This window comes from Staurois parvus, unplaced genomic scaffold, assembly GCF_062004578.1.
Source record: "Staurois parvus isolate SC_StPar_1 unplaced genomic scaffold, SC_StPar_1.0 ptg001567l, whole genome shotgun sequence".
NCBI classification, from domain to species: Eukaryota; Metazoa; Chordata; class Amphibia; order Anura; family Ranidae; genus Staurois; species Staurois parvus.
The window spans coordinates 1-144179 of NW_028319363.1; the positions used below are offsets into that span (position 1 = coordinate 1).

General features: G+C 41.6%; 2 protein-coding genes and 1 pseudogene across 2 annotated transcripts in view; all 3 read right to left on the minus strand.

The window, feature by feature from the left end:
* Window positions 1-852: 852 nt before the first annotated feature.
* Window positions 853-71134, minus strand: LOC149435258 (F-BAR domain only protein 2-like; the record flags this gene model as incomplete). Its single annotated transcript, XM_089662854.1, has 8 exons — window positions 70975-71134; window positions 30430-30521; window positions 20282-20356; window positions 20050-20191; window positions 19800-19952; window positions 13296-13400; window positions 4764-4882; window positions 853-964 (listed from the first exon to the last, which is right to left on the minus strand). Coding segments are annotated over exons 1-8 (831 nt in total), but the record flags the coding sequence as incomplete, so codon positions are not given.
* Window positions 71135-88938: 17804 nt separating this feature from the next.
* On the minus strand, window positions 88939-89056 carry LOC149435259 (U2 spliceosomal RNA; annotated as a pseudogene).
* A 23624-nt stretch (window positions 89057-112680) lies between these two features.
* Window positions 112681-144179, minus strand: part of LOC149435260 (transportin-1-like) — a gene marked incomplete at its 5' end in the record, with an annotated part of 62534 nt that continues 31035 nt past the window's right edge. Inside the window, 9 exons of the mRNA XM_089662855.1 lie at window positions 112681-119889; window positions 121831-121974; window positions 122642-122716; window positions 122988-123087; window positions 124213-124288; window positions 133858-133953; window positions 140488-140586; window positions 141062-141149; window positions 141261-141419. Of these exons, the coding sequence (XP_089518981.1) occupies window positions 121867-121974; window positions 122642-122716; window positions 122988-123087; window positions 124213-124288; window positions 133858-133953; window positions 140488-140586; window positions 141062-141149; window positions 141261-141419 (801 nt within the window). The remainder of the gene's footprint in view (window positions 119890-121830; window positions 121975-122641; window positions 122717-122987; window positions 123088-124212; window positions 124289-133857; window positions 133954-140487; window positions 140587-141061; window positions 141150-141260; window positions 141420-144179) is intronic.

Here is a 144179-nt window from a genome sequence, read left to right on the forward strand (position 1 = left end):
GTCTGTGTATAAATAGTCAATGGGCTTGTTAGCTCTCACATGGATGCACTAAGCAGACTAGATACTGAGACATGGGGAGCACAAAAACTGTCAAAAGACTTGCATAAAAAGGTAATGGAACTTTATAAAGATGGAAAAGAATATAAAAAGATACCCAAAGCCTTAAATATGCCAGTCAGAACTGTTCAATCACTTATTAGGAAGTGGAAAATTTGTGGATCCCTTGATACCTAACCAAGATCAGGTAAACCAAGAAAGATTGCAGCCACAACTGCCAGAAGACTTCCTCGGAATACAAAGAAAAACCCACAGGTAATCTCAGGAGAAATTCAAACTGCTCTGGAAAAAGATTGTGTGGCTGTTTCAAGGAGCACACTATGACTAACAAAAATTAGCTGCATGGTCAAGTCGCTAGAAAGAAGCCTTTAATGTGCCAATGTCACAAAAAAAGCCCAGTTACAATATGCCTAACAATACCTTGACACTTCTCACAGCTTCTGGCACACTGTAATCTGGAGTGACGAGACCAAAATAGAGCTTTATGGTCACAACCATAAGCCATATGTTTGGAGAGGGGTCAAGAATACCATCCCCACTGTGAAGCATGGTGATGGCTCACTTATGTTTTGATAGTGTGTCAGTTCTAGAGGCAAGGAGATTCTTGTGAAAAATTATGGCAAGAGGAATATAGCATATTATCAAAAATACTGGAAATTTGCATTCTTCAGCAAGAAATCTGCTCTTGGACTTTCTAGCATAACAATGACCCTAAGCACAAGGCCAAGTTGACCCTCTAGTGGTTACAGTAGAAAAAGGTGAAGGTTCTGGATTGGCCATTTCTGATCTCCTTACCTTATCATCGAGCCACTCTGGGGAGATCTCAAATGTGCGGATTATGCAAGACAACCAAAGAGTTTGCATAGCCCGGGGGCATTTTGCCAAGATGAATGGGCAGCTAAACCACCTGAAAGAATTAGAAGCCTCACAGACAAATATTACAAAAGATTTACACTCCATCATTGATGCTTAAGGTGGCAATACACAGTATTAAAAACTAAGAGTATGTAGTCTTTTGAAAAGGAGTCATGTCATTTGTTGTCATATTTTGTTTTATGCTTGTGCCATTCAGTTATGACAGTTGAATATGAATACCATTAGAAATAAAAGAAATGTGTTTTGCCTGCTCACTCATGATTTCTTTAAAAATGCTACATACTGAATATTATCAATATAAGGAAACACTTGAGCACAAATGTACAGTGTGTTTTTTTTATTTCTTTTCAAATCAAAGAGATGCAGCAGAAAACATGCTCTTTGGTTTTAATCTTTTAGATCAAAATACCATGGAATAAAATATTCCAGGTTATTTTGATTTGAAAGTTAAAATAAGAGCAAGAATTCCTGTGCCACTCTTAACTGATTCAAAATTACAGGCGCTAGCTGGTGGGAGCCAGCTGGATCTTTATGCAGAAAGCATGTAGTGTGGATTATGTTATTGATCGCATGCATATATATATATATATATATATATATATATATATATATATATATATATATATATATATATATCCCTCCTGTGGTAAATTAAATTGATTGGACATGATTTCGATATGTACACACTTCTCTATAAAAGGCCTCACAGCTGTCAGTGAATATTGCTACAGAGCAAAAGCAATGAGGTCATATTAACTGCTGGCAGAGCTCAGAGAGAGGATTAGTGCAAAGGACATATTTGGGGAAGGCTACAAAACAATTTCTGCTGCACTGAAAGTTCCCTCCAAAATTCTCAAATGGAAGAATATTGGCACAACCAGGACTGGTCGCCAATCTGAATAATCAAGGAAAAAGGGCCTTAGTAAGAGAGGTGACCAAGAACCCAATGGTCCCTCTGACTGAGCTTCAGAGATCCTGTTTGGTGGTGGGACAAAGTTCCAGAAGGACTTCATGGCAGAGTGGCTAGACTTCAAGCGGTTCTGATACAGTATGCATTATCAACTGTTAGGCCTTTTCTTTCCAAATCATGTCCAATCAATTTAATCGGCCCTCTGCTCTGTCCCTCCAGAACTCACTGGAGGGACAGGCTATGGAGGGGGCCAGAGTGGTAGGCTCAAGCTTTTAGCAGCTCACTGAAAGCCTGAGCCAACTGATTGCAAGCATCTGGGTGGATCTCAACATTAAAGTTGGGCCAGAGCGCAGACTAGCTCTGTGATGTCAACCGAAAGTGAGATTTAGCCCACTGTCAACTGAATCTGGGTCACAGGATTGCATAAATAAGTGCACTCCTGTGACCCCCAGTCTATGGGGAAGTGCAGCTAACCCACACAAATTCACGCGTTAGCTGCGCTTTGCCCAAAGCACAGTTAAGACCACACCAGGACAGTGTGAAGCCAACCTTAGACCATGGGCTATATGCAGCTACCTTTAGATAATTGGAGACTAGCAAAAAAAAAAACAAAAAAAAAAACCTTGCTAGGGCCACCCCAGCACGCACCATATAACCCCATCCACTCCGTAAGACAGTTTTTAGCAAGCAATAAGGAAGGATGAAGATGGGGGGGGGGGGGTCTGTGTACTGTACTCCAAGGTAAGTCAAAATTCCTATTATCTTAATTATACAGTACAGGACATAGCAAATCAGAAATGCTAAAAGGCCAAAAGAAAACATGGGGTTAAACTGGTTGTAAAATCTCTGACGTGAAATATGAACAAAGCACTTGTCTCAGTCCAGAGCACCAAGTGTAATTTCTATCTGCTGCCTCATTCCTGTGCTATCTGCCTGAGTCACTTCTGACAGGTTTTCCTGACACCAAGAGGTAAAAAGTAAATAGGAAAGGGAGCTTTAGCACACAGCCTGTAAATGACAGCCTCAGCTGTGTTGCTGTGTGCCCCCTGCTTCTGAAAGTTCATACAAGCTGTATAAATTTGAATGGATGTAGAGAGAGAATACTGCAGATAAAAAAATATAACTCATGTAGGAGGATGTGTTTCATTTCAGGGGATCACTTTGTATGGGTTTCGGAGCGCTAGCCGAAGAACCACTTTCCCTGCCTGCTGGCACCCGCTGCCAGCAAGTCCCAGTCTACGGCCGGGATTGGCTGTGTACAATTACAGCCCAGAGCTCGGTGTTGACATTTAACACAGCTCTGTACACAGGGAGCGATCTGTCCAGCTTCGACTCCCTACAAAGCAGGGATGAGAACTGATACAGCTCCTAGTACAAGCAGCACACTTTACACATAGTTAGGCACACATTTAACCCCTGATCACCCTAGATGTTAACCCCTTCCCAGCCAGTGTCATTCGTATAGTGACAGTCTATAGTATTATCACTGAATTAATGTCATGGGTGATCTCAGTGGCAGTTAGTGTCAGATTGCCCGCCACAGTGATCAGCGCCATGATAAGTCACTGATCTTTGCCATTAGTAGGATTTAAAAAAAAAAAAAAAAATCCAGTATATATACACCATAGTTTGTAGGCGCTATGACTTTTACGCAAACCAATCAATATACACTTATTGGGATTTTGTTTTATCAAAGACATAAAGCGGAATGCATTTTGGCCAAAATTTATTAATAAATTAGATTTTGGGGGGTTTTTTTGTTTTTTTATTGGATGTTTCTTTAAAATTTTCAGTATTTTGTTGTTTAAATTACAAAAAATAAAAAACCCAGGGGCGATCAAATACCACCAAAAAAAAGTTCTATTTGTGCAAAACAAATTATATAAATTCTGTTTTGGTACAGTGTTGCATGACTGTGTAATTACTAGTTAAAACAGCATAGTACGGTATAGCAAAAAATGGCCTGGTCATGAAGGGGGTAGCATCTTCTGGAGCTGAAGTGGTTAAAGCACACAAAAAAAACTCTAAGATAACAGATTGAAGCATCTTCGAGCAAAAAAAGTTTGTTTCAGCTGAGACCTGAACATCCACATAGTAGAACTTTGAAAACGTGAAAATAAGACCAGGTGGTGGCCTTTCAAATCTAGTGTGCAGGTATTTGCACGCCTAACCAGAAGACAACCTTACAAGTAAGGTCTTCTGCCAGATTATCGCTTATTGATTCAAAGTGAGGTCTCTGAAGTAGAGACAGCACCAGATTGAGATCCCAAGGTGGCACAGGAGGTCAAATTGGAAATTTATATGAGCAACTCCCTGTCGAAAAGTCTTAGTTTTGCTGTAAGATTGTGAGGAAGAGGTTGCTGGAATGAAATGGATAAAGCAAAAACCTGTCCTCTGAGGGTTCTCAGGGCCAGACCCGATTGAAAAAGGCCAAAATACAAGTGATAGAGTATTGCCTGGGACTCAACTACCTGTCCCTGCACCAGGTGAGGTAAGCTGGAAGTTAGAATTTCTTGCTCTGAGTATGGTGGAAATAACATTCAGAAATACCCCTATTCTTAAGGACATGGCTTTCAACAGCTATGCCATTAAAGCCAGTGACTAAGAGGCAGCATAGACTAGGAGGCATTGGGCCAGTAGGTCTGGTAAGTTTGGAAGAGGCCAGAGCTCATCTTCCAGAAGTCTACCACATTCTTCTGAGCCAATATGGTGCAAGGAGTATCACCAGAACCTTTTCTCGACTACCTTACGCAGCAGTCAAGGAAGGATTTTTATCTAAGGGAAGACATAGACCTGCCAGAATTGGATCCAAAGACTCACCAGATCATCTACTGCAAAGGCTAGAGGAACTCTGGTCTTGGCTACAGATTTGTTCTGTATGAGTTGAATCTGGAGGCCAGGATATCCACATTTGGTTTACCCACCTTTGACAAAGATTCTGAAAGATATCTGGTTGCAGAGACCATTTCCCTGGGTCTCGGAGCTGGCAGCCTGGGAAGTCCGTTTCACATTGTCCAACTGTACTCTGAATGGATGACCCTGCAGAAGGGAGGTCCAGTGTTGTAGGGACAATTCGATAGGGACTCTTTTGAAAACAAGATGTAGTAGCCAAAATGTAACATTTCCAGCCTCTAGAAACCTACGATTCTAGAAGTGCCAAGAGTTTTCCAAAAAATCCAGACAGGCAGAGAAATCTGCTTTTTTAGACAGGTTGCATGGCATATATGTGCCTGAGAAGGAGCGATCGTTAAAAAATGATGGGAGCGTTGTCATAATCGGACACTGCTCCAGGACAAAGGAACAGCTATCATTTAAGCAATGGTTAGTTTCCTATAGGCTGTTTGCGGATCCCCAGAGGGTTATGGAGTGCCGAATGGATAGGGTTGTGTACGTCCAGAGACAGGAACTGCTATACTCCAAGTACTCACTGTGTTACTGTGGCTTGTTATATATAAAAGATGGCAGCAGGAGTGCAGCAATGTACTGTGTGCAGTTTCAGCAAAAAAAAAAAAGCAGGTGGGAAGGAGTCATTCAGGAGGCATGATGCAGTTATCTCATCCTCCTGAGACTATGTCAGAACAAGAGGAGAAAAAAGCCAAATTTAAATTGCTTGCGCCAAGAAACATAACAGACAAAATGGCATGGGTTACCACGATAAAGTTAACAGCCACCAAAGCCTCTGCCTATAGATCTGAATAATGTCCTACATACTACGGATAATGGTAGTAAAAGCCAGGAACCAGTGTAAATAAACAGTGATGCCCTCTCCTACTGTATCTTCAAAGCTGGACCTATCAGAGGTTCAGGCTTCACCCATCACAGTGGGCTTAGCTCTGAAAGACTCATATTAAGGGTATGGAAACCAGAAAAATGGGCCATGGGCCTGGAGCTGTATAGCAACCCTGTGGCTAACTATACATGTTGCACTATGTGACAAGGGTAGTGCCTAACACAGGATCCAGTGCCAAAGAAAACATTACAGGCTGGCCCCACATAGTGGTGTCTTGGTATGATCCCCAAGGTTAACATCAGTTAAACCTAGATAGAAGCTTCAGAGGAAAAATGGAATGGTTAGAAAAATAATTCTCTAGAGAAGAACAGACCCATTACCTTAGAACACTAGAAAAATACTGAAGTTTCATGCAGAGGGCAGAGTAATATGGTGAGCACTGGGGCCGCCATAGCAAGATTTGTACCCGTGTTCAGTCACAAGAACATAGCTGCATGTAATCCACCGTCTAAGAATACAAGTCCTGAACTGTACAATTAAGATGAGTATAATTTGTGGACCAAAGAAAATTGGCAGGCCTTTCAGCTAGCAGAAGAAATAGACAGGCACATTTTATTTACTGTTATAAAGAATCTGTCACATATCAGGCAACATCTCTTTGCTGTAGAGTTCAATGATCCAGAAATTATGCTTTTAAAATCTTTGTTCCCACGGCTGAGTAATCAATGGAAAAATCTGAGGCTTTGGAGCCTTTTATTTATACTATTTTCAACTCTTTAGAAAGCTGCATATAAGCTGTAATAGTCTCGGAAGCTTTTTGTGTCTGGATACTGGGGATAATCATTCAGGATTGCTGTGCCCAGGTCAAGGTTTGTATCATACTATATCGTTAGCCTGGTCTATCACAGACTCAGAGAATGTGACACCTTGTCTAATTACTAAATTGTTTTAGTTTGTGGATATTCCATTTATGTAAACTAATGTGGACTGACCCTTAAAGTGTTTCTAAAGGCAGAAGGTTTTTTACCTTAATGTAGTCTATGCATTAATGTAAAAAAAACAAAACAAAACACTTTGTGCAGCTCCCTCTTATACTTACCGGTGTCGATCCAGCTCTGTGCAAAAGAACAACATCACTACTCTCTCCCCCTTCACTGGCTCAGAAGCAACAGTGGGAGCCACTGGCTGCTACTGCTGTCAATATTAGGCAACGGGGAAGGGGCAAGGTCGATCCTCACTGTATGCGTCAATGATGACAGAGCGCAGCTCAGGAGCGAGCCCACATCAGTGCCCCTTTAGAAAGCAGCTTGCTATGGGGGTACTAAGCAGCGAGGAGGAACCAGGAGCGCTAGCAGGGGACCAGAGAGGAGGAAGATCATGGCTGCACTTTGCAAAGCAATTAAAAGAGCAAGTAAGTATAACATGTTTGGTATTAAAAAAAAAATATATAATCCCTTTACAACCACTTAAGTGTTTAAAAGAGACAGGCATTTAAGGAGCTGGGGGCATCAATATAAAACAGACAGCTATACAAAATACTCCAAAAATGATAGGCACAAGCTATAGTTTTGAAAGTGTTAGCAACTGGGATTTGTTTAGAACTAAGCTAGAAATTGGAATAAAAAATTATAACAAAATGTGTAAGCTAAAAATTGCCTATCTTACATAAAGACAACAATGAACAAGCATTGAGGGGAATGTTCAATGTGCCAAACCATGTAATATGCCACTGATACTTTTACAACAAAATGTAGGTAGTCATAAAAGATCACCCATACTTCCCCACTGAGCACAACTGACTATTATAATGGTGCAAACAGCATACGTCATTTCTCAACCAACCGCAACTGCGCTGCACTTGTGCACCATTCCAGTTTCCACCACAGTACTGACCAACATACATGCAGTGGCACACTATGTACTAAAAGCTGCTATGCGATATACACTGTGCTATAAACTACATTCTTTAGACTGCTCAACTCTAAACACTTCATTGTACAGTCACAACACTACAGATTTTCCAAGGAATTTGGTGCTTCATGCTTGCAGTAAAAATTCAAGATAGTTTTATTCATGTGGGCTGTTCCCCTAACAGTAAGAGCTTGTAAAGAAAAAAATCTATTAAATATACTGACCTCTTCCTCTGACGGTGCTTAGGCAAGGGTGACCTTCCTTCCAGTGAATGCCTAATAGGTCAGATCTTGTGAAAAAATGTTCATGCGCTGTGCTATAGCATCATCTTGCGAGATCTGCGCTACTCTACATTCCCAGGGTGTTTGCCAGATACATGGTGACATCACATCGCGGTACAGAAATTGGAGAGAGCTATTACTGATGGAGGAAGTGGACCTGATTTTTTTAAAGCAAACTTTACACATATCCCTTTACGTTGAACATTCCATGAGGCAGAAATGAGATCATGGCACTGTACAAGTGTAAGTGTATTCCATTAACATACAATTGCTTTTGCAGTACAAGAAAGATGCAAATGGAGATTCAGAAAAAATAAAAATGTTTTGCTAATACAGAGAGAGACCCGTCACTGCTGACTTTCAAAAGGGTACACACTTTGCGGCCATTATTCTTTACTAACTACTTGGCAAGGAGATGACCCAGAAAAAAAAGGTGTTTATTAAAGTGGTTCTAAAGGCTGAAGGTTTTTTACCTTCATGCATTCTATGCATGAAGGTAAAAACCCTCAGTATTCAGCTTCCCCGCAGACCACCTCCCCAATACTTACCCGAGCCTGATCGCGATCCAGTGACGTGCTTGAGAATGGCTGCTCTCCCAGGTCTCTGCTTCCTCACTGGCTGAGAGACACCAGGGGGAGACATTGGCTCCAGCAGCTGTCAATCACAGTCAGTGAGGAGGAAGCAGGGGTGGAGCAGAGCCCCATTCTATGGGTCTTATGGACACTCAGAGAGGGGCACGAAAGCGAGCATACATGAGTCCCTCAGAGCAAGCTGTTATAACAGCACTCAGAGAAGAGGAGGAGCCAAGAGCGCCAGTGGGGAACATGAGAAGAGGAGGATCGTCGCTGCTCTGTGCAAAACCATTGTATAGAGCAGATAAGTAGATAAGTATAACACATTTGTTTTGTTTTTGTTAATTCTACCTTTTATATCACTAAGAGTCAGGACCCCAAAAATGCTATTTCTGGTTCTGTGACTAACTAGGTAGTAAATTAAGGCTAAGTTCACACTGGCATTGAAAGCAGGCATTTGAGGGGCATTTTTAACGCTCCCCAAATGTCTATGCAAATGATAGTATGCACAGCACACAGTGCTGTTCACGTTATCAAAACATGGAGGGTTAGCATTGCTTCACTTTGCTTCAAAACTGAAGCCTCATGTCGAGTCTGGAGGAGTTTGAAGCCTTTCAACGTCTCTCATTCAAGTCTATGGTAACACTATTATAGGTGTTTGTGGTGCGATTTTAACACGCCCCAGAAACGCACGAGTCAAAAACACCTATTAACGCACAGTAATGCTATATGTCCGTTTGTTAGGAGTTAGCATCTTGAGTCAAGTGTGAACAAAGGATAAGGATGAAAGCTGCAGAGCATGCACTTTTAAAAACAAGTCTGATTCACAAGTCTGCATCACTGCAAAGTCTTCCGTCCGGGCAGGTGCCTCTATGCATGCATATACTCATGTGCTGACAGGAAACATGCAGAAAGGATGAAAAGAGCAGAGTAGATGACATACTGGGGTGGATTTACTAAAGGCAAACAGATTGTAGTTGCACTTATTTACCCCAGAGTTCAGTAAATGTAGTAAAGCTCTGCTGATTTCCATCAACCAATTATGTGCAAGCAAAAATGCATTTGTTTTTCCCTTGCACCTGATGTGGGTAATCTTTACAAAGTGAAGCTTTATCACACTTACATTTACTAAAGGGAACTGAGTGCAACTGCACTTACAAAAGTGCACAGTCTATTTGCCTTTAGTAAAACCACCCCATTGTGTTGCTACCCCTTCAATCAAGCTTCAGCATGAGGCAACATCTTTGTCTTTCTAAACTAACAGATAAAACAGTTCGCATATTTATTTAGCTTTTTGTCTGGAACTTAGTACTAACATAAGCCAATACTTTAGAAAGGCCCCTGTGCTAGAGCAAATGTACACAAGAATGCCAACTAGTTCAAGTTAGTTCAAGCAAACATGCCTAGATTGTACTGCAAACACTTCAGGGTTTATTATTTTTACATATACATATTTATGTATATATATGTATACATACTTTTACATATTGCTGCCCAGTAATTCTAAGTTGAACTTGTACTGTTTAAAAGAAGAACAGACAGAACTGCAGACAAGATACAATGGGCACCTCTGTTAGACCATTTAGTCTGGTCTTCTCCATTAGGCTTTCCAAAGGAATGTCAACAGCTATGGAGCCTACAGTTTTTTTTACTATAGAACAGCTCTATGTATCTGTGCATCAAAATATGTAAGTTGTATTGCAAAAACGTGCTATGTCTATGTGTGTAACTAATAGCTGCTGGGCCCTGGTATTGGACCTAATTTTTGGAGAGTAAGGCGTATGAAGTGATCCCACAATGGGGTGTTTGTGTAAGAAAGCTTCAACACTTCCAATTCAGTAGTCCTTAGCTACAGCCGTATATGGGAAATCATTTGCTGATATCTGGACCTCACATGTCACAGTTGAGGACTGACAACTTAGTAGGGGTCAGGCCAGACAAAAGCTCAATTCCAACTTAAAGCCTAACTCCAAGTATACATTCATTTAAAATAGTTTGTTTGGGTCAAGCTGGCTCAAACAAATTATTTCCTATACTAATAAATAGGCCCGCTGCCAGAGCTGTATGGAGAAGCTGGTGGATAATTTCACAATTTCTTCCTCGTCCAATCAGAAGCCTTGTACTCATTGATAAATACAAGGCTTCCTGTGAATGGCTGAGCAGCACTCAGTCCAACTCAATTTTGAGTCTATGACTAAGGCCTGTGTAGGCTGAACAGCGTTTGTTCTTGTCTTGGAATGTTTTATCCCATATAAAGAAATAAAGTGAAGAAACTATTTTTTGCTGCTGCCATTTTACATGCTTGCTGACTTCAAAGTTTAATGATTAGAATAGTGTATGTAGCGGATACTACAGTGCCTTGAAAAAGTATTCATACCCCTTGATATTTTCCACATTTTGTCATGTTACAACCGAAACCGTAAATGTATTTTATTGGGATTTTTTGTGATAGACCAACACAAAGTGGTACATAATTGTGAAGTAAAAGGAAAATGATAAATGGTTTTCAACATTTTTTACAAATAAATATCTGAAAAGTGTGGCCTGAATTTGTTTTCAGCCCCCTTTACTCTGATACCCCTAACTAAAATCTAGTGGAACCAATTGCCTTCAAAAGTCACCTAATTAGTAAATAGAGTCCACCTGTGTGTAATTAAATATCAATATAAATACAGCTGTTCTGCGAAGCCCTCAGTGGTTTGTCAGAGAACATTAGTGAACAAACCACATCATGAAGGCCAAGACAGGTCAGGGATAAAGTTGTGGGGAGGTGTAAACCAGGGTTAGGTTATAAAAAATACCCAAAGCGTTGAACATTTCATGGAGCACTGTTCAATCTATCATCCAAAAATGGAAAGCGCATGGCACAATGGCAACCCTACCAAGACATATCCATCCAAGTAAACGGACAGGCTGGGCAAGGAGAGCATTAATCAGAGAAGCACCAAAGAGGCCTATGGTAACTATGGAGGAGTTGCAGAGATCCACAGCTCAGGTGGAAGAATCTGTCCACAGGAAAACTATTAATCACACACTCCACAAAACTGGCCCTTATGGAAGAGTAGCAAGAAGAAAGTCATTGTTGAAAGAAAGCCATAAAAAGTCCCATTTGCAGTTTGCGAGATGCCATGTGAGGGACACAGCAAACATGTGGAAGAAGGTGCTCTGGTCAGATGAGACCAAAAGTGAGCTATGTGTGGCAGAAAACACTGCACATCACACTGAACACACCATCCCCACCATGAAACATGGTGGTGGCAGCATCACGTTGTGGGGATGCTTTTCTTCAGCAGGGACAGGGAAGCTGGTCAGAGTTGATAGGAAGATGGATGGAGCCAAATACAGGGCAATCTTACAAGAAAACCTGTTAGCCTCTGCAAAAGACTTGAGACTGGCGCAGAGGTTCACCTTCCAGCAGGACAACGACCCTAAACATACAGCCAGAGCTACAATGGAATGATTTATTTCAAAGCATATTCATGTGTTAGAATGGCCCAGTCAAAGTTCAGACCTAAATCCAATTGAGGATCTGTGGCAAGACTTGAAAATTGCTGTTCACAGACACTATTTGACAGAGTTTAAGCTATTTTGCAAAGAAGAATGGGCAAAAATTTCACTCTAGATGTGCAAAGCTGGTAGAGACATCCCCAAAAAGACTTGCAGCTGTAATTGCAGAGAAAGGTGGTTCTACAAAGTATTGACTCAGGGGGGCTGAATACAAATGCACACCACACTTTTCAGATATTTATTTGTAAAACATTATCAAAGTCATTTATCATTTTCCTTCCACTTCACAATTATGTGTCACTTTGTGTTGGTCTATCACATAAAATCCCAATAACATACATTTACGTTTTTGGTTGTAACATGACAAAATGTGGAAAATGTCAATGGATATGAATACTTTTTCAAGGCACTGTACATTCAGTTTATACTTGGCTGAAAGCAGGCGCATCCATTAGTAAAGGAAATAAGACTGTCTGGCCCAAACAAACTATTTAATACAAACGTAGACCTGCAGCTAGGCCTTTAAGTGGTTGTAAACCTCAGACATGAAATATGAACAAAACATATCCCTCTATAGTGTGTACTTGTCTCAATTAAGAGCGCCAAGTGTAAATTCTGTCTGCTGCTTCTTTCCTCTCCTATCTACACGAGTCACTTCTGACAAGTTTTCCTGACACCAAGAGAAAAAGGTAACGAGCAAGGGACCTCCAGCTGACTGACAGCCTCAGCTCTGTACCTGTGAGCTGTGTTAAGGGGGTGTGTCCCCTCCCTCCAATCAGCTCTCATTGCTCTCCTCAAGGAGCTCTGCAAAGTGTGATTTCAACTCTCCACCCCCTGTTGTCTGACAGCTTAGACAAGCTTTATAAATTCTGAACTTTCAATGGATGTAGAAAAAAGAAGAATGCAGACAAGCAGGTACAACTTATGTAGGAGTAGTTGTTTCATCTCTGTGTATCACGTGAGGCCAGTCACTTCACTGGGCATATGGAAGGGTTTACAACCACTTTAAATTGAACCTGTAAAAAACCTGGGCGTTTCTGACCAAGCACATGATGAAAAATGGAAAAGTAGTAGCTACTTGACAAGAAACATAAAATTCAAACCTTACTTGTTTGCTTTTGTATAATGTGGATTTGTTGTGGGCCTAATGCAGCAGCTGTTACCTATATGAACAGTCAGTGCTAAGAGCTTTTTCCCTCTCATTTATTATAAAAAGAACAGTGAACTAATTAGGAAAAAAAAAGGAACACATCTGGTTGACCGCTCAACTATGAACACTTTTCTTGAAACCACTTGAATAAAATCACATATCCACAAACAGTGGATGACATTATTAGAAAATATCTAAAGCATTTCAAGCTCACTCAGCGCTTATTCATAGCTGAAAGTAACTTGTTTTTTCCTATGTAGATGAATATTATGTTCATTATTTGCACAAATTGTATTCTTACCTGTGCAGTCTCTGCCATCTTTTGCTCAAAGTCAGATTTTACAGCAGCGTATTTCTCAACACAGCCCTTGTAGCTTTCTGTGGCTTTCTTGGCTTTTAATGATGCCTAGTAAAACAAAGATTTGAAAAGGTAAACGTTACTTAAAAAGAAACCTAATTGTCTAAAGCCAATACTGCCTAGACTAGCTAAAAAATAAGCATTACAGACAGCAGTCACCATTAAGTGCCTGCTCTTATCCTCCCATGTGCTCCTACACTGCCCTGATCCATCACCAGAACCCCTAGGAAAAAAAACAAAAAAACAGTACTTCAGTATAGGGGTTCCACAAGGGAACACCCCTGTCTCCTAAAGCATGGCACCAGAGTGGCTAACAAATTAAAGAAAACCAGAAATTGTGCTAATTGTGCCATTTTATGCAGCATAACTATTTTAAGAAACCTGAATAAAAATGTTGAAGATTTAGCACCTGTTACATATGTATTTTTTTAAAGCACATCATGCATTTTACAGAGTTTCAAATGCTTTGATTTAAAATGCAACAAAAAAGAAAAACGTGTTTTCAGTACATTTTCCATGTGTTGCCTCTGGCTAAAATGTAACGTGTTTTTACAAAAATCCACCAAAGATGCAACCAGCAGGATTTTTTAGAAACGCAAAGCACTGTCCTCTAATGTAACGCACTGATGTGAACAGCTTTATATATTACAGTGGTAATAACACTTTCATGTTTTAAGTGCACGGTTATCCTGCTTAGTATTGCGCATAAGATGCAGGTATGAACAAGCACTTGACAATAACTGTGAGATATCCCATAGCTTACAACCCTCTGCCAGAGCAGTTATAGTATTTTTTTTTGCAGTTAGGGCCTGAAGGTTAGTTAAAACCACCAAAACATTATATAATTCCTGAAAGAAAAAAAATAGAGGTAGTTTTTAATGTAACATATTAGTTCAACTATTTTTTAAAATCCGTATTTTCAGTAAAGCATACACAAAAGATTAATTAGAAAACACAAATTATTACCCAATTTTTGGTAAACAATAACAGCTAAGAAAATGTTGAGTAAACTGATACCAAACATGCCAAGCCTTACAATTGTGTGCGTCTGTGAAACGGGGACAAGTTACAGTATCTGAAACTGTCCATAGGCGACAATTTTCAGGTTATCAGTTCAGAGTTTACTGTGATCAGTTGGTAACTGTTAATCATTTTTGCATACTTGGGCACACCCAATGCATGGGTTTATGCTTGTACTGTATGTACAGGGGGAAGGACGGCTTATTTAAAAAAAAAAAAAAAAAAAAAGTGTGTTTGATTTTAACGTGGTCACATTTTTTTTGTTTTTACTTAGTGCTATCACATAGGTGACTTATTGCTATCACATAGAGGCCTTACACCGATAGCAGTGTAAGGGTGAAGAGAGTTTGTTTCTCTGGGACAGAAAATAGGAGGAATTCTTCCTGACAAGACTCACAAGGGTTTAACCCTTCCTTACTTGCACTTAATTTTTGTGGTGTCCCATGCCTCTGCCTGGTACACATCCAGAAATCTAAAACAATTCCTCAGCATGTTATAGCTGGGTAGGTTTGAACTGAAACATAGGCCTCACTCCCATGATGCAACAAGAGCTTTCCCAAGTCATGTCCTCTATGGACCTGACTAGCAATCAGCATTATGTAGGTGATGCTTTTAATTATGTATTTTGCAAAGCGTCATCTACTTCATTTGTATATTTCCTGCTCTCATAATTCAATAAACCGCAAAAAAAAAAAAAAATCATTGAATTGCTTATATAATAATCAGGGTTTAGTGTTCTTTCTTTTGTATTGAAAACAGAAAACAAAGGCCATTTTTTTTCTTGCACAACATATGAATATTTGAGGCAGGAAGATCCCTTAAACACGAATGGTTTTTGAAAAGTACCATTAATTCTTAAAAAGACGTCTGGTATTATGGCACATGACCAGTTCAAATGTAAATTTGGCATCTTTAAAAAAAATGTATAATAAAGCAGGTCATCAACCCATCATGCCACGCACTCTTTTTTTAAACCAAACAATCTGCAAGCTCTCTGTATGAATACTTGTGACTAAAAATAATCACATCCTAATTGTCTTAACATGGGTGGGGGACAAGAAAACAAGGCTGAGATTAGCTGTGACAACTATTTTATGTGGATTAACTCCCTTGCGTCTAAAGTTAAGAACATTTAAAAGGACAATAACCTCAGAGCATAAATAGAAAACATAACATACTGTATACTGTACAAATGCCTTATTTCAACAGGTCTGGCTGAATGCATATCTGTATTTACTGGCAGACCTATAAGTAGGGATCATGGGATGACAGTCCATAATGCCTACTCAGTTCCCTTCTTGTTCCCAGGATAGAGGCTCTTTAGTTGTCCCTGTTCTTCACTTCATTTAGGCTGGCATACAACAGGCATCTTAAGTGGAATTCAAGTCTGGATCTAAGCTTAAAACTGCTCCCACCACCCTTCTAACTACCCTGTAGAAAGAAGGTACAAGTATACAAGTCTCTATTTTTGTTCCATTTAAAAAATGGAAGCAGACCTAAGTGGATATAAATGGATAGAGTTTATTTTTGCATTGGTTGCAAGGAGCCGTCACCAGTCAACGTCCTACCAACCAGTGACTCATCAGGGGAATCCCTGCGGATAGCAGAATGTAAACAAATTGGGGGGGGCTGCAGTGTGTGTGTGTGTGCGCGGAAGGGGGATGGGGGGGCAGTGTGTACAGAGAGGGTGGAGAGTGCACGCAGAGGCTGTCACTTGCCAGCTCCAAATGACATTGCCAATTCTCCGCACCGCTAAAGTAAACAAAGGGGCAGGGTAATCCTGTGACATCACCTGGTGACACCACCCCTTTGTTTATTTTAGTGTGGGGAGATGCGGAGCTGTCATTCGGCCCTACTGCTGAGGTAGCCAAAGGGGCGGGGTCACTATATGAAAAACATATAGTTGTGCTTACATTACATAACGCATGCATGGAACTCAAAAACTTTGTCTGCTTGAGCTCTATTAGTGGCAAATCAAGGGATTTTAGTAACATGTTACTATACACCCCCTTCCCTACCCTCACTGTGACCTGCTGATTGTAGATGCAATGCTTCGCACGCTCCTGAGCAAAAAAAATAATACAAGCACATTTTATAAACTGCTAAAATATGTGCATTTATATATTTTTATTGGTGAGCCTTTAAATTGATCATACACTAGTAGACTTTCTTTTAAAAACTTTTGGCATTCAAATTGTTAGTGTGGTTATACTGTAGTCAAGGTTTGTTTTCGACTTAAGTGACGAAAAATTTGATTGACTTTATCAGTGAATTTACTTTTCATTCGAGAAAGTCCTATCACATCAAAATCAAATGTTAAAAGCGAACATTATTTAAATATTTTTGAATTTCATTCTTCGGCATCCAATGTAAGGATGAGAATTTTTGATTGAATGTCTTTGAAAATCTACTAGTATATGGTCAGCGTTACATTCAGGTCAGAGACGTCCCTACCCTATGCATCTGACCTTTATAATTTGCAGTCCATCTCATCTGGTCAGTGAGTCTTTCTGAAGGTAGTTGTGGATAAGGGCCCTTTCACACAAGCATTCAATCTGGATCTGTCTGTCAGATTTTCAGACCAATCTAGACTGAACCACAATGTATGTCTATGGGCAGGCAGATATAAACAGACGTGTATCCGGCGATTTATGTGTGCAGAAAAAAAAAAGTTTGATTCCTTTTCCATTCTTGAGAACATTAACAGATGTCCAATTACGTCCATTTGGTTTTAAGGAAGAAACACTTTTCATTTATACTTTTGCCCACCTACATAAAACTTTTTTCTTCAAAAGTCAACAGGTGACGTCACCACCTAGGCTCTGCAACGGTTGTGGTCGCTCTCTCCTCTTCCCTGAAGCCAGCCACATGACTAAACCAGATAGCCCTTAGATTAGGTGAGTATATACATCTTTCCTTTACAAGCTAGTTAGTATAGGGCTTATAGGTTTAGACTGCACTTCTACTTTAAAGTGATATTAAACCCAGGACCCTGCATTCACTCTATCTGGTCTCCCACAGTACACACAACATGGAAATACAATTATTTTAGTAAATATAAAGCGCTAAATACTTTTTCTCATCAGCAGTTAGAGCAGTCTTGTGACTTCAGCAGAGCACTGGTTAAAGCTTGCTGGAGGAGTTTTCTTTCTGCTCTAGGAGGATGTGAAACCCTTGACCCTCTGTCTGGACAGTGCTGATTGGCCCTGTGCTGATCACATGAACTCTCCTTAGGAAAAAAAAAACAACAACTCTCTAATACACACCAAACTGAGCATGTGCATGTGACTACAGATTCAGTCTGTGTCAGCTGGTCATTTCAACAAGAGGGGCAGAGAAGAAAAGATCAAACAGCCTTTTTACACCATGCAGAGGATTAACCCCTTAGGTTCCACAGTGAGTATAACAAGCATACTTTTCTGCAAATACAGACTGATTTTACTGTTGTGGGTTTAGTAAAACTTCAAGGTGTAGGATCCATTTCCAAGGACATTGTGTGGTGAATAAAACACAGCTACACAGAAAGATTGTCAACTCTGAAACATTATTTTTTTTTTGTAGTACATATTTGAACTTCAGCACTGGTTATGTATGTGGATATATTATTCTATTTATTTCATCACAGCTGCTTTTAAAATTATAATGGTTTCCAAATCTGTTTATTTGTTGGCGCAGTTGTAGGGGATATATTATCACCTTCAAGCATTGATTGTGGTGTAGTGCATATGTTTTGTTTGATTTTGCCTTCTAGACATACACTTTAAGCCTAGTACTCAAGTTAGCCAAAAGAGAGCGTATATGAAAAATAGGAGAGATATGACAGTGAGTGCAGATCTGCATTCAGCAATCAATGCACCCCTGTTCTTTGAGCCATAAAGCTTATTGCAAAGATGTAGCCTGCCTTGGTAGAATCAATCTTTGAAATGCCTGAGATACTGCAGGTATGCGATTGGGTGCTCGGTAATTCCTTAACCAATGCAAAAGTGTTTTTTTTTCTTTACAAAAGCAAATGCCAGCTTAGTTTTATTCATCTTTTAGCACAGAATAAGGAAGATACTGTTGCCAGTTAATACGGCCTTTGGTGTTTTCCTCTTACACGCAGTTTAAGGATTTCCTTGTATTACATTATGTCTGCAGACAAATATGGGAACTGCGGCAATAGGTGAGGCTGCCCATTTCTCAAACAGCAATAGTGTGACAGCAGGGCCAGTACACAATATACTGTACAATCAGGCTAAAATGAAGGGCTCTCTAAGATTCCCTTTTCAAGAGAAAGATTAGAATATGAACTGCACTGCAAGCACATTGAAGGACTCAAAGCCTAAATCCATACTGCATTTAGTTTCTAGGACTGCATAAAGCATTCAGTTACAGTGATGGCCCAGAAAAATCATACAAAACATGAGGTCACAAAGAAATCCCATATTTGCATACAGCAAGTGAAATTTAATTTCTATGTTCACGTCTAAGCAAATGGATGCAATAAATGATAAAGTAGCAGCGCTAGCTCTACTGGATGAACGTGTGTCACTATAATAAGCAGGAAGCTGTTAAAATAATTTATTAAAACCTCTAAATATAATTACAGACAACATTGTTATCTGCTTTTCTTTCAGAAGAGCAGTAAACATGCAACCTTGGAACCTGCCCCTTCAATTACATTATGCTAATGGACAGCACAGTGAACAAAAGGTGGCTAAGGACTCATTCAAAAGGATGCAGAACAGGAGTTTATTTAACGCGCCCAGAAAAACATGGAGATTTATGCAGGCAGCCCATGTTAGTCAATGGGACACAGCACCCACACATCTGAGTTTGACAGGTATGCAGGGATGGGTGCATGGCCCCGAACACAGTCAGTGTGTCATGCGCACATCCTTGCACACCTTTCAAACTTGGAGGCGAGTATACAGTTGCTGTGTCTCCACTAACACAGACTGTCTGTATGCGGTTCTATGCTGCCCTAGATGCATAAACAAATATCTTTTCATGCTATACAGGCCTTTGCACTCCCGTGAATAAGCCCTATATTGGAAGTTTGTCTTTTAGCCTTAGTATCCTTTGTACTATTGTTGTGGAGTTTCCATGTACAATTTGTATCTGCATGAGGTTTTCAAGGGCACACGGACACTGCTAAACTCCTTCTGAAAAAGCTAGCTACCTGGTTGTTATGATGATCTCTGGTGTTAACACTTTTGAGTCACAGACCCTCAAAAGAAGTATGAAGCAAGTGATGCAAGAACTCCAGATCTGAGATCTAGTGAACAGAAAATTGGTGTGACAGCCAGAAAATTAGCATTTTTTGAAAAAGAGGTCAGCATTCTACATAATATTCTCAGGTTTCCATTAAAGCAAAGAGTGTTGTCAGTTAAAACACAACACCCAGTTCATTATGTTTCTCTGGAGCAGAAGACTTATCTTTGTTACCTTTTCTATCTCTTTCTGGGCTGCGCCTTCCTTCTTCAGCTTCTCCTGCTCCACACACTTGATGTTGTACAGTTCCTTGGCTTTCTGCAGGGCTTGAGTAGTACTCTGAATGTTCTGTACAGCCTCCAAAGTTCCAGATACTTCCTCCTTAGTCTGCCAAATGTAAACAAATAAAGAATCATCTATTTAATTGTCCAACAGCTTTTAGTAAGCCCAGATTAATAGAGGCAATCTTTCAAAAGACAGATACCTTTTTATGAGACTTCAGTTGTTCTTCCCCATATTTTTGGAGCTCTTTTATAAGGTCCTGTAATTTCTTGACAAGTTCTAGATGACAGCCAGCAAGCTTTTCTGTTGAAGTTTTAAAGACATCCCAAACAGGTCCAAAGGTCCTATGTAAGAAATGGCATGCCAAGTCATTTTTCTTAAATGTAAATTGAAATCTTAAAAAAGCCTACTGTTGTTTAATTACTCAAACATACCCAAGTTGTGTATAATTGCTAGCAGTCTTGGCAAGTTTGGTCATTGACCGAGAATAAGCGTCTTCAATTGTCGACCTGTGAAGGTAGTTATAGAACAAGTTGGGGTGTGTAAAGCAGACCTGACAGATTTTAACAAAATGATAGGACAGGGATAGTACAAGTAATATTTAATTTAATTATAAAGACCTCAGAGCAAACCCATGATTACAAAAGAGTGGTAGTCACATTATTTAATATAGGGGACCTCAAGTGTGGCCCCTGACATCACCAAAAAGCCACACATAATATTCAGTAAATGTCATGCTACAGCAGGCTATCGGACTGCAGACATACAACAGGAGACGGTCAGAGACTGCAGACACGACACGGGAGACGGTCAGAGACTGCAGACACGACACGGGAGACGGTCAGAGACTGCAGACACGACACGGGAGACGATCAGAGACTGCAGACACGACACGGGAGACGATCAGAGACTGCAGACACGACACGGGAGACGATCAGAGACTGCAGACACGACACGGGAGACGATCAGAGACTGCAGACACGACACGGGAGACGATCAGAGACTGCAGACACGACACGGGAGACTGCAGACACGACACGGGAGACGATCAGAGACTGCAGACACGACACGGGAGACGATCAGAGACTGCAGACACGACACGGGAGACGATCAGAGACTGCAGACACGACAGGGGAGACGATCAGAGACTGCAGACACGACAGGGGAGACGATCAGAGACTGCAGACACGACAGGGGAGACGATCAGAGACTGCAGACACGACAGGGGAGACGATCAGAGACTGTAGACACGACAGGGGAGACTATCAGAGACTGCAGACACGACACAAGAGACTATCAGAGACTGCAGACACGACACAAGAGACTATCAGAGACTGCAGACACGACACAAGAGACTATCAGAGACTGCAGACACGACACAAGAGACTATCAGAGACTGCAGACACGACACAAGAGACTATCAGAGACTGCAGACACGACACAAGAGACTATCAGAGACTGCAGACACGACACAAGAGACTATCAGAGACTGCAGACACGACACAGGAGACTATCAGAGACTGCAGACACGACACAGGAGACTATCAGAGACTGCAGACACGACACAGGAGGCTATCAGAGACTGCGGACACGACACAGGAGGCTATCAGAGACTGCAGACACGACACAGGAGGCTATCAGAGACTGCAGACACGACACAGGAGGCTATCAGAGACTGCAGACCCGACACAGGAGGTAAAGTTGATCCAGAGAATATCCGTTTGCCACTCGGGGGATCAGGAAGGAATTTTTTCCCCTGCAGGAGCACATTTGATCATGCTTTGCTGAGTTTTTTGCCTTCCTCTGGATCAACTGTGGGTATAGGATTATAACTTTTTTTTTTTTAATTGGTTGAACTGGATGGACTTTTGTCTTTTTTCAGCCAGACTAACTATGTAAGTATAGCTGCCTAACATGGATTAATTAGCACCAATTGATGTGACAGTGAAAATCACAGGTAGAGGCAGACCACTTGTATACAATGGCAGACTCTGTTCATCTGGCCTCACAGGAGTATGACGTGCATACCTCTCCCATTCCTGGCACCATCAGAGGGTGGAGTCTAGAAACTGCAAGAGCTGATTGTCTTGTTTCACTGAGTTGTCTTACACTGATCGAGGGATAAACACTGCCTAAAACTAGGTACACTTAATAAAACCTACTAAAAACATGCACATTGCCTTGCAGAATACAGAGAAAAGAAGCGAAAAGTCAAAAGGTAAGAAATCATAATTGCAAAGATTACTGATATATCAAAATACCTAATGTGTTTAAAAAAAAACAGCCTTTTTTTTTTTTTAAGCACGCCATTTCTAACATATACTGTAAACTCCATAAACCAAGTACATTGTCAATACCCCTACCAAGAGCTTTATGTGTAATACAGAATTAAAGATGTCAAATTTAATTATAAACAAATTGATTACACTCTAATCAGGAACATGCACATCTAAAGGGATGCTAGGAATATGTTCTTTTATATAATGCTCAGTATCAGCAGTACAGTGACTGACACCAGTCCTGTGGATCACGCACACATGACAAAGAGCAAAAATGACTGATGACAGAGAAAGCCAATAGACAATGAAAGTATAGATCAGGAGGAGAGGGGATTGATGATGATTGAAGATGTTCAGATAGGCATGAAGGCAGCTAAAGACAGCTGCTTGCAGCGTCAAAGGACTACTACTTTGGAGATACAAACTCGAAGGGAATCCGATTCAACACAGAAGACTTGCTACATGTGTGGGAAAGAAAAGATAAAGCTGAAATTCAGCTTTAAATCTTTTATAACGGTACAATTTTGGCAGTAGAACATTTTCACAGCTTAAGAATAGCCATGGGGGGTTGTCCCTTCCCTGCTGTGTGCCAGTGTAGAAGCTTTTTATGAAGCATTCCAAAGCATTAGCCTTAAACTTCCCAGCAGTAAAATGTTTTAAAGAACAGTAGTTAAAGTGGAAGTTTAGTCAAAATCTAACTAAGGCTGAACCTACTCCCACTCTAGGCCTATTTTATAACACCCTGTAAAGAAAAGATCTGTATAACCTATTCAGAAACCATTCTGGTCTGGTCACATGATCTCACCAACGGCGTCTTCTGTGTAGAGGTGAGATCACAGAGAACGACTACAAATGCCTGTCACCCATAGGCTTACTATGGGGCATCTGTTGTCGGCTACCCCTCTGGAAAGGACCCTTTGCCAGCTCCTTCCCCACAGCCTGCACTGACAGTCTGGTGTTGATGACCCGGGGAAGTAGTGATGTCACTTCCCCCATTGTGACAGTGTTAGGCCTAGCAATTAGCTGCTAGACCTAATCACTGTCATGGGAGGTGGTCACATTCCCCTCTATACTCAGGTGTGGATGCAGGGGAGAGCTGGTAAGGAGAGCATAAGACCGATGAAAAGAAAATAATGCTAGGTACACTTTTGGGAAAACACTGCAATAATTTAAAACACATGGTCATGTATTATGCTATACCTTCCCTTTAAAATGCGTATTATAAAGTGTAGATTTCCGACGTTATAGGAAACATCTAGAAATCTTAATTGTACCTAGGCAATATACTGAAAAATATACAATTTGTCTTGAACTCCTCTGTGCCTACAGCCTCCTACATTGCACTGTATGTCTCTGACTGCTAGTCTCAGAAGATCTGGATCAAGATTTTGTGTTCTCACTGCTGAGCAACTCACTGTTGTCCGATATGAGAAAGCAATAGCTTCCTCTACCAAATTCGCCACCTCCACACAGGGATGCAGTGCAGAACAAAGCATGAAAAGTCAATCACAGGAAAAAATCAGCTGCAAGGAGACCACAATTAGTCCTGCTTTTTTGGGGGCACAAAGTTTAGGTCCTGTTTAAAGTGTGTCCACAGTCCAGTTTTATCATTAAACATTTAGAGAGCCCCATCGCCAAACTAATATTAGTTTTTCAATTTAAAACTTTTTTTTTCCCTTTTTTTTTTTTTTTTTTTTTTTAAACAACCCTGATGTACAGATGACACTCAGGGCTCACACATACAACCAAAACCTAAAATTCTGAACAAAATACAAATGGTGGCTTCGAACAAAAGTTTTATATCCAAGAGCTAACAATAGGTAAAGCATCAAAAAGGGTTAACTTTTACAGCTGGTAACAACTGCCAAAGTCAGTGCTTTTTGGCAACAATTTGGATGCAATAATTCAGGAATAAATAGGACACAGCTGGAATCACAAAGCCTTGACTGTTCCAGTGACAAAGAGCAATGACACGAGGCTGACACTACTTTGCGCCATCGATTCATGGGACTCATGATAATATTAACAAATGAAATCACAAATACTTCATACATAAAATTATCTTTCTGTTGATTACTCTGGCTGCATATGAACCCATGTTCACTAGCAATGCAACAATTAGTCATTGCTTCTGAATAAGTGACAGAGTGCCAACAAGCAATAAACATTTAAGGCGGTTCCCAAATCTTCCAGAATGCTGGGCAACGAAGGCCATGGAAGACATATAGAATGTGTACACAGGTAAGAATTAGGTCATTTCAGACCTCACTGGCTACATACAATTCTAATGTGAGTGAATTGCAAAGCAGTGAAGCCAGGAAGAGGCAACGAGCAATGACAGCATAAACATACATACTGTACATGTACATACACACAAATACATATATACACACATACATACAAATGCCTATTTCAAGACTAAAACATGTAAACACATTTGACAATTCGTCCCTTACTTAGTGTAGTTCACATATAAGTCTCCAAGAACTTTAAGAACCAAATTACAAATTATATTCATCCTTCAAAGAAAAAATTTACAGCGGTTTTAATCATCCCCTACTCTATCCAAAATGAAAAAAATAGGAATTTTGACTTACCTATAAATTCCTTTTCTTGGAGCACAGTACAAGACACAGGACTTGTATTCATAGACCATGAGTTATATGCAACTACCTGCAGGTGTATTGCATATTCCTTGTCATGATTCAGTGCAGGACAAAAGGGAAAGAACAATGTGCTCAATGAGATGGAAAGAAGAGACCACCTTCATTGGCATGAAGGAACGTTTTGGTCTAAAACCACTTTATCCTTGGGTAAAACAAGAATGGGTTCTTTAAAGGAAAGAACTAATTCAGAAAAATGGCTAAAGCCTGGTACGTGGTAAAGTTTTTTTTCATTCTGGCAGATCACAGTACTATCACAAGTGATTTTAGTACAGCAATCTCTCTAGTTGTGCTACTGTGTTATGACAGGGGGACCAACTCCCTGAAGAAAATTCATGATGAGGGATTGTGAGGCAAGAGGTTTCTGGATAAAGAAGAAACCTGTTCTCTGAAGGTACTCAGGGCCAGGTGCTGGTCAAGGCCAAGCTGAAGAAAGACCAAAACACAAGGGAAAGCATTCCATGAGACTTACCTCCCTGTCCTTGCAACAGGCCAAGTAAACATTCCATGTACTATGGTAAATCTTGCGGCATCAGAAATATTTCTATCCTTTAGGACTTGGGTTTCAAAAGCCATGCCATTAAAGCCTGCAATAGCAGGCTGAAGCAGGGAGGAATAAGGAGCCTTAGGACAGGACTAGAGTCTGTTTGAAAGAAATCAATGCTTGTCCTCCAGTAGTCCAAGTATGTTTGTGTACCACAATCTTCTGGGCCAATCTGGGAATCATCAGAACCCTCCTCTATCTTGCGCAGCAGTCAGGGGCAGATATTCATCGTAGGGATGGCATAAACCAGCTTGTATTGAGACCAAGGAATCACTCAATGCAACCACTGCAAAGGCTAGAGGATCCCTTGTTTAGTTTGTTGTTGAACTTATGGTCCAGAATGCCCACATCCAGTATTCCCCACCTTTGACAGGGATTTTGAAAGAGCTGGGTACAGAGACCATTTCCCCAAATCTAGGGGTTGGCAACTTAGGTATGAAGGTCCAGTGTTGTAGAGACAATCTGATGGCTCACAAATGCAGGATGTTGACAGAAAGTTTCAACTCCTGTTGGGACCAGGTTCCCCTGGACAGTAATGGAGTTGTAAACGCTACCTCTACCTGAAAGGCTGGCATCCTTTGTCAGCATTTTCCAGGACATGTGAAGGAAACACTTTCCCAACTCGAGGGCTGGATTGGAGATCCCTCAAATCAGGGAGAACTTTGAGTAGAAATGGACATAGGCATTGGGCAATCCAAGGACTGGATTTGCTTGTCCCGCATCATGAGTATGTTGAATTGAAAAGATCTGGAGATAAACTGGACCAAAAAAAAAACAAAAAAAAAAAAAAACTTATCAAGCCCAGAACCTTCATTCAGTTTCCAATTGGGGATGGGGGGGGCTGCTTTGACCCTGCTTGGCACTTTTGTTTTGGGAGAAGGAAAATTCTGGACGTTGGTAGCCAAGAGTGTGGCTGAGGAATAATTCAGTAGAAGGTCCTCCGGGTAACCTGTGACATGAATGCCCTGAGTTCATAAAAAAAAAGCCAGAACTGGGGGAAGCACATTTGTGAACACTCAGGGTGAAGAAGAAGAAGCCCAAATGGTAGTGCTAAAATTGATTTTCCACAGCAAAATACAAAAAACATTGATGTGATAGGAAAACAGCTATGTGTAGACATCTTATATATCTACCGGTGTCATAATTTCCCATTGTTTTAGAGAAGCAATGACAGATATTGATGACTCCATTCAGAATTTTGGCATATGTAGAAATTTGTTTAGCGACTTTAAATCTAGTATAGGGCTGAAGCCCCCATTTGGTTTTGGGATTGTGAATAGGTGTGAACAGAAGCCCTGAAACAGTTCTTCTAAAAGAAATGGTACAACCATTCTCCTTGTGCCTTAGGTAAAACAGTCATTAAATCTGCTTTCTTTTGGTCTGAAGTTGACAAATTGGAAGGCAAAAAACCAGAAGCAGGCAGAAATAGAACTCTACTTTACACCTCTTTGAAATGGCTGAATAGATCCAGAGGTCTAGCATGTATCGGATCCAAACTGGCAAAATGTGAACAAATGTTCCCTACTCTTAGGAGCGGAAGCACCCCTCCATTGCTAGGAAGGCTTCTGGGCAGGCTTGGTAAACTTGGGAATGCAAGGCTTGTTGCAAAAGAAGGTGTTAAGCCTTGGTTTGGAGGTAGACACCTGGAAAAAGTGAAAATAACGCTTAGTTAAAAAATAAGTAGTAGCTGTATGAGTAGGAGACCAAAGTCTGGCACACTGAATTCTGACAGCGAGGGCTCCTCTGCTGTCAGAATCCACTAATTAGCACTGCAGCCTATTGGCTGAAACACTGATCGATTGAACATTTTCCAACAAGCCATAGATTGATTGAAATGATCGATCCCTGCTGAGCCGGCCAAATTTCGATCCATCTATGGCCAGCTTTAGGCTTTTCAGCACCTTTCCTTCAGTGACTTCTTTTATGAATTTATCAAAGAATTCCCCAAACAGGCTATCACAATCTAAAAGGCATGCATGGAAGATCCTTCTTACAAGCAGTTTTAGCAGACCAAGCTTTTAGCAACACAATCTTTTGCATAGTCACAAAGATAAGGGACATTCAAAAGACTTCATTAATCACATTCTTGAGAACGTTAACATGAAATAACAATGCTGGTGGCATCAGCAGTAATTATTCTAATACAGCAGGGTTCTCAAAGACAGATTCATGTTCTCTATTGGTCTTTTACAGTAAGCAATAGTCTGGCAAATGGACACAGCAGCAATGAATGGCTGCAGGTCAGGACTTTCAAGGGCAAAGAAGGCCTTTAAGAGAGCTTTCAGATGCCTATCAACAGAATTCCTTAAAAGAGGGAACATCCTCAATAGGAACTGTAAAGATCAGTACACGCTGCAAACGGCTGATTTTTGGACAGTGTGTACTCAGCTTAAGGTGTATATTGAGGAATTATATGGCAGGATTCACTAGGAACCAGTCCATTTCTTTTTAAAATGCTTTTCCACAGGATAAATCTCAGCAAAAAGCATTGGACCAATCCTTACAAGGTGCACAATCAATCTGTGCATGTATTGGAAAAGTCTTTCTGGACAGTTTTTGGTGCCATAGGGGCACGTGAAAAGTCTGGTGCTGTATGCAAAGACTAGTGTGCACCACATCAAATAGCCTTCCACAGTAGAGAACATTTAGCTTGAAGTCATAGCTTGTACTTCACACAAAATCAGTTACTTCAATACTTTCATCCATAATATCCTCAAGGAAAGGAAGTTCCGCTTCTGAATCCTGAAATGAATCAGGGGGAATAGAGGACATATAGCATTTCTGGCCTCTGGAAACCTAAGGTTCTAGATGTGCAGAAGTTTTCCAAATAATTCAGATATAGTGGCAGAGAAAACTGCGTTTGTCAGACAGGCCACATGTTGTGTGCTTGAAAGAGAGCCAGAGTCAGATAATGGGAGAGGTGTTACTGCTCTGGGACAATAGAATAGCCATCACCCTGAACGGCACTTAGTTTCCTGTAGGTCATCTGCAGAATGCATCCTATTTGGCCCTTTTATCCTAGCTTTCTTGAACCCATGGTCTGTCATTGCTAACTGAGGGAATCCCCAGCAGGGTACTCACAGTTTTGGAGTACAAAATGGATGGAGTTATGCATGTCCAGATATAGGAGCCACTATAACCCAGGTGCTGATTTGCTTGAAAGTAGCAGCAGGAATGCAGCAATGTGCTGTGCGTTCTCAGAGGAAAAGACAGGCAGGAAGGCATAATCTGGAGAGCATAACCCAGTTACCTGTTCTATCTGAGGCAAAGTGTGGAAAGAAGTAGAAATAAATGGCAAGTTTAAATTGCTTGCACCAAGAAACAAAATAGCAGGGGTTACTACAATAAAGTGAATATTCTCCAAATCCTCTGCCTAAAGAACCACATAATGTGCTACGCACTGCAGACAGTAAAACCCAGAAATGAATGTAAATACACAGGGAAATCCTATCTCACCATAACCACAACACTGCAGCTATTAAAGATCCAGGCTTCATCAGTCACAGTGAGCATACCCTTCAGCAATTTATTCAGGATCAGGGAGCAATAGAAAAGGACCACAGCCCTGGATCTTTATAGAACCTTGTGGCTATCTACAAAATGGTTTATGTACCAAGGTGAGCGTTGAATGCAGGATCCAGCACCAGAAGCAATCTTTACAGGCTGGTCCCACACAGTGGAGTTCCGAGGAGATCCCCAAGGGACACAGAGAGGGTAACTGATCCAGAAACTGCTAGGTAGCCAAGGGCAGTAAGCAGTTGGATCTTTATAGAAGCTAGAGAGAAAAAAAAATTGAATGGTTAGACCTTTTGTTCTCTGAAAAATTATTTCTTTTTCTATCACTGTAGGATGTCAGCAAAAAAAAAATAAAGTTTCACAAAGTGGGCAGTTATATATGATGCGTTCTGGGGGCAGCTCTAGCAAATTATGTGCCTGAAGGTATTTGTATTTATCCCACAGTCTAGGAAAAGTCCTGTGTTCTGTACGATTAAGAGAAACATTTTGGCTTTTGAAATACTTTAAAATTTCAGCTACTCAACATCAACCCTCCTGGCCTTACAAAATTCTGGTCCCCAAATTTTACTCTGCCCTATGCAGATTGTAGTAGTTGAGTCCACTGAAGTCTATGGGGATATCCAGATTTTCTAACAAGCTGCACAGTAACACTCAAATACTAAAAGCATGACAGCAGTTTAAGTGATGCAGCGGAACCAAAATTATTTACTACCTGATGTCTCTAAAGCCTCATATACACGATGAAAATATCGGAAGATGAGCGTCTATTTTTGGGGGGGGGGTTTGCATGCTAGTTGAAAGGGATCAGAATGTAGGGCGAGGAACATACATTTCCCTTCACTAGTCACATGTCGAAAGTGGAGAGGTTACTAAAGACAGAAAAGACAGAATACAACTTTGGAAGTAATTTAATGTATTAAATTGTAATGCATTTTTGTTTCAGAACATGTGCGGTCTTGGTCACGATTATTTATGGAAGAATACTGTACTGTTTAAATGAAAATCGTCCGTTCTGTTAACATATGAGAAACATTTTTGCGCTTGTCCCTTTGGGTAATTTCGCATGAACTGTAGTGACTGGATCTCAAAAGCTGTGTACTGACAATCAGATTATCAAATGATTGCTTTAAAAGTGGTATTTGTGGTCCAATTTTCTCATCGTGTGTACTATGTTTAAGGAAGCCATAAAGAAAAGTGTAATTTACACCTTACACCTAGGTGTCCCACCTGTACAAAAACGGTCTTGCGTTATCTATGAAAATCAGGTGGGCAACATTAATTGTGATAAATGGCATACCTGCTACAGCTTGCTTTTCAAGAACACCTGATCAAACCTGGCCAGTAATCCACTACATGGATGCATCAGTCATCAACTGATAGGCAGGTGTTCTGCTTATTACAGTCATTCAGAGGTGGGAGATGACAGGAATGGTAATGAAGGCAGCTGCAGACTGCTATGGCACAAACAGGCACTAAAAGGCTGCCTTGGATGCTTTAAATGCTGGCACAGCACAAACTGACTGAACACAGTATTTTAACACAAAATTACACAAATATGAAAAGAGAAGAGAAGACAGCACCTTTCCCGAATAAACTCCGAGAGCTCCTTTGTTGATATCTGGCCATGTTTCATGTTGTGATATAGCACATCGAAGCCATTATTCTTCTCCCCCTACAATAAAAAAAGAAGATGGAAAACTTTAATAAAACAACTGCACATAGGCAATCCTTCACAGTAACAGACGGAATGCATGGCATAAAAAGCAAATAGAATTATTAAAGCCACTATGTGACCGAAAATATTTAAAAATCACCTTGCGAAAGAAGGGAGGTAATACCTTTTCTACCACCTGAGCCTTCAATCTACTGTCTCTTTCAGAGCTATGCTACCTAAAGGATCTTCAGCATTTAAACCAACTCCAAGATTGTCATATGCCCGTTTCCCCCACTGCGCAATGTGGTTCCATTCACTACTTGCTGTTGTTTAGGTTTGTTCTCATATTACAGGTTTTTGGTAAATCTAAAGCAAAATTCTCAGGAAAATTGTATAGTGTATGGCCAGCCTAATGCAGGCCATAGATGGGGAGAAAACCGGACGATTTTTCTTTAAAAAAGCGAAAAATCAGTCGTTCAATCGGCCGACGTTACCAGGAACGGTAAAAAAAAAAAAAAAAAACGGCTGATTTTCATCCCGTCTATAGCCGGCAAAAAGTGTCTCTGCAGAGAGCTCCGCTATTTCTTTGACAGTTCTTTGACATTTATAGCGGCTGCAACAATGTATCTATTTGTATCCATTTCGGGTGCAGATGTTTTTATTCGGAAACAAATACATTGTTGCAGCCGCTATAAATGTCAAAGAACTGTCAAAGAAATAGAGGAGCTCTCTGCAGGGACACTTTTTGCCGGACTGGAATTCTTCTTCTTCTTCATCATCCTCTTCTTCTTCATCCTCTTCTTCTTCTTTTTGTCTTCCTCTTGCAGGTCACTGCTCATGCGCAGATTTTTTATTGGTAAAAAGATCGCCCGATTTGCCCATCACTGCCACGAAAATCGGCCAATCGGCCAATTTTTTTTCAAACTTTACCGATAAAAAAAATCTGCCAAAATACCGAAAAACGACCAATCTATTAACCCACTAACGATCCGAAAATCGGCCGATTTTATTTTCGGCCGAATAATCGGCCGATTTTTGACCCATCTATGGCCTGCATAAGTGTTTGTATCATGAATCAAGCCAAGGCGTTCATTCACATAAACAACAGGAGTAGAAACGTGTTAGTACACCCTGTGAATTTGGAGACCAAGGCCAGTCTACACTGCTCTGACTTTTTCAAATACATGTTAAAAATGCGCAATGTAGGCCTTCAGATTACTTAATACCCCAAAACATTGTATATCTGAAGCCACCCAGATGACTTTTACCAGAAAGCCAGAAGCCTGTTGAACAAAACTAAAACAAGCTGCCATTAACTTGCTTTAGCCCTTTTATTGCCATAACATGTGGGACATGTCACAAACAGTCAGATAGTTAACAGGTATATCCAACTACAGTGGGGTCTGGATACCTAAAAAGAATCTGTCACCAAACTATGCATTTCAACAATAATCTTCAAATAAGACCGTATGTGCATTTAGCATTGGTTCACACAGAAGCGACATGTGATTTACAAATCGCACCAGAAGTCACATCTAATTTATTTCTATGGCACTGTATTAATCAGTGCAATTTGTAATGTGATTTCAAAAACAGTTCCTGCGCTACTTTTTCTGATTTCATTGTAGCTTGCATTGACTTCAATTAAATGAAGTTGAAAGCTGCAGTGAAATATGAGGTGTAAATTGCACTGATATGCAGTTTTAAAATCGCACTACTTCAAGTGAATTGGTGTGAGTTCAAAGTTGCATTCAGTGTGCACCAGGGCTAAATGTATTTTAGACATGTTTTTTGACTGAAAAAGCTCATTTTGTAGACATTAAAAAACCCTGAGACTGCTGCCATTGCACCATCCGCTTACATGTCATTAGCCCCAGCAGACACAGAACTATCACTACTGACACAGTAAAGCAGGGGTCTTCAAACTTTCTACAGAAAGGGCCAGTTTACTGTCGTTCAGACTTTAGGAGGGCCGGACTACCAGTGGGAGTAAAAAATGCCCAATGTTTATTGGGGGGGGGGGGGGGGAGAAATATTCGGTGTCAGTGGGAGGAATAGTGCTGCATTTTCGTTGTCAGTGAAAGGAATTATGCCCCATCATTGGTGTCAGTGGTAGGAATTATGCGCAATTGTTAGTGTCAGGAATTATGTCCCGTGTTGATGTCAGTGGTAGAAATTATGCCCCATTGTTGGTGTCAGTGGCAGGACATATGCCCCATTGTTGGTGTCAGTGGCAGGACATATGCCCCATTGTTGGTGTCAGTGGCAGGACATATGCCCCATTGTTGGTGTCAGTGGCAGGACATATGCCCCATTGTTGGTGTCAGTGGCAGGACATATGCCCCATTGTTGGCGTCAGTGGCAGGACATATGCCCCATTGTTGGTGTCAGTGGCAGGACATATGCCCCATTGTTGGTGTCAGTGGCAGGACATATGCCCCATTGTTGGTGTCAGTGGCAGGACATATGCCCCATTGTTGGTGTCAGTGGCAGGACATATGCCCCATTGTTGGTGTCAGTGGCAGGACATATGCCCCATTGTTGGTGTCAGTGGCAGGACATATGCCCCATTGTTGGTGTCAGTGGCAGGACATATGCCCCATTGTTGGTGTCAGTGGCAGGACATATGCCCCATTGTTGGTGTCAGTGGCAGGACATATGCCCCAATGTTGGTGTCAGTGGCAAGAGAAATACTTCAAGGGCCAGGTAAAGGCAAGCAAAGGGCTACATCCAGCTGCAGGGCAGCAGTCTGGAGACCACTGCTCTATAGTATTCCCCCTTTGCTCCTCCCCCAGCAGCTACTTAAATGTTTATGTAGGGGGATGAAGGAATAGACAAAGGAGTCCTCCCAGAAGAAAAGGAGGGACGTGGCATTCAAGAAGGAAGGGTGCCTTCCAGAAAGGTAAAACTCTTATAGTAAGCAATACTGGATTTTTCTGTGGTATATACTGCAATTTTTTTAGGTTAGTGACAAGGTTTCTTTTAGAGCAGAGATCTCAGCACCATAATCTGAGATATATTGCAGAGCTATTTTCACACCCACAACTGCTTTACTCACCAAGAAAACTGATCATGAGGTCAAAATTTTAAACAGGGCCACACAGTAGTGTTAAATTTAAGACATTGGCATATGTTAAACCAAGGGGGACATATTCAGTATACCAAGCAAGAGTCAAAATGTTAAAAGCACTAATTCATAGCAACCAATCAGAATTCATTTGCTGCCCTCAGACCAGGCAAGTGAGATTCTGAGTGGCTGCTATGATTAGTGCACTTTACACAAAGCACTTTGCACTTGTACAAGTTTCTCTTTTGTAGGGAGGGTTGCAATGGAGTGCTAAGCTCCAGCCTTACCTTCAGTCTATATATAAAATTTAAGCAGAACCATGTGAACACTGGACACTTTAACCCCCTTCCTGCCAATGTCAGTTTACAGCACTGTCACACTGTTTTTTTTTTAGACAAATAAAGCTTTCCTTTGGTGGTATTTAATCACCACTGGGCTTTTATTTATTGATGGTATGGCATGATGGATAAGTATCTGCCTGTATTTCACAGCATTGGGGACACCATTGATCCTGACCAAATCTCCAACTCCATTTGCAGAAATGCAGCCTCAAACTTCCAAGGAACCTCCACCATGCTTCACTGTTGTCTCCAGACACTCATTATTGTACAGCTCTCCAGCCCTTTGCAAACAAACTGCCTTTTGCTACAGCCAAATATTTAAAATTTTGATTCATCAGTCCAAAGCACCTGCTGCCATTTTCCTGCCCCCCAGTTCCTATGTTTTCATGCATAGGTGAATCACTTAGCCTTGTTTCCATGTCCTAACACACATCATACTTAGAATTACACCCAAAAACACATTGTGTTACTCTTCCGAAGTATGGCGATACCACGTGTGATACTTTTTCACAGCCTTGCCACATAGAGGAGCCCAAAATCCAAAGAGCACCTTCAGGTGTTCCAGGGACATAAATTACACATCTAATTTTCTGACTTCCTATCACATTTTTAGAGACCCTGGAGCACCAGGATGGTGGAAGCACCCACAAAATGACTACATTTTGGAAAGCAAGCACCCCAAGTCATGGTGAGTCTTTTGAAGACTTGGGGAATGAGTAAAGGAAATTAAAATTATTTTTTACACAAAGTTGTCAGTTTAATAAGATATTTCTCACACAAAGCATGGGCATACTTAGCGTTCCAACTGAAAACACATACTTCCTGAGCATGGTGATACCACGTGTGAGACTCTTTTTTGATTATATATCGGAGATTGTATTTTGTGTATCAAAACGGATGTACTATAGTGGTCCCTTCTATACACGTTGTCAGGGAATATGAGATAGTGTAGTGTAACCTATGGCAGTCCCAGTTCCTATAAGCCAAACAAGCCTAGCCTACTGGTACGTGGCTTTCCCCAGCAATGCCATGTTCACTGGCCAGGATGTACAGGAAGCTGAAGAAAGAAAAAACAAAAAAGTTCCTGTGGTTCCAGGAGTGCCGTTGTCTGCAGGGAATGACTGGGGTCTTACAGGAATGAAGTCAGTGGTATGTGCTGATGGTATGTTCAGGCGACAGGCAAAGACATGGTCGACAAACAGGCAAAGGATCAGTCCACACAGCAGGCAGAAATGCTGTCAAACAGGCCAGGGTTAGTACATGCAGTGATTAGGAACACTAGGATTTATTTACAAAAGCTGGAGAATAGAAAATCAGGTGCACTTCTGCATAGACATCAATCAGCTTCCAGGTTTTAGGCTGCATTCACACTTGAGTTTTGTAGCTTGAAGCTCCAAAAACACTCAAACTTAAAAAAATCAATTGTTCTCTATGGTGCCTGTTCATGCGAGCAGATGTGAACGGGCAGCATAGAAAACATTTATTTGATTTATTACGTACCTTCCTTACCCCAGACACCACTAAACTACTCGTACACTCCCTGATTATCTCACGCCTTGACTACTGCAACTCCCTTCTCACCGGCCCACCATAGTGCAGGCTCTCCCCGCTCCAGACCATCCTGAACTCAGCGGCCAGACTCATTCACCTCACAAACCGCTCCACCTCTGCCACCCCCCTCTGCCTATCCCTCCACTGGTTCCCGATTGCCCAACGCATCAAATTCAAACTACTAACCCTGACCTACAAAGCCGTTCACAACACTGCCCCTGACTACCTCACCAATCTGATTCCCAAGTACCACCCTACCCGTACCCTTCACTCCTCACAGGACCTCCTATCTAGCTCTCTGGTCTCCTCCTCCCATGCACGACTGCAAGACTTCTCCAGGTCCTCCCCCATCCTCTGGAACTCACTGCCCCAATCCGTCAGACTGTCACCTTCCCTCCTCACCTTCAGGCGCTCCCTGAAAACCCATCTCTTCAGGAAAGCCTACCCCTCCCTCACCTAACAGCCATTCTCCTTCATTCCTCCTACCACTCCATCCCCCACAGCAACAACAACAGTACATGAGGGGTTAGAGGGCCCTATTCTTTTGAGCTTACAATCTAGGAGGGAGGGGATAGTGGCACAGGAGGAAGTCTGTGCCACTATCCCCTCCCTCCTAGATTGTAAGCTCAAAAGAATAGGGCCCTCTAACCCCTCATGTACTGTTGTTGTTGCTGTTCTGTTTCTTGTATTGCCCCCCCCCCCCCTCTATTGTACAGCGCTGAGTAAACCCTTTGGCACTATATAAACGCGATATAATAATAATATTTCAATTTGAGCTTTTATGGAGCTTCAAGCTACAAAACACTCAAGTGTGAATGCAGCCTTACTAAAAAAAGCTTAGCTGAACAAGCTGAAGTTAGAAATTGAATGGTTAATGCACAGGTGCATTAGATTCTGAGTGAACCAGTTTTAGTAAATCTCCCACTTGCTGGCTACAGTGGTCTGGTGACAGTGAAACTTGTGTAGCAGTGATCAGGAACACTTTTGCTGGCTTACACGGATCTGGTGACACTGGAGACTGGTGTGCCAGCAATCAAGGACACTGCTGCTGACTTCAGCAATCTGGCAACACTGGGGCTGGTATGGCAGCAATCAGAGAAATTGTTGCTAGCTTACACTAGTGTGCTGACATTACAACTGGTATTGAAGTAATTATGACACTGTTGCCCAAGGGTCCTCAGAGCGGTGCTGGTGGAATGAAAGTGAAAGTATGCAGGGGATTCCGCCGTGAAAGTACGCAGGGGGATGTCAAATATTTCAAAACACCCCACGGGCCGCATGCGGCTTGCCGAGGACATTTATCCAGCCCGCCGGGTGTTTTGAAATATTTGGCATCCCCCTGCGTACTTTCACGGCGGCATCCCCTGCATACTTTTCACTTTCATTCCACCAGCACCGCTCTGACTAGCTCTGCCTCTCCCTCCCTCAGCTGCCCCTCGGCTCCACCCCCAGTGATAGTACTGGGTGTTGGGGATGTAGATCCGGCCGGCGCGGTGAGTAAATGATAGAGGGGTGGAGTCTGTGATCTCTGGAGGGGCTGCCTGCAGTTCTCCCGCACTGGGCAGTGACAGACAGCCGAGGAGAAGGACACTGATCAGACTGCATTGAAATCTGCCGTCCAGCTCCCTCGCCAATCACATGGTGCTGAAAGCCAAAAAATGTTTTGTTTCTCACACAGCACCACTTAAAATAAGGACTGGTAACAAAGTAATTTCAAAATTTCATGCTACAAGCCTATGTGATATGGGAGAATAAAGATAAATAAAGCATGTTCTCTTTAACCAAAGTCCATTGTGCAGCTGAATTAGAAGCGTGGATAAGCTTGTATTAAAGACAATTCAAGCAGCAAAGTAAACCTTTTTGGTCTTCTATTCAGTCTAATGCAACAGATTACATCAGTTTCTTTGTTTGAGAATCTCTCACAAATAAAAGTCTAAGAAAACAGAACATAAAATCTAAAGCTTTGTGTATTATCAACAGAAAACTAATGGAGATCCTCATAACAAGACAAACGGTTTTCTGTTTATCATTTTCATTCTGACAGTTAATCATTTTCTGTTTAGAATCTTCACTTAACATATATAAAAAAAAAGATGAGATCAGGTGTAAATGATCTTATTGAGGTTTGTTTTAAAGTGATTCTAAAGCAGCAATGGGCAAACTACGGCCCGGCGGACCTTTTAATCCGGCCCGCGGAGCTAGGCTCCTCTCACAGTCCGCCCTGAAGACCGGTGCAGCATGAAAATCTGTCTCCTATGAGGATCTGTCCCCCTCGACGTATCTGCGCATGTGCCGGAGATCGCCGATCAACTGCTAATGCCTGAAACTGGCACATGCGCAGATACGTCGAGGGGGACAGATCCTCATAGGAGACAGATTTTCATGCTACACCGGAACGGCGCGGGAACACGGCGAGAGGAACGCGCGGAGCAAAGGTAAGTGAATTGACACAGGGGGGACTTAATATGGGGGATGAATTAATATGGGGAATGAATTACTATATGGGGGATGAATTACTATGGGGGATGAATTACTATGGGGGATGAATTACTATATGGGGGATGAATTACTATATGGGGGATGAATTACTATATGGGGGATGAATTACTATATGGGGGATGAATTACTATAGGGGGGATGAATTACTATAGGGGGGATGAATTACTATGGGGGATGAATTACTATATGGGGGATGAATTACTATGCTTACTATGGGGGAATATTACTATACTTACTATGGATGACACATACACATCATTCATCTACTCTTGGTCCGGCCCCCGGGTCCAATATATGAACCCATTGCGGCCCTCAAGTCAAAAAGTTTGCCCACCCCTGTTCTAAAGTCTAAATTTTTGTTTTTTGCTACCTCAAAGTAGCTATAAACCCAAAAGGTATTTTACCCTAAAGTGGTTGTAAATGCTGAAGGTGTTTTTACCTTTATGCATTCAATGCATGTAGGTAAAAAACATTGTGTGCAGCACCCCATCCCCCCCAATCAATACCTGAGCCCCATCACGATCCAACGGTGACTCTCTGGGGACTCTCCCTGTTCATTGGCTGAGACAGCAGCGGAAGCCACTGGCTCCTGCTGCTGTCAATCACAGCCAGTGAGCCAATGAGAAGAGAGAGGGGGCAGAAATAAGGTAGTAAACTTTTCAATTGCCCGTTTCTCCCCCCTCCCCAAATACTTACTCAAGTCCTGTATCGATCCAGCTCTGTGCTCGTCTTCTCTTTTTTTCTCCCTGCTCTCTCCTTGTGGCTGAAAGCAGCAGGAACCATTGGCTGGGGATTGTGCGTGTGTGTGGGGGGTAAGCCCACACGAATACCACTATAGGAAGTGGCTTCTTATGGTGGCCCACACAGAAGAGGTGGATCCTACAGCGCAGGCGGGAGACCCCAGAAGAGGAGATTTGGGGCTACTCTGTGAATGCCATTGCACAGAGCAGGTAAGTATAACATTTTTTTTATTTTAGGGTAAAAAAAATTTAACTTTACAACCACTTTAATCTGGCCAAGTACTACTAGTTCACCATAAACTGGCCAAAATTTAAGCCACTTTGGCCAGCTCTATATTTTTCTTCCTACCAACTCCCTGGTACAGGAAATGAAGGGAAATTCCCTGATTGGATACAGACATAAAAAAATCTGAGAGGGGGTCTTAATCATTCCTTACACTATCCAAATTTAAAAAAATAAAGCATTAAAAACATTTTGGCTTTACATACACACAAAATAACTATGGTTAACTTGTTAAATGAAAACACGTGAACATAAATACAAAATGTGGAAAAATCACTGTAAATGCCTCAAAATCCCAAATTCTTCCTCATCACTCCTCTGGTATGCAGACAACTCTGGCAGAGTTCTCGGAGTAAAACTAATTAATGTCAGATTATGCAGCAGGAAGACTGCTTAAGCAAACAGAACATAATCCAGTTCTTTTATGTACTAAGGACCTGTGACCTTGCACAGTCAGTCCTATACAGCCAGCAGTTCTATGTCCAGGATACCCCCCTAAGGCTGTACCTAGTCAATACATTTGGTATGTTGTATCCTGATGCTGATACAGGCAATAATGCTTTATTATATTTTGCACGTTGTCGGAAACAAGGGAAATAGTGTTTTTCACTGCCCCAAGGTTAAAGGCCACCTAACATTTATAAATCTATGCAAGCTGTCATTATGGAGAACTGGAAAACAATGACAAACACTAGTAAATATTGTACTAGGAACTACAGTGTATTCATTTCCATCGTAAATTCAGCTGTTAGAAATCTAAAATTATGACAGCATGACCGATTCCTAATTTCCACCTACAGTGCGGAAAAAGAGGTCATTGTTTATCCAGAGAATTCACTGACAGCAAGACTCCATTACAGTGAGGACAGACAGAGTGGAGTTAATTTACAAAAGAAGTAGCAAACATTGACTTTGAACACGCAATCATATGCAAGGAACACAGGAAAAAAAACAGGAAGTTTTCTTTCATGTTTGGATGATAGAAGTACACACAGCTTCACCTCATTCACTAAGCTTAGTGATCATTCTCTACATCAGCAAATCAGCCCCAGAGAGTGTTTGTAGCACTTTAGTTTAAGTCCTCATGCACACTGGACGTTTTTACATCTGCCGTTTTTGGCTTTTGACGTTTTTTTCCTACAGCCAGTAAACTCCCCAGCATGTTATCCTACGTGTCCATGTACACAGACTAATCAGCGTTTTTTGGCAGGGGCAATTTTTGGCTGGAAAAACCCCCCCAGAACTAGTGGGTTTCTAGAGGAGTTTTTTAGGAGTTTTTTAGCTGTAAAAATGCTCTAACGCTGGAAAACGTGGTAAATAGCAGCAAACTGGCGTTTTCGGACTTTTTTTGAGCAAAAAAAAAAAATATATTAAAAAAAAACCCCTAAAAACAACTAACGTGAAAAAACGTGGCAAAATGCTAATACAAAAACACTGAAAAATGCACGTTTTTAACCTGACTTTACACAGCTCACGTTACCAGCGTTATTAAAATGCCCCTTGTGCATGGAGCCAAAGTGTCAAGCTCTAAAGGTTGGGCCTGATTCACTTCAGCTTCATCCCCTCTCCTCTACTTGGTGTAACCTAGAAAACTCTGAATACCTATCTGCAGTGTGGCCCTGTCTGGTTCTCCACAGCCTTTACACTAAAAAGTTCCAGCAGCATCTTACACCAATCACACATGCATGACACTTGCTCCATTAAAGGATAAGTTCACCTTTTAACAAAAAAATAATAAACGCACTTTTTTTGCAGGTAAAAAAAAATGTGCATTTACTGTTTTTTGTTTTAGAAGCCTGGAAAACATTGCACCAGCGATCAGCAGATGGCTGGTGCCATGCAAGTCTCCTGCAGACTGCCAGTGTGAGCTGTCTGCCCATACCTTGTATGAGCAGGCAGTTTTACAGACAAGAACAATCAAAGGACTACCATGGCGCTCAACAGAACCGTAGTAGTTCACTGAGAACTACAAGCCGATAGCCTCAAAGACTGTTGGTACTAGTAGTTCATTGATTCACAGGGATCTGTAAATCAACGACACTGCCATGTGAGGGAGCCCTGCTCTCTTGGAATTGTGGCAGCAAGGTGGGGAGAAGATAATCATCTCGCTTCCACAAAGGAAGGGGGGCGGGTCTGATGCTGAGCATGTTACACTCTAAAGATGGGTGTAACATGTTCAGAAAGGTGAACTCATCGTTTAAAATGGAACTTCACTCTCTCAATCAACATTGACTGTTTGTAATCTTTTTCCTGCTAGTAAATAGATAGAAAAGTATATCAGTCACTTGTTTTAAACTTTTTCTTCAGTTACATCCTGGCTTCCATGCTTAGGCAAATGATGTTATACATCCCAGGAGTCTTCAGGAGTGGTTTTCTCAGCTAAGCACACCCTCCTGCATGCCTGAGCTAAGAGCAGATGGATTCCAGGAAGTAAATGCTACATTAATTATTTGTCCTTACTCAAGAAGGCCACAGACAGAAATGCTAGGGAGTGTTTTTCAAAGTAATATCTCAGAAAAATGTGGTGCTTAGATGAACTGGAATTTAATTCCAATAGGGCTGTACTTTGGATGGGGCAACTATGAGTATGCAGAAGAGCTGCACGTGTGCAGTAGGTTATTTTTTGCATAGAAAGCGCAACAATGGTCAAATCCACACAGTGAGGCTGGGTTCACACTGATGCGGTGTGGAATTTGCAGCGTTTTCTGTGCGAATTCCGCACTGCATCAGAATCGCACCCCGTTCATGTAAACCGCTGCGGGTGTGCATGTTAAGTTAACAACACCCCGAAAGTGGTCCGCAACATCTGGTGCAATATGCAGAATCATATTGCATAGGTGTGAATACCCATGCGATCCGATTCTAGTGCGGACCAAAAAATGGGTCCTGCACCTTTCTGGTGTGGTGCGATTGAAGCCATAAAAAATGTATGGCTCCAATCGCAATGCACACAAATCGCATGTGATCTGCACAGGAATGCAGTGCGGTTCCTGTCCGAATCACATGCGATATACCGCACCGCAAATATGTGAACCCAGCCTCAGGGTTTTTTGAAAGGGGACCTGAATGTAAGTAGTTGGGTATGGGGTAACACTGTTGGAGGGTCTCCGTGCGTGTGTGTGTCTGGGGTGGGGCTTTGAAGGCTAAGTTTACCTTTTCTAAAATGTTACTGCTGCACCTTCCCCTGCTGACCCCCCCCCCCCCCAGGATCTTCTCCCTGCTGCCACAATTCAATAAAGACACGGCTATGTGGTGCTTTGCCCACATCACCCATTCACAGTATTCTGTGATTGGGAAACTACAACTACCAACATCCTTTGCAGCTGTCAGGTTGTAGTTCTTAATGAACTACCACGGTGCTGTTGAGCGCTGCAGAAATTCACTGAGGCTTCCTGTCGGTGTGCAACTGTCTGCTAATACGAGGTACAAGCAGGCCGCTTACACAGTCTGCAAGAGCCCTGCATAGCTCCCACGGTCTACTGATCACTCAACACAGGTGCAATGCTTTACAGGCTCCCAAAAGAAAAAAAGAAATCTAATTTTTTTTACCTAGGAAAAGATGTGCATTTATTATTTTTTTTAAAGGTGAACTTATCCTTTAAAGGAAAATTCTACAAAAAGTGAAGTTATCCGTTAACTGGCCAATAGTAAGTTGCAGCAAAGCAACACTCACTAGGCTTTCTTCTAGCTCTTGCTTGCATACCTGTCCAATGAAGTCAACTGAGGCTCTCACTTGAACCAGCAAAAGTGACGTAAACTACATAATGACAGTAATTCTCACTTAGGCTGTCATGACAACCATTTCAATTACAAATACATACATATATTCAGAATCTACAGAGTACAGAAGTGCTGAGGTAGCAGAAGATATAATGGCACAACCTGCTAAGCCTTCACCATACATTAGTACTGTTCTTGTGTATTAGAAGAAATCAGGCTGCACAGAAACAGCCAGGAATGGACTAGAACACAATATTTAAAGTGGATGTCTGCAGTACAAGCTTATATGCCAGAGCTCAAAATCAGAATACAAGTGTACAACACTGTGTGGGCCCAGCCAGGAAGATGCTGGAAGGCAACTGTGTGGCAATGACAAGGTCGTACAGCCAAAATATTGCTGCTTATAAGACTGGAAGCCGGGGATGAGGACCACAAAATAAGGTGTAGTCACACTACATGCAGCCCAGCTGTGTAAATAACACACAATGGGGTCAATTTACTGTATGAATTATATGCTTTACTGTGTGTTATTTTCATTATCTGTATAGAAACATAATCACATTGGCCAAATCAAAGAACTCTTTACATGGCATAGGTTACTACAGAGGTGTATGTAGAAATCACTCAAGCTTTCACTATGTAAAATATTCAGATCTTCTTGGGAAAAAAAGTGACGCACACACACACACACAATGTTAGGTTTCTGTGATGTAAAAAATGAGACAGATAAATCGTTTCAGAACGTTTTCCACCTTTAATGTAACCTATAAACTGTATAACCCAGTTGAACAACAAACTGAAATCTTTTAGGTGGAGGGAAGTAAAAATAAAAAAAAAACTAAATAATATGGTTGCATAAGTGTGCACACCCTTAAACTAATACTTTGTTGAAGCACCTTTTGATTTTATTCCAGCACTCAGTCTTTTTAGGTATGAGTCTACCAGCATGGCACATCTTGACTTGGCAATATTTGCCCACTCTTCCTTGCAAAACAACTCCAAATCTGTCACATTGTGAGAGCATCTCCTGTGCACAATCCTCTTCAGATCACCCCACAGATTTTTGATCGGATTCAGGTCTGGGCCATTCCAAAATCTTAATCTTCTGGTGAAGCCATTCCTTTGTCGATTTGGATGTATGCTTTGGGTCGTTGTCATGCTGAAAGATGAAGTTCCTCTTCATGTTCAGCTTTCTAGCAGAAGCATGAAGGTTTTGTGCCAATATTGACTGGTATTTGGAACTGTTCATAATTCCCTCTACCTTGACTAAGGCCCCAGTTCCAGCTGAAGAAAAACAACCCCAAAGCATGATGCTGCCACCACCATGGTTCACTGTGGGTATGGTGTTCTTTTGGTGATGTGCAGTGTTGTTTTTGTGCCAAACATATCTTTTGCAATTATGGACAAAAAGTTCAACCTTTCATCAGACCATAACATTTTCCCACATGCTTTTGGGAGACTTCAGATGTGTTTTTGCAAAATTGAGCCGGGCTTGGATGTTTTTCTTTGTAAGAAAAGGCTTCTGTCTTGCCACTCTACCACACAGCCCAGACATATGAAGAATACGGGAGATTGTTGTCACATGTACCACACAGCCAGTACTTTCCAGATATTCCTGCAGCTCCTTTAATGTTGCTGTAGGCCTCTTAGCAACCTCCCAGACCAGTTTTCTTCTCATCATTTCATCAATTTTGGAGGCATGTCCAGTTCTTGGTAATGTCACTGTTGTGCCATATTTCCTCCACTTGATACTGTCTTCACTGTATTCCATGGTATATCTATTGCCTTGGAAATTCTTTTGTACCCTTCTTCTGACTGATACCTTTTAACAATGAGATCCCTCTGATGCTTTTTCCGACTAGACTTTTGGAGTGCTTTACAATTACTTAATTTTTTGCAATCTCTTCCATCTTCACATACCTTCTGTCGTCGGCTCACTACGTTGGAGAAATACTGTTCCGATCAGGATTCCCTCCCTCAAAAGCTTATGTTATCTTGGTGACACGCTCCGAATATCAACATTTACCCTCTATTGGGAAATGCCAATCAGACCTATGTAGGACATTCTCTGCAGTTCAACAGACTAATATCATAAGATTCGCTCTGAAATCTTTGATCTGTACGAGAATTCAGAAAACCAACTTTAAAATTCTGACCAAGTGGTATCAGACTCTTACATTAACTTTTTCTTCTGATTGGTGCTGGAAATGTCAGGAGACACGAGGGACTATGCTTCACATCTTTTGGTCCTGCCCCAAATTGCATCATTACTGGGAAGTGGTTCAGAACATTGTCCAAAAAGTTTCTGGATTATAAGGTCCCTGAAGACCTGGCCTTCTTTCTCCTTCATGCCTCCGACATCCCTGCCAAAATTTATAAGAGGTTTATACTTCGTCATCTTCTTATGGAAGATATGGTTCTCTCGGTCAAGCATAGACAATAGGTGTACACCAAAGCCTCTATTAGCACTTTCTGGCTCCCCCCTTTCCCCCCAATGAGCCCATCTCCCACCCCCCTTTTTTCCCCCTCTTTCTTCATCTCTTTCCTTTCATCTTTATTTTTTTTCTTCCTATAAAATTCTAAAATTAAGGTGGTGTCCTATGGACCTTTCATATACACCATATTATTGTGGGTTACATGTTATTTCTGTTATTTTATTAAGCAGGATTTATATCTGGCCTGTTTTTGACTTGTTTCATTGTCAATGATCTGTCTCATCTTTATAGGCGTTGGTCCTAATGCTGTTGTGTTACATTGCAACCTTTTCTGTCATTGCTTTATGGCGATGTCAACAGGTGTATTGTATCTGTATTGTCTTCTTCCAATGTTGGAGACTCCCTTCTTTATAAATATTTTGTAAATATGGCAACAACTAAACAAATTAAATGACTCATGTTCAAAAGTCTGCATATCCTTAGTTATTAATACTGTGTATTGCCCCTTTCAGCATCAATGACAGTGTGCAGTCTTTTGTAATAGTTGTCTATGAAGCCCCGAATTCTTGCAGGTGGCATAGCTTCCCATTCATCTTGGCAAAATACCTCCAGGTCATCCAAAGTCTTTGATCATCTTGCATGAACAGCACGTTTGATATCTCCCCTGAGTGGCTCGCTGATATTAAGGTCAAGAGACCAATAGCCACTCGAGAACACTTCACCTTTTTCTTTTTTTTGCTGTAACCACTGGAGGGCCAACTTGGCCTTGTGCTTAGGGTCATTGTCATGCTGCAGCTTTATGCAGAAGAATGCAAATTGTCTTTCAGTATTTTCTAATACCATGCTGCAATTATCTTGCCATCAATTTTCACAAGGTTCCCTGTGAAAGCCCACACACCTCCCAAAACATCAGAGAGCAACCACCATGCTTCACAGTAGGGATAGTATTCTTGTCACTATAGCCCTTGATACTCGTACTCATGAAAATGATCCCGATACCTAAAACAAATACTTTGCAGTGTGATTTGTTTAAATTCAAAATGTATGGATGCAAATTGCACTACAAAAAATAGTATGTGATTTGAATAGGAATGCGGTGTGACTCCTATCCAAACCACATGTGGTTTCCCCGCTGCTTATGTCCTTGGCTTGTCATAGCCTGAGTTCACACTGGAGCCGTGCAGGAAGCCTTCCTGCACCGGATCCTATGTGGTCACAGAAGGAAAAACCACTGCACAGGATCTAAAATCTCTGCAGCTTTCTATCCTCTCCGTGCAAGGATGGCAGTAAGGGCTAGACGGCTTTTGATTGGTCAGCACTGTCATTTCAAATCCATTGATCTGTGAAGCCGCTTGCTCTCCTCACTTGCAGGAATAACAGTACGGGCTAGACCGCTTCTGATTGGTCAGCACCGTGCAAACTGCACCACAAAGCATCAATGCTCGGTATCGGCAAGTACTTGACCAAAAGTATTGGTACTCGACGATCAAAAAAGGGTATCAGTGCATCCATAATTGTGACCATAAAGCTCTATTTTGGTCTTGTCACTTCATATTACAGTGCATCAGAAGCTTTGAGGTGGGTCAAGGTGTTGTCGGACATATTATAACCAGGCTTTTTTTATGGCATTGGCACAGTAATGGCTTCTTTCTAGCAATTCCACCATGCAGCTCATTTTTGTTCAAGTATAGTCGTATTGTGCGCTTTGAAACAATCACAAGGTATTTTTCCAGAGCAGCATGTATTTCTCCTGAGGTTGCCTGTGGGGTTTTTCTTTGTATCCCAAACAATTCTTCTAGCAGTTCTGACTGCAATCTTTCTTGGTCTACCGGACCTTGGTTTGGTATCAAGGGATACCTGAATTTTCCACTTCTTAATAAGTGATTGAACAGTACTGACTGGCATATTCAATACATCTGATTTTTTAAAATCCTTTTCCATCTTTATAAATTTTCATTAACTTGTTACGCAGGTATTTTGCAGTGGGGGCAAATGAAGGAGCAGCAGGAGAGTACTGTATTGCTAAGCAGAAGGTGGTCAAAAGGGGGTGGTGCTCAAGAGGAAGGAGCAGCAGGCAAGCACTGTATTGTTGAATAGAAAATGGTCAATACTTTGTTACGCAGGTCTTTTCCAAGTTCTTTTCTGCTCCCCATGGCTCAGTATTTAGCCTGCTCAGTGCATCCACGTAAGGGGTAACAAACTCATTGACTATTTATACACAGACACTAATTGCAATTGAAAAAGCCACAGATGTGGGAAATTAACATTTTATTGCCATTTTAACCTGTGTCTGTCCAAAGGTCAAACATTCCAGGGTATGCAAACTTTTGATTAGGGCAATGTAGGTGATCACTATACTTAAATAAAATTTTAGTTTCAATTCCAAAATTTCACGATTTCTGTCAGGGTATGCAAACTTTTGAGCATAACTGTATATTTGAAAATTGATCAGTTCTGATGTACTGATCGCCCATCTCATTTCTATGGGCCCTAAATTACCAGGACAGTACAAATGCCACCAAAAAACAACCCCTTTTTGGAAAGTAGCCATTCCGTGGTATTTAGTAGCAAGTTTTTTGAAGTTGCAATTTTTGTCACTTCTTTTGGAAAATAAAGAAATTAAAAAAATAAATAAAATCACACATACTGTCACCAGTGCAGTACAGAGTCATAATATGACTGGTGTGGCTGTGATCAGATATACTGATTGGGAACAGCTTTTTTTTTTTTTTTTTTTTTAAATGTAAATTTTTTTTATTCCATTTTTAAAAAAAAAAACTTTTTCTTCTTTTCCTTTTTTTTTTTTTTTTTTTTACATCCTGTCAGAGTAGCTCAGTGTCACCATGGGGAAACGGGGGGGGGGGGGGGGATTCAGGATACAGATCACTGTATAAGCAATAGTTTTAGCTGTCATGAATGTGTTAACCATTCATGAGCAGCTTTCTTTTGGTTGTCATTTGTGATGGGTTACAGAATGACAAGAGGAGAAACTATGTATGTAGCCAGCTACGACAAATATGGTATTACCACAGTAAACAAGAGTAACACTATGGACTAACCTCAGCCGTTTTTTTTCCCCTCCTTATTTTAGTCCTGTCAGAAGGGGGGAAAAGTGGCATGGCTGCTGACAGACAGCACTGGATCGAGATCAGGCTCAGGTAAGTATTTAGGGGGGGAATCAAGGGTGAGCTGACATGGAAAGGTTTTTTACCCTAATATGGAGAATGCATTAAGGTAAAGAAAAAAAACGTTTACCTTTACAACCACTTTAAACAAAAAATAGCAGATTTAAATGGACCACTTGGTGTTTTATTTTGCTGCCATTCTTCTATATTTCTATGTTTAATTACTTTTTGTTCGAGTATAGATCTGTGTTTGTCCCAGGCATGTTTGAATCCTTATGGTTGACTCACTCCCTAAATCTGCTGGAAGTCTATTCCAAGCATCAACTACTCTTTCAGTAAAATAATACTTTCTAAGATTAGTTTTGACCTTTCCTCCTGCTAGTTTGGGAAGAAAGCAAGACACTTCGAGCCCAATCACACTGCCCGTGTGCCCATGTGAGGGTGATATGCAGTGCCCACCTGCGTGCTGTGGCAAACTGGAGTATTTTACCAGAGCTCACTTGCACAAACACCTCCAGACTGCCCTGCATTCAAATGGGGCACATAGAAAACACTTGCCCTAGCAGTGACAGGCATTTGTCCAGTGCAGAAAATGCCAGTCACCGTGTGAGCAAGCCCTGAAAGTAGAAATAAAAGCATGAAAATGCAAGGTCTGCTTTAATAACAGCCCACAACCTCCAAAGACTTGTAAAAAGGATGCTAAAAAAAGAACTATTAGAATAAAAAAAAATACTTACCTGTATAAAAACAAATAATAGACGCAACAGAAATCAATAGGACATAGACATTCTGTGGTTTATAGAGAATATAAAAATGTCATGTATCCATAATAAAGGGAACTTAAACGTTTGGTCAGTTTTAAACACTAAATGGACTCTCAAAGCCATACTCAAAAACAGAGACCTAAGACTAATCACAGCAGAAGATCAGAGTCAAAGTTTTGGCCGGTGCATTGCAGAGGCTTAGGGGTATTCTGTTGCATTATCAGTTTCTGTGGACCTCCTGCATAAACCAATATAGCATGGGAAGTTTTTAAACTGGATTACAGGATTTCAACATTTTGATCTATTTAAGGATGAGATGCTGATCTTATAATGAGCTCATGGATCAAAAGCTAACAATACAAATAGAGAGAAAAGAAAAATGTGATTTTATTGGGTTTGGAGCGATTTAAGTGCCTAGTTCATTTCATCTTACTCAATGAATAGGGATTATGGATCTGCAGTACAAAATCTGGCTGTGAATATAGCAGCCAACCAGAATTCAGATGTTAGTTTTCAATCAGAGATTAAAAAACTGGAATGAAAAAAAAACGGTTTGCTCACCATTGAATCTGGTATTTACAGATTGCATGCAGTTTTTGGATACAGTTGCAAGAAAAAGTATGTGAACCCCTTGGGATTACCTGGAGTTTTGCATGAATTGGGCATAAAATGTGCTCTGAACGTCATCTAAGTCACAATAGAAAAACACAGTCTGCTGAACATAATACTACACAAACATTAGATGTTGCCATGGTTTAATTGCACATAACATGTAAACATTCACAGTGCAGGGAAGAAAAAGTATGTGAACCTTTGGACTTAACTGGTTGACCCTCCTTTGGCAGCAATAACCTCAACCAAACATTTTCTGTAGTTGCAGATCAGACCTGCACAACGATCTGGAGTAATTTTGGACCACTCCTCTTCACAAAACTGTTTCAGTGTAGCAATATTCTTGGGATGTCTGGTGTGAATCGCTCTCTTAAGGTCATGCCACAGCATTTCAATCGGGTTGAGGTCAGGACTCTGACTGGGCCACTCAAGAAGGCGTATTCTGTGCTGTTGCAGCCATTGTTTTGTTGAATTACTTGTATGCTTTGGGTCATTGTCCTGTTGCATCACCCATCCTCTGCGAAGCTTCAGTTGGCGGACAGATGGTCGTACGTTTTCATGCAAAATGTCTTGATAAACTCTGGAATTCATTTTCCCATCAATGACAACAATCCGTCCGGGCCCTGAGGCAGCAAAGCAGCCCCAAACCATGAGGCTCCCTCCACCATGTTTTACAGTGGGGATGAGGTTTTGATGTTGGTGTGCTGTGCCTTTTTTTCTCCACACATAGTGTTGTGTGTTCTTCCCAAACAACTCAATCTTGGTTTCATCTGTCCACAGTATATTTTGCCAGTAGTGCTGTGGAACATCCAGGTGCTCTTCTGCAAACTTCAAACGTGCTGAAATATTCTTTTTGGACAGCAATGGCTTCCTCCGTGGTGTCCTCCCATGTACTCCATTCTTGTTTAATGTTTTCCTTATTGTAGATGTGTCAACAAAAATGTTAGCATGTGCCAGAGATTTCTTTAGCTGACACTCTGGGATTCTTCTTTACCTCATGCAGCATTCTGCGCTGTGCTCTTGCAGTCATTTTTATAGGACGACCACACCTAGGGAGAGTAGCAACAGTGCTAAACTTTCTCCATTTGTAGACAGTCTGTCTTACCGTGGACACATGAACATCAAGGCTTGTGGAGATACTTTTGTAACCCTTTCCAGCTTCATGCAAGTCAACGATTCTTGATCGTAGGTCTTCTGAGAGCTCTTTTCTGCAAGGCATGGTTCACATCAGACAGTGCTTCTTGAAACCAGTAAACCCAAAACAGGTGTGTGTTTGTTTTTTAAGGGCAGGACAGCTGTCAGCAACACATCCAATATCATCACACTGATTGGAGTCAAAGTTGCCTCACTCCTGGCTCCAATTAGCTCTGGGAGAAGTCATTAAGCTAGGGCCTCACATACTTTTTCCTCCCTGCACTGTGAATGTTTACATGTTATGTGCAATTAAACCATGGCAACATCTAATGTTTGTGTAGTATTATGTTCAGCAGACTGTGTTCTTCTATTGTTGTGACTTAGATGACGTTCAGAGCACATTTTATGCCCAATTCATGCAAAACTCCACGTAATCCCATGGGGTTCACATACTTTTTCTTGCAACTGTAACTGCTAATGAAATAAACGATGAATCTTGGCTGTCCATACATGAGATGAACGCTGCACAGTAAGGGCAATTAAAGTGGTTCTACAGGCTGAAGGTTTTTTACCATCATGTCTTCTATACGTAGGTAAAAAACCTTCAGTGTGCAGCTCCCCTTACAGCCCCCCTAATAGCTACCTGAGCCCAATCACGATCCAACAATGTCCATAAGAGCAGCAGTTCTCCCGGGACTCTCTCTCCTCACTCGCTAAGACATAGCAATGGGAGCCATTGGCTCCTGCTGCTCTCAATCACTGTCAGTGATATTGGGGGGGCGGAGCCAAGCTCAGTCACAGAGGCGACTCAAGAGTGAGCATGAATGAGTCAGAGCAAGCAGCTTGCTCTGGGGGCACTCAGCGAGGGGGAGGAGCCAGAAGCAGCAGTGGGGGACCCGAGAAGAGGAGGATCAGGGCTGCTCTGTGCAAATCCATTGCACAGACCAGGTAAGTATGATGTGTTTATTATTTTAAAGAAAAATAAACAAACCTTAAGAACCACTTTAAATAATATGCAAAGCCATTTTTTCAATTTTATATTAATTTTGTATTGTTAACAGTGAAGGGGGGTGGGGAGGGGGTATTCTGGGGTTTGCGCTTTAAAGACCAACTCTGGGAAAATCAATAAAAAGTCATCCCTTGCAAGGGTTAACTGCTTCTGTCTAGGACACAGAAGCAGTTTTACTTACTCGAGTCTCCACTCCCCCAGCAGACGGTGCTCACCAGTGTTCCAGCAGTGGACTGTCCCTCGGCATCCTCACATCCAGTGCAGGGTTATGGTCAGGTTTTATGACATCAGAGGATCATAGACCACTCACTGAAGCAGAGAAGAAAAGAGGCTGCAAGGTACAGTCTAGCAGCATAGAGGAGTCCGCATGAGAACATAATTCCCCAAGACATAAACAAGCAGTTAAAAGAGAAGTGTGGGAATTAAAAAAAAAATATATATATATATTTATACTCACCTAGGTGGATGTAGCTTTGATCGAATGCTGCATCTGTGTCCCACCCCAACTTTAAGACTGAGAACTGAGTGTTCACGATCCCCGCTCGTGCGGTGACAGTCACCGACTCTCTGCTCTACCCATCCAGCCCTGGAGCGCCAAGCTGTGAAGGGAGTGGATGCGCCTAGTCAGTCTTTCAGCAGTAAACTAATAGGCTGAGCTAGCTGCCGCTCAGGCATCTGGGTGGATCCCGACATGAAAGGACCAGCTCTGTGACGTCAGCCTACAGAGGGCTTTAGCATGCTGTCAGCAGAATACAGGTCAAAGGAGTGCAGAACTAAGTGCACTCCTGTGACCTACTGGAGAAGCAGGGCCAAAAGAGCTTTTCCTCTACTTCTCCTTTAACTGGACTTTTGGTTTCCCAAAATTCAACTTTAAGTCTTCACCGAGCTCTACTTCATAAATGTATCCAAGCATCAGGAGATATAGTATCTACGATTACCTATAAACGTAAAGGAAAAGTTCACCTTTGGGAATATATTTCCGATCCTGCAGCCTCCACCCGCTGTCTCCGCTACTAGTGACAGAAGTACAGGAAGAAGTTCCCCATACTAGCCGTCAAGTTTTCAAAATCAGCATGGCCGTGCAGGCTCCACCCACACGGCTGCGTCATTCATTCACAGAGTTCTTGGAATGAACTACAATTCACGACAGCCTTAGCGGCTGTCAGCTTGTAGTCCTCAATTAACTACCATGGTGCTGTGGTAGTTCATCGAGTCTTCCTGTCCGCAAGTATCAGCTTTGCTGTACAGGATGTATGAGCAAGCAGATACACTGACAGTGTGCAGGAGACCTGCATGACCTCAGTAATCTGCTGATCGCTGGTGCAATGCTTTACAGGCTCCTAACACAAAAAATAATAAATGCACATTTATTTACCTGCAAAAAAATTGCATTAATTATTTCTTATGGAAAGGTGAACTTATCCTTTAAGATGGCTACATATGGATTGAATAAATGCCGGTTCAGCAGGGACTGTCTGAGATTCTATGGGCAGGCCGGTTGTACCTAAGTCGATCCATCAACTGGTACAACCAGCCTGTTGGATTTTTTACATGCCGGATGCTATAGCCGCTAGCAGTAATCATTGCGTTCTGCAGGCCGGGAAGGCTACCTGCTGGCAGAATATAATAGCTCAATGGGAGGGATTTGTCCATCAACATTGACTGTGTTGATGGGTGGAATCAAGCAATTTTCTTTCCTTCCACCCGTGGTGTAAGGAAACAAAATAGAGTCCTCTATGCCTCTATGGCTTGCCTTAAAGGACAGAAGAATGTTTAAGAACAATGACAGTTTATCCCAAAGATTTCTAACCTATCATGTTTGTCATTTGCCATGTTTGGTTCGAATCTCAGCCAGTTCAGCAGGGACCAGCTGAGATTCGAATCATATATGGGCAGGCTGATTGTACCCAAGTCAATTCATCGATAGACATGGGTACAACCAGCATATCAGATTTTGTTCTCCTGGCAGGGACCTGCTTTCTGCGCCCCAACTTTAAGTGAACCTGGACCACACTAAAGTAATGGACTGGACAAAATTATTGGCACCCTCAAGAGAAACTTCCCCTTTTGGGTGGAGCTCCGCTTTATGCTTTGCCATACATAACTGCTCCAGGCTTAGTAAATTCCCCTCACTGTCCTCAAAGTGACTTGGAAACATGGCCAAAGCTCTTGATTTTTTTGTTCAAAAGGGATGTTATTTGCTTGGCTGTAACTTTAATTTTTTTACAATTAAAAAAAAAATGTTTTTCTTTTACTTACATTTTTTTTTCTCATCACACAGGGGACAAAGTCCCCTATGTGATGATTTTTGGTGACAGGTTCTCTTTATTGAGACATCCAAGGTCTAAAAGACCCTGGATGTCTGCCCTGTGTTCCATTAAAGGTACTACAGAGCACATCACACTGCATTACATTCTTTCCCAGCCTCGATAGCCGGAATCTTTCAACGGGGACCCAGAAGTGACATCATAACGTCACTTCTGGGTCAGGACAAGAAGAGGAGGGGAGCGGAGGCTGGCACTGTGGGCTGTGTGATAGCAATCGGGCAGCAGAGCGGCCACCCGAATGCTTTCACCTGATAGGCGAGCCCTGCTGCTTGCCCGCAGCAGGGCTAAAGGTTCGAAAAAACTACCTGCCCGGCATCTGGAACTAAATATCCCAAGCGTCGGGCGATATAAATTCAATATGCCTGTATATACCTGTGCAGGCAGGACAGTATCTATGCACCAGAGACTACGACAGAAGGATATGAATGTACAGTTCTAAATAATCACAATTACTGTTTACATATTTACTTTTTTATCTGTTAGGCCTTCTCTGCACCAAACTGTAAGGGGTGGAGTAGCACAGATGAGTCACAAGACTCCATAAATAATGTCTAACTTTATCCTGCTTGGTGATTTCTAATTGTTGGACTGCAATGGAAAGTCTAGACATAAGACAATTCACATGCTGCTTTCAGACAGTGCAGCCTAGGTTTAATTTTGAATAATAAAAGGTGTATCTGAGAAAGGTCAGTGATAAGTGCGTAGGGTGTAGCCTTGCGTTAAGCTGGGTATAAACGTGCAGCTTTTGATTTTTTTTTCTCCATTCAACCAGAAGTTTGAACAAAAAAAAAACAAAAAAACAAACTGACAGATCCTCGCATCCACACCCACAATGTGTGATGCAGGGATTCCCCTTCTGTACAACGCAAATGTATTCTATTTGTAGTAAATGAGCCGCCTGCATCCTAGCAACTAAAAACACTAGTTGGGTGGAGTCACCTGCATCCTAGCAAAAAAGGATGCTAGGCAGCAATGGCCGCCTGTGTCCTGGCAACCAATAGGCTGTTTTACCACTGTACACTTGTATGCATGTAAATATTACACTATTGACACATGCGTAAAGCATTTGCCCAACTTTAACTTGCAAGATCCTGCTGCCAGCAGCGTGTGCATGAGCTCTTGAGCCTGGGCTCACATATGTGCGGTGCGGTATATCGCATGTGATTCGCACAGGAACCACACCGCATTCCTGTGCAAATCACAAGCAATTTGTGTCCGGTGCGATTGGAGCCATACATTTTGTTTGGCTCTATTCACACCCACACCAAAAATGTGCAGGAGCCTTTTTTGGGTCCGCACTAGAATCGGGTCACATAGGTATTCACACCTATGCAATCCGATTGTGCACATCGCACTGCATTTTTCAGACTGCTTTCGGAGTGTTGTTAACTTAACATATACACCCGCAGCAGTTCGCATGAGCGGGGAGCGATTCTGATGCAGCGCGGAATTCGCACTGAAAGCGCTGCAAATTCTGCACCGCATCAGTGTGAACCCGGGCTAAAAGTTGCTAAAGCAAGCAGCAGCTATATTGGCAGGTTGGCATGTGACACTGCAGCCATGGTTTCTAAAACAAATCCTAGATTGTAAGCTCAAAAGAACAGGGCCCTCGAACCCCTCGTGTATTGTTTTGTTACTGTATTGTCCCATGTACTGTACCCCACTACAATGTACAGCGCTGAGCAAACCTTTTGGCGCTATATAAATACTGTATAACAATAATAATATACTGTATACCAGCTATTCAATCTATAAAATGTCATTATTTCAGGAAACAGCCACAGAGAAGTAAAAGAGGCCGCATTCAGAACCCCAAAAGATTCTATAAACTCTGAGCTATATCTGAACATAATGAAGCTTATAAATATATTGCTCAGGAAGAAACCTCTGTCAGTTCTATGAAGGCACAAATACCTGGAACCTTATTTAATGGGACCGGCCTCTGACCATAAGCTGATTAAGAGGAGTGTTTCAGCACATACCTTCAACAGAAGTCGATCAAACAATTGACTTCTATTCAGCAAGGAAAGCCATGCATTGGTCAAAATTTAGCCAGTAACCAGTCAAATTTCAGTGTATTGCCAGCTTTAGTCTGGATGTGCAAGAAATTATAGCCAGCTTATATCAAGAGAGATAAAAGCATTTTTGCTAGTTGCACAAAAATGCATCTGATTTATTTACTTTTTTTAATGAATACCTAAATAAAGCGGCTCTTACAATCCAGAGTTCAGTTTTAATGAACTCCTCTTCTCCTCACTATCAACTTTACATTTTAATCTGCTGCAAGCTACACTTTCAGTAAAGCTTGGAACAAAGCAATCACAAATATGATGTATCCTAATGACATTGGGCAGGAGACAAAGCCTGTATTCCACAAAGCAGAATCGATTTTTCCAATGGAAATGACACATGGCAAAATGTGATATACCAGTTTCCTATTTTAGAATTACACCTCCACCTCCTTGTAAGACCAGATGTGTATCATCACATACAGTAAGCATGACCATTTATAGATTTCATGTGAGGTGCATTAATGAAATGAGAGCAACTAATAGGATATTGTATTTGGTCTTTTAGGCTGCGTTATAGAAAATAAGCCATTGAACTGTGTTTGGCTGGTATGGGTAACTACCTTTGTTTCCTATTTACATATATCCATCCTTATGTGTACGCTTTCTACATGGATGCTTATTAGGAATATATTTTAAGGCTAGATTCACATCCAACTGCTAAGGTGATGCTTGTTAAAAGCACACATATTGAACCCTAAAGTGATTGTAAACCTTCATGTTTTTTTTGTTTAATAATAAAAGTTATACTTAAATACCTAGTGGAATGATTTTGAACAAAGCAGCCTCTTCTGGGATCCCATGCAGCTTCCTATGGGGGCATTCATGAAGGCTTGATCCAGAGACACACTGTCTGCGTCTAGACACCGCAGATCGGACCCACCCCCATCACAGAATTTGACTGTTAGCAGCAGGAGCCAAAGGATCCCACTGCTATCAATCTCCCCTGTGAGGAGAGAGTGCAGTGAAAACTGCTGCGCTCAGGCACAGTGCTGGATTGAGATCAGGCTCAGGTAAGTATGGGGGAGATGGGGGGGGGAATCACCTGCACAGAAATTTCTCTTACCTTAATGCAGGGGATGCAATTCAAAATGAATAAATTGGCACACACCACAACAGTCCAGCGGTATGTGCTGAACATATGGTTAGGTTACATGGTTAGTCTGGCTGAAAAAAGACAAAAGTCCATCTAGCTCAACAACAACAAAAAAAAGGTTATCATACTATACCCACAGCTGATCCAGAAGAAGGCAAAAAACCCAGCAAAGCATGATCCAATTTGCTCCTGTAGGGGGAAAAAATCCTTCCTGATCCCCCTGAGAGGCAATCGGATATTCCCTGGATCAACTTTACCTATAAATGTTAGTATCCAGTTATATTCTGTGTATCTAAGAAAGAATCCAGGCCTTTTTTAAAGAAGTCCACTGAGCTGGCCAGAACCAACTCTTGAGGGAGTCTATTCCACATTACCACAGCTCTTACTGTGAAGAAACCTTTCTGTGTTTGGAGATTAAATTTCTTTTCCTCCAGACATACTGTAAAGAATGCCCCCTTGTCCTCTGTGATGACCTCAGGGTGAATAGTTCTACACCGAGTTCACTATATGAACCACTGATGTATTTATACATGTTGATCATATCCCCCCTTAATCTCCTCTTCTCAAGAGAGAATAAATTCAGTTCCTCTAGTCTTTCCTCATAGCTGAGCTCCTCCATGCCTCTTAACAGTTTGGTGGCCCTTCTCTGTACTTTCTCCAGTTCCCCAATGTTCTATTTGTGAATTGGTGCCCAAAACTGAGCTGCATATTCCAGGTGCATTGTGGTACCATCCAGAATAAATGGCACTGCATCACAGGTAGTTTGCGGTATCTACTGTTGTTGTAACATGCTTGTTCCCAGAATACATGAAGCATTAGAAAACGTGTACTCTGCCGAAGCTTCCCTGCAGCACATACTCCTTTCCCCTTCCCTTGCCAACTACTGAATTCAGCCACCAGGTGTAAGGAAATGAAGCTCTGTATGTGTCCCAGTCACTCTAGTCAGAGCTTACAAAAAACTGAGGACTGTCTGCCCCCACGTGTCAACACTGGCCCAATCACCAAGCACCAGTGCTGTCATATAAGAGGATGCAAAATAAGTCACAGGTTCCTCCATTACTCAAAGTAATGGGAATTTTCTTTGTCCCCAGTGGCTGGAAGAAGTGGTGTAGAGAAGGATGAAAAGCATGTGCTGCTAGGAAGTGGGATATTAAAGGAGTAGAACCAAAGGTCTTTTGACCATACTTCTCCTGGGATCACAGGTGTGATGCGCTCCTGTGACCCAGATTCAGCCGACGGCAGGCTAATCAGCTGACATCACTCAGCCGGTCCAGACTCTGGGGAGAACCCGACTTTAATGTTGGGATCCACCCAGATACCTGAACTGGCAGCTTGCTCAGCCTTTCAGTGCGCCACTGAAAGGCCTGAGCTGAGAGAGCCACTCCCACCCCCTCCACATCCCATCGCTCCAGTGAGCTCAGGAAGGGCAGAGCAGAGAGCCAATGAGTGACAGTTGCCACTCTGTGCTCAGAGCAGACCTGAGAACTGGGCCATCGGAGGTCTTTGATTGCTCAGTTCTTTGTCGGCAGGGGGCAGATGCAGCATTGGACTGATTCTGCATCCACCTAGGCGAGTATGTTGGGGTTTTTTTCTCATATCCTGTACGTTTTTAAAGCGAGGCTGTTGTCTTCCCTGCATTGGTTGACTACTTTTCTCAGCAGATTGTTTGATTACAACACTGGGAGGAATCAAGTGACTACAGCAGGCCGAATCTGCACTCAGGAAATGACTGGAATCCATGTGTACATTCAAACAGCAGCACATGGGTCTCTGAAGTTTGCCATATCCCTGCAATGCATTTAACTGACCAGGACAGAATTCTTCTTTCCTCATCAAAAATGGAGATTCACTTCAAAATATATCCAGAGGAAGTAAACAAGCGGAAATCTATGAAAAAAGTCGAAATTCAACTTGTTCTCGGTTATGGACTCAAAAAGGTATAAAACACAGAATTCAAAAAACAGCCAAGAAACTAGTATTTTTGGAAGGAAATAAGGGATGGAAGAGGCCATATCTCTCATGACAGGTTTCCTTAAATGGCATTCAAAAGGGCAGACTGCAGACATGCCGCTACATTCCTTTACATCTCATCAAACTAAGTGCAAGTTCTTTTGTTCAGGTCTGTTAGTGAGGGAAACGTCTGCCACTGTCACATATCCTGTAACCTTATCCCACCAGTTCACTGGCGAAAGTCAATAAGAGTGAGGTGCTCTGCCAGGACAAATTGTTTACCAGTGACATAAGCCATACGGGAATCACAGTACACAATGTAAAGCCATTACCAAGTCCCTATGCAAAATAGTTTTCTTTCTTAAAGACTACAATAATCTCATACAAATATATGGAGTACCTGGAGCAAAAGCCTGTATTTTTCAATAATTACCATCTCTGGGTAGAAGACCAAAAAAGTGAGACACCAGCAAATAAAATGAGCTTTTATTCTGTGATTTCTTTTCAGAAGTTGAACCAGGTTGATGAGAATGTTGCATATTTGTGTTTTCTTTATGTGGTCTAGTTGTAGATGCATTTTACAAGCATTTTCCATGGGTTACCATTATTCCCTATGGAAACATCCACCAAAGACAGAGCAAGCAAAAAAAATTAGCTTTTATCATTTTTTTTTACACTGGCGCCTGTAAAGCACTGCACCTGCAATCAGCAGATTGTGGGTGCAATGTCAGGCTCCTGCAGACTAACAGTACAATGTCTGCCTGTACCTCCCATACAGACAGGCAGTTACTAAATTGCAGAAAGAATCAAGGAACTACAAGAGTGCTCACTAGAGAACTACAAGCCGTCAGCTGCACCAGTTGACAATACTTGTAGTTCATTCAGTCACGGAACTCTGCGATTGAATGACTTACCCATGTGGGCGGAGCTCCACATGGCTGTGCTGTTTTTAAATTGTGACAGTGAGTGCGGGAAGAAGATCGTGCGCCCACTGTGACAGCGAGGAGGGATCAGAAGCATAGGAGGCAGGAGCTGGAAAATGTTACATGCTCAACCCTAAATACAAGTGCAACATATGACATGTTACAAAGGTGAACTAATCCTTTAACGTGTTACAAAACCCACAACGGTAAAATCAGTCTGTATGTGCAGTAAAGCATGCCTGTTATACTCACTGTGGAACCTAAGGGGTTACTCCTCTGCATTGTGTAAAAAGGCAGTTTGATCCTGACTTCTCTGCTCCTCTTGCTCAAATGTCCACATCTTATCTCCTGATAAGACAGACTGAACCGTAGCCATTCTGCACATGTAGTTTAGTGTGTATTGCTAGAGAGGTTTTTTTTTTTTTTCTTGGGAGAGTGCATGTGATCAGCACAGGGCCAATCAGCACAGGGCCAATCAGCACTGTGCAGACAGAGGTCAGGGGTTTTGCATCCTCCTAGAACAGAAAGAAAACTCCTCCTACAAGCTTTAACCAGTGCTCTGCTGAACACTGATATAAGTTACAAGACTGCTCTAACTGCTGATGAGAAAAGGTATTTAGCAGTTTATATTTACTAAAATAATTGCACTTCCATGTTCTGTGTACTCATTTTTCCTATTCAGTGCCAACCAAAGATCTTCTTCCATTATGCAGTGCTTGGGCCTGAGCGGCCAATTGCCAAGCTCAAAGATGGACATGTGAAGGAGGAGTTGAAGCTTACACAGAGTTAAGGTTCAGCGAACTAACAAAGGAAAGGGGTGGCGGGGGATCACAGAGTAGATGAGTCTCTTTAAAGTGATTGTAAAGTTTTGGGTTTTTTTTAAATACCAAACATGTTATACTTACCTGCTCTGGGCAGAGTGGCCCCGATCCTCCTCTTTTGGTGTCCCCAGTCAGCGCTCCTGGCTCCTTTTCTTCTCTGTGTTCCACCATAGGAAGATTCCTATTGTGGCACACCTGCAGGTTCAATTCAGAGCCAAGGTTCCTGAGAGTGGAGAGAGCCGCCACTGCACTGGATTAAATGAGGACTTGTGAGGACAAGTGAGGGAATGCATTCAAAGGAGATGTACAGCCAAAGCTCTTTTGGCCATACTTCTCCTGTGGATCACAGGAGTGCAGTTCGTTCTGCACTCCAGTGATCCGTTTTCAGCTGACAGGGGGCCGAAACCCACTGGGACCCCTGAGTGACGTCACTCAGCCGGTCCAGACTGAGTCGGGATTCACCCCAGAGTCTGGAGTGGCACCTGGCTCAGCCTCTCAGCAAGCCACTCCTCACTAGAGAGCTGGGGGGGGGGGGGGGCAGAAAAGACTGTCAGTCAACACTTCCAATGCACAATGGCTGTGAGAACTCAGCGGTCATGTGATCGCTGAGTTCTCACACTGATGTGGTGCAGAATTTGCAGCGTTTTCTGTGCAAATTCCGCACCGCACCAGAATCTCATCCCGTTCATGTGAACCGCTGCAGGTGTGTATTTTAACAACACCCTGCAATCAGTCTGCAAAACGCAGTGCAATGTGCGGAATCGGATTGCATAGGTGAGAATACCCATGCGATCTGATTCTAGTGCGGACAAAGAAAAGGATCCTGCACCTTTTTAGTGCGGGTGCAGTGCGATTTGAGTCTTACAAAATGTATGGCTCCAATCGCACCGCACACAAATCGCACGTGATTTGCACAGGAATGTGTTGTGGTTCCTGTGCGAATCACATGCGATACAACGCACTGCATATATTTGTGAACCCAGCCTTAGAGCTGGCAGGGGACCGATGCTGCACCCACCTAGGCAAGTATGATTTTTTTTTTTTTTTTTTTTTTTTATAAAGGAATTCCCATACTTCTCTTTTAATGTAAAAATGTTTGAGCATTAGAATCATGTTAAAGCTGAAAACATTTATATATAGATCCAAAATATATAAATAAAAGAAACGTATATTTGTATAAAAAAAAACCATATCTCTTGTCTTCGGATAATAAAGCAAAACTGTAAACAAGTTATATTCAGAGATGTAAACAGATTAGCTCTAAATACAGCACAGTGTGCCCAATCAGCGACTGGTAGAAACATGAAATGTATAAAACACTTGTACTACAGTAACAGTACATTTAAGAGAGCACCTGGGGGAACCCACACAAATTTGGGGGAGGCATACTAAACACAATATGGTGCTTCTCAGTGGAACTGTACCAGAGCACACCACTGAATTCTAGGAGTGCAGGGGGAGGGGACATTTTTAAGACAAATTAGGTTTAGCATGGAATTCGACTAGTTTTAAAGAGACACTTCATCAAAGCTATCCTTTAAAGCATTAAGCAGCAATTGACATTGGACACAATCCCTCTTGGTGATTGTTTTAGGGCCAGTTCACACCACAAAAACACAGTCCAGATGTGTTACAGATAGGCTTCTGCATGTGCGTGTACATGCATATTTGATGCATTCCATTTTTTAAAATGCGTTTCTCCCCCTATTTTATGACAAGGGAAATCGCATTATTTTCGATGGGACTCAACATAATGCGACTTTGGAAAAGGTTATCTCAGAAGTTGCATCAGCGAAGCTATGCAATTTCTTAAAGGACTTTGATAGAAGAGTGTTTTCTTTTCTTTAACCCTTACCTCTCCTCCTTGGTCATCCTTGCTGCCTTTAAAAACCCCTCCCATACACATTCCATTCACAACTGAGCGTTAACAGAAATGTGCATTCTCGCTCACTTCTTTCCGCATCACTTGAATGGACTTCCCGTCAAGCGTCCTAAAGTAGCTTAAGAAGCTTCTCACGAGGAGTGTCGTGCGTTTTGGCATATTTGTAGCATGTTTTGTCACATGGCAAAAACACACGCCTACTAGTGGGGTGTCACTACAACCAAGTTTCATTCACATCTGCATGTTTCCAGCAACGTGCTGCAAATGCATGTTGCGCTTGTGTTGCCATTTAGGCTGCATTCACATCTTTATATTTCCGAATGCATGGCAACCTGCACAGAATGGCATGGCAAACTCACATCGCTCTATGTCAGACAGCACAGCTAGGTTGGTGACCTGCATTTTCTCTACTGCAGGTCAAGGATAGGGGCAATTAAAAATTAAAAAGTACACGTATCCTTTTTGCTTCTCTTTCCTGACCTTATCTAACACTGCCTTAAAGGAGAAGCATGGCCAAAGCTCTTTTGGCCGTACTTCTACTGTGGGTCACTGGATTGCACTTAGTTCTGCACTCCTGTGACCCATATTTACACCACGTTCCAAATTATTATGCAAATTCTATTTAAGTGTCACAAAGATTAAATATTTTGTTTTTCAGTTTAACTCATGGATGGCATTGTGTGTCAGGGCTCTTTTGATCACTGAAAACAATCTCGGACACCTGTGATAATTAGATTGGCAGGTGAGCCCAATTTAAGGAAAAACTACTAAAGGAGGGTGTTCCACATTATTAAGCAGAGCGCCATTTTCAAGCAATATGGGGAAGAAAAAGGATCTCTCTGCTGCCGAAAAGAGTGAAATAGTTCAATGCCTTGGACGAGGTATGAAAACATTAGATATTTCACGAAAACTTAAGCGTGATCATCGCACTATTAAGAGATTTGTGGCCGATTCAGAGCACAGACGGGTTCGTGCAGATAAAGGTACATTGAGGAAGATTTCTGCCAGATCCAGGCATCGGATCAAGAGAGCAGCTGCTAAAATACCATTACATAGCAGCAAACAGATATTTGAAGCTGCTGGTGCCTCTGGAGTCCCACGGACATCAAGGTGTAGAGTCCTCCAGAGTCTTGTAACTGTGCATAAACCTTCTATTCGGCCACCACTAACCAATGTTCACAAGCGGAAACGGCTGCATTGGGCAGAAAAATACATGAAGACTAATTTTCAAACAGTCCTGTTCACTGATGAGTGCCGTGCAACCCTGGATGGTCCAGATGGATAGAGTAGTGGATGGTTGGTGGACGGCCAACCTGTTCCAACAAGGCTGCGACGTCAGCAAGGCGGTGGTGGAGTCATGTTTTGGGCCAGAATCATGGGAACAGAGCTGGTCGGCCCCTTTAGGGTCCCCAAAGGTGTAAAAATGACCTCTGCAAAATATGTGGAGTTTATGACTGACCACTTTCTTCCCTGGTACAGAAGGAAGAACTATGCTTTCCGTAATAAAATCATCTTCATGCATGACAATGCACCATCTCATGCTGCAAAGAATACCTCTGCATCAATGGCTGTTATGGGGATAAAAGGAGAGAAAGTCATGGTGTGGCCTCCATCCTCCCCTGACCTCAATCCTATTGAGGACCTTTGGAGCATCCTCAAGCAAAAGATCTATGAGGGTGGGAGGCAGTTTACATCCAAACAGCAGCTCTGGGAGGCTATTCTGACATCTTGCAAACAAATTCAAGCAGAAACTGTCCAAAAACTCACAAGTTCAATGGATGCAAGACTTGTGAAGCTGCTATCAAATAAGGGGTCCTATGTTACAATGTAACGTGACCTGTTAAAATGTTTAAAAAGTTAAAATGTTGTTAAAAGTTTGATTGAAATAGCTTTTGATTTCAGTAAATATGCTGCAAACACAACAAATGACAATTTTCAGTTCTTTACAACCTATAAAGTGTTTTGAAACACTTTGCGTAATAATTTGGAACAGTGCATTGTAAGTGTTTTATGTTTAACAAAATACTGTTATCATTATTGTTATCAATATTAATTAATTAATATTAATTATTAATAGTTGATAACATGAGAATTATGCTGACTGTTATTTACATCAATTATTTAGGTGAGAAAAATATCATTTGCATAATCATTTGGAACAGGGTGTAGCTGTCTGCTGACGTCACAGAGCCAGTCCAGGCTCTGCAGGGATCCCAACAATAATATCGGGATCTGCCCAGATGTCTGATTCTAATGCTGCTATCCGCCCAGATGCCTGACAATGTCTACCAAGATGTCAGACCGGCAGCTGACTCAGCCTCTTAGCGAGCCACTGAGAGCCTGAGCCTCACGCCCCTCCACAGCCCAGGGCTTCAGTCTGCTCTGGTGGGGCAGAGCAGAGAGACGGTGACTGACAGTCACCAGCTCTCTGCTCAGTGAAGACCAAGAACTGAGCAATCAGCAGTCTTTGTTCACACAGTTCTCAGTGGAGGTGGGGGACAGCCGCAGCATTGGATCGATGCTGCAGCCAACTAAGCGAGTATAAACTGCACTTCTTTTAAGCCACCTATACATGGATCGAAATTTGGCCAGATCAACAGGGACCAGGCGAATTTCAATCCATGTACAGTATGGGCTAGCTGGTTGCACACAAGTCTATCAACCAGCCTGTTTTTACTGAATGATCAGTGCTACCAGCTATAGCTAGCAACACTGATCGTTGTATTCTGATAGCAGTGAAGGCTCCCCAATGTGAGAATACAGCGGGAGTGATTCCCCCATCCAAATCGAATGTGTGGATGAAGGAATCAGTTTGTTTCTTTTCATTCAACCTGCTGGTTCAACAAAAAAAAATTAATCATGTATGGCCTGTCTTAAGTGCCTTTTATCAACCTTTTAGTAAAGCAGAAACGTGTCCAAAATCTGAAAACTTGCATGCTTCTCTTGAGCAGCTAATGGCCAGCCTGACCGACCAACTAACAAACCAGGTATGAAAATGTCATGTAAAAAAAAATAAAAGTTATTGTACTGCTGGGGCCTCTTACGGAGTTATTCTGAGGTGAACTGGTGATCAGAATTCCTCTGAAACTGTCAGAAATAAAAGTGCCACTGGGTAAATATCGGTGATCTACTGTATATGGCAAAGGGATCAGAACACCTCATCTCTAAGCATGCAATCAAATAAAACATGACATATTAATTATTGCAATCACTGACATCTGCAACTGCTTTAAAATGCAATGTCACAGGTAAGCGTCAGCTATGTAATCTCATGATGCTGAACACCCCTAAATGCTTTGCTGAGTAATGCGTTCAAAGGAATGTCACTGCAACATATTTAGTGGCTCATTCCATAAGGCTAGGTTCAAACCTATGCAGTTTACATTTGATCCTTTTCTGCAGTGCGTTTTGCGATGCGTTTTTTGCATTTTTTCCGCGTTTTGCGTTTTTTTAACTTATTGCTAAGCAGATTAAAACACGGCCACTACGTGCTTTTCTGCAGCATCTCCATTAAAGTCTATAGAACCAAAACGCAACATATTGCGTTTAAAAAAGTCCCAGACCATTTCCAAAAAACGCACCGGGTGAAACCGCGGAGATGTGAACCTGTCCCATAGGAAATCATGTTAGATGGACTGCTGTGCGTTTCCGCAAAACGCAGCGGAAAAATGCATAGTTGTGAACCTAGACTTAGGCAGTGCAAAAATCTACAAATAAAAACAAAGTGCGTTTCCACAGATTTCAGGTCACTGACGTAAGCTGAATTCTTATTGGCTACCATGCTTTAATGGACTTTGCCTTGTTGCCTAAGCCTTTAATGGTGTTAATTTGCACTGCTGAGCAAGGCTGCTGTCAAACTGGGTCTCTATGAAGGGCATGGGAATATCTCAGGTATCGGCTATGCAGGGTTATTCCCCAACACTGCAGTCCTGCTGTCATTATCCTTTTAAGCACAGACAGCTTACCGGATATGTTCTGTGTACGCGTTCCAAGTTAAAAGCCTATCACAAGGCAGCAAATATGTATGGAGTATGTATGCACATTCCATCCACCACCAGATGTGTGAGTACAACACACCCAGAACACACAGAATTACTCATCAACCCAACAGGTTAAACAATGCATAAATGTACGCAGACACTAAAGGATATAAAGATAAAAATAGCAACTACATGAAACAGGTTTGGTGTATTGATTGCCAAGCAATATAAAGATGTGGATCTGCCATACAAAGAAAACGTGGCAGCTGGAGACCAACCCAGTGTAGAAGATCTACAAGCCTCTGCATCTACATAGACCAGGTTCTGTACTTTATGGCCCCATCCACACTTGAATAGGCCCATGAAGGATCACCCGTGGGAGACTCAGCGGGGTTCTCAGCAATAAGCTGCAGGTAGGAAGCCCCACCAAAAGCAATGGAAGCCTGACATACGCCAGAGAATAGGGGACAGAAGAGACTTGGAGGTCATGGACAACACTTTGGTAACACTGATGTAGGCCCCTGGCTGCTGTAGGGAATACAAGAATGAGCAGGCCCTGACACCAATGTCACAGTACATCTGTGTTTACACCAGTAATCACCAACCAGTGTCTCATCTACCTCTGCCAGTACTTCACAACCTCTCAGGAGTGCATGTGATTCATTATACACAACCCACACTCATGAAGACAGGGAACCCTTTATATCATGTCAGCAGCTCTACCATTAAAGTGGTTGTAAACCTCAGACATTAAATCTGAACAAGTCACATATTTCTATAATGTTTACTTGCCTCTCTTCAAAGTGTCATTTCTCTCTGCTGTCTAGTTCCTCTGTTATCAGCATGAGTCACTTCTGACATGTTTTCCTGACGCCAAGAGAAAAATGGTGACAAGGGAGGGACATTTAGCAGATTGACAGCCTCAGCTCTGGTTATTTGTGGTGTGTGAAGGGGGGGGGGGTGTGTCCCTTCAATCGAATCAGCTCTCAGAGCTCTTGTACAATGTGTAACTGCAGCTCCCCACCCTCTGCTCTTTGAGTCTGGGAAAAATACTTTTCACCTCTGAGGATTACAAGGATGCACAGGACAAATTTCTGCAGATAAACCAGTACAACTTATGTAGGAGGATTCGTTTCATCTCTGTATCACCTGAGGCCAGTCACTTCACTGGGTATATGTAAGGGTTTACAACCACTTTGAGGATCCGTTCACACCAAGTGTTGGCCGTCCCAACACACAGAAAAAGCTATTTGCTTTGAGTCCTATGTGTTCAGGTCATACCAATGCACTGTGGTGATGTGCATTGGTACAAACAGTAGGACATGCACTGCCTTTTCTCAGCATGGTGTGCGCTGAAGAAGTACACCACAACTGACTACAGTATGCGGTGAATAAAAATGAAAGAAATGTCACTTTGTGACACCAATCAATGCTGAGGATTAGTATTGCAGCCACTGACACCAGTGCTGGTGGTTATTGGTCAATAATACCAATTTGGGGCCATTAGTGCAGTCAATGACACCAATGCTGGGGGTTAGAATTGTGCCCACTGACACCAATACTAAAGATTATTATTGCACCCAATGACACCAATGCTGAGTATCATTATTGCACCCACTGACACCAAAGCTGAGCATCATTATTGCACCCATTGACACCAATGCTGGGGGTCATTATTGCTCCCAATGACACCAACACTAGAGGTGGGATTGAGCCCAATAACACCAATGCTGGGGTCATTATTGCACCCACCAATTCCAGTACTGAGAGCCTTTACTGCTCCCACTGACACCCATGCTGGAGGTAGGACAAAGGCCAATAACACCAATGCAAGGGGTTATTACAGCACCCATGCACACCAATACTGGGGGTTCTGTGTTGAGCCCACTGACACCAGCGCTGGGGGTTATTATTGTACCTGCTGACACAAATGCTGGCAGTTATTATGCCTTTTGACACCAATGCTAGTGGTCATTATTGCACTAATTGACACCGGTGTTGGGAATTATAACTGCAACCACTGACACCAATGCTGGGGGTTATTATTTCCCCTGACACCAATGCTGGAAGTTATTAGTGTGTCCCCTGACACCAATGCCGGAAGTTATTATTGTGTCCCCTGACACCAATGCCGGAAGTTATTATTGTGTCCCCTGACACCAATGCTGGGGAATATTATTGTGGTCACTGACACCAATGCGGAGGGTTATTATTGTGGTCACTGACACCAATGCTGGAGGTTATTATTGTGGTCACGGACACCAATGCTGGGGAATATTATTGTGGACACTGACACCAATGCTGGGGATTATTATTGTGGACACTGACACCAATGCTGGGAAATATTATTGTGGACACTGACACCAATGCTGGGTATTATTATTGTGGACACTGACACCAATGCTGGGGAATATTATTGTGGACACTGACACCAATGCTGGGGATTATTATTGTGGACACTGACACCAATGCTGGGGATTATTGTGGTCACTGACACCAATGCTGGGGATTATTATTGCGGTCACTGACACCAATGCTGGGGATTATTATTGCAGTCACTGACACCAATGCTGGGAAATATTATTGTGGACACTGACACCAATGCTGGGGATTATTATTATTGTGGACACTGACACCAATGCTGGGGATTATTATTGTGGACACTGACACCAATGCTGGGGAATATTATTGTTGTCACTGACACCAATGCTGGGGATTATTGTGGTCACTGACACCAATGCTGGGGATTATTATTGTGGACACGGACACCAATGCTGGGGAATATTATTGTGGACACTGACACCAATGCTGGGGAGTATTGTGGACACGGACACCAATGCTGGGGAGTATTGTGGACACGGACACCAATGCTGGGGAATATTATTGTGGACACTGACACCAATGCTGGGGAATATTATTGTGGACACTGACACCAATGCTGGGGATTATTATTGTGGACACTGACACCAATGCTGGGGATTATTATTGTGGACACTGACACCAATGCTGGGAAATATTATTGTGGAAACTGACACCAATGCTGGGGATTATTATTGTGGACACTGACACAAAAGCTGGGGACTTCTTCTCACTTTCTCTCCAGTGAAAATACAGCAGATTATACATTTTCAGTTGCTGAGATGTCTAATTTAGCACAACGCACCTCAACACATACAATAATGTGCTGCTACTGCACAGCCTTCTCCAAGTGTTTGGGCCACACAGGAGACAATCTGTAATACAGTTTTTCAATTCCAAATTACCTCTCTGGGCGATCACAGTATGGAAGCCCTACCGGTAACGACAGGACAGGGGCCATCTAGTTAACAACAGAATAAGGGCCCTCCGGGTAATGACAGTATGGGGGCCCTCTAGTTAACAACAGAATAGGGGCCGACCGGGTAACGACAGTATGGTGGCCCCCTGGGTGATGACAGTATGGGGGCCCTTTAGTTAACAGAATAGGGGCTCTCCAGGTAATGACAGTATGGTGACCCTCCGGGTAATTACAGTATGGCGGCCCCCCTGGGTGATGACAGTATGGGGGCCCTCTAGTTAACAACAGAATAGGGGCCCTCCGGGTAATGAGAGTATGGGGACCCTTTGGGTAATGACAGTATGGCGGCCCCCCTGGGTGATGACAGTATGGGGGCCATCTAGTTAACAACAGAATAGGGGTCCTCTGGGTAATGACAGTATGGCAGCCCCTCCGGCTGACAGAACGGGGGCCCTCCTGGTGATGACAGTATAGGGGCCCTCCGGGTAATGAGAGTATGGGGACCCTTTGGGTAATGACAGTATGGTGGCCCCCCTGGGTGACGACTGTATGGAGGCCCTCTGGGTTGTGACAGTTTAGGGGCCCTTCAGGTGATCAGGGAACCCATTCCTGTGATGTAGACAATATGGTGCCATGTTGGGGCTCCTATGTTGATGTACTACAGATCCCAGCATGCCCCCAGCCAGTGTTGTGGTAGATGTTGAAGATCTGTGGGAGGAACTACAAGTGCCAGCACAGCCGGTGCAGCTGCTCCTCAGCTGTAGGGCCCCCCGGGGCCCCGTCCCAGGTGCAGCTCCCTGTCAGCCGCCCTCCAGTACTCCAGGGAAGGAGGGCCGGGCAGGAAGAGAAGACAAATCAGAGCTCACCCAGAAATTCTCCACGAAGTAGGCCATCACCATGATGCTGGCGGAGGCCGGACTCAGGCCCCCCGTGTCTTCTCCAATCCGGCCCAGTGTCCGCCGGCTCCCCGGCCCGATCCGCTCTCCCTTCTCGGCTTCTCCCCAAACCTACGGAACCAGACGGAATCCCTCCTCCCCCTCCCCGGACTGGGAGTACGCATGCGCGGCACGGCCAAGGGAGGGTCACCGACCTACAGCGCCAGCTGCTGGCTGAGTCTGGCGGTGCCGCCCATTCCTGCTGCAAACTGGGATAAACACAAGGACAGCAACTATGAGCGCCGTACTGTACTGCACCTCACTGACAGACCTACATGCAGCGTGCGGGCCTCAACCCACTACTGTGTCTGCAACAGCGTTTTAGCAACTTTATGTGCACTTTAAAGTGTAAAGGAAAAACATTTTTTCTTCATTTTGGATAGAGTAAGGGAGGGTTATCGCCCCTGTCAGGTTTTTATTTGCCATTTGTGCCCATTGGAGAGATCTCCCTTCACTTCCTGACCCATAGCCAAAACAGGAAGTGAAAGGAAATCCCTCCAAAATGACAGAATCCCAGGTTGTCACCAGAACTAGTGAAGATTTCCCCTCTATTCCTGTTCTGTTAACCCATAATTTAGGTTTCTTTTGCTTTCATTTTCAGTGATAACAGTAAACAGGACTAATATAGAGGGGGAATCTACCTAATGGGGATCCAGACAGCAATAAAAACCTGACAAGGGTTCTAATCCCTCCACTCCAAAACTAAATTTTAGGATACACAAACACCATAAACTTTCCAATTTTGGTAAAATATAAAAGATGAGGTTGCACCACGTAAAACATGTAAGTTAGCATGCCTGTAATGGCCACAAACTTCAGCAATTTCCATAGGCGATATTTTAAAAGCCCCTACTGGTCACGAGTTTAGCGTCAACTGCAAATAACAGGCTGAGACTGATTGCTCCCACGCCAGTGTGCACAGTGATTTGTAACGTGTAGCGCAAGATATGTTGTTATACATATGCAACCCCCAAGGCATGCATTTACTTTTGTACATGCATGTAATGGGGTGGGCTCAAACTGGTTTTTTTTTACTTTTTTTTTTACACCCCATGTCATGCATTTTTTTTTTTGTTCTCTTTAATGAGAGATCAGGGGTATGTGGAAGGGATCCAGCCGCCAGATCACTTACATCTGGCAGACTGTAAAACCCCCACAGCCACCAATGTAGTTTCTATGTTGGTAGTTTAGGCTGCATACCAAATCTTTTACAGCAAAATAAAATGTCTTTCACCACGGGGACACACAGGAAACAGTTCTTTTCTATGTGTCCCATTCACACTGAAAAGCATCATATGGCTGCGCTAAAATGCAGACATGCTGCATTTTATAGCAGCACACTGGGCCAAATAACATGGCAATGTATGAAAGCACAGCGTATCGCACTGGTCTACATTGCCATGAATGAAGTGTACATTTTGTACACTTCAAATAAAGTTTGTACAATAGAAAAAAGGAATCCATGTGATGTGCGGAATTGTACACCACACTGCCCCTACTACATTCAGGAACGTAGAGTTGTCGGAGCTGCAAAGCTCTCCAGCAGCTTTCTCCATTTATTGTGAATTCAGCCTCAGAATTATTATTATACAGGATTTATATAGCGCCAACAGTTTTCTCAGTGCTTTACAATATAACGGGAGACAATACAGCAACAATACAGTTCAATACAAGAGGGATAGGAGGGCCCTGATCCTTGGAGCTTACAATCTTGGAGGGAGGGGCTAGTGGTACAAAAGGTAGTAACTGTGGGGATGGACTGGTTGGAAGAGTAGAAGATTCCATTATTAGCGGAGGGCAGGATAGGCTTCCCTGAAGAGAAAGGTTTTCAGAGATGGCCTAAAAGTGAGCAGAGTAGGCGATAGTCTGATAAATTGGGGTAGAGAGTTCCAGAGGATGGAGGAAGCTCTGGAAAAGTCCTGGAGACGAGCATGGGAGGAAGAGACCAGGGAGCTAAGGAGCAGGAGGTCTTGATCACAAGTGTTTGCTTACAGCCACCTGTAAAGATCAGGGGCGGACTGACCATTAGGAAACTCGGGCACTGCCCGAGGGCCCGGGGTCAGTAGGGGGCCCCATGACATGATATGCCCTTGGTACCTTTTTCATAGGCTTTTTTGAGTTTGGGCAAGGACACAGGGGCCCCATGATCCCCTATTGCCTGGGGGCCCCATGAGTTGTCAGTCCGCCCCTGGTACAGATCAATGACAGGCTGCAGTTTTATAATGAACATACATCAGAGCATTTATGTACGTACAGAGAAGGATACATGTGCCCCTGGAAGAAGACAGTTTGCATCTGGCTCCATTCATTTGTCCCTGTAAATGCTCAGATGTGCATTCACCAGCATACAGCTGCACCCCCATAATTGATTTGTACAGGCAGCTGTACACAAACACTTGAACTCCCAGTGCAGAAATAGATGCTTCAATTGGCGGTGTATGGTCCTCTATGGACCAAAAGTAAAAACTCATAGGATGGTAGCTTAAAGTGTTACTAAACCTACAACAGTAAAATCAGTCTGTAGATGCAGTAAAGCATGCTTGTTATACTCACTGTGGAACCTAAGGAGTTAATCCTCTGCATTGTGTAAAAAGGCTGTTTGATCCTGACTTCTCTGATCCTCCCCTTTTTCCACTGCCCCCCTCTTATTTCCTGATTAGATATTGTGTGGAGTTACTCTGCACATACTCAGTTTGGTGTGTATTGCTAGAGTTTTTTTTTTTCTTGGGAGAGTTCATGTGATCAGCACAGGGCCAATCAGCACTGTATGGACAGAGGGTCAGGGGTCCTGCAGTCTCAGAGGAGAATGAAAACTCCTCCTACGAGCTTTAACCACTGCTCTGCTGGACACTGACAGAAGTCACAAGACTGCTCAAGCTGCTGACAAAAGTTATTTAGCAGTTTATATTTACTAAAATGATTACACTTCCTTTTTCTGTGTACTGTGAGAGACCAGATATAGTGATCGCAGGGTCCTGGGTTTATTAACACTTTAATCTGACTGTGAAGGTCATCATTTATCCAGGTCATGATATATCTAGTAGTAGTCGCATTGAACTGGACTTGTTCCGTAATGTTAAGAATATTTCATAGCTTGTCCAAGCTTCTTAGTTCTAATGAGTGTCAGGAAAATAGCCCCAGCATTTATATACCATACACAGGTAGCACCCACATGTAAGGGGGCTTGTATGTTGGTACCAAATTGCTAGAGCCCCCCCTGTCCTGCTTCTTCTTGTGCTAGTTATGCATATTAGGCACATGGAAGCTGTAGGCGACATCCATCGTGTTCAGGTCTTGCATATCCTAGTGTTCGTACCCCTTCCCTCCTCCTTCAATCTATGGACTTCATAGCCTTAACTTTTAGTACACTACAGAAGAGCCTGTTATCTCAACTTAGGGACAGCAGACAGCAGCACACAGGCTTTAGTCAGAGCTGTAAACAGCTGAGTCCTGTCAGGATGTCTGTTAGTTTATGCTGACCATAAAAAACTCCTACAGCTTATCACTTTCCAGAGGGGATTGGAAGTGATCCATCGTAAAACTCTGAAAAATCCTTCAGGCAATTAAAGCACTACAAACACAACCATAAAATGTCTACACAGAAAGCAGCTAGGTGTGGGGCAAACTCTCCAAGACCTCTGCCCAATTCACAACTTAACAAAATCCACACACAATTCATAAAATCCAAACAGGACCAAGACACAATAATATTAAGTATATATTTGAATGGAGAATATCATACCGAACAAATCAAGGTCACACATGACTAAGCCAGCACATATGAAAGGGGAGATCGAGGTCTCCTACCTCCTGGGTGACAGACCCATCCTAAATATTATAGGAGTATAAGGTGAAGAGCTGGCAGTTCGTTCTCCCGATAAAAGTACTTTATTCATAAAAAGGTACAGTTTTGGTAAAAACCTTATTCATAGCCCATCCTAAATACACCATGTTTGGTATCACTAGACACAAAATATAATGCTAAACAGTAATCTACCAGTTTCCAGAATGCAATCTGTAAATCTGTACATAGTGGAAGATATTAATAGTAGTATAAAACTGTAAGGGATGGCCACGATACAGTCAAACATGGTGACCTCCTAGCCACCACCCCTTAAACTTGGTAGTTGGCCTCATCAACTGATTAACATGATGACAGATTTAAAAAAAAAAAAAAAAAAGAGTGCAAGCAGTTTGGCAGCTCTTGTTTTAACATCAAGAAAGAAACACCTAACCTGGATGTGAGAGAGCCACTGTACCATTTTTGCTTGACCAATTGGACTCTAGAACCAAAGACTTTGCAAGTGTTCTTCCTTTTCAACTCCTTTTTTAATTCTCTGTTGCTTTATTGTCTCTTTATTTCTTGGTAACACCTTAGTTTTGTAGATATTTTATTTGCACCATTTTGACCTTTTCATTATTAAACCCTATTTTGAAAAGTGTTAAAACTGTCCCTAAGGCTGTTAATGCAAACTAAAGAATCCCTGTCTCTTGAAGAGTGCTACTGTATATTATACATTTCTGAACATACCTCTCTGTGGTGACAGTGTGTGTACAGACGTTTATTTTTCATATTTGTTCTTGCTAATATTGTGAAGGGTCGATATGCTTAAAGCTATCTGGTGGCAATTTGGAGTTTAAAGAGTTAATTGTTTAGGTAACTTTACCAAGTGGCAATCGCTCTCAGGCTGCTGGCACCTAGATTGTGGTCCCCCAAGCTGGAAAATCTTTGTGCAGGGTGCAGCTGAGAGTGGCATTGTTACATAAGTGACAGTGCACTGTTAGATTGGCCAGTTCTTTGGCACAAGTTGGTGAGAAGGCCAGGGGTTGGGCACTGCATTCATCACAAGTCCCTGTCCTGCTTCTTCTTGGATAGGACATGGACCAGCCTTCACTATATTGTGTCCAACTATTGGCCATTGTTTTCGCTATGCTACATATAAGCTTTGCACACAAGATGCAATCTGTTTTATAGTCCCTACACCTTCCCCTATAGGTGGCCACACATTTATCAACATGAGCATTCAATCGATAATCCAAAGTGACTAATAATGGCCATACACATCACACTCTAATCAAACAATCCTTAACAGAATCAATAATATGACAGAATCTATTAATTATTGAAAAGACAAACTGTGTCACTGTTTGTTTTTGAGCAAAACCAATCAATTTATTGAAATGATTTTGATCAGTCTTAACAGAAATTCTGATCGTAGGAAAGTAAATAGGTTAATATGATCATTAATTAGTTGCAGACTTTGGGCGTGCTATACATGCCAGAAAAAAAAAAACTTAAAATCGCTGTACACAGGTGTATGTAGCTCATCCAGTCTCTCTACCTCACTTCTGGGACCCCCCCTCCCAGTATACCATGACTGTCGGCTGTGATTAATCATAGCCAGAATTACAGTATACTCAGAGAAGTCTGCAGCTGTAGCTGTCAAACCACAAACACTACTCTAGACCTTGATTATACAAAGATACAATGTAATATATTGTTACATTTGTATCTTTCTGTGCACTCATCTGCAGATGAAAGGGATAAACTTAGATCTTAAGATGATGTCATTTAAAGCAGCAATCCTCAACCTTTTTTGGCTCTGGGGACCAGTTTCATGGAGGAAAAATTGCCAAGGACCAGGGGGTGGGGGAGAGAAGATTCACCCAATTATTCTAACACCATGGTTGATATAGTGCCAGGATGATTGAAGTGCATTATTTCTATTACATTGTAATATATAATGAAACAGTTAAACTCACCATAATGCAGAATTAGTGGAAGTCCTGAACTTGTCACTGTATCTTGCCACCAGATGCAGCAAGTAACTTGTCTCCATTGCCTACCAGCAGATGCAGCGTGTCACTTGATGCCATCACCTACAAAACAGATGCAGCATGTCACTTACCACTGTATTCTGCCTCTAGATGCAGCTTTCCACTTGCCACCTTCGCCTACCACCAGATGCAGTTTTTTCTTTGCAGCGAAACCTCTCAATGTATGGCTATGCAGCCTCTCCCCAGCGCTAGCTACTCAGGCAGCTAGCATTAGATTCTCAAGGAGGGAAACCTACAATCGGTACATGCGCAGTTCACAATAGGTTTCCCCTCCTATGAGAATCTAATACACTGCTGATGTCACAGGAGGAGGAGTCCCAGCTCACAGGATCTGACATAGCGGTGAGAGACACTATGTAAACAAATAGCCTCTCTCATTCCAGTGACAGTGCAGCTGGTCCGCAGCCTGGGGGTTGGGGATCCCTGAATTAAAGCAACCTGACAAGTAAAAAAAAAAAAAGAAAAAAATTAAATTTTTAATAAAATGTTCCTCTGTTTAAACCCTTATTACCCCTTTACTCTAATCAGTCCTAATTAACTCCTATTTTATTAACTATTAATATTTAAATTTTGTTTTTGTTTTGTCTGTTAATATTTTTACACAATTCCTCCCAAAAATACTAAAAAAAAACCCCAACCCCATTCATTTGTAAATAATTTTGCAATGCTTTATATCAGAATCACAATTTTAGACTAATTTTGAACAGGTCAAAATACAGAATAAAATGTGCAATTTTTTCGTGTGTAGTAACACTATTTTAAAACTAAGGACTATGAAAAAAAATGATTGTTTCAAGACAAAATCATGAAAAGAAAGTCTTGTTTGTCTTAAAAATAAAACAATATACACTATATTTCCAAATGTATTGTGACATCCCTCCAAATCATTGGATTCAGGTGTTCCAATCACCTCAATGGCCACAGGTGTATGGGTTGCTCTTAGGAGCTCAGTGAATTCGAGAATGGTACCGTGATAGGTTGCCACCTGTGCAATAAGTCCATCCGTTAAATTTCTTTGCTACTAAATATTCCACAGTCAACGGTTAGTGGTATTATAACAGAGTGGAAGCAACTGGGAACAGCAACTCAGCCACCAAGTAGGCCACGTAAAATGATAGAGAGGTGTCAGCGCGTGCTGAAGTGCAGAAGTTGCCAACTGTCTATAGTCAATAGCTAAAGACCTCCAAACTTTGTGTGGCCTTCAGATTACCACAACTGTGCATAGAGAGCTTCATGGAATGGGTTTCCATGGCCGAGCAGCTGCATCCAAGCCTTACATCACCAAATGCAATGCAAAGCGTTGGATGCAGTGGTGTAAAGCATGCCACCACTAGACTCTAGAGCAGTGGAGACGTGTTCTCTGGAGTGACGAATCATGCTTCTCTGTCTGGCAATTCCGATGGGCGAGTCTGGCTTTGGCTGTTGCCAGGAGAACGATACTTGCCTGACTGCATTATGCCGAGTTGTAAAGTTCGGTGGAGGAGGGATTATGATGTGGGGTTGTTTTTCAGGGGTTGGGCTTGGCCCCTTAGTTCCAGTGAAGGGAACTCTTAAGGCGTCAGCATACCAAGACATTTTGGACAATTTCATGCTCCAAACTTTGTGAGAACAGTTTGGGGATGGCCCCTTCCTGTTCCAACATGACTGCGCACCAGTGCACAATGCAAGGTCCACAAAAACATGGACTGGCGAGTATGGGGTGGAGGAAGTTGACTGGCATGCACACAGTCCTGACCTCAACCCGACAGAGCACTTTTAGGATGAATTAGAGTGAAGACTGCAAGCCAGGCCTTCTTATCCTACATCAGTGCCTGACCGCACAAATGCGCTGCTGGAAGAATTGTCAAACATTCCCATAGACACACTCCTAAACCTTGTGGACAGCCTTCCCAGAAGAGTTGAAGCTGTTATAGCTGCAAAGGGAGGGCCAACTCAACATTGAACCGTACGGACTAAGAATGGGAATCCACTAAAGTTCATATGCATGTAAAGGCAGGCGTCCTAATACGTTTGGCAATATAGTGTATATATTACCTTGTTATCTTTAGTAATGACAGTTATTGCCAAATAAACAGGTCCATAGGAGGTGAAAGGGGTGTGAGAGAAAAACAGAAGTTTCACTTTCCCCCTCTCAAAAGCTGACACAACTTTATATACTCTATCATAGTCTATTATACCCCTCAAAAATTGTTTCATGGAGTTAACCTTCTGTCAACTGGGCACGTTAATTCATAAGTTATGGCATTGTGCTAAACTATTTTGTAATTAGAAAAATATATTTTAAATTCTATTTGAACTTTGCTCGATTCAATTGACACCAGATCCTAAACTTGTCCTGTTGGACATATTTCCGGAGGATTGGCCACTATTCTCCCACAAAATTTTACTTACCCGTTTGTTATTTCTTGCCGTAAGTTGATTTCTCATTGTTAGCCATCTCCTAAACGTATGTTCAATGGTGCAGAATGGTAAATGCTGTCCTGGAAAGAGAGCACTCTATTTACAGGCACAGGGATTGCATGAATAACTTTAATAAGATCTGGTCCTCTTGGTTATCTTCCCCATACATAGTGTCCACTAGTGTGGATGATCTCCTGAATTCTGTCGATAGTGCTGCTACTCTATGATGGGTCTATGGTGCAGAACTTAAAGTGGAGCTCTAGTCTCCAGTGAAAAAAAATAAACTGAGGCTGCTAACTTAAAAAAACAGCCACTCACCTGTTCCTTGATCCATCGGTGTGCTCACCACAGCCAGGTTCACCGACCGTCCTCTGTCCCCAACTTAAGTGTGGGCAAACAGCTGTAACAGTTTTTGGCTTTACAGCGGGGTGCCCACTGCACATGCACGAATAGCGCTGCGGGTCATGAACGGTCCCCACAGTCTTCTGGGACCTGTCATATGTCCCAGAAGACTGTGGGGGGGGGGGGGAGCCCAGGCAGTCAGAGGAAGTAGTGAGAGTGTGTACATGGCAAAATAGGGTACCCGCTCCCCAAAGGTGCCAACTCTTAACAGGGAGCGGGGGACGAGTACTTAAAGCGGAACTTCCCCTTCTGGTGTAGCTTAATTGAATTTCTGATGCTGTGATGTTAAACATTTCTCAGCAATGACTGCTAAATACTGGAACAATTCATTGTTATATTTATCTATTTTAAATAATTTTTAATACTGTGTAGGTATTTGTGTTATGCTTTGTTTACCCCCCTTAATGACCAGGCCTCTTTTTGGCGCTCGGCGCTGTACTAATTCAACTGATTGCGCATGCAATGCTGTACCCAAACAAAATTTACATCTTTTTTTCACACAAATAAAGCTTTCTTTCAGTGGTATTTGATCACCTGTGCGCTTTTTATTTTTTGCACTATAAACAAAAAAAAAAAAAAAATTTTGAAGAAAAACAATATTTTTTACTTTCGGCTATAAAAAATATATAGTGAACTGAGTTATAAATTTAGACCAAAATGTATTCTGCTGCATGTTTTTGGTAAAACAAAAATCCCAACAAGTGTATATTGATTGCTTTGTGTGAAAGTTATAGCGTCTACAAACTATGGTATAGATACTGCAATTTACACCTTTTTTTGCTATACAGTACTGCATTAGTTTAACTGACAATTGTGCAGTCATGCAATACGGTACATAAATGAAATGTATGTCCTTTTTTTACACATATAGAGCTTTCTTTTGGTGGTATTTGATCACCTGTGCGCTTTTTATTTTTGGCGCTATAAACAAAAAAAGTTTTGAGAAAAACTTTATTTTTTAAATAAACAATATTTTCTCATTTCTGTCATAAAAAATATTCAAAAAAACTAAAATTTAGGCATAAATTTAGGCCAAAATGTATTCTGCTACATTTTTTGGTTAAAAAAATCCCAATAAGTGTATATTTATTGCTTTGTGTGAAAGTTATAGCGTCTAGCAAACTATGGTATAGATAATGGAATTTACACAGCTTTTCCTTTCTGACTGCTCATCACGTTTCTTGAGGTGCTAAAATACCAGAATAGTACAAACACCCCCAAATGACCCCTTTTCGAAAAGTAGATATCCTAAGCCATTTGCTGAGAGGCATATTGAGTCCATGGAAGATTAATTTCTTTTCCACAAGTTTCCGGAAAATGACAAAGTTTTTTTTCTTTTACACAAAGTTGTCATTTAAATGATATATTTCTCACACAAGCCATGGGCATACTGTATGTGGAATTACACCCTAAAATACATTCTGCTACCTCTACAGAGTATGGGGATACCACATGTGTGAGACTTTTTGGGAGCCTAGCAGCAGAGGACCCTGAAATCCAATGACCACCTTGAAAGCCTGAAGGTGCGTAACTTCCTCATTTCACTTCCTCACTACCTATCACAGTTTTGAAGGCCCTGAAATGCCAGGATAGCACCAATCCCCCCCCCCAATGACCCCTTTTTGGAAAGTAGACACCCCAAGGAATTTAAGAAGAGGTATGGTATTTTGCAGATCCCTTTTTTTCTCACAAGGTTTTGAACTATAAAAAAAGAAAACAAAAATATTAGTTTTTTTTCTTCATTTTCCAAAAACGTGTGGCAACAAACGAGATCTGCAAAATACTCACCATGCTTCTTATCAAATTCCTTGGGGTGCCTACTTTCCAAAAAGTGGTCATTTGGTGGAGTTTGGTGCTATCCTGGCATTTCAGGGCCTCCAAAACTGTGATAGGTAGTCAGGAAGTGTAATGAGGAAATAAAGCCTTTTAAACGCCTGAAGGTGCTTATTGGATTTTGGGGTCCTGTACTTGGCTAGACTGCCAAAACGTCTCTCACATGTGGTAGCCCCATACTCGGGAGACGTAGCAGAATGTATTTTGGGGAGTAATTCCACATATACCCATGGCATGTGTGAGCAATAAATCATTTAAGTGACAATTTTGTGTAAAAAAAAAATAATAATTTTTTGTTTGTCATTTTCCAAAAACTTGTGGTAAAAAAAGAAACTCTTCTATTGATTCAACATGCCTCTCAGCAAATAGTTTGGGGTGTCTACTTTCCAAAAAGGGGTCGTTTTGGGGGGTGGGGGTGTTTTATGTCCAACATTAGAAGTTTATGCCACACAATGCATGCTTCTAACCACCTGAAGACCAAGCCTTTTCTAACACTTTTTGTTCACATGAAAAAAATCAGTATTTTTTGCTAGGAAATTAATTTAAACATCAAACATTATATATTTTTTTAAAGCAAACACCTTAGTGAATAAAATGTTGGGTGCCGCAATTTTTTATGTCACATATTAATCGCACAGCGATTTTTCACTCCATTTTTGTTTTTTTTAATATACTTTTTTTTTACTTTTAATGCACAAAAACACAATATATTGGGCAATTATTTGGTAAAGTATAAAAGATGATGGTATGCCGAGTAAATAGATACCAAACATGACATGCTTTAAAACTGTGCATGCCACGTGCAATGGTGACAAATTGTATACATTTTTAATATCCATAGGCGATGTTTTAAAAGTCTTTACAAGCTACCATTTTAGATTTACAGAGGAGGTCTAGTGTTAGAATTACTGCCCTTGATCTGAAGTTCGTGGCAATACCTCACATGCATGGTGCAACTGCTGTTTCCATACTGGCACAGGGTCAAGGCTCATGAACACAGGTGCGTGCGTGCGCAGGGGGGGGTGAGGGTACTTTTTTTGTTATTTTGATTTTTTTTTATTATTTTTACACTGTCCCTTTTAAAGTTTTTTTTTTTTATCACTTTTAATGCTATCACAGGGAATGCAAATATCCCCTATAACTTCAATGGGCATTGTCATATATTAATTTTTCAGAAATCTGGGTTCTATCAGACTCTAGATCTCTCCTCTGCCCTTACATCATCTAATCAAACCAGGATTGGTGTGATCAGATGCTTTCCCAATTTACAAATGGCGCTGTTTATATCCTGCGAAACTGAAGTGATGAAATACTCGTAGCTTCTGATTTCTTAGGTTATAGAGATGATTGGCACCACTCTGGTCTCCAATCAGCTCTATGGTCAGCTGTCAGAAACACCGATTGCATTCTCAGGTTCCCCCGATGGCACGGGACTGCCCAAGAAGGCCGTGGAAGGCGGCAGGGGAGGGGGGGGGCATTGCCTCCCACTGCTTGTAAAAGCAATCCTGCAACTAATTAGCCACTAGGATTGCTTTTACATGAAAGTCGATCACCAGCAGAAAAAAATATACTAGGATGGTGCCTGCAGCTGTAGGCATCATCCTGGTATAACCAAAGTCCAGTGATGTACCAGTACGTTGCTGGTCCTTGTTGTGTATATATGCTATGTTTTTTTTTGTATGCAGCCTGTGAACTGAATGAAAAATCTCTGCCAAAAAAAAGTGTGGTATGCCCACCATTAGAATATACCACCCTGCATCCACCCACTTGTGGGCACACATTAGGTCCCACTTTGCCACATGCGCCGGTTCCAGGATTGTACAAATGTGTAAATAATGGCATGCTTGAAGTTATAGTGTTTACAAATGGCTGTATAGATACTGGATTTTTTTTAATATACTAATAATAGTGGTGATCAGCGACTTATGGCGGGACTGCGGCAGGCATTCTGACACGGGGGGAACTGACTTGGGGTCACTGACATCCCCAGTGACACCAATACAGTGATCAGTGCAAAAAAAAAAAACACTGACACTGTAATAATGGCACTGGGGAGGAAGGGGTTAACTTTTGGAAACAATCAAAGTGTTAACTGTGTGCAGGAAGTGTTTTACTAGGGGGCGGGGGTGTGTATCTCTCTGTTACACACGGTTCTGGAAGGCTGTGATCAGCGATCCCGGAACAGTGTGCTGAAAGCTGACAGGGAGGAAAGCTCCATTGAAAACAATGCAGCCTTCCTGTCAGTGATTGCCGGTAATCGCCGGCTCCGGCGGGTAAACACCGGCCGGGACCAGGTGATTGGCACCCGCGATCGGTGCCGTGGGTACAGCGGTAACGCACCTCGCACACACCCTCTACCCCGGAATGCAGGATCACGTTTATATACGTGATCCTTCACACAGGGGCCACCTTATAGCAGTATATGTACTGCGGGTGGTACCCTAATGGTTAATAAAAAGTATTTAAGGAAAAAAAAAAAAAGTAGAACGAAATACAAAACATTTTTTTGTGTTTTGCATAGAGCGTACTGTAGAGGAATTAGAATACCTGTCAGATTTGTATTGCTGTCTGTGCCCTATTAAGAAGATTCACCCTCTCTGTTTGTCCTGGTGACAGTTATCAAAAGTGAAAGACAGCTCCAAATTGTGGGTTTTCACCAGAACAGGAATATGATCTTCCAATGGGAGTCCTAGTGACTCTAGTGACAACCATGGATTCCCTCGCTTTAGAGAGATATCCTCTCACTTCATTTTTTATATATGGGACACAAAGCAAATGGAACCTTCCAAATGGGACACAAATAGTAAGAAAAATCCTGTAAAACATAAATAAAAACCCTCCCTAGCCTTCGCAGTCCTGCAGCATTTGTTGTGAATATACACTTAGAATACATTCATAAACCCATATAATTGCTTTAATGATTTTTTTAGTGATGCCATTCACATTTTGCAATTAGGCACAGTCAGTTTAGCTGCCTTTAGAGAAAACAGTTCCTAGTGCCATGCCATAGTTTCTGCGTGTGAGAAGCTGCATTCCAGGCTGATTGGACAGCAGCTGAAAGATCTCCCTATCACCGTTGATCTTGGCTTCAGGTCTATGACACAAAGATGGATGCCACATTGCAATCATCCTCAGGGGCCACTGCAACTGAACTTTGCTGCAACCTTTGTCTGGAAGTATTTCTGTTAACTATATATACCCAGGTATATGTGCACAATTCTACTAGGACTCCTACCGGGCCCTTTGCTGATAATACCGGTTTGTAAATTGGATGTATGTACTATGATTTATCTTTTCATATATAAAACTTGTAGTATCTCCATACTGATATGCATCTATATACATATGGTTAATGTTATATGCTGGTTACAGTAGTTCCTCTGCTCCCAATTACTTTGATTAGAATAGTGGCAACCGATGCCTGAGCCTCCATCCTGGGGTGAGGAAGCTCACCCTCTATCCACTATCTGTGACTGAAATCTCCCTCCCACCCTTCCCTCTCAGAGAATACATTAATGTAAGGGGTGCTCTGTGGACTCTAATGTAAGGAGGGGCTTTGGTCAGCAGAGACTCCCTTACATCAGAGTCCACAGCATTTCCCCTTACATCTGAGCCCTCTCAAATCAGGGTTCCAGAGTACCCCTTACATCAGAGTTCCCCTTTACATTAGAGTCCACAGAGCTCCCCCTTTACAGTGTAAGTTGAAATTCTGCAGACTCTGATGTAAGAGAATTCTGTGGATGCTGATGTAAGGGAGATTGTGCAGACTCTGATGTAAAGGATGCTCTGTGGACTTTGATGTAAGGGAGAACTCTGTGGACTCTGATGTAAGGGGCGTTCTGTGGACTTTGATGTAAGGGAGGACTCTGATGTAAGGGAGAACTCTGTGGACTCTGATGTAAGGGGCGCTCTGTGGACTTTGATGTAAGGGAGGACTGTGATGTAAGGGAGAACTTTGTGGACTCTGATGTAAGGGGGGCTCTGCGACTTTGAAATAAGGGAGAACTCCGTGGACTCTGATGTAAGGGGGGCTGTGTTGACTTTCATGTAAACAGAGAACTCTGTGGACTCTGATGTAAGGGGGGGAATGTGCAGACTTTTGGATGTAAGGAGGCCTGTGCAGACATTGATGTAAGGAGGGCTCTGCAGACTTTGATGTAAGGGAGAATGCTGTGGACTCTGATGTAAGGAGGGCTGTACGGACTCTGATGTAAGAGGCGGTCTGCAGATTTCGATATAAGGGTGGCTTTGTGGACTTTGATGTAAGGAGGGCTGTGCAGACTCCAATGTAAGGGGGGTCTGCGGACCTTGATGTAGGGGGCTGTGCAGACTCTGATGTAAGGGGAGCTCTGTGGACTCTGATGTAAAGGTGGCTCTGGGAAGCCTGATTAAAGGGGAATGCCTCAAACACTGATGTAAGTAGGGGCTTTGGTTATCAGAGATCCCCTTATATCAGAGTTCCCTCTGTACTTCAGAGTTCTCAGTGTTCCCCCTTGGAGTCCCCAGAGTTCTTGCTTACATCAGAGTCTGGAGAGTCCCCCCTTACAGTGTAAGGGAACTCTTTAGACTCAGATGTAAGGGGGAACTTTGCGGATTCAGATGTAAAGGGAAACTCTATGGATACAGATGTAAAAGGGGGAAAATGTTTTTTGCTGTGCACCGTTAAAGTGTTAGGGTTTGGCTTGAAGAAAAGGTGGCGACCTTACCCAAGACAGGAGGAAGGGGGCGCACTGCAGAACATCTGAAAGGGTCCCACGGTGGAACTGTAATAAAGGGTCCTGTGAAGGTAGTAAAAAGCCCCAGGTTTGGTGGGAAGTGAGGGGTCAGGGGGCCCTTGATGGTTTCTTGCATCAGGGTCCTGAAGGTTCTAGCTACACCTCTGGTTCTTTTCTTTACCCACAGGTTTAGTGCACTAACCGGTTATTGGATCATGTCATTTCTCAGCCATTGACAGCAAGAACGTGCTCCCTCATTTCTGGGCCCTGCCATTCTCCCACCAAATGACTAAGGCATACCTATATCATATCCCTGAGCACAGAGGAGATAGCTGAACATACTGTTGGATGTGGATTTTACCATGTCATCACTGCGTTTGTGAAATCTTTCAATTTATGCTTTGCTTGAAACGTTTTTTAGTCTAAAATACAAGTTATATCTTTTGCCATAACCTTGAGCGGTCTACTATTCTCAACAGTTATTTTATGGTAGTTGCCTGGGTCTTGCAACTTCTGAGCCACTGTAAATGCTGTACAGTGGGGAAAAACTGACATGGCAATTTTAAGAACCTTTTAGAATGCATTCCCTTTCTTCTGTGTCCTGCCTTGTGTCCCCCTCAAGTGGCTAAGATGTGGTGTTTCCATGTACAGGATGAGTGGTGTTATGCATTTTATATCATTATCAATCAACTTATATGCATAAGAAAATGGAAACAAAATTATCCACAAACAATTATTTATTTTCAGACTTATTTTTTTTATCACTTTCAGTTAACCTTAATATAAAACTGTTAAGTACAAATGTTTGAAACATTCACAATCCAATACTTCAGACTGTTTTCTGTTCAGTTGGGGCAATTGTGGGGGCTTTCGATATATATTCAAAGATAGGGCAGTTGTCATGTTAGAGTGTCAGAAATCTAAAAGAGTTTGTATAATCAAACTGAAACGTGTGGCCAGTAGTGAGGAACTAAAATGTCCCCAGGTTCAGGTCAGTGAACTTTAAGTTTGGATCCAGAATCTGAACCCCAATGAAATAAATAAGAGGAGAATGCTCATTTTTAGTAATGGCCATTTTCTAAGCTAAGAGTCAAAAGGATTGACAAAAAAGGGCATGCATTTGTGATTGGTTGTCATGCACAACTGCTTCAGATTCTGGCAGCTTCAGTTTTGATAAATTACAACAAATATCTTTTTCTTCTCCATAGACCCAATTATAAAAAATTAATGCAGATTTCTTGAAGCCGTTTTGGTATTGTGCTATTCCAGAGGGAGAAAGTAGGCAGATGTGAAAAATGAAAAATTAGAGCTATTTTCTAAGTTTGAAGGACACCTTTTAAACTCTTATCACATTGGCTGACATTTTTGGAAGGAGAGAGAAATCAGATTGCACCCTGAAATCTAAAATATGTGCCTGTATAGATGGAAAAATGTTTTTCAGTACAGTCATTAACCTTGTATGGACAAGTCTCAATTTATGAGCGGTTCAAAAAACATTTAGCATCCAAACACGGATGATGGAAATAGCATACAGATTTCTACCACAGCTAAAAATTTCACAATTTCCGGGAGACATAGCAGGCATTTAGCATCCAAAAAGAAAAAACGGTCTTTTAGACACTGATCATAGAAATAGCATACAGGTTTGCCCCATAGCTTGAAAACCTTTTTTGAACACCAACACCAGAATGAGGACACATGCCAGGTAAGGCACATGTTTGCACAACACCATTCCTGGTACAAATTACGGGGGGGGGGGGGGTGAAACATTTTTGGGCCTGCCCCTACACAGCTGAGAGTCTCTGCTCCAGGTGGCTCTTGTCCCTAATACATACATCACAACATGTCAACTTTTTGCCTATGCTGTTGCATAGCTTCTCAAATTTTTCTTTTTAAAGTCCGCAAACGTGCAACTATAACGAAAAACCCGTAAGTGTTCACAAAAAAAGTGCGAGTGCAAAACACCACACGAAAAAGTGCACCTAGGGGTGTGCTTTGTCCTTCCCCGGAAGGGGATGGACCACTACCCTGATCCCCCGGGCACGAAGCTCCTGACAGGGACAAGGTTCCCATTTGGTCCTCCTGGCCAAAAGGCCTGGTGGACCACCGTTCCTTGTGTCCAGCCGAAGCCGGACACCCAGTACTTGGTCAGGGGGCTCTCCCGAAGAGAAAACCCCCTAGGGACAGGGGAGGAAGGAACCAAAAGGCCACACATCCTCCCCCTAGACTTCAGGGCAGGCCCGAGGACCCACACCCACCTCCCTCCAAACACACACATAAGTAAAGTAAAAGTGACAAAACGTGGGAGGTGTAAAATTAAATAAATAAAAAAGTGGCCGTGCCAAATAGTGCACAAACCAGGCCCTGAGGCCTGTAGCAAAAATTGCCCTGGTCCTAGCCAAAAGGCCTGGTCCTAAGGGCGCTGTGCAGAAAAAGTGGTAAAACAGTGACCATGTGCCATCTTCACACTGTGGGGTCCCACACCCAGGTGTTACTAGTGGCACCCCTGAGGCGACTACTCAGGGGGCACTGGTTTGTGGACTCTCTGCCTTCCCGACCCTGGCCAGACAAGGTAGATCCGTCCAAAATCAGGAGGACTTGGGTCCTTCCGGTCTCCTCGGAAGAATTACTCACGGGCCCCAGCTACTCGTGGGCACCACGCTTTCTGTCCCCCCAGTACTAGCCGTCCAGACCCCCATCATTCCAACAGGGGTACTATACAACCAGTCATCCCCGCAAAGCTAGAATGACCGTGGAGCACCCCTACCGGACACTGATGAGAACAGATACTACACTTGATCTTAGCCAAAAGGCCGAGAAGCGATAGCATAGCTTCTCGAATGTTTAAGTTGACCTTATGGATCAGAGGAGCACTCAGGAGAACAGGGCATTGAGGAGGAGGTGAAGATGACAGGTCTGGCACCATCACCACCAGTTGTAGGGAGTTGGGGCGATTTTGCATTTCCGGGTAGGGGGCACACACAAGCTGTGCACTTGCCCTACCTGCGCTGCCATTTGTAGCCACGGCTGTCAATCACTGGGTCCCAGCCAGTAATTACTTGCCAGCACCCAGTGATTTCCGAGGATCTGTGACGGGGAGGACGACTGTTTTGTTTACTAACAGTCCTCCTCCCTGTCAGCTCGGGCACACTGCTGTGGATGGCTATGCACAGCACAGCCATCCATAGCAGTGTGATTACAGTGATTCACACACATTCCCCCACCCCCCAGTAAAACACTCCCAGCACACAGTTAACCGCTTTGATTGCCCCTGTTAACCCCCTTCCTTCCCAGTGCCATTAGTACAGTGTCAGTGCTTTTTTTGGTTTTTTTTTTATTAATTTATAACATTTAACACAGGAGCAACAAATCACGCCCACGCAGGGGCTATCAATTGCACATAGAAGAATTCGAAAATTAGAGAAATCAGTGCTCTAACACCAACAGGGCAAAAGATACGCCCACAGAGGGGCTATCAATGGCACTTAAATAACAAAACATAAATATAACACTGATAATAACTCAGACTAAAAGGCAGCTATCCACTGCCACACCAAGAGCAAACAGTGCTTTTTTTTTTTTTTTTTTTTTTTAGCACTGATCATTGTATTGGTGTCACTGGGGATGTCAGTGACACAAAGTCAGTTCCCCCAGTGTAAGAATGTCTGCCACAGTCCCGCTATAAGTCGCTGATCACCGCCATTACTAGTAAAAACAAACAAAAAAAAAATCCCAGTATATATACTGCCATTTGTAAACACTATAACTTTCACATAAACCAATTAATTTACACGTATTGGGATTTTTTTTTAGCAAAGACACATAGCAGAATACATTTTGGTGTAAATGTATGATGAAATTTGATTTTTAAGATTTTTTTACTGGACATGTTTAATAGCAAAAAGTAAAAAATATTGTTTCTCTCAAAATTGTTGGGTTTTTTTTTGTTGTAGCGCAAAAAATAAAAAAATGTACATGCAATCAAATACCACCGAAAGAAAGCTGAATTTGTGGGAAAAAAAAGGACGTAATTTTCATTTTGGTGCAGCATTGCATGACCGCACAATTGTCAAAGTAATGCAGCGCAGTAACGCCAAAAATGGCCTGGTCAGGAAGGGGGGATAAATCCTCAGGGTTTAATGGGGATTTTAACCATTTGACCTCCAATAATTTAAAGCTCAAACACAAAAGCACAGTAAAAATGAAAAAAGTAAACACTAAAGAACATTAAATAACCAACCAAATTCAATGAGCGCAGTATATCTCACGTGACAAAACTTACATATAAAATATTACATATATGAAAACAATATAAAACCAACCCAACCCCTTGTTGCTTGCTGAACACAGATCAAATGAATCTCACCTCACTCTCAAGAGATATACCTCTTAAGAAAGTGCAGAACAACTCCCTCAGTACACCCCCTTCCTAAACAATACTTATACCACTACTAATAATGAATGGTGATAAACAATCGTGATTATAAATGTCCCATTAACAAAAAGTACATACAATACACCTATAGGCGTTAATAAGTGACACTGTGAATATTATTCTTTTCACTGTTTGGTGCACCACCATCACACCAGGTGAATGACCTGCTCACCTCCAAATTAAGTCATTAACGCTCTTCTGGATAACTCAGACTCAAATCTTCCTCCCCTCTTTTTGGTCAGACATCCAGCAGGGATGGTCTCATAAAGCAAAAAGGCCAACACGTAGTGCTCTCCATATAACACTTTGTTTCCCCACTAAAATAACACTTACAGATGTAAAAGACAAAACACATAAAAGGAGTCCACATATAGCTCATCGCTGCCACCATCTTGCTAGCAAAGCGCTGAGCTGGATGTGGACTCATTTTATGTGTTTTGTCTTTTACATCGGTGTTATTTTAGTGGGGGAAAAAAGTGTTATATTGAGAGCACTATGTGTTGGCCTTTTTGTTTCCCGAGACCATGGACTAGTGTTGCAAATCACAGCCTTTTTTCCAGCCAGAAAGGATCCACAAAAATTACCGGTACTGTTTGCACCTTCTTCAGAGCCTGCAGAATTAGTTGAAAGGGGGGAAAGCATAGCATAACTGGAAGCTCCACCTTTGAGCAAGAGCATCTATTACCACTGCTCCATCTTCTCTGTTCAGGGAAAAAAAACTAACCAGCTTTTGCATTCTGCCAGTTCACAAACAAATCAATTAGCGAATGACCCCATTCCTGAACTAAACTGATAAAAACTTCCTTATTTAGGCTTCCCTTCTCCCTCCTTCACTTGATGCCTGCTCAGGAAATCGGCTACCAGATTCAGCGGACCCTTGAGATGTGTCAGATGAATTCCCAGGTGTGCTCTCCAGCCCCAGGAACTTGCAAATGTGATGAGGATCCTTTCTACTGGAAAGGACCAGGTTAGACCATTTGAGAGAACTTCTTGTTTCTTCCACCACCAGAGGGATCTCTTTACCCTGGAGGTAACCCTCACCTTCTTGTCTAGCAAGGCCAAGTCTTCCGTTGCAAACTCTCAAGATGAACAGTTGTAGGGGCCTGAAATGTATTCTTGATCACTGGACCACCAGGATGGAGGCTGTTATCAGTCCAAGAGCTGACATCAGAAATCTGATTGATACCTGCTGAAGCAGTCAATGTCGCCTGTATTTTTGGCATTTGTTCTTTTGGCAAGAGAATCTTCTGTTCTGCCAAACAAATGCAAAACCCCAGAAACAAGACTTTCTTGGACAGGGTCAGGTTGGATTTTTATTTGTTTATGAGCCAGCACAGGCTCTCCTGATGATTGTGGGCCACCTGAAGGTCCTCCCTCAACTGATCTTGCCAGGAAAACATCATCTGTGTAGGGGATTACCATACCATCTCTGAGCCTTAAAGGAGCTAAGGCTTCCGCCATCACTTTGGTGAAAATGCGGGGAGATGATGATGGCCCAAAAGGCAGTGCCTGAATTGCAGGTGCTGAACCTTGTGTCCTGATCTCGGGGCCAGCCTCAAAAATCTTTGGGAGCACTCCCTGAATGGGATGTGCAGATAGGAGTTGATGCCATGACAATTTGGAAATAGATTTGTGACCAAAAAGATAAAGAGTACATTTGGACCCTTTTGTATTGTACGGTTTTGTTCAAAGGTTTTAAGTATAGGAGGAAATGGAAATATATAGGAATAAAAAAAACTGTCTGATCTTCTCCTGATAGGACTGGAACCACCACTCTTTAAAATTAGATACTGAACCAGATTCTTCATGGCAAGAGCTTTTTCCAGATGTTTCAGAATATCCATGACAAAATACCTTCTTGGAGGAATCTCTGCAAACTCTATTTTGTAACCCCTGCCGAAAAAAATTTCAGATACACAGCCTTGAAATTATTTTCTCCCATTGTGGAAGGAACACCTGTAGTCTTCCTCCCACAGGAAGCAGCTGATTCATGGGATTTATCAGGATTTGCAGGAGTACGGAAAACAATCCTTTTTTTCCTCTTGCTCTCTGCGATGCCCAGACATTTTTCCTCCCTTGCAACTTGTCACCTTGCAAACCTCTCTAGGGGCAAAAAAAGTTTTGGAACTTGTTTCTTCTTCTTCACAGGAAAGGACTTTTTCCTATCTGCTGTGCGATCCAGAATTGACTCTAAGTCAGGCCTAAAGAGGAGATCTCCTGAAAAAGGGATTCCACACAGCCTAACTTTTGAGTTTGAGTCCCCCTGCCATGTTTTTAGCCATAATGCCCTTGTAACGCAGAGTTAGATAAGGCAGCTGAGCGAGCCGTCATGTGTACAGATTCTGCGAGAACATCCGCTATATATCCTACTGCTCTTGAAATCGTAGGGAAAAAATCTACAATCTCTTCCTTTGGGGTCCCTGCATTAATGTGCACTTTTAGCTGGCTCAACCTATGCTCAAGATTCCTTGCTATGCATTTGACTGCCATAGCTGGATTCAAATTCTCCATTGTGGCATGCCATGCTCTTTTCAGCAGCAAATCCATCCTTTTATCCATTGCCTCTTTTAGGCTTCCCGTGTCTTTAAATGCTAAATCTCTGCTTTTCGAGACTTGGAAGAAAGCAGAATACAACTTAGGCAGTTTGTACACTGACAAGGAGTCTTCTTCAAACAGGAACCATCTCTTGAAAAAAAAAAAAAAACCTGTTTCCTTTCTGGATCCTGACATTCTTTTTTTTTTTTTTTTTTTATAACGTCTGAGACAGCTGAATGTACAGGAAAACATCTCCCTTTTTGTTCACGAAGCCCCAAGTATATCTTATCATAAAGGGAGAGCTCCAATTCCTCCTGTTTAATGCCCAAGATGATGTCAGTCACTTTGAGGAGATTCTCTACATCCTCCAGCAACAATTTATACTTATATGCTGAGGAATCCTCTGCCTCCTCCCCATCATCTTACAAATCTCCTTCCAACCAAGGGGAAGAGACAGCAACCTGTGCCGAGGGTATCCCTGACTCTGCATCTAAAGAAACTGATGACTGTGGTGTGGCAGTGGGCTCAGAAGCACTCTGGGAGGAAGACCCCAACATATCTCTAAATGACTGCATTCCTTGCACGAAGGGTTTTTCCATGGATCTGAAACAAAAGGACACTGCCTCTTGCTACTAGACTCCTTTTCATTGCTGTTAGCCTAAGAAAAAGCACAAAAAGAAACATAACCGCTTCAGCCACTGATTGACTAACACACCACCAACAACCGCACCCAGTGTAGCCAGATCCCAGACCTCCATACCACCAGTGCACTGACCCCACACACAAAGGATCCAGTCAACAGACAAGCCCTCAGCCACCAGGGGGATGTGAAACCCAAAGTGTACACATAGGAAAAGCAGCATAAATTGCCCATAGGAAACGCTCTTCTACCTGGGCTTTGCCAGACCCTCCGACTGTCCCAGGAACTGTAGCCACTCCTGTTTCCTCCATAGCAGAGCCTGTATTGATCCACGTGGCTGTGACTCCTGTTCCTGGCGTCCTGGAACCCCACTGTGCCGGCCTGAGACCGGAAATAGGCACTGCCTGGGTCCTGCCCCCTCCCCGTTTCCTGCAACCAGAACAGATGCCGTAGGGCCAACTGGAAGCTCCATCTCTGCCCAGATGCCACTAGACACCAAAAACATGGCCTCCTGCACAGAGACATCAGGGCTATAAGCTTCCTGGCAGTACTGGCTCTCCCCGAGCACTGCACATGGAGAGTGGAACCAAGAACAGGGGCTGCTAACTCAGAAACATGGCTGACAAACTTGATAGCCACTTTGCAAAGACATTACCCAATGGATTTTCCATAATTGCTTCAAAGGGTGGATTCTGCAGGTCACAGAGAACCAGATTCAAAAGAACAGGGTTTTGTAAATGGTCTGACTGTGGAGACACCTTGAATAAAGGTTCTAACAAAAAGGAGCAAAGCCGGGAGGCTTGTGGAATAGGATGAATAAGAGTACTTCAGGCCAAATTCTGGTCAAGTCCCAAATGTAGGAAGGCCAGAATGTGAGCAGTCTCTGGGGTTGGTTGAAAACACGGTGTTCACATCTGGTGAAAAATTATTTCTAATATAGTAGTACATTTTTGTGGAGTGGCTTTTCTGGGGAGAATCAGAGGTACCCCTGTCCATTAATGACCTATGGTTCAATAGTCGGTAAAAGCCAGTGACTAAGAAGCAGGATGGAATAGGGGACCTTGAGGCAGCGGTTCTGGTCTGTTTGGAAGAAGCCAGGAGTGCCCCACAGATGTTTGATTATGTCTGTACTAGGTTGTTGTGAGCCACTTTGGTGCAATGAGAATCTCCTGCTCTATTTTGAGGAAAAATTAAGAAAGAATTCACACCAGAGGAAGGGTCTATATTAGCCAGAATGAAGTCCAGAGAATTACGAGAATTTCCAGGACATCCAATGCCAGTGCTAGAGGATCCTTGGTCCTACCCGCAAATGGTAATCTAGGGCCCCTCATTTTTGACACAGCAGATTGAAGATGATGGGATGAAGGGACCATTCTCCCTGGACCTGGCGGGTCGCGGGAATACACTTTTTATTCGGCCCCACACCTGAGCTTTTGCAGAATAGATCACGTTTTAATTTCCTTACAACATTTATCTTTAATTCAAAAGATTGTCATCTCGACCTCACCCTGGTCTGATCATGATCCATTGATCTTTTCACTGTGTCTTTCTGGTATGGCTCGGCCCTCTTTTCTGTGGCGACTCAATGAATCCCTGCTCACCACTCAGGCTTCTTGTTCCCAGGTTCTTTCGCACATTCAATCCTATTTTATGGACAATGTGGGTTCTGTATCCTCGGCCGTCACTCTGTGGGAGGCTCACAAAGCCACTATTAGGGGTCACTTGATTCAGATTGCCTCGTCCAGAAAATGGGCCAGAGAGAAGAGGATGTTGGAATTTACCTCGAAATTGGCTGTGGTAGATGCTACTTGGAAAGCCTACCCCACTACAGCAAATAAGAAAGCTCGAGATGTGGTGGCTGCTGAACTTGATCTTTCCACTACACGAGCGGAGAATGCTTTGCGCTGGGCCGGACATAAGTTTTATACATGCGCCAATAAACTGGGGCCAATGTTGGCCAAAAAGCTTAATTCGCTAGGTCGCATGCATAAACCTGTTCAACTCCGAATGAGGGGCAGTGGCCTTATCTCGGACCCTGTGCAGATTACTCATAGATTTGCAGATTTTTTTGTCCTCTCTACCAAAAACCGAACACTTTTGACGCTGAACATGTTGATAGTTTTTTCGCTGAGCTGCATCTACCCTCTTATCCACTGCAGCCCGTGATGCCCTGAATGCGGATATCTCTGAATCTGAACTTTATCAAGCCATCAAATCTTTGAAGGCTTCCAAGGCTCCAGACCCAGATGGGTTTTCTGGGTTTTACTATAAAAAAATTTGCCACCGTTCTGGTTCCTCACTTAACAGCCTTTTTCAATTCTTTGAAGCAGGGTTCCCGGCTTTCTTTTGAGTCTCTTCAGGTGCATATTACTATGATCCCTAAGAAATCTGAAGATGCCTTTGAACCGCAAGCTTTTAGACCAATCTCGCTGTTAAATGTGGACTTGAACATTCTGGGAAAGGTTCTGAGCACTCGAAAAAGTATCTACTCTCACGTCTTCATCGAGATCAGGTTGGCTTCGTTCCGGGACGTCAAGCTGCTGATAACATCCGTAAAGTCATCCATCTCATTCATATTTTGCATCGCCGCAGGATACCAGGGTTTCTTTTATCCCTGGACATTTATAAAGCGTTCAATTTGCTTTCTTGGGAGTACGTGACATATACGCTGTCTAGATGGGGGTTTGGTGACGCATTTCTGGCTTGGATCTCAGCTTTATACTGGTCCCCCTCGGCCTCTGTTTAATATGCAGGGTTTGTTTCCTCCTCTTTTCATATTATCAGGGGCACGAGACAGGGATGCCCATTATCACCTGCTCCTTTTGTTCTCGCCCTTGAACCTCTAGCTGCAGCCATTCGAAATCACCTGGATATTTCAGGAGTTCCCTATGCCGGCAGTCAATATAAGGCCAACTTTTATGCAGATGATGCTCTTTTGGTTTTAACCAATCCTCTCATCACTCTCTCCAATCTGCAGGTCATATTGGACCGTTTTTCAACTATATCTGGCCTTCACATCAATTTGTCTAAAACCACGGCATTGAATAGTACGCTCCCTGCCGACCTGGTTGCAGACACAATTTCCCTACCGTTGGGCATCCCATTCTCTGGTTTATCTTGGCATTACACTTACTTCTTCCTACTCTCATTTTCGGCGAATTATTACCCCTTACTGCGCTATTACTTCCCTGCTTCATTCTTGGCAGTTTCCTTCTTTATCTTGGATTGGCCGGATAAATGCTGTCAAGATGACTATCTTGTCGAAGATTTTGCACTTTTTCCGCACTCTCCCTATTCAGGTCCCTGCGTCTTTTCTTTGTGTACTGCAAAGCCGGTTTCTCAGTTTCATTTGGGCTCATAAACGTCCCAGAGTGCCTAGAGCCACTCTGTATACTCATAGTTTACAGGGAGGTTTGGGAGTTCCACATATTTCTAGATACTATTTGCGGCTCAGATTTCCCAGCTGTCTATGCTTCATGCCAAGACAGATATCCAGTTATGGGTACTCCCGGAATTACCCAACTGTGCTCCGCTTTCTTTAACTGCATTGCTTTGGCTCCCGCCTAAGATGCGTCCTCCGGATTTGAGCACTATCATGCTTCACAGTTTACGAACCTGGGATTCTGTTAAATATTCGGGTAATTTGAGATCGTTTATACCCCTTTTGCAGATTACACATAATACTCTATTTCCACCAGGCCTAGAACATCCCACTTCTTTCTCTTGGTGGACCTCCCATGGCTTTGTCATTGCACATGATTTCATGAGTTCTCCTATGTTTCCATCATGGGAATCTCTTCGAGAGGCAAGGGACGTCCCACCACGGTAATATTATCGGTATTTGCAGTTGCGCCACTGGGTTTTATCCCTCAGTCGTACCTCTACATATCCTTACCGCAAAATGCCCTTTGAGCACGTCTGTCAGCATTTCCCAGGGTCCCCTGGTCTCATTTCTGTAATTTATGCCTTTCTTAACAGTAGGTCCTCCTCATCACCCGTCTTATGTATCTCATTGGGAGCGAGATCTGGGTGTCTCGATTGCGGTGGAGGAGTGGCGTAGGGCCTGGGGGATGGTGGCGAAATGTTCATTCAATACAGTCACTCTTGAGGCAGCCTATAAAGTTCTCCTGCGGTGGTACTGGGTCCCGGCTCGGACTGCTCACTTTAATCCGACTGGCGGAGATAGGCGTTTACGGAACTGTGGTCTACGCGGTGACATCCTGCACATTTGGTGGTCGTGGCCACGATTGATAGGCTTCTGGTCTAGGGTTTTTGGTTTGCTACAAAAGCCATTTCAGATTACAGTCCTTAGGGATGCAAAGGTGGCCCTCCTGCATTGCCCAATTTTGGGTCTGTCTAGGTCTCAGCAGAAATTGGCATCCTACCTTTTTATTTTGGCCAAACGTGCTATAGCTCAAGCTTGGAGAACCCCTTCGGTTGTCTTCCAGGGGGTGAAGACCCGGACGAATGCTATGTTGTTCAATGAACAGATGTCTAGCATTCTTCATGATTCTCATTCGAGATTCCTTAAGGTTTGGGAACCTTGGATACGTTATTCCTTGCCATCCCTGCCTCCTACTAGTTATGGCCTCCTATAGTCGCTGCCTATGCTAGCCTAAGATCCATGATCCTTCTAGTTTCCCTTCTTTCATGTTTCCTTTCCGATACCCTTTTGTTTTCTTTTCTTCTAACCTTTTTTCTTTTCTCTTCTTTTTTCGATATTATGTTGGATTACTGCTGCTATTTGGTTCGGCATTTTGCCGTCTCTTTTTGATGTCATCGGACATTTCGTTATTTGACTAATACAATTCAGTAGGATTTCTCTGTTTGTGTTATTGTTCTGCTCTGCCCCTGCGAGGGCGTATTTTGAGCTTGTTATATTCTTAAAAACAAAACTTTCTTAATAAAAATATTGAAACAGAAAGTTTACTGATGTGAGATATTACTCTTGCCTCAGGGGCATTTACTGACCTTAATTCCATTCAAAACTTTGGAAAACAAAGATATCTGTTTAAGTCCAGAAAAGTATGAATACTACCATAGGGTTTTGGTACCATAAAAAGGTTTGAATAGAATCCTCTAGAGAGATAGACCAGTCCCCTGGGACACGAAAAGGCTTAGGGCAGTCAGCAAATCTGACTGTCCTTTGGCATATTTGGTTGTTTTGGCATAGAAAATGAATTCATAAGTGAAAGAGGTCCATCACCTAAGGACACCAGCAAATAACTGAGGTTTAACATAGTGGGGTAGGGTTATAGGGGTATGCCAAGTGTGCATGCCCAAAAACTTTGCTAGTGTTCAATCACCTGAAGGTAGCAGCCTATAACTATGACTAGTCGCCTGTGTCCTGTTCGATGAAGATTAGTGATCCATTTTATCATTTAGTCATAGTCAGCATATACAGGGTTCGTTTTTCCCAAGGGGCTCTTCAGTTGACAACTAGGTTTAATGCTAACAGGAGGTTGGTCATCATAAAACAAGCCACCCTAGGGGATGATCACCAGCATTTTAATCCATCAGAATGAGCATTATTACATACAGAGTCCATCCACCTAGGAATGGAACAGAACATCCCATCCAAACAAGTGCCATAGGTCATAAAGTACACTGTGCAAGGTCACAGCACACACAATATTGAACCTAAATGAACGTAATTAAAACACATCATAAACTTTATGTTTGTCATGAAGATGTGTCAGCATGAAAAAAAAAAATTATTTGGTTATCTATGTGTGTTAAAGCATGTGTTTTCTACGACTTTGAAACATTGAAAAGTATTTTTAAAAAAATGTTATTTGAAAAGCAATTGCAGTTTTATTACATTTGCTAACCAGGTTCCTAAAACACAACGGGGCCTTCCCATCTAAAAATAAATAAATTGTAAAATGGAATGTAGGCTCCTTTTTAGCCTGGGATCCTGATAGAGAGTAACTGAAAAAAATGTTAAAATGGTGGCTGTTATACTGTCATTCAACTACTTCAGGGTCAATGTCATTTTTAGAGTCAAATCATACAAGCATGTTATCACAATGGCAATTTTGGATGGCACCCCACTGCACCAAGACAGTAGAGGTGTGGCCAGGTGCCAGCTATATCATTATGACTTTCAGGAACATTTACCAATATTAATCCTTTTCCCCCTGGTGCTCAGTACTGGGACTGCCATTCTCCTCCAGAGACATGTTGCCTACTGCTGTAGGACTCTGCACATCAGTTCAGCACAGCAGTGACACAGATCGCCACACCAGGATCACATCAGCTTATCTGCATCAGGACTGTCACTATCCGGTCTTCACACAGACACTTCTGCACGTTGGGCTGACAGGCCATCAGGCAGCAACTCTGCACATCCCTGCAAACAGCCAAAAGCCTGTGTATGAACTCTAATCCGAAGAGGGTGTGCTATCCATAGGATTGGTGAGTGGGCGGATGCCCAACCTTATCCTGTCATCACTCTAGATACTGCATGCAGACACCTTTATACCCTATTACAGGAGATCTTTGCTTTGAGCACTACCACAGCCTGTATAACTTCATTGAATTACCAGTATTTACTACTGTTCATGGTTCCCACCATTGCTAGCAGAAGACAACGGATACCACAATATCAGGAACTTTAAACATCGCAGGGCTCAACATACAATCTCTAGTTAAAAAGGGACCTCTTCTCTTCTAAGGGCATAAATATTCAAATTAGGATACTTATATAATTTTATGTCAGGAGTATACATTTACATAATTCTCTGCATCCACCAGTGGCCTAGAACAAACCTTTTCAACAAGGCGTTTATTCCCCCTATTTTTTTTTTTTAATCCAAACATTTCACCTTCTTACTGCTGGTGTTGCAGTCTAATAGTTGAAGCTTATTACTCATGACTGTATAATGTTAAAAACTTTGCTTAACTGATTATTCCCATTTTACCAGTGTTCTATCGTTATGTGTTAACTGGGCTTGTATATCCTAAACTTATTATTCTTGTGGTCTACTCTTTTGAACAAGACTAATATAGAGGTGTTACTAAAGAATTTTATCCTATACTGTTGAAATATGTCTGAACCCAAAGTGTCAGAGCTGTTGGGAAGCTTGCAAGATCAGGACAACCACTGGGGACAAATTTTATCAAGCGGCCCCTGTGGAGGTAGCGCTACAGAGGGTAAAAATACACCAGCACTGCAGTGCACCTAAAAACAACCCTACAGTACAAATATGATCCTAAGAAAATAGACTGTTCTAGCCACCTACATTGCAGCCAATGGGGTCAAATACAGTCAGACCCACTTCTGGGATATTTACTATGTAACCTTTCCCCAACGCTGCTTGGCCTTTTGCTGTAAGGAGGTACATCCACAATGCATGTGCACCATTTGTCCCATTCATTCGTATGGGTGGGGCCATACTATAGTGCCTAGGACCAGCACTGTGCAGTGGTAGTGGGTGCACAGATTGGAGGACAAATCAACACTGGGCAACGCCACACAAGGAAGACCTGTCAGATGGGGCTAAAGAAAAAAAAAAAAAAAAAAAGATTTATTGCTACTGGGTATACTGAAATTGGGTTGAGGGGGTGCTATAAAGAATAACTTGTTGATGTCTTTCTAGGATGTTTACTACTACACCAAAACTGCATTGTGAAATCCCACTGCTCTCTTTTAAAGATGATCTCCAAGTTTTATTTACCTTTAAATAGTTGTTTGGACAACGCTGGTCCACACAAACTATTTACTTCACTAACAGTTGCAGAGGCTGGGAGTGCTGTATAAACTGTATTTAGCCTCAGCTACGTACAGTGTACAGTGCTGTGTTCCTGCAGCAGGACGGAAATTCCCATCCTTCTCCAAAAACAAAATCAAGTTGCCACTCACAGGGAGCTTTGTATGCTTTGAATACAAGGATTCCTATGATTAGCTGAATCAGAGATCATGACGTCTGCCGCTTGCCTCAGCCAGAGGAAATTTGTATTTATTCGTAGATTGCAAATCTGCCTGTGAAAGGCTGAGCTAAGCTCAGCCAAACTCGATTTTGTTCTGTGAATGGGACAGGAAGTTCCCGTCCTGCTGCCAGAACAGCTTTGTACACTGTATGTCGCTCCCTCCAGTGGTAGCACAGGGTCAAGAAGTGAGAGGAAGTCTCTCTCCAGTGGGGTCACAGAGTCAGGAAGTGAGGAAAAAACTCCCACCAGTGGAGTCACAAACAGGAAGTTTCCCACCAGTGGGGTCACAGGGTCAGCTAGTGAGGGTAAGTCTCCCTCCAGTGGGATCACAGAAACAGGAAGTCTCCTTTTATGGTGTCACAGAAACACGAAGCGAGGGGAAGTCTCCCTCCAGTGGGGTCACAGAGTCAGGAAATGAGTGGAAAACTCCCACCAGTGGAATCACAGAAACAAGAAGTCTCCCTCCAGTGGTGTCACAGGATCAAGAAGTGAGAGGAAGTCTCCCTCCAGTGGGTGTTACAGAAACAGGAAGTCTCCCTCAAAGAGGAGTCAAAGAAACAGGACATCTCCCTCCAGTGGTGTCACAAGGTCAGGAAGTGAGAGGACATCTCCCTCCAGTGGGTGTCACAGAAACAGGAAATCTCCCTCTAGTGGGGTTACAAAAACGGGACATCTCCCTCCAGTGGGGTTACAGAAAGAGGAAGTCTCCCTTCAGTGGGGTCACAGGGACACCTGTATAAGGCATGTATAGTGTTAAATGCTTTCAGCTCCAAGCTTGCTGACAATTCTTTTTCCATCGGGGTTACCCAAGGTTCTGTTCTTGGACCCCTTTAATTCTCGATATACACCTCCTCTCTGGGTCACCTGATGGCCCTCCCATGGCTTTCAATATCATTTCTATGCTGACAACACCCAAATCTCTCTACCCTTCAGCTTACATCAATCTCCTCACACATCACTAAGCTACTGACAGACGTAGCAGTCTGGATGTCACATCACTTCCTCAAACTCAATCTGTCCAAAATTGAGCTTATATTTCCTCCCTCACATGCCCCTTCCCCTGGCTTCTCTGTCAAGATCGATGGCACAACTATTAACTTGCCCCCATTGCCAGGGTGCTAGGTGTAATCCTGGACTCTGAACTCTTTCAGCTCCACATCCAATCACTGTACAAAGCTATCTGCCTCACCCTCCGCAACATTTCCACAATATGCCCCTTTGCAAACCAATGTCAGCACAAAGCTTTGAATTCCCTTCCAGGTTACTGCAACTCCCTCATCATTAGATTACCTTTACATAGGCTATCCCCCCCTTCAGTCAATCATGAACACTGCTGCCAGACACATCCACCTCACCAACCGTTCAGCATCTGCTACCCTTTTCTTCAGAGAAACCTATACTGTCTCCACCTAACAGTATTTTCACTTTCTCCATCAGCTACTCCCCCAGTTTACTAACTTTTGTTTTATTTTACCCTCCTTTTTAGACTGTAAGCTCTAATAAGCAGAGCCCTTCGATTCCTCCTGTATTGAATTGTATTGTAACTGTACTATCTGTCCTCATGTTGTAAAGCGCTACACAAACTGTTGGCACTTGTCTCATGGCATGTCCTAGGGCATCCACAAAAAGCAAAGCAGAAGGTAATTGCTGTAATTGCCGTGTAACAGAATTTTATTATACAGGATTTATATAGTGCCAAGTTTGCACAGTGCTTTGCAATATGAGGGCAAACAGTACAGTTACAATAGAATTAAATACAGGAGGAATCAGAGGGCCCTGCTCCTTAGTACTTACAATCTAAAGGGGAGGATCGAGTGATACAAAAAAGTTAATAACTGTGGGGGAGGAAATGATTTCAGTGGCAAAGGAACACCCCGAGAGATTCAGGAAAACTTGGGCTTGTTGGACTCACTTCCAAACTACTGATACTTATCGTTGTTTAATGAAGGAATGAACAAGAAGAGATTTGGAGACATGGAAGGCCTTTAAAGCTTTCACCTCAGGAATAGCTCCATAAATGGACTCTAACCGAACTGTATCCTTAATAAAGATAGAATCTGTGTCAGTTTGGCTGTTGCTTATTGATGTGACTGGTTTGGTTGCGCTTACCTAATTATAAACCCCATCCTCCCCCCCCCCCTTTTTTTTTCCTTCTCTCTCCTTCCCCTCTTCCCTATATATTTGTCTTTTTTGCTCCCCCCCACCCCATTATATTACTTTTCATATTCCTCTTCCATTCACGCGCTCTTCTCTTTTACACCTTTTTCATACTCTAATTAATCATATTTTTCATAAGGTACAGAGTATTCATACATGTACAGGTGTCACGGTTATCTACAAAACTAACCTACACTTTTCGGATACGGAAACATAGGACATATATGCCTTGAGATGACACTTTTGTCTTACACTTCACAGTCCTGTTATCTGAGATCTCCCTACACAATGGACTAGTGTGCATCATACTTCTCTAAATTACATACTGTTATTTTTATTGTTATATATTATGCATCTGCCTTATTGTAGGACTTTGTTTCAGGATGATCTACAATTAAATGTCTTGGTCCCGTCTGCGTTACGGGAGAACATGTAAGAGGACATGCGCGGACTGTGATCCGTATCTGTATATGACTTGTTATGCCTTTCGTATTTCAATAAAACCTTTTTTGGGAAAAAAAATAACTGTGGGGGATCAGCCGATGGAAAAAATATATGTAGTTTTTAGGATAGGCTTCTCTGAAATGTTTTCAGGGATCACCTAAAAGTGGACAGAGTAGGAGCTAGTCTGACAGATTGGAGTAGGGAATTTCATAGGATGGGAGAGGCTCAGTAGAAGTCCTGCAGGTGAGCATGGGAGCAGGTGACAAGGGAACTAGAGAGCAGGTCTTGGGAGGAACGAAGAGTGTCATTTAGCTGATATTTTGAGACTAGGTTAGTGATGTAGCTGGGGGCTGAGTTGTGGATGGCTTTGTAAGTTCGTATTTTGAATTAAATTTGTTAGGTGTGTCGGAACCAATGGAGGGATTGGCAGAGAGGGGTAGCAGACACTGAACAGTTGGTAAAGTCTGGCCTAGCAGCAGTATTCATTATGGACTGGAGGGGAGATAGCCTATGTATAGGTAAGCCAATGAGGAGGGAGTTACAGTAGTCGAGGCGAGAGAACCTGGGAGAGAATTAGGAGTTTTGTGGTGTCGCTGATTGTGACGGGACGTATTTTGGAGATGTTGCTGAGGTTGAGACAGTAAGCTTTGGAAAGTGATTGGATGTGGTCCTGAAAGAAGAGGTCAGAGTCCAGGATTGCACCTAGCACCCTGGCATGCGGGGGACAGGTTGATGGTTGTGCCACTGAATTGACAGAGAAGTCAGGGTAAGGGGGGAGGTAATATTAGGAGCTCAGTTTTGGATAGATTGAGTTTGAGGAACTGGTGTAACATCCAGGCTATATCAGCTAGTAAGGTAGTGATACATGAGAAGACTGAAGTTGTGAGATAAGGGGTAGAAAGGTAGATTTGAGTGTCATCAGCGTAGAAATGAGTCGCGGAGGTTATCAGTTGACCCAGGGAGGAGGTGTATATTAGAAATAGGAGAGGTCCAAGAACAGAAAACCTCGGGGGACCCCAATGGAAAAAGGAGGAAGTAGAATTGTAAGGGACACGATAGGTGTGGTGGGATAGGTAGATAGGAGAACCAACGAAGAGCACAGTCACAGATACAAGGAAGTTTTTTTTGTTTTTTTTTGAGGAGACGGTGGTCAACCGTATTAAAGGCAGCAGAGATGTCCAGAAGTAGGAGTACAGAATAATGTCAATGGGTTTTTGTTAGGAAATCATTTGTGAGTTTTAGGAGAGCAGTTTGTGGAATGTTGAAAGGTAAAATCCAGACTGAAGTGGATCAAGGTTATTCTTGATGAGGTGGTCGCTCAGTTGGTAATAGACCAGGTGTTCAAGTTTACAGCAAAAAGGGTAGCAAGGAGATGGAGCATAGGTTGTTAAAATTGGCAAGGTCCAAGGATGGCTTTTCAAGTATGGGGGTGACTGGTGCATGTTTTAGTGTTGGGGAAAGTGCCAAAAGAGAGGGAGAGATTGAAGATGTGAGTTAGAGTGTGTAGGATAGAGCCAGAGGGTGACTGCAGTATTTGAGAGGGAATAGGGTCCAGGGGACAGGTTGTTAGGTGGGCGTTAAAAGTTTGGCAACCTTGTCTATAGTAGCAGCATTGAATAAGGGTAGTGTTGAGTGTACCTGTGGAGATAAGTGGGGGAGTTATCTGTAGAGTGATTTCATTACAAATTGTATTGATCTTACTTTATAAGCAATTGGCGATCTCCTGGACAGCGAGTGAGTTAGTAGGTGGAGGCAGTGGAGGACAAAGAAGCAAGTTACAGGTAGAGAAGAATTGACAGGGACTGGATAAGGTGGTGTTAAAATAGTTCTGCTTGGCAGTGTGGAGGCAAGAGTTGTATTTTTGGAGGGCAGTTTTATATTGGTTGCAGTCTTTGATTCTGAAATACAGGGTCACGTTTAGCTATTCATTGTTCTAGTCCAGTTAGCTGCAGTTTCACATGCTGAAATCACAGCAAGAACTGGTTGCCGACTCGGCCTGCATGAATAATGAGCCTTTAAGAGCATCACACATTTTATGGCTGTAGAATCTTTGAAAGGAGGAACATCTTCAAAAAGCACATTGTGATATTTATGACAGATGGCAGGATCAACCACAGCAACAGCTTATTTCTTTGAGTGATCCAGTTGTTAGACTGAACATGAACAGGGCATATTTTGCAGGTCTCTGTACCCAAAAGGGGCACAGCGAGATGGAGGAGAGTCAGGTTTCACTATGGCAGGGCATTTGTGGGAAAAGGCAATTAGCCTTTCAGCCTTTGCAGAGCAAATATTCACCTGTGATTCTGCTTTCAACTCCCTTTCACATGATCTCCACCATAAAGGTGAAGGTATTCCCCTGTGGGGTGCTCACTGAGTGGACTGTGGAGTATAGGTTAAGCTCGTCCATAAGTGGTACACAGTAACCCAATTGTAGAACATCCTGTAACAAATCCTTATGGCAAACGTGAACTCCTGCGTACCTTAAAGGCTCTAGGCAAAAGTGGCAGTAAAATGACCAGAGTTGTGATATAACACCTAGTCATCCACCTGAGACTTAAAACTTTGGTGGTTCAGTTTTAGGGCCAAGTTTGAAAAGTTTACACTGAGATGAATACAGTCCAAATGTATACACTTTTTTCTTTATTACAGTAATAGATACAGGGTGACCCTGTCTTACCTGTCCATGACACTGGATGGTATATAAATATAAGTCCAGGGTTCGCCAGTCACGATGGACATACTTTACTCTGTAGACTTTGCTCGTTGGAAGTGCAGCAGGACAAAAGTGCATAGTTTGAACAGCAAACAGCAGTAGATTGAAACCAGCAGGAACTTGGAAACAGCCAACTATCTTTGGTTAGTTCGTGTGTTGAATTCAAATTAATTTTTTTTTTAAATGTCTGGTTTAGTTCAGTGCAGTACTTGTTTGGCATTTTTTGTGGTGCTTTTTGGAAGCTGGGATGCTGTCCTATTTGTATGCAGATTTCTAGTCTACGTATTGACATTGCTCGTCTAAATTCACTGGTTAGTGCCCTGCAGTCTGAGATCAAGAGGTTGTTTAAGCCACTTTTTTCTGTTGAGCTGCCTTGTGAAAAGCCACCTCTTCCTCAAGGACTGCACAGAAGGGCAATGTGGACAACTGTTGGGTCAGGAAGAGTGAGGCCTGTGGACCATAAATATGTATTTGGTATGACAATGCATAACTCCTATAGTGTTCTTTCTGAGCTAGAAGCAGATACAAAAGGATGTAAACGTATCTGATTGTGTAGCATAGGAAGGAGGAACCTGAGAAAAAAAATTGCTTTTGCTAAAAGTTTTATCAGAGGTTCCTTTCCAGGCAAGTGTTGTGGATAAGGCTCCTAAAATGAGAAGTCATCTTCTTGTTAGTGATTCAACTGTAAGAGGGATTTCTTTAGGAAATCATGTGGAAGTGTCAAAGGAAGTTAGATGTTTACCTGGTGCTACTGTTGGGCGTAAAAAGGCGTATTTTAAAAAATTGTCAAAAAAGCTAGTGAAGAATGCAACGTTGATGTTTTCGTGCACCTTGGCACAAATGATTTGTCCCAGAATGATGTGTTCTGTACAGAACAAGTTTCAGTATTAGGGATAGGACCTTCAACAGTTAGGGTGTACTGTTGCATTTTCAGAGGTGTTACCTGTGCATAATGGACAATAGAAAAGACTTTGTTTAGCAGAGTTCAGTGCTTGGTTAAAGGATTGGTGCAAAGCTGAAGGTTTTAGTTATGTTAGTCATGATGCTATCAGGTAGTCTGACATTGAGCTGCACAAAAGAGAGATTGTCGGCATCCCTCACCCAAGGGCACTGAGCTTCTTCATATGGAATTTAGGAGTTTTTTGGACATGCATTTAAACTGAGAAATGGGGGTCAGAGATGTAATTGTTGAGCAGCATTTCTGTCCCAAGCAGGTTGAAACAAATATGAGGGTTTGTGTTGCTAAGGACTGGTCTGATGCGGTGGTCACTTCAGTTAAAGTTTCTGGTAATAAAAGTAAAGCAGTAGATATCAGCGTTTGTCATGTCATGTGCACTAATGCTCGTAGTTTAGGCAATACGCTTTATGAGCTGATAGCTTTTATGTTTAGAGACAGCTTGGACCTTGTTGCAATTACAGAGAAGTGGTTCAAGGATTCAAATAACTGGGAAACAACTGGGAAATAACTATACCAGGGTATACACTATACAGGAAAGTATGAAAGAGGGGACATAGAGTTGCCATATATATAAAAAACATATAAGGCTAACATTAATACAAAAACAAATGAAATACTTAAAACCCTCTGTGTCTGCCTTCCAACCAGAGAGGGATCCTCACTTAGAATTGGTGTAATACACAGACACCCAAGACAGACTGAAGATTATAACTTGTTGATTAACGAGGTAACTCAAATGGCAATGAAGGGGGAGGTTTTGATTATAGGTGATTTCAACATGCTTGACATTAACTGGAATTCTCAAACTGCTATTACAAGCAGGGGCAGGGATGTACTGGAAGCACTGAATGAGCTTTCACTAAAACAGCAAAAAGTCCAACCTGAGGTGATCATATTCTAGAGCTAGTACTAACAAATGGGGATTGACTGTCTAATGTTTAGGTGGGAAAAAATTGTGTTCTAGTGATCACCAATGTCTTTGGTTTATTATTAAAATAAGAACTGAAAAATCATATACAAAAACAGATGTCAAAAAGAAAAATTTTGCGGAAATGGATGAATTTCTACAAAATGAGTTGAAAGGTTGGAGTAAATCGTCAGAAGTAATCAGTGGGCACTGTTAAAGTCTACCATCCATGAGGCAACTAGATTATACGTCAGGCAAGTAAGAATAAACGAAAGAAAAAAAAAATATGGTTCACTAAAGAGTTAAGTAGGATAGTATATAATAAAAAAAAAAAATCAGCATATGAGATTCAAGGAAACAGGAGGTGTAGCGGACAGAAGAGTATAAGAATAAACAGGAGGCCTAACACATCATCAGTGCTGCCAAAGCACAAAAAGGAGGAGGAAATGGCTAAATCTATTAAAGTGGTAGTAAACCGCAACTGGAGGGGAACCCCCCCCCAAAAAAAAACCCTGGAATGTAATATAATGTGCTAGCATGCATCACATACTAGCACATTATGCAGGACTTCTCTTAAAACAAAGCCCTCCAGCGGTGCAGTGTCCCCGCTGCAGAGGCTTCCATCTTCACCCGGTCTTCCTTCTGGGTTTGAGAGTCCTGTCCGCCAGACTGGCATGGACGAGAGTCTTGGGACACGGCCCAGTGCTCTGAAGGAATGGCACGGGTGTGGCACTCCTTCAGAGCGCATACACCAGAGGACAAAAAGCGAATATTTCCTAAACGATGCACGTTTAGGAGATATTTTACCAACAATGTAAGCTATATTGTAAACTTACCTGTAGATAAAACCTGTAGTTGGTTTACTTCCACTTTAAGGAAATAAAACCTTTTCTAGGTAGATTAGTGATGGAAAGAAAAAAAATACGATGGGATCACTAACATGAAAACTGGGCACAACACTTATATTAAAGGGAGACCTGGATGTAGCAATCCACTTAATTACTTTTGTTCAGTTTTTACAGATATAAATTATACCAAGTTGGGAAACTATATTGGTTCTAGTAATGATGGTTCATCTTTAGGATTTCCGGAGACAGAGGTAGCAGAGGAACTGGCTCAGTTAAAGATTAATAAAGCAATGGGCCCTGAGCTTACTCATCCCAGAAGAGAACTTCGAGGTACAGTTGTTGGACCATTAACTGATCTTTTTAAACAAATCTCTTCTAACAGGAGAAGTTCCCCATGACTGGCGGACAGCTAATATTGTACCTATCCACAAGAAGGGCAATAAAGTAGAGGCTGGCAATTACAGTCCGTGGGTTCAACATCTGTTGTAGACAGGATAATGGAATCACTCCTGAAAAGAAGTATCATTGATCGCTTAAAAACCCACAACTTTACTAGATTCAAAGCAGCATGGCGTTACTGAGAGCAGATCATGTCAGACTAATCTGATTGGATTTTTTTACTATATTACCAATACTTTGGACCAGGATGGTGCTGTGGACATACAGCGGCTAAAAAGTATTGAACATGTCACCATTTTTCTCAGTAAAAATACATTTCTAAAAGGTGCTATTGACACGAAGTTTTCACCACATTCAGACAGTATTCAAATCTTGAAGGTTCCATGGGCCTCTTCTATGAACTCTTGAGCTTTAGCACTTTCCATAGATTTTCTATTCGATTCAAGTCAGGTGATTGGCTGGGCCATTCATGCAGCTTAATTTTCTCTATGAAACCAATTCAGCGTTTCCTTGGCTTTGTGTTTGGGATCATTGTCTTGCTGAAATGTCCACCCTTGTTTCATCTTCATCATCCTGGTAGATGGCAGCAGATTTTTATCAAGAATGTCTTGGTACATTTTTCTATTCATCCTTCCTTCAAAGACATTTAGTTTGCCAGTACCTTATGCTGAAAAACCCCACACCATGATGTTCCCACCTCCAATCTACACTGTTGGTATGGTGTTTTTGGGGTGATGTGCAGTGCCACTTGACTTCCAAACATGTTGTGTATTATAGCATCCAAAGAGTTCAATTTGGTCTCATCTGACCAGACTATATTCTCCCACTACTTTAAATGAGCTTCAACATGCTTTTTCTTCAGCAATAGTCTTGCGTGGTGAGCATGCATACAAAACAATTGTACCTGCTAATTCCAGGTCTTTCTGAAGCTCTCCAGTGGTCCTTGGCTCTTGAACAACGCGTCTGATAATTCTTTTCACTCCTCTGTCAGAAATCTTGCAAGGAGCACATGGTCGTGGCCGGTTTATGGTTTAGGAATCCTTCTGTAACCAATGCCATCAGTATGTTTTGCAACAATAAGGTTGCAAAGGTTTTGAGAATGCCCTTTGCTTTTCTTGTTCGTGTGACACCTTGATAATGAGACACCTTTTTATAGGCCATCAGTTGAGGCGGAACTTTATTATAACATGTAACTGCACTTGCATTTAGCAGAGTACAAGCACATATCAAAACATAACAGCCGGGACCAAAGATGGGAGACGATCGTGCGTGCCAACGTCACCATGTAGGCCACGCCCTACATGTTTCATCATAGACTGACATCATCAGGGGTACTCTGTGCTAAATATAAGTGTAATTACATGCCACAATAAAGTGCCTTAAGGATTTTACACTGTCGTCTGCAGGCTTTTTCTCTTTATATGCCATATGGTCATTTCCACTTGGAAAAGAAGTTTGGAGTCAATACGGAGTCTGGTCGAATAAGATTTCTGAGGATGCGCAGTAGTGAAGTGCATTAAGGCTTGAGACATTGACATCACTTCCAATGTTTGGAACACATGCCAGCCCTTGCGCATGAGAGCAGCTGTGTGAGGAAAATGATCCCCCTAGTGAGCCATTTGTGTTGCTGCCCCTTCTGACGCTTGCATCCTGTTAGTGTATAGCAATCTGTTTTTTATCCTCATTTAATAAAAGTACTGCACTATTTTATTCTTTTTCCTCATCTAATTTTGGGTTTATGAGGATTTTCCACTACTGATATTCATGAGCGAAGTGGTCTCAGTAATTTCATGGAGAATAAATATCACCTTATACACAGAACCTTATTTCTAATGCCTGCTAACTGCTTTGGTGGCTGCTGTAATTTGGCGTGATCAGCTGTAATTTGACATTTCAGCTGATCACGTGCTGGAGCACCATTAATTGAAAGCAGATTTGGTCATTTCTTTTTCCACAAGATTATGGTGATTGGAGACTTTTTGCACTTGATGCGGACATTTTAATCATTTTTGTATGTTTTATTGTGGGAGTATTTTTGATTCACATATGTTACCATGAGTTTCCATAAGTATTTAAAGGGCTAGTGCCTTTTACCATTTGCACGGTTTATCATTATCACTGAAAGTAAAAGAAAATCTCAAATTTTGGGTTGTCCCTAGAGCAGGAATATAGGGGAAATCTTCCAATGGGGACACTTGTTCTGATGACCTGTGGGCCCAAGAGATTCCCTTAATTTTCAGGGATTTCCATACTTCCTCGTTTGGCTATGGGACAAGTGAAGGGAAATCTCCCCAATGGGATTTAGATGGCAAACAAATTGACAGGCGTTATACCCTCCCTTCCTTTATCCAAAATGAAAAAAAATTGCTTATAGATCCACTTTAAATCAGGAGAACTTTAAAGCCTTGTCTTCCTATCTTATTGTGAATATATGATACATACTTTATAAATGAGTATGTTAGACAAAAAAACCCATGTCAGTTTGTACTTAAACAATTTTATTAACACAGCCAAGCAGTGATTAACATTCACATCTATTATCACATCATACAAATGTAAATACAAAATTACTACAGTACAATATATATATTCTCTGCATGATCCAAAATATTTGGTGGCCCCAAAAATGTTTAAAATTCAGCAGCTTATCAAAAACTAAAACCATATTTATTTTTTTCTTTTATTTAAAGTGTAGTTCAATAATCATAGGCAAACTTGAGAAATATCACTCAGTTGAATAGACCGGCAAAAGGAAGCCTTTGGCTCTCCAGCTATTGAGCCACCACTACATGCACATCCTGTTTGCATCTTCAATGCCGGACAGCCACAGGTTGCCCTATACCTGTATTAGACGGTTACGTAGCATGAGGATACAAGTCTAAAAATTAACATCTTCTAGGGTAAGGTAAAGAAATTGAATATAAAGCTTTCATTCAGAAATGCTCTCAACCTAAGTTGCCAGCAGAAAGACATCTGCTTGTAACAAAGCAATACAGTGGATGTTTTTCATGGGAACATCGACCCCAAATTCTTCTTTATGTATATGTGCATATTGCTTTATAAAAATATTACATTTGATTGTTTTCTCACATGGCTGATTGAACTGTTCAGAAATCACAGTGCTAGAGATTCTATTACTGATGGCTATCTATTCCAAATTTAGTGCTGTAAGTACCCCCACCCCACCCAAAGCAGTGGTCCTCAAATTTGTCCTTCGGACCCTGAGAACAAACAGGTTTCTGGGAATCTTGAAAAACATTCTGATTTATGAATTAGTAACATTCACCTAAAAGCACAAAATATGCTTGGTTCTAGAAAAATAAACCTTAAGAACCACTTCCAAGGCTAAGTTTTTTTTCCCCATTAGCGAGCAATACATAGAGAAGAGTAGTAGCTGTGACATTTGGAAATGATGCACAATGAAACATGCTTGTCTTGCTTTCACAAAATGACCACACAAATGACAAACTCAATATTGTGAAGAAAAGTACACATAACACACATACATACTATTTTCATGTTGTGGAATCACCTCCAAAGTAGCCATCTACCAGGTGCAGGTGTCATTTATTAATTCAGTTTGGTTACTTTTTTTAAATCTCAAAATAGATGTAAACAGTAATGGGTGCACTGCTCTAGAGCATCCAATCAGCATTTAATGTGCTTGAGTAGACTAATGTTTAGAACCTGTCTGATGGGCTGCCTACTACCCAGTCTAAATCAAGCAGGGGGTATTCAATGAAGGTAACTATAGGGATGACTGGACTCTATAGGACAGCAGAACAGGGGCAGAGCTAGTACATGATCAGGTGTTCTGCACAGCACAATGTTGGTAAAAAAACAGGGTGAGTGGAGGAGAAAGCACCGTGAGCAGAGGAATAAGCATACCAGTCTGCTGTGGCTCCTTCACTGTTAATCACATGCTTGAGTTAAGGAGCTGACTAAGTTGTATTGTTTAAATGCAGAAAAGAAAAAAAAAAAAATCAGATTACCCACCTGGCTTCACATTTTGGCTGGGCTGTGTAAATCTCAGACTGAATGAACAGAATTGCATGTAAAACAATGTATGCAAAAGGTATGTGAACTGTGTACTTTATAATTTTCCTACAGTTAAGCATTTAAAAAATCCTGTAGCTACAAACGTTCATGGAGATCAGAAGGGCTATCTGACCCTCTCTAAAGCCCAACTCCTGGAACAACAACCTTCCTAGGGTTAAAGCAGTAAAACTTTCTGTAAAAAAGCAGCCCAAGTTTTGTATAAATCCATCAAATCTGCTTGCGTGTCCAAATTAGTACAGCTCCTACATTACCTGTGCTTAGCTTAGATTAAAGAGCTGCAGGTCTCTTAGACGCCAGTGCTAAAGAGGTATATTTACCTCCTCCTGGCCATTCACAAAATGAAGCATGGGGCCATGTGGTTTGCAAATGGACTGAATGAAGTGGGGAGGAAAGGCCATGGGCTTTAACACAAAGGCAATGCTAGGGCCGAGCTTACATTCATACAGAACCGGAAGTACAATGAAAGCTGTACTAATCCCAGAATGTAAACAAGCAGATTTTACAGATGTAGAAGAAAGCCTGCAAGAAGGAAGTTTGATTCTGAGGCAAAGAGATGTTTGCATGTTTTAACCCCAGCAAGATCATTTGTGTCTGAAGGTGGGCTTTACATGGCCCATTACATAAGCCCTAATGAGAACTACTTTTCTTGGTTTGTATAGATTATAGCACACCACTGTTCTTCAGGACTGTCTACTGCAAAAGCAATAATATGCAGTGCAGCTCGTTTTCATATGAAGTCTTGCTATCTATTTTCTGAAAAACAACATCTTTTATGATTATTACGGCTTTCATGCATGCATTTAAGAAAAAAATCCTTGGAAATATGCAAATAATGGAATTTTAAAAGCCTATAAATGTTTTAGCGCATTTTTCAGCTTCCCCACAATTTTGGGTTTGGTTCACAAACCGACAGTGGCTCACATATATATAATTAAGCATTTAACCAGAATGCAACCCTGGGCACATGACCATTAGGTAATAGGTCATCCTTCCTTCACCTTTCCAGAGAGTTTTAGCTGTGTACTTCCCCCACTAGTAGCAGTTCTTTCACTGGCAGCTGTGTGTAGAGGGTGGCAACATAAAAAGTTGATAGTGAATTATATGCAAGGTCTATCCTTCCAATACCAGAAATACCCTTTTGTCAAAAAATATATTTTGTGGTTTCTCATCTAAATGGAGAAAAAAAATCCAATTATGCTAGTGTAAATTGCTGGATAACTTTAGTCTGTATAGTTCTTTTTTACAAATCAAGAAAAACTGAGCTGCTTCATTATATGACAAAACACAATCTAATATTTTCATCTTGATCACTTACACCCTAGGTTATTGGGTCCTTAGCGCTTAGTAACTATAAGAGAGCTGAGAACAGAGAAGGATCTAACTGGAAATGCTAGCACAAACCTTTACATCTACTCTGCGCATTTCTGGGCTCAAGAACATGGATTTTTGACTAATTAAATGCTTAAATCATCTGTTCTATACATGCACAATAAAAGCAGCATTTCATAAGCTGTACTAGAGAAGGCAACCTTTTAATTTAAGACTAGTGGCATGACTTATACTGGCTCATCCCCAAAACTTATGTCATTGGGCTTAAATGAGAAGTGCTTAAAAATTCTGTTAATATGATCCAATGTAAAATATTTAACTCTTATTAAAACATTTCAATTTATGTTGGATTCCAATGCGCTGACCCCTTTGGGTTCAGGCATCCCTTGGGGACTCCCAGGTAAAGCTCTCTTTCCTTAACTTACTACTTTGGTTAGCCACTGCAGATATAAATTGGATGTCACTTCCCCACAAATGAAATTAAAAGTATACTGTATATTGCACAAAGAATGCAGAAGGAGGGGCTAGACCCTTTGCAATGACAGCAATGAAAAAGCTTTGTTCTGGGGAGATCAAGCAGGTACTCCCCAGTGAGATGTTAGAAACCTGGAGATGATTCAACCCACCAGAATCTATCTGTAATTCAGCTGTGGATGGTCTCAGCCTTTAACTACAGCACTAAAGTGAGATTCCCAAGATAGGTCCTTCCTACATGACAACTGAAGAATGTGCATGGATTTAAAGTGTTCAATTTCTGTTACCAACTTAGGTTGATGGGCAGTTTTGATCATTGTTAGAGTCCTTCAAAACAGGGAAGCTCAAACAGGAAAGAGAAGGTAGATATAAAAACAGTAAACACAGACCTCCTGAGGTTCCTACAACATAAAAATATTCAAGTAGAGAATCTACATCACATAGCAGCGGCTATTTCTGTAGTTTAGCACTCTAACAGCACTTTTATTCAGTGTGAAAGACAGACAGTTGTAAGCCGTGCTTTTAGCATGCCAAGAGGCAGAAAACACTGGAATGTAACAAGACAAAGACCCACAATTCTATAAACATTCCACTGACATTCAAAAACTGTCAAAACGAGACCACAATAGTAAGATGCTTTTAAATATCCCATGATGCAAGAATCGAACAATTAATAGAACAAAAACACAACTAAAAAGGAAACCCTGTCTCCTGTAACCATCAAGATGGAAAGACTGGTTTTACAGTGTCAAACATGGCTTGTACGTGAATTAAAACAGGTTTAAAAAAAAAAAAAAAAAAAAAAAAACTCGTTTTGGAAAAATTTTGCATTTGAATGGTTTTATAATAACGTTCTTATGCTGGCAAAGTTTTGTGACAAATCAAATGAATTGCAATGGACAACTGTCAATACATCTAAAAATACGTAAGCTACAAATTATAATGGCTATACATTTAGCTTGTCACAACTCAAGATCTACAATGAAAAAATTATCTCTGGCAATCAAATCAAGTAAGAACGTCTGTAAAATAGTAAATGGCTAAACTGTAACTAAAGAAAAAAAAACTGTTTTGGATAGTGCACAAGAGGGTTATAACCCCTGTTTTTGCAATCTATGCCCCAGAGGAGACATTTTACTTCACTTCCTGTCCCATAGGTAAAACAGAACATGAGGAAATAAACCCCCCCCCAAATGAGGGAATTCTGGTGTGTCATCAGAACTATCACCCCTCATTGGAAGATTTCCTCTCTATTAATGTTCTGATGTCAACCAAGCAATAAAAAAGGACAGGTGTTTTAATCCCTCTCCACTCTATCCAAAACTAAAACAGTTTTTCCTTTAGTTACACTTTAATGCTAACCAGTACCAGTAATAAACAAAAACAACTTTGTGCTGCCATTTAGAGACAATGAGAACTTAAGCACTGAAAAACTGAAAATTTGCCAAAGAAACAAGTTGGGTTGAGTTGGCAAACGTTTACATTTTATTAGATTACTACCTTAGCAGCATTATTAATACCAATAATTTATTAGGTAAATTAACAGCATTCACCATGTTTTTTAAAACACAAATGCACTTTTTTGTTTATCAAAATATGAAACAAGAAAGGGGAAAGTTTTGCTTTCTAAGCCTTTGATTCCCTTACAGCATTTTCCATCACTTTTCAAGATATAAAATAAATTTTTTTACTTGCCAAAGATTTGCCACAGCAAGACTAAATGCTTCCCAGCACCCCACTTAAATTAATTTTCTTTTTAGCCCACCTGTCCTCAGTTACCATTTCAAGCAATAGATATTCATAAAACCATGCAAAGTAAAGAACATTTCTTACTAAATTTATTTAAATGTTTTAATTGCAAAACGAGTTCAGGGCAAAGTAAATATTTTACTAAAATGGTTATGGCTTAACATTGCAAGTTTTTAGAATCTGCTCTAAGAAAGTTGAAAACTGTCTGTTTCGGCTCTGACCGGCAGAGTTTAAGTCAGTTACTTTTCTTCATCATCATGGGATACCTTTGAGGCGACTTGAATTATTAAAGACTTGCACTTTTACATCGGCACTTCTATTAAAGAGTGCCAGTTAAAGTTTTCACATTCACAGTACATAAGAAAATACACATGGAAAGAAAAATAAAAGGTTAACTTAATAAGGGTTTATTCACAGGAATACAAATGAGGGGGGGGAAGCAACAAAAGAGCTGGACAAATTAATTAGGGGATGTAAAGAGGAACCAGAACCCAACATTCATTCTGTAGCTTTTTAACTTGTACCCCAAATATTTCAGCTCAGGGTACATAGGGCCACCAACATGCGCCATTGATACAGTGCATATACCCTGCATCACATCTACAAAATCAATGCTTTATGATCATGCTTTGACAAAAAACATATGAAAAAGAACTTATGATGGGTAATATGTTGTGAAGTGTCAATGAATACAAAATTATAGCAATTAACTTGTTGTCTAAAGTTTTCAGTATGCGCCATCTAAATTGATCTTACTCCGTGTAACTTTTAGTAATCACTAGTACTTAATCATGCAGAAAGCACATCACACTGATAGCACAAAGGCAAACAGGTTTTTGCACAATTCAACCAGCTTTCCATATCATGTTGCTATATGAAGTTTATTTTTTTTCCTAACAGATGCTGGAGATTCTCATTTAACCCTCCCTTCCCCAACAATGAGACTTGCAGGGCAGTGAGGTAGACCCTGCTGACAAACAAAAGGTTTAACCGTATTTTGTAGCACTTAAAGCAATCATCTATGATACCTAAAACAGACAATATGGATGCAGGGTGAATCTTAATGAATTAACCGCAAAAAAAAAAAAAAAAAAAAAAGGGGGCGCATACAGGTAATGTTGGCCTACCTTACTATGTGATACAAACTTAACCCCACTAAAAATTATTCATTTTTAACCACTACAAGAATCCTGGACTGCATGCCCTGGGAGAAGGAAAACCCTCACGACACTGGTGCAAAAAAAGTTCATACTCTCCTCTAAACTGGAAGAAACAATATGCCTTGGTCTATTGTTTGACGATTGCTGCCAAAAAAAATTGCAAATTATCATTCAGCAAAGGAGTGATTCTTAAAAAAATATATACTTATATTAAAGGTTCTTCGTAAACTAAAATAAGGAGTTTTTTCTTTACTTGTTCCTTCCCCTCCTGAAGAGAAAAAAAAAATAAATAATATAAAAAAAAAAATACTAAATTTGGCATTTTGGTGGACATCAATTTATGCAGTAGATCTTAACTTATTTCACAGGCATTTGAAGTGCAGACTGCAATTATCTGCTCTTAATATGCGCAGCAAGCTGTGTTTAACTTTGCCAACTTCATCTATTTATGTCTTCATTAACATGCAAACACAGAAAATTCCCAATTAGTGGGATAGTTAGGCAACCCTTTTGCTTTAAAATAAATGCCATTTACTGCTATAATCCCCCATTCTTAAGATTTCCTCTGAAGTGTGCAAAAATTAGTTTCTTCTTACTTAACCCTCTAGAGTTCAATTATAAAGGTACTCAAGTACAATTCCCCATATACCAGAATGTGCTGTTTGGCGATGAGAATTTGCTTCTTCACATCCAGTGCAGAATTGTAAAGGAGACATATTTCCACCCACAAAGGCTCCAGACGGTTTAAACGTTTCCCAACATCGACTTAATACAGTGACGGCAACACCTCCCTCCCGCCCCTCCCAGTAGGCTTTGGGATTGTACTGTGTTTCCTACTGGTATGCCCTTCCCCCCTCTTAAAGGGTAGCTTTTTTCCCTGGGTGCAGAGGCTCCCCCGCTGTCTCCCAGACCGAAGGACCTATGAGAGGGGGAAAAAAAAAATTGAAAAAAAAAATTAATATACATAAGTGAACAAGCTTTTTAAAGCAATTTAGGTTTTGTCACCTGGCGTTATACAACATTGGGTCTGCAAAACCACACACTTACAGATAGGATCTACAATAAATGCTTAAGAGATAAGTGTGGGGCAACCTTAAAAATAGATCCATTCAGTGAGTAAATCTGATCATGCCTGGCTCGAATTTTAGTTGAAGCCTGAATTGCCAAAACATTTAAAACCCACCCCTAGTTTTGTAACCCCATATCTAAAAAAAAAATTAAGAACCCTTTACAATAGTCAACTGGAAAAATGCAAAAAATAAATAAATAAATATATATATATATTTTTTTTTTAAACAAACATTTTCTATTCATCTGCTCTGTGCAATGGTTTTGCACAAAGCAGCCTTATCCTACTCCTCTGGGGTCCCCCACAGGAGCTTCTGGCTCCTCTTTGGTAAGTGCCCCCATAGGAAGCCAACTCCTATGGGGGCACTTAGACTTATGCATGCTCGTTCCTGAGCTGTGCTGCCTGCATCCCTAGACACAAACAGCAGGGCTCAACCCAGACCCCATATTACAGGATTTGATAGGAGCTTCCCGCTGCTATCTGCCCTGTGAGGAGGGAGAGAGCTGCTGCTCTCAGGCACAGGGCTGGAATGAAATCGGCTCAGGTAAGTATAAGGGGGAGATGGAGGTCATGGACACAGTTTTTTTTTTTTACCTTCATGCAGAGAATGCATTAAAGTGAAAAACCTTAAAGCTTTAGAACACCTTTATGCTGAAACTTTTCTCAAAAGGAAATATTGTTGCTGCCAATATGGATCTCCTAGAAAAAGGTAATTACCTGGCTAGTATACTGACTCTCAATACTTTCTGAATCACTGACCTAAAACAATTATGCATAGCTAGTCAGAATAAAGTCAAAATCCCTTATCTACAATATTTGTTTTGGATTTGTGAACTAGATTAAACAAACAAGTGGTCAGCCAAGTACATATCTCTCAGAGGGGGAGGCTACAAATGGCAATCTTTAGGTTCCTCAGAGGAAAGGATTATCGCAAAGTGATTGTAAAGAGTCATTTTATTTTTAATTAAAAGAACAAATATGTTATACTTACCTACTCTGTGCAATGGTTTTGCACACAACAGCCTCAAACCTCCTTTTCTCAGGTCCCCCGAGGGCGCATTTGGCTCCTCTTCGTCCGGTGCTGCTTCTTATGGGGGCACTTGCTCCTGAGCCCTGCTGCCTGTGTCTATAGGCACAGACAGCAGGGAACAGCCCAACCCCTCACCAGAGTTTGACTGACAGCAGTAGAAGACAATGGCTCCAGCTGCTATCGATCAGCCCTCTGAGGAGGGACAGAGGAAAGAGCCGCTACTCTCATTCACAGCATTGGAACGTGATGGGGCTCAGGTAAGCAAACATATCATACTTACTGCTCTGTGCAGTGGGTTATACACATAGCAGTTCCAACCCTCCTATTCTGGGGTCCCCCGCAAGTGCTCCTGGTGCCTCCCTCCTGCCCACACAGCAAGCAGCATGTTATGGGATCTCCCAAGCCACTGCTATCTGTGTCCATTCACACACTAACATGGCTGGGCCCTGCCCTCGCTCGCTCTACACTGGCTCACTGGCTGTGACTGACAGTAGTGGGAGCCAATACCTCCTACTGCTGTCTCAGCCAAAGAGGAGGAAGAGTCTCCGGAGAGCCACTGCTCTTGCGCACATCGCTGGATTGAGAGGGAGCTCAGGTAAGTATGATGGGAGGTATAAAATTCATAAAGGTAAAAAAAACCTTGAGCCTTTACAACTAAGTCTTACAAAGCAACCAAAGAGCTAGTAGATTAAGATCAAATTTAACATTAGTAGAGGCAGGAATTGCTAGAACATTATATACCATTTTGCAATGCTACTTACCCCTAACGGTGAGACTGCAGCTAGAGCACATCTAGGTTAAACTCCATAGTATGCTGCAAGACGTTCTTTAAGCGGAAGTGGAAACTGGTCTGAAAAGCGTCTCCAATTTTCATCCCCTACTTGGTTTTTAAATCCGTGAAGAATCTACAAAGAAAATCAAATTTCATTGCCTTAGACTGCAGAATCAAAACGAAGCAGCTGAATACATGCCTTGGCTAAAACACCATTAGTCCCCTCTGTTCACTAGCTTGAATATATGTAAACATAATATTCTGTATTATATTTTGGTGGCCCCATCCACATCATTATGCAGATTCCATATCCAACCTGTCAACCTGCAGTTTCCTGATCATGTGACATCTTAATACTGGGTTCACCGCTTCTCAGTAAACAATTGTGAGGAAAAAGATGAAACGATGGCTTCTCTATGTTATCTGAAGCTACCAAATATAGCAGCTCCAGAGCATTGGAGAGTGTTTGCCCCTTAAAAATTCTGGTATTAAATTACATTAGAGAGAAATATTTTTGCTCTTCTTAAAGAGCCAATAAGGAAAAGTACTCTTTACAGCACCACTGGATTCTATAGGCAATACACAGAAAGAAAATACAAAATTTAAATAATGCCAATCAAAAAATGGTGAGTGGTAACTACATTTCCAGCACATGAAATAACTCTACTATCCATCTGTTCCGTAACAGTGTTAAACTGCAGTGCTGTACAGTAACAGAATTAAAACAAACTAGGATATTAAAAGTCCAGAAGAGTCTTGTCAATAATTTGGAAAAATTAGAACTGAAGTTTGTGTAATACCTTACAGAACATGTCCCGAAGATCTTCCTTTGGATTAATCCACGATGCAACAGCATCACAGAAAAATATAAAATCCTGAAAATTATAAAAATGAGATCAATATCCAAGTACTACTTTGGCGAATGACGTTTTCTTTTAGAAACATTTATGAAAACTATAGTATACCTGTCCAATCCCATAATAAAAATATATACAACTTAATACTATAGATCAAAGAACGGATAACTAAAGTGAGGAGCATGTTTTTGCTCTGTTAGAAGTGTACACAGGAATGATAAGATAAATGTCAAAATTTTTAGATGCAACAATAAAAAAAAAAAAAAAAAAAATTCAAGGCCATTTTTACCTGAACAACACCTCCAGGATTAACACTGATCATAGTACAAATTCCACGAAAAGCAGAATCCTTCTCCTCATTGTCCCGGATGTTTCGTAATGATGTACACCTAAGGAAATCCCAGACAAGTTACACTACCCTCAACTTTACCATAATATGAAAGATATAGAAGCAAGTGTTAAAACTCTAAATGCAAAGATGCTGAAGTGCTGGTGTTTTCTTTTAATTTTCAGAAAAATACATTTAACAGGCTAAAGGGAAAAAACAAAACAAAAGAAAAGTAAAATGGTATCGCAAATCTCACACACTATAAGGCACTATTGAAATGTCCATTCACATACAGAATCTGTAGAGTAGGATAATTTAACCCCTACTCTACCAATACCCAGCACACTTCAGCTGCAATTGACCTTTACCTGTTGGGACATCATCTGAACATGGAGAGAGATGATCTGGCATGTGTGACCCAAGTAAATTTTGACTACGTATTGACTATTTATCATATTTGGCCATCAGCATTGATTGTCTAACCTGTTGTACATGTGGCAGCCAGACAAAGAAGAGAAATCTAAGGTGGCTCCATCTGCCTGTGTATGTCCTCTTTTTAACAAAAGTCCCCACAGTATGGACCACTGCCTTAAAATATCTTTAATGTAGCAAAATAAAAACAGCTGTATATTTAAATCTGCCATATACCACAAAAAATACATTTCAGGAAAGTCGCCAATGTAACTAATGTATTGTAAGACATAACTCATTGGCGTGCAGAATATATGCATGCATCATTTCTATCAATTCACAATTGATGCCGCTTTAAGTGTACCTGTAGTTTACGCATGGGAGAGGGTTGAAGAATGTATTTTAACATTGAGATCACTAGTTTCTAGTTCAGAAAGGAGGCAACATCCACAAAATGGCTCCCTCCAATGTCTAGACTACAGGTAAACTTGATATACAACAAGCTCTAGACACAGCAAGCATGTGACAATCTTATCCCATGCTCCCATGCATCATCAATTAGTTAGCCACAACAAAGAAATAGGTAACAGTTTACATGACAATGTTTGAAAGGAAAAAAAAAAGTGACGAAACCTAGGACAAGATTAGTCACATTGTTGACAAATGACTTCATGTAATAACTGACGAAGAAAAAAAAAAAAAAAAATCCAAAAGATGTGAACTATAAAGAAAACATGAAGAGAAATGATTTAAAAAAAGATTGAAGAATACACACCAGGGTCTTATAAACTGCTGTAGCATGGGGGCCACCTCTTGAGGACAAACGTAACCAAGACGACCAATTGTTATTGCTAAGGCAACGCAATCACGGTTATACACCACCAAACGCCAACCAAGACATGAGCAAATGAGGGGGGGAGGAGAAAAAAATAAAGAAAAAAACAACAAATAACTCAGAAACAGAAAACAGAATCTGTGTATGATAATAAACATAAGATATCACTAGTGTAGTTTATGAGCACTGCCTTTGCAAAGGTAGTGACACATGGCAAAACCATCTGAAGAAGGTTAGAGGTTTGGAAGGTAGGGGAAGGCAAGGGGAATGAAGAAGGGGAAGCAAATGAGAGAACACCTAAAACACAGAGCCTACTTTGCTCGATTGACAGACTGAATGCACAAATATGGAAAACTAATTATTAATTTTACAGCCGTAACCATTTACTGATAAAAGCTCTGAAGTTCCATATTGTCAGTGATCTATCTTCTAGGCATCTGATCCATGCCTTACTCTATTTTTTTAACCCCTTTAATAATCAAATGATACCACTTTTTACAACACATGCAATGTCACTGTTTTGCTATTACTGAAAATGCAATCAAGGACTGAGCAATCCAAACTGGGCCACAATCAGACACTATGATGTTTCACTAGAGATTTGTAATATTTTATCAAGCCCCATCAGATCTGTTTTTTGCTAGTGAGAACTAACACATAGGCCTGATATACAAGCAGTCATCAAGAGCTAATCAGTTAAATCTAGGAGCAGACGGGCATCTTTAAGAAGCAAAAAATGGAGCCTGTGTGCTGACTGCTTTCTGGGACTTTTCCTTTTATTTCATATTAGCAAGTGCACTGAATAGCACATGCAACTTAGCTTCAGATTACTGCAGCTCTTTCTCAAAGGCACCAAAAAGTCATGCATGCTCTGCTTTAAGCCTCAGCACTAGGGCTTGTGTACAGGAGAAGTTGTTTACACTAGGTTTTCTCTTCTCCCATGGGCCAACGTGCCTGCAAAAGCAACTCAGAAAAAGGTCAAAAGGAACACAAGCTGAATGTAACTAAAAAATTATGCTGTTTTTTTTCTTTCTAGAAAAAACCTTTATGCTGTGTAAGGGACATGCTTACATGCATTAAAAGGCATACACCCCAAAATCAACTATGATCCAGAATCATTTTAGTTTCCAGATGGACAGACACTAGTTGATAAATTTTGTTGTGTCCAGAGAAATCCTGCAAGTAGCATTAGGCAAAGCTAGACAACTACAGAAAAACTGCTCTTTTTGTGCACCCACCTATGACTTGCCAGTAAGGTCATGCTTACATTGACAAAAATACACCAGCAATGAACTACGCATCTGTCATTCTTGAAAATGTTTGTGACAAGGGATTCCTTTCATTTTCTTAGAGTTAAACAATATTCAGGGTGAGGAGTTAGAGCTTATCTAAACTCAAGAGCAAAAATGTGTACATAAAAGCTTACTAATACTTAGATGTGGTGACTGCATTAGTTTCCTTTATTCAAGCTTTTATTTATTTTCACCTGGTAAACCAGCCAGTAATATGCTTGTTTTCCAAAGGTGACAAGTTCCACTGAACTTTATCCGTGAGGTGTAGGACCACCCTAGGCTATTCTCCTATTTGGACTACAACCACTGCTACCTTGCATCTCCATACCATAGCAAGAACATTTACTATAGCCTATATTAAGTTTAGCGCACGAGAAGTAAAAAGAACATTGTGGGAATATATTCAAACTCCAGCAGTCAGAATCTGGAGCAGCTGAGCATAGTAACCAATCAACTTCTATTTTAACTTGTTTAGGCTTTCAAAAGTGGAAGCTGAATGGTTGCAATGCACAGCTGATCCAGTCTTTGTAAATTCCTCTTACTGACTTGGGCAAAAATAATAATAATAAAAAAAAAAGGGAGGGTCAATACATCTAAGAACTGTTTGATAAGCTGCAATATTTTAAAGCAGAACTAATAAATCCCATCCTTTACAGCCATAAACACTGCTATCTTAGCCTCTGCTTGATCTGCAGTAACCATGATGCTGCAGGTTTTCAGTTATGACACCAGTTATTTGATGGCTAGACAATTCAACTGGGAGCAGCCAATAAGCACACTAGAAACTATGAGGTTGCATTCACACGTGGAGATTTGGAATTGCTGGCAGAGTCGCAGTGATTCAGCTGGCAATTCCAAATTGCAGTAAAACGACCGATGAATGCTTGGGTGGCATTATCCTTCATGGCACCCAGTATGCATTGCAATTCTGCTGAGACTGATTTACGCCAAAATGTGCATTTAAAAATTACCTTAAGCGTGTCACCCTAAAAGGAGGAGTTTCTTTCGGGTGACAAACGTGCATAGGGCAGCCCAATGGTTTGAATGGGTTGCTCTATGTGTGACACGCAAAAGCTTTCAACAGAAATCACTTGTTCCCACAATGCAATGTGTTTGGCACTTTACAGTTATTCAAGGAAGTTAAATTGGTGGGTTTAGTTCCACTTAATTTTTTGTTCCTGGGTTTAGATATACTTTGTCATGGAAAGTGATACCAATAGGATCAAGCAGATCATTACTGTAGAGCAAAAGGGATGGACTCAGCAGCTTCATAATCCAAATCTGGCTAGTGCAGAAGCTGCTCAGCGCTCACTCCTAGAAACAAATCCCAGAAAGTGCATGCATTAAAAAGACCCAAGTGACTGGTCAAACTGTCAAAACCAACTTGCACGTGTATTGCGGCAGGAATACCTGCCCTTTATGGAGTTAAGCACGTTCACGGCATACACTGTATAAAAGGTGGGGATTTGAATATACATATACAAATATCAAAAGCCAAGTTATTTCAAAGAGGCAAAAGGAGACTAGGAAACCTAGTAAGTATATAGCCAAGATGATAGTGTAAAAACAGGTATTGCAAAAATTGTATTGTGAAAACTAATTCCAAGCACTAGAAGAATAAAATGCTTTTAAACATAATCATATTGTTCTTTTATTTCAGTCTGTGCATTTTAGGTGTGCTCTCTCGTTAGGGGTGATTTAATTGTCCAGACAAGAGAAATGAGAGGGGATGCTGGAAGTAATTTAAAAATTCTGTAAGCAAAGTAAACAAATACTAAAAACTCAGCAGATCTGTATAGAAAGCAGCATAAAACAAAACCCATGTTCAGGTGACACAAACTATGCAACATTCCCATTAAACAGGCATTTGTGAACAGTCTGATGACAGCATGCAATTAAAAGCAGATGATGTTCTTTCAGTTTAAAAGCTCAATGTGGGATCATTACTTAATCACAGTTTGCCCTTCTGTCTTTTTTATGTGGGACAAAATATGAGGGGAAATCAAAAGTTAATGGTTGTCGCACTTCCTGTTTTGCCTGCAGTACAGAAAGTGAGAGAAAGTATTCCCAATGGGGACATAGATAAAAGAGCAATAAAAAACAACAGGGAATCTATCCCAAAACTTCAAAATCATTTTGGTTTGAGTTGTATTTTAAACTAGAATATTTCAGTATTTTTTAATGTACATACTGTTCCATAAGCAAAGCTTGTGTGGTGCAAAAAAACATCACAATCACTGCAATACCCAAGAGCAGCATGTAATTATGCAGACAGTAAATCTACTGTGGGATGTTTGCCATTATCACCTCGACTGTGGCAGCTATGTCTGCAGATATTTGCTCGGTAGTGTAAAAGATGCCAAGTTTTTCTTTCCTGCCGCACTCAGTGTCTGCTAAAGATTCCCATAATGGCTCTGTCATATCCAAACATAATAGAAAACCTTCTCTCCCAAAAAGCCAATGATCAGAAGTGTCAACATAACCTGTCTACACTCTGTATTGCCTTATTCTAGTGCAGAAAGCTCCACAGGTTATTTGGTAGGAACCCTGTTAAATTGCAGTATGTTGTAGAGAGTAAAGTTGGCCATAGATGGATCGAAATTCTGCAGCTTCAGCAGGGACCAGCCAAATTTTCATCCATCTATGGCAGTTTCTGTTTTACTCCCACCTATCTTCAAAAAAAAAATTTTCACTTGGTGAGAATGGTGAGAGCAGAAGCATGTTAACAGAACCTGACGTGTGCTTTAATAAAAAGGATCTATTGAATTCCTCTTTTTAAATGTAAAGCACTGCTATTTACCACCCAGACAGATCAAGTACCATTCCCTGGGAAACTGCTTTATTCATTTAAAAGACAGAATGGGAAAAAATATAAAGAGGTTGCCTATAATAAAAAACTGCATTAAAGGTTAATTTCACACCTTTGGAACATGTTCCAATCGTTTTTAGGGTGGAACATGCAACATGTTCCCGTTCCTGCAGCCACTCCCTGATACTCTGTCTCCCTTTGACCGCAAGCCAGGGATCTTCTCCTTGCACTCGCTGTCACTAATAAAAACGTGGCTGTGCAGGGCTCCACCCACATGGCCACGTCATTCATTCACATAGTTCTGTGAATGGAAGAACTACAGCTATGGTTAGCAACTGACAGCTTGTAGTTCTTAATGAACTACCAGGGTGCTGGTGAACGCTCTACGGAGTCAATTGATCTTTCCTGTCATTCAGTAAATGCCTGCTGGTATGATGTCCTGAGAAAGTCTGCAGGATCCAGGCACAGCAATCACGATCTGCACCAAAAGTTGTGCATGGACAACTTTATAAATAGAAGGAAAAAAAAAAAAAAACTGCACTGCAACTGGATCACATGGTACTTACAATTCGGTGCAGGAAAATGCACATTTGCAATCTGCATTTGGGGTGTCGTTAACTAATGCAGTGTGCTTGAACACGGTGTGGGATACGTGCACGGAACACTGGTTTCCCGCACCCAGTTCTGGTGTATATAAAAAAAAATTAAAAAAGGTATAGAAAATAAAATAACCGTACTGTTGCTTGTAAACACAGCCAGTCTGGAAAAGAAGGGGATAAATGTATACTTTTCTGTGGTGTGTGTTTTCGAATAGTTACACTGCTGCTCCTCGGCCACTGCAGGAATTTTTCCCTTCCAGGTGTTATGATTACCTGCTACCCTGGCAGGATGATGTGGTTCCTCCTTCAGACTCAAATGTCTGACAGTGACATACGAGTCATTGGGTGGAACAAAAGTATGCTGTGGAAGGAGCAGGTATACGTCGCACCCAAAAGTGTAATACCTGCAGCGGTGAAATTTGAAGAGAAGGGCCTCTGAAAAGGTAAACATGCTCTTCTTTTACAGCTTGGGCTGTGTCTACAAGGTACCATGTGGTGACAGGGCTACTTTAAATGGTTGATTCATTGGCTTTCATCTCATACATATACACTGCTCAAAAAAATTAAAGGAACACATTGAAAACACATCAGATCTCAATGGGGAAAAATATCCTGCTGGATATCTATATGGATATGGACTGGGTAATGTGTTAGGAATGCAAGGATGCCCCATTGTTTGATGGAAATGAAAATTATCAACCTACAGAGGACTGAATTCAAAGACACCCTAAAAACCAGTTAAAAAATGATGGAGCAGCTAGTCCATTTTGCTGAAATTTCATTGCAGCAAGTAAAAATACTCAGTACTTTGTATGGCCCCCACGTGCATGTATGCATGTCTGATAATGCTGGGGCATGCTCCTAATGAGACGAATGGTGTCCTGGGGTAATTCCTCCTAGATCTGGATCAGGGCATCACTGAGTTCCTGGACAGTCTGAGGTGCAACCTGGCAGCGCCGGATGGACAGAAACATGATATACCAGTGGTGTTCTATTGGATTTAGGTCAGGCAAGCATGGTGGACATTCAACGGTATCAATTCCTTCATTCTATAGGAACTGCCTGCATACTCTCGTAACATGAGGCCAGGCACTGTCATGAACCAGGAGGAACCCAGGACCCACTGCACCAGCATAGGGTCTGACAATGGGTCCAAGGATTTCATCCTGATACCTAATGGCAGTCAGGTTGCCGTTGTCTAGCCTGTAGAGGTCAGTGCACCCCCCATGGATATGCCTTCCCAGACCATCACTGATCCACCACCAAAATGGTGAGACACAGCAAACATTCTGCCAAAGGCATGTATTGATGTGCTATCCTGGAGGAGTTGGACTGCCTGTGCAAACTCTGTAGGGTCCTGGTATCGCCTCATGCTACCAGTAGTGACAATGACCCTAGCCAAATGCAAAACTAGTGAAAAACAGTCAAAAAGAGTAGGGAAAAAACGTCAGTGGCCTCCACCTGTAAAACCATTTCTGTTTTGGGGGTAGTCTCATTTTTGCCCATCTAGTGCACCTATTAATTTCATTAACACCAAAGCAGCTGAAACTGCTTAACAATCCCCTCTGCTACTTAACTGAGCAGATCAATATCTCAGGGGCCTTATTGACTTGATGCGATACTCTGATTAAAATGTGTTCCTTTAATTTTTTTGAGCAGTGTACATTTTCTTCAGGACTAAACCTCTTAGTTATTTTTTTAAATGTAGTCTGGTGATTGTGAAATATTGCATTTGAACATTTACTTTTTCCAGACAGCAAGAGAAGCTCCAGGACCTTTTTGCATATTACCAGATAATCTTAACTGCTCTGCTCAGAAAAGGCCTTTTTTTAGAGAGCACAAAAGCTCAAGCCCAAAATGCAAAAATTAAGGGGTCAGAGAAGTCTACCACATGTTGCATTCTCTTACGTCATTTTTCATCCCACAGTGAACCTTTAGTCAAAAAGCACATCACATTGAACATTTATAAAAAGAAAATACAAAAAACAACTAAACAAAAATACAACAGTACATGAGCCTTACAACAATGTTGCTGTAAATATATCAACTATTTCCCTACTATGGCTTGGAGATTATAGTTCTGCTATACACCATCTCCAATCACACAGGATTAAAACAATTCACAGGCTAAAAACCCTGCTGTAACGGACAACATTGAGCTTCCGTGACAAAAGGCATTCTCTTTATAAACTTAACACACTGCAAAAATGCATTAGTTTGTAAATGTGGAAGTTTTCTGATCATTTAATGTAGAAGTAAAAGCTAAAACACTAAAGCCTTGCCTCCCCACTGTTGATAAATAAGCTGCATACTACTTGCAATAAATTACAGTGTAAATACCTTTTCTTTTTCTCTTTTGGAGCGGTCATGTGGCTACACAGTTTGCTGTGTGTCAGTGAGAGGCTTGCTACAGCTACTGAGTGGGACCGCTCTCCCCCTTTGACAATGGTAGAAAACTGGAAGCTGGCGGGTGACATTACAGCGAAGTGAATTCAGTACTGCTGCCAGGCCTCTCACGGATGCACGGTGATGGAGGTGTGCAATCACGTGACCGCTCCAAAGTATTGAGGGGGTAAAAAAAAAAAAAAAGTATAATTTAGTGCAAACCGTATGTAGCATGATTATCAGCAAAGGGGAGGACAAGGCTTTAAACCTTATTTTTGTCTTTACTTCTACTTTAAATTCACATTTGATAAAAAAAAAAAAGACAATAAAATGTTCAAGTCCAGTCTGTTACAGTAAAGCTGTAGAAAATCTAAAGAAGCACGACTCAACATTTCTAAACCTTTTTATAGTTATCAATGAAAATTAAAAGTTCCCTGGCATCAATATGAATTCTAGGTATGGTATATGTATGACAGTTACACTGGTCCAGCTTGGACCAATGTAACTATATATATATATATCATACCTGGTCCTGGAAGCTGGAAATAACTGAATTAGACACCGCTACTCCATTGTTCTCTCTTGTTTTTGGGTCCTAAGCAGCTAGCCTGCTGCATTTAGAACACAGGAAGTTAGCCACTCAGAACAGGTGGCATTTATCACTGGCCCACCTTTCCACCTCATCCAATCAGAGAATGATTTGCATTCATTCAGAAAATGCAAAGAAGTCTCTGAAAGGCACTCGTGCTGAGCAGCTAACCTGTGTTCAGCATGCGTCAGGCCAGTCACTCAGCATGGGACACAGAAGCAAGTGGAGATCACTGGAGTAGCAGTGTTTACACTTCAGTGATTTCCAGCTTTCAATGGCTTCAGCCAGATATGGTATTATACATTGATACATTGGTCCAGCTTGGACTAATATAACTATATATATATAAAAATCTCTAATTGAAAGTCCACTTTAAAGCCTAACTCCAGCCAAAACGATAATATTTTTAGACTTGTAAGAATAAAAACTCAAGTAATTTGTTTTTATTGTTGTTCATAATGCCATGGTATTCCTCTCCATTCCTACCCGTGGCACCAGGGCAAGAAATGAGAGCAATGAAAGGAATTTTTCACTTTCTGTCCTGACAGTAAGCAAGGGGAAACCTTCCTAATGAGGACATACACCTGAAAATAAAAACAGAGGTTCATTTAATTTCTGACTCTGTCCATATCTAAATATAAAACAAAGAAGCCTGGCTGGAGCTGAGCTTTAACCCTTTAGGTGCTGAACAAATTAAAATTAAACTTTTTGGACTGAAAAATTAAACAGCTAAATACGTCATTTTTAGAAAGCAGAGGAATTGTAGAATAAAATATGGTAGTAGACATTTTTGAAGTCGTTAAAGATATTTGCTCAACTTTATCAAACCAATTTTTGCAGAAAAAATAAATTTTAGTGTACAAAAACACATTATCCATTTTTTTTTTAATTTAAAAGATAAAATTTTGTAAAGCAAATATCAAATAAGTCAGGCCTCACAATTCCATGCACCTGAAAAACTACAACTTACGAAACTGTAGTAATAGCACATCAGCAATTTTTTAAAAATGTTTACAGGTTATCAGTTTAGAGACGACTGTAAAATGATGGCCCTGGAATTATTCCTCACTCTGGTGTGTGCGATCAGACATAATATGTGTGACACGATCGCTTACATATGCATCCTAGGTGTGCGTATGTTTCTTTGTGGGCCAAATGTATGAAGAATAACTCTTGGTGACCACATTTAAGCCATCAGAAAAAACAGACTATTTTAACCCTTTAACTGACATGGAAATTACTCACGACATGGAAATGAGAAATGCCTTAGCTGTCCTTTTCCAAGACCACTGGTCTCCAAATTGTGGAGCGCAAGCCCGATGCGCCCCTCTGCTAGCCTTTATCTGGCCCTTGGGGGGACTACTCCTCCCAATGATAAGAGGCACTAATCCTCCCACTGACACCAACAATGGGGCACTATTTACTCCACTGAAACCAATGATGAGGTACTACTCCTCCCACTAAGACCAATGATGGGGCACTATTTCTCCCACTGACACCAATAATGGGGCACTACTCCTTCTATCCCCACTAGCCACAACCTGGCCCTCCTTAAGTCTGAAAGACAAACTGGCCCTTTGTTTGAAAAGTTTGGAGACCCCTGTCCTAGACAATTAAGGACAAGTCAACACTCCTTTTCCCTGTGAAAGAGAAACTGATGTATTTGGAAAAAGTGGCTTGGCCACATGGAGTAAATAAATGGTTACAATACAAAGTGTTTTATTCTTTCTAGGATGTACAGCATTGGGGAACATTTTCTTTTGATAACTACTAAATGTTGCGAACTGCAAAACAACTGTGGCTTGTAAACATTTTGGCATTTAAAGAAGTGATCATGAGTATAAAAAGCAGAAAACTCCCACATCTTTAGAAAAAAAAACACTCGCTCTTCAAACAGTTGGCACAGGGTACCTGTATTCTCTAAAAGAGTCTTTGGCGTGTTGGGTTTGTTAATGATTTCTACAAGTTGGTGCAACACCATTGGAATATAAGGCTGCATTTCAATTCCTAAAAAAAATAAATAAATAAAAAATAAATAAAAACAGGCTTCTTAGTTAATACACCTGCTGTGTATTCACAGCCAGTAGGACAAAAAAAAAATAATTTTTTGGTACTCACCATAAAATCCTTTCCTTGGAGTCCCTGAATGACACAGAGGTCTTTCACTTTCTTGTTATACTGAAGTATTGGACAATGGCAAACAAAAAGCAGTAGGCCAGCCAGGGATAACACGTTCAGCTACTAGCATGTCACAACTAGGTAGAAAAGCATATACCTCCAAGAAAAGGATTTTACAGCACGTACAAAATTCCAATTTTTTTTTTCTTATCCATTGAGGGACACAAGAAATATTTCACCTTTGGGACTTCCACCTGCTAGTAATTTGAGAACATGTAAACAGAAGACCAGGGGACTATGCTGCAAAGAGGAAAACTGTTGCTTGAAGCGGAAAAAGCCCAAGAAGCACTAACTGACCTAGCAGAGTGTGCCTTGACAGGAAAGGGTGGGAACTGATCCTCGAGTCCATAAGCTTAAATTACAAATCAGTCTGCATCACCTTGGAGATGAAGAGGGGAATCAGCCGTTCTAAAAGCAGTGGCTAAGAAAAACTCGGACAGCCAAAGCCACAACCATACAATGGAGGGAAATTCCTTTTGGACAACTAAAGCATGTTGAGGTGAAAGGCAGAAAAAAGTCCCAAAACCGCCTTGTCCACATGCAAAATCAGAAAAAGCTCCCTGTAGGATGACAAATTCAACATTTGCCTTACAGAGATGATGGCTACAAGGAACACCACCTTGTGGGTGGGAGTAGAAAGAAGAATGTTTGATGGCTTCAAGCAGCAGCTTGTGAAGCACAGAGAGAACCAGATTCAGATCTCACAGTCACCCTGGAACAGGAGAAGCTTAAAGTTTGTGTGCGCAACGGTCTCTGAAACAAAATAGAGCATGAAAAAAGACAGGAACCTGACCTTAAGTAGCGTTTAGAGACAATGCTGATCCAGACCCAACTGTTGGAATGAAAGGATTTGTCCCTCAGAGAAACACCGAGGGTGGAAACCTTGAGACACTTGCAATATATAAAGTATCCCTTTCATGTCTGATGACAGTCCTTGTTGGAAAGAGGGTTCCCTAGCTTATAACACCATAGAAATCAGATTGAGATATCCCCATCTCAAAACCTGGGCTTCAAGAGCCATTGCATTAAAGCCAGCAGACAAAGCAGGATGGCAAATCTCTCTGAGACAAAAAAATCCTGATGACCTGGCAGAGCCCACAGAGCATCCACTAGAAGTCTTACCAAGTCACATTCAACATCTGCCTGAGCCAGTCCAGAGCAACGAGGAACACTAGAAGGCCATAAGGGCCTTACAAGATAACCAAAAGGTGTTTACACATTATGCAGGATTTGGATCACCTCACTTTCCTGTTCTTTGGAGTACAATACAGGGATGCCCTCTATACCCCTAAATAATTCGCTCCTGCGATTGAAACATGTCCTTCAGTACTAAGGCCAACCTGGACATTCAAAGCACAAGGGTGGCCAGATACCGACATAAGTTGTGTCTTTTTCAGACAGTGTCTTTTTGTTTCTTACTACTCCACTATCTTGCTTTCAAACCTTATTCAAATCTTAAATGACTTTCAGCTATTTCAGGATTGCTAGTTAACAAAATCCATGATCTTAAGTGTTATATTTACAGAGGATCAAATCCAATCTCTCAAAGATAACTTTCCCTATCGTTGGGTGTCTTCATAAGATTTATCATTGTTAAAGATTTTACATCCAGTTAACCAGTTTTTTTTTTACAAATCGTATCTACAACTGAATCCTGGAGGAAAAATGTAATATCTTGGCTGGAAAAGACAACTGTAAATTCAGGGTCCTCCCATTCATAAATTCCCTTCCAGTTATCACAGTCGATTCAACAGGCATGTAAAAGGTTCATGTGGCAAGATTTTAGATGAAGTCTCTAAAAAGATTTTATTTTTCCCAATGGCCAAAGGGAGATCATCAATACCATATATTACTACCTAGCAGCACAAATTACCCCCCTGGCCTCTTTATCATACACTCCATTTTAAAACAGCATCAGAGAATACCTGGTCAGGCTCCTGGCAATAGACACTGTCCTATCGACAGCTCCTGACTCTCAAACAATAATTCAGTGCGCTAGCACTAGCAAAATAATAGGGTTTCTGTAAAATATTCTAGGAGACTACTTACATCCCTTGCAACCCTCACTAACAATCTTTTTCCCCAGGATGCAATGAGCCATGTTGATTTTTGTGGTGGTATAAAACAGATATTCGCTGGGTGCATGATTTGTAAAATTTCTCTTCACTGGAAATCTTCACACCAGGCTCCATCTGTAGAACTAATTATCTTCAAATTTGTAAAAAAGTACAGTCGACCATAAAAGACAATCGCTTTTGACTCTCACCACTTTTAAGCATATATTGCCTGCACGATCCACTTTCTAAAAACGGTATACTATCTTCAATCTATAACTCCCCTTTGGAGGACAATCTGTCATACCCCTACCTTATGTCTTTTGGTGGGAAAAAGACCTGGGCGGACCACTGGAGCCGCACCAGTGGGTCCAAATCTGCGATACAATTGCACATGTATTGTTAAACTCATTTATTGAAGGCAAATATAAGCTTTTGTTTAGGTGTTAAGTGGTAGCTTAAAGATTGGCCAAATTTGTCTAGGGCACCTCAAACCTCTGCTTTCAGGGTTGAGAACCTGGTATTCTAGAACACATTTGGTCAGAATGTGAAAGAACCAAACTTTTATACTAGGGGTTATCAACTAGCTTACATGGTCTTGGGCTTTAGCGTCCCTAAAAATTAACCATTGCAATGCACCGCACACCAATTTAAGCTCCTGACTTATCTTTACATTCACTAAACAGACTTTAGAAAGACCATGTTGGTTTGGAACTCTGGTCACAGGTGAAATAAAAGGTCATGGTACTTTTTAATCAAAAGCTGGCAGCTATCTTACAGGATAAAGTAAAAAAAATTAAATAAAAAGGCATGGAATCCATGTACGATTTAATTCTCCAACCGTTTACCTTCCTGGCATCCCTTCTCACTTTACAAACTATTTCTCTGTTCAATTATTTCTATTTTTTTGGATTTGTCACTTTTGTCATACACAGCCTCCTTGCCTTGGTTTAGGCCTCAGGGATCTTCCCTGTGTTGGGACACTTAAATATTTACAGACCTACTGTAGATATCTAGAGTATGTAGAGTCCCATCCAAAATTAACCTTTCATTATTTGCGTCGTAACTTGAAATATACACAGAATGGTCAAGTGCAGCAATTTGATGTACTCTTATTTGTACTCTCTTATTGTACCCTGTGTTAAGACATTTACACTTGTGCCACTGAAGTTCGATAAATGTATTGAAACAAAGAACTAGAAGACTCCAAGTGGAATTTCTCAACACAAAGGAAGACATTCAGAGTTTTGAGATCCAAGAGAGGGTGGTGCCCTCAGAGAGACTGGAAACTGACTAGCTTGGAGTAAAATTCTTAAAATCTTTCTACCATAGGAAATGGGGTAATGACACATTGGTGCATAAGATCATGGAGGGCACTACAGAAATCTGTTAATCTCTACAGCGACAGGAAATTTTAAGGTGGAAAAGCAAGGAGCAGGAAACAAAACTCCTTCCACAGTGGAAAGATGCGGAAAAGAGGGAAATTTTTAAGGCATCTTTATAGACAGGCCAAGTGCTAAAGCAATGGAAGCTCCTATAGACCTGGAAAGTGTTAAATATGATAAGGGAGTCACTGGAAAGCGCTTTATGTTGAACGTAGGGCTCAAATGTCATTCTCAAGACTATCCATGTCCAGCACAGAGGAATTCAGACACAACACTTTAAATCCAGGCTAAGAACAGCCATGTCATATCGCTGCAATTGAAGAGGCAAGCTTCAGCAGTGATCCTCCTATGACATGAAAAAAAAAAAAAAAAAAATGAGGCATGCTAGTACAGGGGAGGGGATAATCTGGGCTGGATTGCAGTCTTGTTTGCCAGAGTCCAAATATCTTGCAGGAGGTAGCATAACCTGATCGTTATAGACTTCCTGTGTCTCTCAAAGGACAGGAAAGAAAACATTTTTAAAATAAAACACACACAGTATACCAGGATGAATGCACAACAGACTAGGTGGCAGGATTAAAACAAGGTTAAAGTAAATATGACAGTATTGAAAGTCAGTCGAAAGAGCTTACGAGTTTTTTTCCATATAAGTGATAAAATCAGCAATTACACCAAATGCCCTTTATAAGCACTCTTTCAAGGCAGCTCTAATAAGCTAGATTGTCTCAGCATACCAACTAGAACAGGAAGTTGGGGGTTGAAAAGGCCTTTCCTACACCAGCTCCTCATGTTGCCAAATAGAGTTGCATTCAGAGCCAATTATTAAAGAATTCATAAAGGGAAACAGAATTATCAGGGTGCAGTAAAGATTTCCACAAAAGCAGTTACTGTATTTCTGCTCTCTCTTGCCCTCCTATACCTTTATAAATTTACCAGATTAAAACTTGGGTGATAAAAGCCTAGGCAGCCTTTTCAACCAGGTCCACCCGAGGTTAACATGGGTTCCCTGAATAGTGGTTTTTTGAAGCCTGCCAAGTTTTAGCATCAACATCTCACACTAGCCAGCAGTGAAACCTCTCCTCTCATCTCTCAGGTAAGAAACCAATGGTAGTTCTGTAAGAGGGGATCATTCATCCAGTGGACATGTATGCAGTCAATTTCCACTAACCACCAATGCAGGAAAGCCCTTTTACACTGACCACCAATGTAAGTCCTTCTCTATTAGCTACTAATGTAAAATGACAACAATTATCACTGTCTGGTTTCTTTTCTGGCAGTTAATAATTTCGACAACAATTTTTCCTTCTAAAACATGGAGTGTTAAAAAAACGGTAAATTCTGAATGCCAAATACACTAGGTATGCATGTGTAATTTATTTATATTGACAACTAATATTTTTAACAGGTGTTACCTGAGACCTAAAAAAAATTGTTTATCTGTAGTAAAAAGGTTGAGAAAAGCTGATCTAGGGAAATGTCAAATCAAACTCTCACCAGCTATTACATTTATGCAACTTAAAAGGGTAATATGTTATTTAAAAAAAAAATGCAGCTTAAAAGCACAGACACCATCTGAGCAACAAAAATGTTAAAGGGAAACTGATTGTGTAACAATCCCACCCACCGAATGAATAATACAACCCATAAATTATTGTACTTTGGTAAAATTGAGTAATCTAATCACCACCTTAAACCTGTCCATACATGGATCAAATCTCAGCCGGTCCCTGCTGAACCAGCTGAAGTTTGATCCATGTATGGCTGGCTTAAAGTGGTAATCAGATTATTGTATTTTTGGTATCTGCATGGGGTAATACCTGATCATTTTCAGTATACGAATTCCCATATTTCCCTTCATGTGCCCTTATATTTTTTCCCCACCTCTATATGCAAGCCAAGCTGTGCAACAAAAAAAAAAGGACAGACGTCCCAGTTACAGACGATGGGACAAGCCATACAACACTGCCAGGTGGGCTTAGAAAGGCTGGCTTTTATTGATATGGTTTTTAAACTTTGTTCTAAAAGGAAAAAACTTGTTGCTGTAACTGCCTACAAAATGTTACTGGACTTGAGCTTAAGCTTGTCACTTACAGGTCTAAGGAAAATAAGAGGAAAGAGGTGTTTAAGTACTGCAGTTGGAAAACAGTAGCTCTGAAAAAGTGATTTAGACAAACCATATTGAAAAATAAACTGCATAACTTGCATAAAAACTGATGAATATGACATTCAAAAGTGACAGATTCAGGTTAACGCTTTGAAGGTGAGGAGAGAGAACATGTTACTTTTTTTGCTGGTAAAATTTAAAATTTCAGTTAAACTTCTTTGAAAACAAAAGTGACAGATTCTTTGTCAATTACCAAGCATGCATAACCGGTGACTGCTTCACTACAAGGCAGTGGCACACCAAGTAGTAAAGGACATAGCCAGCAACTTGGCTTTCATCCCTGTAAAGCAAGAATAGGCTTGGCCACCTGCTATGCCACATTTTGCACTTGCCAAGAATCCCTAAAAAGAATGCACAAAAAGGAGGAACATTAAATAAAATGGCATGGTCAGATTCTTCACCCCATCAGATGCATTCTTTAAAAAGCTCAACATTAAAATATGCCCCCTTCAGTGGGGCTCCCCCCCATACAGCTAGGGATAAATGTTTTTTGTCAAGGGGAAATAGCAACCATAAATACCCAATTGGGGGGGGGGAAAGAAGACAACACAATGGCAAGAGTTCATGTTCAAAAACAGAGTGGACTCGAGTATAGCATAACAGTAATGGTTTTTTTTTTTGTTTTTTGTTTTTTTAGAACACTAGCAATTCACAAAATTATTACAATCATTTCCTTTAAACACCTCTGAACTATACCTAAATTGAGTAACTTAATGACAGCAGTCAAGTGTCCACCTGTTTTACACCAAGTAAAGCTTACCCATTTGTATAGAAATTTCACCAATTGCCCAGGTAGCATTGTTGCATACAGAAATTAAATCAGGGTTTAGGTTTGTTCCTAAGATAGGCATGAAATCCGCTATAAAAAAAAAAAAAAAAAAAAAAAGAAACTAAGTATGTTTAATAAAAATTCTCAAGTATTAAATGTTCTAAGGTTAAAGCAACTGTCACTACTTTTTACATGGTTATCTTTTTTTTTTGTATTATACTTATGTCACCCATGTCTTGCTCTCCTTAACAGTTATGTCAACTGAAGAATCTTCAGCATCTAAAACTTACAAAAAAGTGTTCGAGGCCCAGTCTCCCAAAGTGTGCTGGACACAGCAGTGAGTGGAAATCAGAGGGTGGGAGCCACAGTGCATGGGGTGGAGGATCAGGCATCTTATGCTCCCAGCAGATACTAAAGATTCTTCAGCAGACGTAGCTCTTGAAAACAGTGAAGACCAGAAGTACGGGTGCATGTATAACCCCTTTAATAGAATATTTTTTTGTATATTTACTGTTTGTGACAGAGTGGCTTTAACTGTAATAGGAAAGCATAGTAACATACGTACCAATGCATGATTTGACATGTTGAAAGCATGCCTTGGTAAGGTCTCCCAATAATGCAAAAGAACTTTGCCTCACCTCTGGCATCTTATCCTAGGGAAACAAAGTTTACACTGAGGTTAAGAGGCTGCAATACAAAACGACTTAAGATTTAGGAACAGATGGTAACATTTTCTACTGTTCTGTCACAGGCAGATCTCTTACCTGCATACACTGGTACATTAGAGTCAGGATGTTGCTCCGAGCCACAAGCTGTTCAATGTTACCACCAAGCCCTTCAGCTAGCCCACTCAGTAGATCTAGGGCCACAATCATAAAATCTTTATCTGGAGACTCGTACTGGTCCGGCTGAGCATTGTGCATCTGAAATTAAATAAAATGTTGCTACTTTTTATAGATATAAAAACCGGGGGGGGGGGGGGGGGGCATGGCTGTGCCCGCTGAGAGTAAATAAAGCTTCCTGGGTATTAAGGGAAGAAACATTTAGTGCCAGTGGGAGGAATAATGCCCCATTGTTGATGTCAGTAGCAGAAATAATGCCTCAAGGACTGGATAAAGGCAAGTAAAAGGGCCGCAGTTTAGAGACCACCGGTTAAAATCATTGTTTTTTTCTTTAATTCAAGGAGATTGCTGTTTCTGAAGTGATTAAACTACAGAAATTCTGTAAAAACCATAACTGTACAAAATTGCATTCTATATCAACTGGAACACACTACCCCAATTTATCAGACTATCGCCTACCCTGCTCACTTTTAGGCGATCTCTGAAAACGTCTCTCTTCAGCTAATAATGGAATCTTCTACTCTTCCAACCAGTCCATTCCCCACAGTTACTACCTTTTGTACCACTAGCCCCTCCCTCCTAGATTGTAAGCTCCAAGGAGCAGGGCCCTCCTATCCCTCTTGTATTGAACTGTATTGTCTCCCGTTATATTGTAAAGCACTGAGCAAACTGTTGGCGCTATATAAATCCTGTATAATAATAATTACAGTGGAACATGACACTACAATTATGTTTTTTATTTTTATCTACATACATACTATATAGCCAAATGCCTGAGGAACGCCTGACCATCACATATACACTATATTACCAAAAGTATTGAGACACCCCTCCAAATCATTGGATTCATGTGTTCTAATCACCTCCATGGCCACAGGTGTATAAAATCAAGCAACTAGGTATGCAGACTGCTTCTACAAACATATGTGAAAGAATTGGTCGCTCTCAGGAGCTCAATGAATTCAACAAGGGTACCACACATGATAGGTTGCCACCTGTGCAATTCCATCTGTGAAATTTCCTTGCTACTAAATATTCCAACTGTTAGTGGTATTATAACAAAGTGGAAGCAACTGGGAACAACAGTAACTCAGCCATGAAGTGGTAGGCCACGTAAAATGACAGGAGCGGGGTCAGCGCATGCTGCAGCGCAGAAGTCGCCAACAGTCTGCAGAGTCAATAGGTAAATACCTCCAAACTTTGTGTGGCCTTCAGATTACCACAACAGTGCGTAGAGAGCTTCATGACATGGGTTTCCAAGGTCGAGCAGCTGCATCCAAGCCTTACTTCAAGTGCAAAGCAAAGTGTTGGATGCAGTGGCGTAAAGCACGTCGCCATTGGACTATAGAGCAGTGGAGAGGTGTTCTCTGGAGTGACGAATCACGCTTCTCTGTCTGGCAATCTGATGGATGTATCTGGGTTTGGCGGTTGCCAGGAGAATGGTACTTGCCTGACTGCATTGTGCCAAGCGTAAAGTTTGGTGGAGGGGGGATTATGGTGTGGGGTTGTTTTTCAGGGGTTGGGCTTGGCTCCTTCATTCCAATGAAGGGAACTCCTAAGGCATTAGCATACCAAGACCTTTTGGACGATTTAATGCTCCCAACTTTGTGGGAACAGTTTGGGGATGCCCCCTTCCTGTTCCAACAGGACTGACTGGGGTGGAGGAATTTGTCTGGCCTGACCTCGACTCGATAGAACACCTTTAGGGTGAATTAGAGTGGAAACTGCGAGCAAGGCATTCTCGTCCGAAAGCCGTGCCTAACCTCACAAATGAGCTTCTGGAAGAATGGTCAAACATTCCCATAGACACACTCCTAAACCTTGTGGACAGCCTTCCCAGAAGAGTTGAAGCTGTTAATTATTATTATACAGTATTTATATAGCGCCAAAGGGTTTGCTCAGCGCTGTACATTAGCGTGGGGGACAGAACATGAGACAAAACAGTACAATACAATACACGAGGGGTTCGAGGGCCCTGCTATTTCGAGCTTACAATCTAGGAGGGAGGGGATAGTGGTACAGGAGGAAGTGGCTGTGGGGGATGGAGTGGTAGGAGTAGTGGAGATCGGTTGTTAGGTTAGGGTGGGGTAGGCTTCCCTGAAGAGATGGGTTTTTAGGGTGCGCCTGAAAGTGAGGAGGGTAGGTAACAGTCTGATGGATTGGGGTAGGGAGTTCCAGAGGATGGGGGAAGTCCTGGAGAAGTCCTGCAGTCGGGAGTGGGAGGAGGAGACTAGGGAGCTGGAGAGTAGGAGGTCCTGTGAGGAGCGAAGGGCACGGGTAGGGTGGTATTTGGGGCAGCGTTGTGAATGGCTTTGTATGTCAGAGTTAGTAGTTTGAATTTAATGCGTTGGGCAATCGGGAGCCAGTGAAGGGATTGGCAGAGGGGGGTGGCAGAAGTGGAGCGGTTGGTGAGATGGATGAGTCTAGCCGCTGAGTTCAGGATAGACTGGAGTGGGGATAGCATTTGTTTGGGTAGGCCAGTGAGAAGGGAGTTGCAGTAGTCCAGGCGTGAGATAATGAGGGAGTGTACGAGTTGTTTAGTAGTGTCTGGGGTGAGGAACGTACGTATCTTGGAGATGTTGCGAAGGTGGAGCCTGCATGACTTTGATAGTGATTGGACATGGGGTTGGAAGGAAAGGTTTGAGTCCAGGGTGACACCCAGGACTTTGGCGTGTGGGGTGGGATTGATGGTGGCGTTGCTAGTCATGATTGAGAGGATGGGGGGCGCGGGCTGGGGGGAAAACTAGGACCTCGGTTTTGGACCGGTTTAACTTGAGGAAATGGAGCGACATCCAGTCAATGTTGTTCAGGAGGTGGGCGATGCTGCAAAGGGTGGGCCAA